Here is a 106,609-nt window from a genome sequence, read left to right as displayed (position 1 = left end):
AGATGTTCACTTGTTGGAATCACAGATGATTTCAGGAGGAAAAAAATCTCTTTATGAGCACTGGTGGATTCCAGCGACTAAAGGATGAGATTGATCTTCCTTTCACATCCCTTCAGATTATACTTGGAATTTTAGTGAGATTTCTCTGAGATGAATGCCCAGGGTGCAAATTAACCATGCCAGAGATTTGTGCTTAATTGAGTTTTCTCAGAACGCCCCAGTGGCGCTGCTGGAGGTGATTTTTACCTGTAAAAAATCTTAAACATCCACCAGAACCTCCTGTTGGAAGGGATTTGAGTAAAAATCCAGCTCTGCATTTTCCAGCTTTTTCTGAGGTGTGGAGGAAGCAGAGGCAAAGCAGGAACAGCATAAATTCTGGATCTGATAGGAGAAGGAAAGAACCTGTCTTACAAATGTAATTTTTCAAGGTCTTGTCTGTGCAAAATGAGAGAAAAAGAAAGTGAAATTCTTTTTCTTGGCTCATAGACATGCTCAAAGACATTTCTTCACAACTCTCTCTTTATGCGAAATGCCTTGGCATTCTGCATTTTTTTGGGTAGTAGTCGTTGGGAAAGAACATTTCTTTCATTAATATTTTTTTATTAATAGGCCCACAGCCTTTCATGAGTCAGAATTCATTCCCCAGCCCAGGAAAGGGCAATGTTATTTTTTAAGACCCGATTTCATAAAGGAAGAATTTGACTGACATCAATGCATTTTTTTCCCCCTGGCTTGCTGGGCTGAGCCGTTCTTTAGAACATCAACACTCCTGTAAGTCTCCAAGTAATTAAAAATACTGCAGGGTGGAGGCTCCTGTTCTCATGTGTGCTGAGGAGACTCAGCAGAGCTGCTCCAGCCAAGGTTAATCCTTGAGGAGCAAAAAACATCCCAAGGAAGAGGTCTGGCCACAAAGGTGGCCTTGGTTTGTTTTCCTGATGTTTTGATAAGATTTTGGGGTGGGTAAGGCAGTTAAAAGGTTAAGGATTGAGTTTTTAGATCTTGGTTTTACTGATGCAAATGCAGATAAATCCCAGAATCACAGGATGGGTTGGAAGGGACATTGAAGCCCATCCAGTGCCATGGGCAGGGACATCTCCCACTGCCCCAGGTGCTCCAACCTGGCTTTGGGCACTGCCAGGGATCCACCACAGCTGCTCTGGGCACCTGTGCCAGGGCCTGTCCACCCTCCCAGGGAACAATTCCTGCCCAACATCCAACCCAAACTTCCCGTCTTGCACTTTGAATCCATTTCCCATTTTCCAGTTCCTGATCCAGAGTCCCTCTCCAGCTTCCCCTCCAGATCCTGAGGTCTCCACACAACCTTCTCTTCTCCAGCCTGAGCATTCCCACCTCTCAGCCTGTCTGCAGCCTTTTAATCAACCTCGTGGCCTCTTCTGGACCTGCTCCAACACTTCCACATCCTCCTTTTGTTGGGGACCTCATATTCCAGGTGCTCTGAGGTCTCCACACAACCTTCTCTTCTCCATTCTCAACATTCCCACCTCTCAGCCTGTCTCCAGCCCCTTTATGAACCATCTCACACCAACTCTGCATGAAGGCTCCAGGGACACCTCCCTGTGGCTTTCCAGAGTTCAGGGGGTTTATAAAATGAGGAGAAAGGGGTTTATTAGATGGGTAGATAACAACACGACAGTGGTTTTACACTAAATAAAGGAAGGCAGGGATGGAACAGATGTTTGGAAGAAATTCTTCATGCTGGGCCTGCTCCAACACTTCCACGTACTCCTTGTGTTGGGGACCTCACATTCCAGGTGCCAATTTGTGCACACACATTTTCCAGGCAATTTAGAAGCCAAAAACACAGCCCAGCCTGGCCATCTCCTTATCTCTGCCCCTCCCAGAGGTGGCTCCTGCTGCCTCCAGCATGAGTTCATTTTTTGCAGGAGCATCCCTTGGGATTTTTGCTCAGGACAAGTGCCCCCTGTCCCAGCAGCCAGGGCCCTGGCTGTGCCTGTGACTCAGAGCACACACCCACGGGTGGCATCTGCAGGGCCTTTCATCTCCAGGACTCGGCAGAGCTTTTCAAAGGTTCGCAAATTAAACCTGACAACACCTTTGCAAAATAGGTCTGGGCTGGTAACCCCATGTAGCAATTAGGGAAACTGAGGCATGCACTGGGGAGCTGGCAAATTTTTCAGCAAAATGAAAGGTTTTTTTCCTCCTGAAGTCTCTGTTTAGCCTTTTGGCTTTCTCTTATTGTTCATCTTTCACATCTTCTTATTTTTCATGGTTGTGACCTCTCTAAATCCTTACTCTTTTTTATGAATACCTCATGACGCTGCTGTTGGTTGTTTAGAATTTCATTTTGTTGTCTCTGTACCAGAAAGTTTGGGTGTTTTATTAAAACATTTCCACTCTGCAACATTGCTGCACATGATTGCTGTTGGAAAACCTGTTGCCCTGATTTTTTAAGTTTTTCTAAGCCTTCTGATGTTTACATTGTTGTAATGAACTTTCTCATACATTTTATGTAAATAATTTATTGTTTTGCATTTTTTTATGGAGGAGGAGAAATTTGTTGGACTGTTGGTTTGTCCAGTGTCATTGTCATTCCACTGTCACCTTGGAAATCTATAAATGTTGGAGTCAGAAATTAAAAGTCCCTTTTTTACCGTGAAAGGAGCGGTGAGTTCGCGTCGTTTTGTTTCGTGTCCTATAGTGACAGGAAACCAATCTCCCCAGGACGAAAAAGTGAAAGAAACTGGGTCCACTTCAAACTAAATAGAACAGAAACAGTTAAGCCAACCCCGGGGCACTCCTTTAGACAGGCTCCAGAGCAGGTTTTCAAACAGCAGCGAGTGATGAAGTCATGGGGAGTCAGGGAGAATTAGCTCAACCAGCCCATGATTCACTGGCCCTGCTTCTCACAACAACTCTGAGCCAAGCAGGAGCAGAGAACCTGCCTGATAATTGCTGCTCCGTGCTCTGCCCACTAATCCACACAGCCTTGCACATCCTGCATATTTCCAGCCCTTTCTCACTTCTTCCACCTTCACATGGAATAAATCCCCGGCCCAGAAAATGCGACGCCGAGGAGCAGCCGGGGTGTTGCTGCTGCTGGGGAGCTCAGAGACGAGCCCAGATCCCATCTGGGGAGTGTTGGGCAATGGCAGGGCAGGACAGCAGAGCTGGCAGAACGAGTCCAGGGCGCCCTGCTGATCACATCCAGCTCTCCTGGCACAGAGGGCAGCTCTGCACACGCTCTGGGCTGTGATTTCACGGTTTGGGGTGGAAGGGACCTAAAATCCCATCTCATTCCAGCCCTGCCATGTTCAGAACACCTTCCACTATCCCAGGCTGTGGCCTTGGACACTTCCAGAGATGGGGCAGCCACAGATGAGTGGCTCACCACCCTCTGAGTGAAGAATTTCTTCCAAACATCTGTTCCAGCCCTGCCTTCCTTTATTTAGTGTAAAACCATTGTCCTGTTGTTATCTACCCATCTAAAAAGTCCGTCTTTGCACTCCTTATAAACCCCCTTAACCCTGGAAAGCCACAGGGAGGTGTCCCTGGAGCCTTCATGCAGAGTTTGTGTGAGATGGACTCAACTTAGACAAGATGGACTCAATTTAAAGGAGATGGACTCAGATGAGATGGACTCAGATGAGATAGACTCAGATGAGATGGACTCAGAGGAGATGGACTCAACTTAGGTGAGATAGACTCAACTTAGACAAGATGGACTCAATTTAAAGGAGATAGACTCAATTTATCTGAAATGGACTCAACTTAGATGAGGTGGACTCAATTTAAATGAGATGGACTCAACTTAGAGGAGATGGACTCAGATGAGATGGACCCAGATGAGATGGACTCAACTTAGGTGAGATAGACTCAACTTAGACAAGATGGACTCAATTTAGATGAGATGGATTCAATTTATCTGAAATGGACTCAACTTAGATGAGATGAACTCACCTTAGAGGAGATTGACTCAATTTAGATGAGACAGACTCAAAAAGTGAAGCTCAGATATTTGTGACAATTTGCCCACCAGCTGTGTCTCAGACTGGGGGATGAAGTGAAGAAAAGCTGAACCAACAGGATGAAGTAATTTAGGGGATGAATTTGGTTCAGTTCTGGTCAAGCCCTGCTCAGGATTTGGCTTCCTGCACCAAAATTTGGACTTTTAGGGTGCTGTGAGCATCCGAGGAGCTCCTCCAGGGTACCACAGAGGCCAAACACCTTTGCAGGGCTTAAACCAGGCCTGCAGGCTATGAGCAGGACCGTGGGGAACGTTAATTATTGGCAGAAGTGGCAGCAGGACACAGTGCCCTGTTGTGTAAGAGCGATACTGGGTGAGGCCCAGCAGTGCCAGGGTGTGACAGCACAGAGGATTTGTGCAGCCTGGGGGACAACCCCTTCCCAGGGCTTCTGCTGAGTCTGGAAAAGGGAAAAAACACAGCTCAGCATTAAATCAGAGGAGAGACAGGGGAGTCTGAGTTAAAGGGCAATGCCAGATCAAAAAGGGGGAATTCATTCATTTAAAATCTAGATTTTACTCATTAAAATTTAGATTTTAGCCATTAAAATCTAGATATTACTCATTAAAAATCTTAATCTGGGAATTAGGGGAGCACCCCAGGAGCAGAGGCCAGGCTTTGGAGCAGCCTGAGACCCCAAACCCCAGGATTCTGCAGCCATCAACATGTGGCAAAACTGCTGTGGAGAAAGGAATACACACATAATTTAGAATGAAATTTCTCTAAAACATTCTTCTTCTTCCCACATTATATATATATATATTTTATATATATATATATTTTATATATATATATATATATTCATTCATTTTATATATATTTTAAATATATATTATATATTTTATATGTTTTAAATATATATATTTTATTTTTTAATTTTAATATAGCATAGTGAGATAAAACTGGATTTTCAATTAAGTTATTATTTTTTAGATAATTAATTTTTAGTTTATTAAGCAGAGAGGAGGGGTTTTTGTATTATAGGTATTTTGTATTTTTTATATTTATTTATATTTGGTATTGTTTTTTAGGAAATATAGCTGAAAATTTTGTGGTTTTATGTCACACGTGGCACTGCTTGGAGAATATTTGTTATTGTGATTTTTTTAATGTATAGTGCTTTTATTATTGTGCATGGATTAGAGCTGCTTTTAGGATTTTTTTAAGGATGTTTTGTTTATTTAAATTTATTTTTATTTTAAAAAAGTAATAGTTTTTTTATTTTTGGAATGCTCTTTTTTTAAAATTTCACTATTTTTTTTATATTTATTTTTTGGGGCTGAGGGGTTTTGAGAATAGATATTTTATTTTTTTTGTTTTTACAACTTTATAATCTTTTCTTTTTTCAGTTGCATAACTGTGCAGGGATCCTGCATGCCTTCCACGTGCTCACAGGGCTTGTTGCACCACGCTCGCATTGTTTATAATTAATTAATTAAAGCTGCATTTCAAGGCTTCTTCTGGCTGCCTGCTGAGGCCAGGAAGGATCCCCCCACACACACTTTGATGATTAATTTGGTTTCTGTGTCATTGGGTTTGGAGCTTTTTGTTTTCTTTCCCACCTGGTTCTCACTGGAGCTTGGCCTGGTGCACAGGGGGAGGCTGGGTGAGGCTGGCTGCTCCTCTCAGGTGTCTGCTGAGCACTGAAACCCCAAAACCAGCTCAGCACTGAAACCCCAAATCCAAAACCCAACATCCCCAGCTCCTCTCTGGTGTCTGCTCAGCACTGAAACCCCAAATCCAGCTCAGCACTGAAACCCCAAATCCAACACCCAACATCTCCAGATCCTCTCTGGTGTCTGCTCAGCACTGAAACCCCAAATCCAGCTCAGCACTAAAACCCCAAATCCAGCCCACCCCTCTGTGCCTTCTCAGCGGTCAGATCCCACTGAAGGCTTTTCCAAAAGGTGAAGAACATTTGGGGGACACCAGATGTGCTCTGAGCAGTGAAGGCACTGTAAAACCCCAAAGCTGGGCCCAAAATCCAACGCCCAACATCCACAGCTCCTCTCAGGTGTCTGCTCAGCCCTAAAACCCCAAATCCAGCTCAGCACTGAAACCCCAAATCCAGCTCAGCCCTCTGAGCCGTCTCAGCAGTCAGATCCCACTGGAGGAGGTGAAGGAACATTTGGGGAACACCACACGTGCTCTGAGCAGCGAAGGCACAGTAAAACCCCAAAGCTGGGCCCTAAATCCAACATCCAACACCCCCAGCTCCTCTCAGGGTCTGCTCAGCACTAAAACCAGCTCCAAAGCTGGGCTCAGCTCTAAAACCAGCTCCAAAGCTGGGCTCAGCTGGGGCATTGCTCAGTCACAGGGTGAATAAGTGTCCTTGTTCCAACACGTTTTCCCATTTCACTTCCCAGGGCTCTGCAGAGCCCGAATTCCTCTGCACAGCCACACACCAGGCTCAGCTCACTCTCCTTTGCTGCTGGCCCCACTCCTCAGGCTTTTCCCCTCCTTTTCCTGATTTCCAGGCACCCAAAGCCCACCCAAAGCCTGCCCAGGCGCTGAGCTGGCTCCAAAGCAGGGCCAAAGGCACCTCTGGGGGTTTCTGTGCAGGATTTTCTGTGCTGGGATTGCTCAGCCCTGCCTCCCACCCCTCTGATCCCACTGGAGGCTTTTCCAAGAGGGGAAGGAACATTTGGGGGACACCAGATGTGATCTGAGCAGGGAAGGCACTGTAAAACCCCAGAGCTGACCCCAAAATCCACAACTTTGCCAACATCCAACATCCCCAGCTCCTCTCAGGGTCTGCTCAGCACTAAAACCAGCTCCAAAGCTGGGCTCAGCTGGGCACATTCCTCATCTGGGCTGGAAAAGGAGCACCGGAGGTTTCCTGCCCTCTCCTTTGGCTTCTTGGGCCTGTGGCATTTTCTAGGCTCTGACTCTGGAGCTAGAATTTCATGGATTTCATGGATTTCATTCCAAGTTCTGCCACTCCAGCTTGAGAGATGGAGACTCTGCCCTGCTCAGCATGGCTGAAAGGCTGTGGGATCTTTGGGAACAAAGCAGGCTGCAAGAGAGGGAGATTATTTATGTGAAATTGATAGTTTATAGAAACTCCTGCTTTGTGGGGGCTGTAGAAACCTTACAAAACATTCTGCTCTTTATATTGTTTATTTGTCCTTTATTTATCCTGCAGCTGGCGGAACCGACATTGAGATCTGGCTGCTCAAAAAGAAGTTTTATTTCCACAAAAACGTTTGGTCCTGAGGTGTAGCTGCTATCAGGGACTTCATGGATTGCATTCCAAGTTCTGCCACTCCAACTTGGGAGCACAGGGAGGGGAGGAAGCACTGCCCCTTCCTCATCCTCACCTCTCCTGTGTCCCTGCCCCGTGCCAGGCTGCCCGGTGACCCTGGGTGGCTCAGGAGGGACAGAGGCTCAGTTTCTGTCCCCAGGGCAGGGAGTGCTGCCTGCTCAGCTCTCTGGCTGGAGCAGGGCCTGCAGGGATGCTTGGCTTGGGATTGCCAAAGCCAGAGGATTTCACAGGATTTCACAGGAGGCTCTGCTAACACCTGGCTGCCCTTTCCCCCCTCCCTCCAGCCCGCCCTGCTGCCCTTTCTGCTGCTTGCCCTGCTCCTTCCTCCCCTGGCTGCACTCCCTGACCTCACCAGGGAGCTGGGTTGGGCTTGAGGGACTTGGGGAGCAGCAAAGGCACACAGGGAGCCATGAAGGGAAGGGAGAACCTTTACAGAATCACAGAATCACAGAATTCACAGAATCACAGAATCACCAGGTTGGAAGAGACCTTCAAGATCACCCAGTCCCAACCCAGCCCCAACACCTCAACTCAGCCCTGGCACCCAGTGCCACATCCAGGCTTTGTTAAACACACCCAGGGATGGGGACTCCACCACCTCCCTGGGCAGAACGTTCCAGAACTTTATCACCCCTGCTGTAAAAACTTTTTCTTGATATCCAGGAAGGCTTTGGGTGGGCTTTGGGTGCCTGGAAATCAGGAAAAGGAGGGGAAAAGCCTGAGGAGTGGGGCCAGCAGCAAAGGAGAGTGAGCTGAGCCTGGTGTGTGGCTGTGCAGAGGAATTCGGGCTCTGCAGAGCCCTGGGAAGTGAAATGGGAAAACGTGTTGGAACAAGGACACTTATTCACCCTGTGACTGAGCAAGACAAACATCCAGCCCATGTGTGAGCCTGCACGTGTGGCTCTTGATTTATTCTCCTCTCCCTTCCCACTGTAAATACAGAATGAAAAAATGGGGCAGCAAGAGAAATATGAGACAGGGGCATGGGGGGAGAGAGCAGGGAAAACACTGGGAAAATGACTGAAAATATCAGAGATAAATATAAACATAATTGTAAATGTAAAATATAAATATAAATATACCTAAATATAAATAAATATTAAATTAACAATAGAAATTAAATTAAAAATATGAATGTGAATGTGAATATAAATACAAGTATAAATTTAGCTATAAATAAATATTAAATTAACAATAGAAATAAAAATTAAATATAGATATAAATATAAATATAAATATAAATATAAATATAAATATAAATATAAATATAAATATAAATATAAATATAAATGTAAATATAAATATAAATATAAATATAAATTATATTATATTAAAAATATAAATATTGGTGTGAATATAACTATAAATATACCTAAAAGTAAAAATAAATGTTAAATTAACAATAAAAATTAAAATTAAATTATATTAAAAATACAAATATGAATGTGAATATAAATATAAATCAGAAATCTAGATAAGAGCATGAATTTGGGCCTGAAGCTGCCTTACTCATGGCAATAAATTGAGGCTGAGGTGACAGGAGCTGAGGCAGGTGAGGGTCAGGACCAGACACCAGGGAGGGTTTTGCATCCTCCACTCTTACTCAGCAGCAGCAGCAGCTCTGAGCTGCCGTGTCTGGGCTTGCAGCCCTGCCTCAGCATTATCCCTCTGCAGCCCCATCCCACCCTCTGGCTTCAGGGTGGTGGCAGCTGCCTGGGAAACAGCTGTGAGTGTGTAATTCCCCTTTTGCAGGGAAATGCAGCAGGATCAGCAGGCCAGCCCAGCGAGGCTGCTTTCCTGCAGGCAGCAGCACACGGAGGGGGTTTGGTGGCTGGAATTTAGCTGGAAATGGGATCAGGCAGTCCTTGACACAGCTCCTCTTCTCATCTCCCTTATCTGCCCTGCCTGCTCTGTGGTGGAGGCTTGGGAAGGTGTCACCCTGATTTTTTAAGATTTTCTGAGCCTTCTGATTTTTACATTCTTGTAATGAACTTTCTCGCACACTTTCTGTAAGTAACTCATTGGTTTGCATTCTTTTATGGAAGAAGAGAAATTGGATGGGCTGTTGGTTTGTCCAGTGTCATTGGAGAGGTGGCACTGTCACCCTCCAATCCGCTGTCACCTTTGGAAATCTATAAATGTTATCTATAAATCTATAAATCTATAAATCTATAAATCTATAAATGTTGGACTCATAAATTAAAAATTCTCTTTTTACCCTGAGAGAGCTGCGTGTCTGTGTCATGTAAATATCTCATTATTTTGTATTCTTTTCTGGAGGAGGAGAAATGTGATGGGGCTGTTGTTTTGTCCAGTATCACTGGAGAGGTGGCACTGTCACCCTCCAATCCTCCAATCCCTGTCACTTTTGGAAATCTATAAATGTTGGATCAGAAATTAAACTTCCCTTTTCTCACCTTGAGAGCAGAGGTGTGTGTGCTCGTGTTGTTTCGTGTCCTACAGTGACAGGAAGGGATCTGCAAGCCAGCAGCAGCGTGTGGACACCAGCCCTGGCTTGCAGGGGTGGGAGGGAAATTTGGCATCTGAGGGAAGCAGGATGGAAAATGTCTGATGTTTGCCTTGGAAGGGAGCTGAGCACGGCTCTGACGTCAGTGGCACTGAGCTCATGGTTCCTTCAGCACATGTTTGTGCCTCTTCCAGCCCCACCATGGTGAGGCAGGGCTTTCAGCTCTCAGGCTGCCCCAGGGGCTCCATCCTGGGCAGTTCCTGCAGCCCAGAGTCCCCTCAGCAGCCTCCACCATCCTGAGGCCTCTTTGCCTCCCCGCTGCCTGCTCTGCTGGCAGACAAAGCTGTTCCCACCCAGGAAAACCAAAGCGTGAACCTTCCCCAGCTCCAGGAACCCCCAGCAGGAGCTGGCTCTGAGTCAGGGCAGGCAGTGAGGCTGAGGATGGGACAGCAGTGACCACCTGCTGCACCCCTGTCTGTCCATCCCTGTCCATCCATCCCTGCTGTCCATCCCTGTCCATCCCTGTCCATCCATCCCTGCTATCCATCCCTGTCCATCCCTGTTGTCCATCACTGTCTGTCCTTCCCTGGCTGTCCATCCCTGTCCACTCCTGCTGTCCATCCCTGTCCATCCCTGTCCATCTCTCCTGTCCATCCCTGTCCACTCCTGCTGTCCATCCCTGTCCATCTCTGTCTGTCCATCCCTGCTGTCCATCCCTGTCTATGTCTCCTGTCCATCCCTGGCTGTCAATCCCTGTCCATCCCTGTCCGTCCATCCCTGTCCATCTCTCCTGTCCACCCCTGTCCATCCCTGTCTATCCCTGTTCATCCCTGGTTGTCAATCCCTGTCCATCCCTGTCTATCCCTGTCCATCCCTGTCTGTCCATCCCTGTCCATCTCTGTCTGTCCATCTCTGTCCGTCCCTGTCCATCCCTGTCCATCCCTGTCTGTCCATCTCTCCTGTCCATCCCTGTCTGTCCATCCCTGTCCATCTCTCCTGTCCATCCCTGTCCATCCCTGTCTGTCCATCCCTGTCCATCACTGTCCATCCCTGTCCATCTTTCCTGTCCATCCCTGTCCATCCCTGTCTGTCCATCCCTGTCCATCCCTGTCTATGTCTCCTGTCCATCCCTGTCTGTCCATCCCTGTCCATCCCTGTCCACCCCTGCTGTCCATCCCTGTCCATGCTGAGCACGGGCAGGGAGCCCCTGGAGCAGGGCAAGGCAGGGAGCCCAGCCTGCCCTCCTGCCCAGCCCTCATTACATTAATTACACTCAGCTTGGAGGCTCCACGGAGTCCCAGCTCAGCCCTGAGTGGCGCCCTGGGGCTGGCCGGCACCCAGGGAGGGGTGGGGAAGGTTGGGAGAAGAAACTGCAGCTCCCTCCTGCAGCAGGGAATGGCCTGGCCCTGCATTCCAGGGGGACACACTGGGGACACACTGGGGAGGGCAGGTGGAGATGAAAGATGAGGATGGAGAGGGGAAATGGAGATGGAGAAAGGAGAGGGGAGATGGAAATGGAGATGGTGAAATGATGGAGATGGGAGAAGGGAGAGGAAGGAGGAGATGGAAATGGAGAAAGGAGAGGGGAGATGGAAATGAGAGGGGGAGATGGAGAGGGGAGATGGAAATGGAGATGGTGAATACGGAGATGGAGATGGAGATGGAGATGGAGATGGAGATGGAGATGGAGATGGAGATGGAGATGGAGATGGAGATGGAGATGGGAGATGGAGAGGGGAGATGGAAATGGAGAAAGGAGAGGGAAGATGGAAATGGAGGTAGTGAAATGATGGAGATGGGAGATGGAGAGGGGAGAGGGGAGATGGAGATGGAAGAGGAGATGGAAATGGAGAAATGAGAGGGGAGATGGAAAGGGGAGAGGGGAGAGGAAATGGAGATGGAGAAATGAGATGGAGATGGAGGGAGGAAATGGAGGTGGAGGAAGGCACGGAGAGGAGAGATGGAGAAAGGACGTGGAGAGGGACGATGAGGATGGAAAGGGGAGATGGAGATGGAGGTGATAGGATGGAGAGAGGGGAGATGAGGATGAAGGGGGAGATGGATAAATTGAGATGGAGAGGGGAAATGGAGATGGAGGAAGGGCACGGAGAGGGAAGATGAGGATAAAAACGGGAGATGGAGAAATTGAGATGGAGAGGGGAGGTGAGGATGGAGAGAGGAAATGGACATGAAGGAAGGACATGGAGAGGAAGATGAGGATAGAAAGGGGGGATGGAGAGCAGAAAAGGGCACGGAGAGAGGAGATGAGGATGACGAGGATGCCGAGGGGAGAGGCTGGAGAGCTGTGCCAGCACACGAGGTGCTGTGGGGCTGGCACCCCGCACAGGTACCAGCCACTAGGTGTCCTCCCTGGCCCACGCACGGGTGTCAGGGGCCCCAAAAACATCTGGGCTTGTTGGGAAATCCCTCCATAACCTGGCAGGTCAGTCCTTCTCCAGGGAGGAGAGAGACTCAGAGAAAGAGAGCTCAGAGAAAGAGAAAAACAATTTTTCTGTAATAATTTCTGTAGCACTCCACTGAGATTTCTCACTGCCTTCCCCAGGAGAAATCCTAGGAACCTTGTGCCTGCTGCTCTTTGTGAGTATGAAACTTAAACTTTAAGGGATTTAGGGATTTTAGAGGAGCTGAGATTTTAGTTAGAGATAAGCTTTATTGGAATTAATCAAAATCAATAGGTAGGCCTTGATGAAGTTAAGAGTTGGTAGCTAATTAATAATTGATTGTTTGTCAGCACAATGTTTGGTTAGCTGGGTTTATAATGAAGAATACAGAAGCTGATAAAGAGCTTTTAGGAACACAAGACAATTGTGGCCTCCTCTGTTCTGAAACCAATTGAAGATGGGAATGGGAGTTCTACCAAGGGTTCATTTGTCAGATTTGCATTGAAAAGGTAGAAAGGTCAGAAGGAGGAAGACTTCATTTACTTCTCATTTTGGGACCCCTCCCCATGAAAGGGACCACTGATCCATTTCAAGGAACAAACTCTGCATGCTTAATAGCTTTTGAACTAATTATCATACTTAATAACTTTTGAACTAATTATCATGCTTAATAGCTTTTGAAGTAATTACCATAGGAGCCGGGGATGGGATGTACCAAAGTCATGAACATGCATTTGTATTTGGGGTATTCAGTACTGTATAGACAAAAGGACTCTGGAATCACCTGTAAATCACAGTGTGTATTTGGGAGCTATCCCACAATAAACACACACTTTCTAACTCTAAACTGTTAGAGAGTTTTTGGATATTGGTACCAGATCAATATCCATATTGGGAATGGGATGTACCAAAATTATGAATATTTGTATTTTGAATATTCAATATGTGTATAGACAAAAGGACTCTGTGATCACCTATAAATTGCGATGCGTATTTGCAAGTTATCCCACAATAAACATGAACTTTCTAACTCTAAACTGTTCGAGAGTTTTTGTCCATCACAGTTGGATATCGGTACTAGATCAATATCCATATTTTTAATAAATCAAAGAGAATTACGGCCACAACCCGGCAGTTGCCATGCCGGTGTTCCCTCCCTGCTGAAATCCCCGGCTGCTCCCTTATCTTATCAGCACACCCATTATCCCCTCCGAAGCACCGTGTAAACATCCCCACAGCAAAGCGCTCTCCACGACAATTTCCTCGCCAAACAAATCCACTTCCCGGCTCGAGTGATGCTGGAGAGGGAGAATTCCTGTACCTGCCGCTGTTTGAACACGCCAGCAGCAAACAGAGCTCCTTTTCCTGCACCTGCTCGGAGTTTCATCGCTGAAGGTGGCTGTGGGAGCTGCTCATTAAAATCCTGGCAGCTCATCAGGGCCGCTGTGAGCTGGAATTTGGCTGAGGGAGGGAGATAAGGCGGGCGGGAGCTGCCGAGGGAGGGATTTTACACTCTGATGTCTTGTTCCAGAGGATGGCACCTCCAGTGGCACAGCAGGGATGCCAGGCTTGCCAGGGAGTTCCTTGTGCTGGTGTTAAAAATAGGTTAAAAACTGTTCTAAAATAGTTGATAGATCATTAAACATGTACTGTTGGATTGGTTATTGTATTGTAAAAGGGGTGAAATGAGCAGTTGTAGGAAATAGGAAACACAGCTCAGTAAAATGCATCACGCCCCCAGAGAAATGAGCCAGCCTGGACAGAACTGTCATGGGCCAATCAAGCCCATTAAACCTTCATGGAAATGAAGGATCCAAACAGAAACCAATCCAAAGGGACAAAAAACAAAACCTCCAAGGGAGGGATTTTACACTCTGATGTCTTGTTCCAGAGGATGGCACCTCCAGTGGCACAGCAGCTCCCACCAGGGATGCCAGGGATGAATGGGGAAGGGGTTCCTTGTGCTGGTGTTAAAAATGGGTTAAAAACTGTTCTGAAATAGTTGATAGATCATTAAGCATGTACTCTTTATTTGATTGTTATATTATAAAAGGGGTTAAATGTAAAATTATAGGAAATATGGAAGGAAAGAGGAAACACAACTCAGTAAAATGTAGCACACGAGCCAGACTGGACAGAACTGAAATGGGCCAATCAAGCCCATTAAACCTTCATGCAAATGAAGAAAAACAATCCAAAGGGACAAAAAACAGGACAAAAAGAGGCTTCTGACCCACTGAATCTTGTGCTGCTCCATCTGGAACTTCAGGGACATCTCTGCAGCATCCTCGATGGGAATGCTCCTGCTTGATCCAGGCACCCTTGCTTTAGGCCTTTAATTTTCCTATAATGATATTTTTTCTTATATGAATATATTAAAAATGAGAGCAGACTCCCGGTACTAAAGTGATTTCAGCATTTATTATAAATTTATTTAATTTTATTTATAAATTTATTTATTATAAATGCTGAAATCACTTTAATACCAGGAGCCTGCTCTCATTTTTAACACTGGGATCACAAAATCCTGGAGCTGTGTGGGTGTTGACAGCCTGGTCAGAAAGAGATAAAACGGGATTTATTTTCTCACAATGGATGTGTGAGGCTTTTTAGGGAGTGGTAGAGAAACCATGATAACTTTCTAAATGCGTTTGTGCTGGTTTAGGGTAAATTTGGGAGAGAATTTTGGGAGGTGCAAAACTTATTATTGAGCATAAACAGAACAAGACGACTGAGGATAAAAGCATCATATAGTCAGGCCAGGACACTGGTGTAAACGACCTGCAGGTGGTGTTTTCCTACTCTGTTTTTCTGTTCTTTTCTCTGTTCGTGCGAAAGATGTTTTGTTAATGAGCCAAGCAAGTAGAATGTGATAAAATAAAAGAATTTCCCTATCAAGGCTGCTGCTGTGGAACCAGCCTGCTGGAGAGTCTGGGTCACTTCTGGCTCAAGGTGACAGAGCTGCTGCTGGGCACGGCAGAGAGCAGAAAAGGACATGGAGAGAGGAGATGGGGATGCAGAGGTGTGACAGAGCACACTATAAATATAAATATAAATATAAATATAAATATAAATATAAATATAAATATAAATATAAATATAAATATAAATATAAATGTAAATGTAAATGTAAATATAAATATATAAATGTAAATATAAAAATATAAATATAAATGTAAATGTAAATATTTGTTTCAATGTGCTCAGTCCCTGCTTCTTTCCTCTCTCATTCATTTGGATTTGGGATTTGCTCCACCCCACCCCAGGTAATGCAGGACCCAGCCAGGACCTGGCAGGGATTCTGAGCTCCTCACCCTCAGCCCAGCTTGGGAAGCCCTTCCAGCTTTCCCTGGAGTTTCCTCCTCCTCTGAACGCCCCAGCCTGGCTGGAGCAGAGCCCTTGGCCGCCTTCCTCCCTCACTGGGACAGAGAAAGAGAGAGGATGGGCAGAAAGGGGCAAAGAACAGAAAATAAATTAGTTTCCCAGCTGGTGGCAGCAATTCCAGGAGCTTTTCCAAGTCCTGCTCTGTTGGAACCCAGGACATTGCTCTGGCTGCCCTGGAGGGCTCCAGACCCTGGCAGGGGGCTCAGAGACCTTGGCACGGAGGCAAAACCACCTGAGCTTCAATTTTAACCCATGGAAACAATTCCCAGCTTTGTGTGAGCCACAAGAGTCTGAGCAGAATGTTAGTGAATTTATCACAGGGTGAAAATGTAGAATTTTGGGGTTTTAGAATGGAGGTTCAAGAAGCGAGATGGAGAAATCTCATCCTTCTTCTCCTTCTTGTCCTCCATCTTCTGCTGTGATGGTGACACTTCTAAATTAGTTTATAGTAGAGACAGACTGTCTAACACAGGTGATAGGCATTGGAAAATTATTGTAAATAATGTAATTAAATGGAAAATTATTGTAAATAATTTACTTAAATAAAACATACATAATTATTAGTATAAAGGCAGTCCACCTCTCTGATGAAGTGCAGGATCCCCCAGACCAGATCTGAAATAATCACAATTCCCCTAAGGGATGTGCAGTAAAAGGAGCAATGCAGAGCTTTAGATTGAGAATCCTCCAAGTCCTGGCATGCTGTAAAAAGAATCTATAAAGCTTACTATTTTAACAATTTTTATAACCTAAAACTATACTTAACACAGTACTTAAAGAGAATTAATACAGCATTACATTCTAACACAACACATACAATATTCATTTTAATATTTGCGAAAAGCCACTCATAAAATACAGGCATTTTTCACAGAGCTATTTGGGAACAGTTCTTTTTCGAAATTCTTTTGTGTTGGGATCCAAGGGTTGGCATTTGCAGGGGCAAAATAATTCTCCGTCTGTGCTGTATTTATTAAAGCAGCTGTCGTATTCCAGCCTCCCCCTCCTCGGTGCACGGTTGGTGTGCGTGGATGTGGCTGTGCGGAAGAGTCGTGACACAAAGTAGTCCCGCTCGGTGCTGGGAGCGCGGAAGGTGAAAACGCGGAGGGATATTAGGGGTCGGTTGTGAAAAGCTACGCGCTGCGGAGGGATCTCTCGGTGATGCGTCCGTGCCCGGCTCCTCAAGTTCCGGCAGAGGGAGAGACGCGGCAGGATACACGCAAGGCGCCGCCGTTTTCGCCTGCTGTGCTGCCGTGTATAGACCCGGTGGCGGCAGGAGCGGCGGCACAGGGCACAGGGATGCCGGCTGTGAGCGGACAGCGGCGTGCAGCGGCTCGAGACCGGAATCGGGCTCAGAACCGGGACCGGGCTGCACCAAAACTGCGGAAAAAACAGTGGGGGGGGGCGGCGGCGGGGCTGTGGGGATAGAGCTGCGCATGCGTGCGGCTGATCCCGGAAGCAGCGCCGTGGTTAGATGGGGCGGCGCGCAGTGATACCGTTGTTGTGGGGGGGGGGGGGGGGTTGTAGCAACTGCGCACGCGCAGCTTGGGTCGCTAGATCAGCGTGGGGAGCCGTGGCGATCGCGTGGCGGGCAGGAGGTGGCGGAGCCGCGCCAGCCGGCAGCTCTGAAGCCGGGGGGCTGCGGTGGGGCACGGCACGGCTCGGCACGGGGCCGCGGTGCCGAGCGGCGGCGGCAGGAGCGGGAGGGCGACCACGAGCGGCGGCCGCAGCGCGGCGTGCGGCCGCTGGGAGCTGCGGTAGCTGCCGGCCCGGCGCCGGCGCGGGAGGCTCGGCTGGAGCGGCGGCGGCACGGGAGGGGCTGGGGCGCCCCGATGCCTGCGCAACCGGCTCTGTGCCGGGCCCGGGGGATTGGGCGGAAACGGCGGCAGGGACAGCGTTTGCCGTGGGTGTTGTCTGCACTGCCGCGGGGCCCGTGGGCAGCTCGGGAACGCTGCCGGACGAGAGGGGCAGGGTTCCCGCGGCAGCGGGCACAGGGGGCGCCGGGGACGCAGCGCGGCCGCGCTAGGCGGGCTCGGCACCGGAGAGCCGGGAGCCACGGGGCGCTGCAGAGACGCGGCAGCAGCGGGACTCGGGCCAGCTCCGGCGCTGTGTCCGCGGGGGCGAGGGGGACTTGGGGGCGGCAGGAGCGGCCGCACTCGCAGGGAGAGGGGGGAAAGCGGCGGGAACAGGAGGGGGCGGGGCCGCGGTGACGCTGGTGAGCGGGATTGAGGGGCGGGGGCGGTGGGAGGGGCCGGGGCCAAGGGGAGAGGGGGGCGTGTCCCGTTGTGAACTCGCGGCGGCAAGGGGCGGGGTGGCAGCATGGGCGGAGCTTAGCGGGGCGGCTGCTGCGGGAATCCCCTGTGCAGCAAACAGCTGCAGCGCCCGGAGAGCGGGGACCGGCTCCATGGCCCGGCAGGAGATACAATAAAGTGCTTTAAAAAACTGTGTCCAAAACGTCTCTGAGACCCCCTTTTATGAAACTCGCGTTTTATGGCACTCCCCTCTTTACGACAGTTGTGCTGTGCGGCAGTTGTGCGACAGTCGCGCTTTACGACCACCTGTGCGACAGTCGTGCTTCACGACCCTTTTGCGACAGTCGTGCTTTACGACCCCTTTTGCGACAGTCGTGCTTTACGACCCCTTTTACGACAGTCGTGCTTTACGACCCCTTTTACGACAGTCGTGCTTTACGTCAGTTTTACGACAGTCGTGCTTTACGACAGCTTTACGACAGTCGTGCTTTACGACACCTTTTACGACAGTCGTGCTTTACGACACCTTTTACGACAGTCGTGCTTTACGGCAGTTTTACGACAGTCGTGCTTTACGACACCTTTTACGACAGTCGTGCTTTACGGCAGTTTTACGACAGTCGTGCTTTACGACACCTTTTACGACAGTCGTGCTTTACGACACCTTTTACGACAGTCGTGCTTTACGGCAGTTTTACGACAGTCGTGCTTTACGACACCTTTTACGACAGTCGTGCTTTACGGCAGTTTTACGACAGTCGTGCTTTACGACACCTTTTACGACAGTCGTGCTTTACGACACCTTTTACGACAGTCGTGCTTTACGGCAGTTTTACGACAGTCGTGCTTTACGACACCTTTTACGACAGTCGTGCTTTACGACACCTTTTACGACAGTCGTGCTTTACGACACCTTTTACGACAGTCGTGCTTTACGACACCTTTTACGACAGTCGTGCTTTACGGCAGTTTTACGACAGTCGTGCTTTACGACACCTTTTACGACAGTCGTGCTTTACGACACCTTTTACGACAGTCGTGCTTTACGACACCTTTTACGACAGTCGTGCTTTACGGCAGTTTTACGACAGTCGTGCTTTACGACACCTTTTACGACAGTCGTGCTTTACGGCAGTTTTACGACAGTCGTGCTTTACGACACCTTTTACGACAGTCGTGCTTTACGACACCTTTTACGACAGTCGTGCTTTACGACACCTTTTACGACAGTCGTGCTTTACGGCACCTTTTACGACAGTCGTGCTTTACGACACCTTTTACGACAGTCGTGCTTTACGACACCTTTTACGACAGTCGTGCTTTACGACACCTTTTACGACAGTCGTGCTTTACGACACCTTTTACGACAGTCGTGCTTTACGACAGTCGTGCTTTACGGCACCTTTTACGACAGTCGTGCTTTACGGCAGTTTTACGACAGTCGTGCTTTACGACACCTTTTACTACAGTCGTGCTTTACGACACCTTTTACGACAGTCGTGCTTTACGGCAGTTTTACGACAGTCGTGCTTTACGACACCTTTTACGACAGTCGTGCTTTACGACACCTTTTACGACAGTCGTGCTTTACGGCAGTTTTACGACAGTCGTGCTTTACGACACCTTTTACGACAGTCGTGCTTTACGGCAGTTTTACGACAGTCGTGCTTTACGACACCTTTTACGACAGTAGTGCTTTACGGCACCTTTTACGACAGTAGTGCTTTACGGCACCTTTTACGACAGTCGTGCTTTACGACACCTTTTACGACAGTCGTGCTTTACGGCACCTTTTACGACAGTCGTGCTTTACGACACCTTTTACGACAGTCGTGCTTTACGACACCTTTTACGACAGTCGTGCTTTACGACACCTTTTACGACAGTCGTGCTTTACGACACCTTTTACGACAGTCGTGCTTTACGACACCTTTTACGACAGTCGTGCTTTACGGCAGTTTTACGACAGTCGTGCTTTACGACACCTTTTACGACAGTAGTGCTTTACGGCACCTTTTACGACAGTAGTGCTTTACGGCACCTTTTACGACAGTCGTGCTTTACGACACCTTTTACGACAGTCGTGCTTTACGGCACCTTTTACGACAGTCGTGCTTTACGACACCTTTTACGACAGTCGTGCTTTACGACACCTTTTACGACAGTCGTGCTTTACGACACCTTTTACGACAGTCGTGCTTTACGACAGTCGTGCTTTACGGCACCTTTTACGACAGTCGTGCTTTACGGCAGTTTTACGACAGTCGTGCTTTACGACACCTTTTACTACAGTCGTGCTTTACGGCAGTTTTACGACAGTCGTGCTTTACGACACCTTTTACGACAGTAGTGCTTTACGGCACCTTTTACGACAGTCGTGCTTTACGGCAGTTTTACGACAGTCGTGCTTTACGACACCTTTTACGACAGTCGTGCTTTACGACACCTTTTACGACAGTCGTGCTTTACGGCAGTTTTACGACAGTCGTGCTTTACGACACCTTTTACGACAGTCGTGCTTTACGACAATATTTACGGCAGTTGCACTTTACAGCAGTTTTGCAACAGTCGTGCTTTACAGCACTGCCTCTTTCACAACCGTCGCGCTTTACAGCACCCCTTTTTATGGACCTTTTACATCACTTTACCCTTTTTTTTCGTTTTTCATTTATTTTTAATTAATTTTTTTTAACTTCAACTTACTTTTTTTTTTATTTTTAATTTTTCTATTTTTAACGCTTTTTTTTTTTGTTTCATTTCATTTGGTGCTGCCCAGTCCAGCTCAAGCCTGTGATTGTGGTGGTGTTTGAGAGTCCCCAGCGCGAGGGAAGAGATGAGAATCTTGACTCCACCTTTCAGAAGGCTGATTTATTGTTTTATGATCTCTATTATATTAAGGGAAAATGAGATATTAGAACCATACTAAAAGAACAAGGAGACATCAGAAAGCTGGAAAGGAATGAATAATAAAAACCTGGGACTGCTCACAGCCCCGTGATTGGTCATCAAGTAGAAACAATGCACAGGAGACCAATCTAAAATGCCCCTGTTGCTACACCATTTCCAGCCCACACTCCACGGCCAGCAGATCCTTATTGGTTCCATTTCTGTTCTGAGGCTTCTCAGGAGAAAAATCCCAGTGAAAGGATTTTCATCAAACACATCAGTGCCAGTGGCAGCTGGCCACTGGGCCACAGACCCCTGAACACCCACGCTGGCCCTTTTCTTTTTGCCCCCCAGCCCTCAGGCTCTGTCACCCTCAAGCCCCCCCCATGCCCCTCAAGCCCCCTCTCAGCTGCCCTGCCGGATTTCTCCCGGCTGATTTATGGCCTGGAAAGGCTCGGAGATGGCCTTGGACAGCCCGTGCTTCAAAGGACGAGAAGAGACTTCTGATCTTTTCTCGGTCTCGGTGTTTATTAATTGTTTATCTAAAAGATTTTCTCTCAGCCCGACAGAGTCTGCACAGCAGCCAGCCATGAGCACACTGAGAGCCCCCGGGGCGGTCACCTGTCTTTATACTCAAAGTTACATATACAATATTTACCTTTTCCCTCCAATACTTGTCACCCTTATTGATCAGTGCACTTTTAGTAATAACCAATCCCAAAGTGCCAACATCACCACAGAAGATGGAGGCGAAGAAGAAGAAGAAGAAGAACAGGACACGCCCCAATTCCTCCATCTTACTTCTCTAGACCCCCCTGTACAGAAATCCTAAACCCTGTGTTTCACACTCTAATTAACCTATCCCTTCACCATTCACCCAGTGAAATCCTCCCATCCTCATACAGGTGTCGTCTCCTGTCCAGCCACCAGACACTTCTGGCAACATCCCAGGACTCCCGAGCCCCCCAAGGGTGGTCTCGGTCACTCTGCACATCAGTCCTGAGGTGCTGAGATCCCACACTGCCCCTCAGCTCCTGTGTGTCACCCTGAATCCCTCTCCTTTGCTCCTCAGCTTCTCAGTGCCACCCTCCAGCTGCCCCTGCCACCCTCAGCATCTCTGTGTGTCACCCACTGTCCCCTCTCCCTGTTCCACCCTCAAGCCCCCAAAGTGCCCCTCGAGCTGCCCCCAGCCTGTCATGCTTGAAAGGACCCTAAAAAACCCCTCTCAATTCCCTTCCCTGTCATTCATTCTCTGTCCTGCCTTTCTCCCTGTCTTGCTCTTCTCTGTCCTTCTCTCTGTCCTGCCCTGATCTATCCTGAATTCTCCATCCTGCATTCTCTGTCTTGCCCTGCTCTGTCCTGCATTCTGTCCGGACCCTTCTATCCTGCATTCTCTCCTGTCCTCTCTGTCTTGCCCTGCTCTATCCTGCATTCTCTGTCCTGCATTCTGTCCTGCCCTGCTCTGTCCTCTCTGTCCTGCCCTTCTCTGTCCAGCCCCTCTCTCTGTCCTGCCTTTCTGTCTGTGCAGCCCTCCTCTGTCCTGCATTCTGTCCTGCCTTGTGTCTTGCCCCTCTCTCTGCCCTTCTCTCTGTCCTGGGTGTTCTGGGGATGCTGCCTGGCCTCCTGTGCCGCTGGGGGAGGCTCTGCTCCAAGGGAGCTCTCCAAGGCTCTCTGGAGCTGCTCTTTGGAGCAGGGCCCCTTTCTGACCCCACCTCCTTCCCCCTTTCACCAGGAGCTGGCCCCTCTCAGCTGCCAGCCAGGCTCCCCTGCCAGCCTTGGCTTTAGCTGGAACAATTTCCTCTGAACTCAGCTTGAGTGAGCATCTCCATGGTGATGGGATTGGGGCTTTGTGTCCCTGCAACCTGCCCTGCACCCTGAGCACAGGGAGGTGGGCAGGGATGGGCAGGGATGGGATGGATGGGCAGGGATGGGCAGGGGTGGGCAAGGATGGGTAGGAATGGGCAGGAATGGGACAGATGGGATGGGTGGGCAGGCACGGGCAGGGATGGGATGGATGGACAGGGGATGGGCCGGGCACCCTGGGCAGCAGCACCAGCACCTGATGGGCAGAACCAAGGGCAGGAAGGGCTTGTTCTGCTCCTGGAGCTTCTCCAGGGCAGGCAGGACCCTGCAGGGCTGCAGGAGCTGAGGGGTGGATGTTAGTGGGGTGAAAGCAAAGCAGATCTTCCTCCACCATGAGCAAAAGTGAGGTTTGCTGAGGCTGGGGTTCTCTGGTGGAGAAAAAATGAGGGATGAAAGGGAAAGGCTCCTGCTGTATCCAAACTCAGCTTTTTCCCTCCTGTCCCCCCATCTCTCCCACAGCCATCCCCATCTCTGCTCCTTCACCTCCAAAAAGGGAATGTGGCCTCCTCCATGGCTTGGGAATGTGCTGCTGCTGCCCAAGGAGGTTCTCCAGTGCTCCCAGGGACCATCTCCCTGTTTGCTGCTCAGATTCTCCTCCTTATTCCCCCTCTAGCTCCCCCAGAATGGAGATCCCTCTCTTGGGGCAGTTGGGAAACTTGACCTTTCCATTTCTGCTGCCTGTGCATCACCCCCAGCCCACCACATCAAGAGCCACTTTATTCTCTCCTGTCCCACTCCTGCTCCCACAGCCTGGCCCACGTGGGCCAGGCTCTTTGGCAGAACTGGGCTCTCCCCAACAAAATGGTTTGGGCTTTTTTCCTCTTGTGCAGTGAGAATGAGCTTTTGCAGCCAACTCTGTAGGTGGGAAAAAAAGAAAAAAAAATAGAGTTTTTTTTTTCTAGGAATTGATGCCGAATTTTGCCCCAAAAGGCGAGAATAACTGCTTAAGAGACTCAGCCTAAGTCAGATAAGCAGGAGGTATTTTATTACGACGCGTCGGAGAAATCACGAAGTGGATTTCTGAGTTCACATAGCAAAAGCAAGCCTTATATACAATTTTGGGTATAGGATTACATCAGATCAGATACATCATCATGCATATTCATATGGGGCGTGGTATAGGCGGAGCGTGGGCGGAGCGTAGGTGGAGACATCTCTTTTGGGGAATTTTCAGGTGGTCGTTCCTGTTGCCTTCATCATAGATGGGGTCTTTCCGATGAGTCTTCCTCTTTAAACTTTTGAACCTCTTCCCTAATTTGGTTAATTCCCGGTGTACTTGGCTTGGTCTCCATAGCTTGGCAGAGTTCTTAGGGTCAGTTTGACATTGTTGGCTCTGAACATGCTTAGCCCATCAGTTCCCCCTATCCCTATCTCCTTCCTGTCCTTGTGTTCCATGCTTTAGCTGATTAATTGCTCTATGTGTTTCCTAATATTATGCCTTCTTCAAATGCCTCACATTCTATGTTTTAACTCATTATTTCTTGGAGGCTATCTGCTTTGGGGCTTCAGAATGTTGGGTAAATTCCTTGGGAGCTGTCTCAGGGGAATGACAGTTCAGCTTCTTCTTTTTGTACGTGATGTAAACAGTGAAACAGTGCAGGGCTGCTCCTCTTCATCCTGTCCTCTGCTCCTAAACACCCTGGGCAGGTTCTGGGTGCCTGGTGGATGTTTCCTGTGCAGAGAGGTTTTCCTGGGGCTGTTCCAGCTGTGATCCCCTGTAGGACACAAAATAACACAGCACAGACATGCAGCTCTCCCAAGATAAAAGAAGAAATTTTAATTTCTGACTCCAACATTTATAGATAACATTTATAGATTTCCAAAAGTGATAGTGGGTTGGAGGGTGACAGTGCCACCTCTCCAATGACACTGGACAAACCAACAGTCCATCAAATTTCTCCTCCTCCAGAAAAGAATGCAAAACAATCAGTTATTTACAGAAAGTGTGTGAGAAAGTTCATCACAAGAATGTAAACATCAGAAGGCTTAGAAAAGCTTAAAAATCAGGGTGACAATCCACCAGAAGGTTTGGGGAGCAGGACAGGCTGGGCTCAGCGTGGGTCCAGCAGGGACAGCACAGTGAGGCTCAGAGTTCTGAGTGCAGTTGCGCTGCTCTAATTTCCTTTTCCACCTCTTTCTTCCCCCTCTTTCCTTCCCTCCCTCCTTGGGATCTGGCCCAGCTGGATCCCAGCAGGAACTTTTCATTCCCTGTTAATGAGAAACTCCTGCACTTTGTCCCTTGAAACGGAGCCACGTTCCCCACGTGCTGCTGGGGAAGGGCTCTGGCTCCTGTCCTGCACGTGGTTCCAGGGCTGAATCAGAGCCTGCCTGGAGCCAGGGATGGGAATCCATCCCCTCCCACCTCCCCCAGCCCCATCCTGGCTGGGATGAGCACAGCAGGCACGGGGCAGCCCCCACACTGCCAAAATCCTGACTCAGGGGCTGCTGGGCTGGGGTGGTGTCCTGGAGCTGGACAGCAGGGTCATTCCTCCCTCAGGGGATGTTGGGGTGGTGCCCTGGAGCTGGACAATGGAGTCATTCTTTCCTCAGGGACTGCTGGGGGTGGGCAATGGGGTCATTCCTTCCTCAGGAGATGCTGGAGCTGGACAATGGGGTCATTCCTTCCTCAGGGGTTGCTGGGGTGGTGTCCTGCAGCTGGACAATGGGATCATTCCTTCCTCATCTCCTGGAGCAACTTTTGGGCAGGGCCAGGGAATCCCAGATGGTCCCAGAAGCAGATTCAGGAGTGTGGTGGGAAGCAGGGAAGGGGAGGTTTCTCTTCCATGAGCCTCAGGAGCGTTTTCCCTCCTGTCTCTGCTGTGAGACAGCAAAGCCCAGTGCTCCAGGCTCTGCCTCCCTCCTGCTGTGTTTGATGCCTCTTATCTCCAGCAGAAGGTCTCTCTCTCCTTGACAGGAGTGCCCTGACCCTTCTGCCTCCATCCCAGCCGGGAATTCTCTGCCACTCCTGGCCCTGAGCTGTGAAGGGAATTTGATGTGATTTCTCCTCTCAGCTAATCCTGGGCTGCAGGATTCCTCAGAGCCAGGAGGAAATTCCTCACCCACCAGCAGCAGGAGGATTCTCAGGAGGATTCAAGCCTGGCAGTGGCAGCTCAGCCTGGCCTGGCAGTGTTGGCAGCCCCAAGCAGGAGCATCCTGCCTTGTCCTTAATCCAGCCCTGAGCTCCTGCCATGGTGCTTTGGGCAAACCAAGGAGGTTTCCTGTCACAAACATCCTTTTATGAAAAATCCTTTCCTTAGGATTTTTTTTCCTCCTGAGAAGCTGGGAGGCCTCAGGAACAAAATGCAAACAATGGTTATCTGCTGCTGTGGAATGCAACAGGTGCATCTGGGATTGGTCTCATGGGGTTGTTTCTAATTAATGAAAAATCACAGCTGGCTCAGACAGAGGGTCCGAGCCACAAACCTTTGTTATCATTCCTTCTTATTCTATTCTTAGCCAGCCTTCTGATGAAATCCTTCCTTCTATTCATTTAGTATAGTTTTAATATAATATATATCGTAAAATAATAAATCAAACCTTCTGAAACATGGAGTCAACATTCTCATCTCTTCCCTCATCCTCGGACCCCTGTGAACATGGTCACAGATTCCCACTGGCAGCTTGGTCTGATTCCAGCTCTTCAGGCCCCTTGTTTTCTCCTTTCTTGCTTTTTCTGCTTCCCTGAGTCACCAGCAGATCCTGGAGCCTACTGGTTTTACCCTGCAGAAAAACACATCTCAAATTCCAGAGTCAGAGCCAAACCCCTCCAGCCTCTGGAGCATCTGAAATTCAGAGTTTGGGGCTTTCCTGAGGGAGGTTTGGGAGCTCTGGGATTTGAGTCTCCATTTTTTGGGGTGGTATCTCAAAAGGTGCTGCTGATTTCTCTCACCTGCCTCAGAAAGGGAAGAAAAATATTCCCAGCTCTGGAATTTGCATTCCTGCTTCCCCCAGCTCCTTCAAGGGGGAGGTGAGGGAGGGGAACAGGAAATTCTCAGCAGCTGGGATTTTTCACCAGAACCCAACAGAATGCCTGAGCTCGGCGCTTTGCTTTGAGGTGGGTGGTGGAAATGACACAGCAGCAGCTGGGCTGGGCTGCAGGGGAGCAGGGAGAGCCTGGAGAGCAGGGCTGGAAGAGAGACAAAAAATTTAAAAAAAAAACCCCAAAAACAAAGCAAAACAAAAAAACGCACAAAGCAAAAAAAAAAAACAAAAAAAAAAAAAAAAAGAAAAAAGAAAAACCGACCAAAAAACAACCAAAGAAAAACAAAAAACCACGAAGAAAAAAAAAACAAAAAACAAAAAAACCCACAAACAAAATAAAAAAACACACACACACAAAAACCCAAAGCAAAACAAAAAAAAAAAAAAACACAAAGCAAAACAAAGCAAAAAACTCAAAGCAAAACATAAAAACCCAAAGCAAAACAAACCCAGAAACCCCAAAGTAAAGCAAAAAAAACGCAAAGGAAAAAACCCAAAGAAAACCAAATGAAAAACGCCACAAAAAAAAAAAAAAAAAAAAGAAAAACAAAAAACCCAAAGCAAAACAAAAAAACACACAAAAAAAAAACCCAAACAAAAAAAAGTCACAAAGCAAAAAAAAAAAAAACCCAAAACCCCCCAAAATAAATTAACAAAAACCAAACCAAAAAAATAAACACCAAAAAATGAAAAGAACCACCCAAAAAAAAAATCCAAAAAGAAAAAAAAAAAAAAAAACCCCAAACAAAAAATTTTAAAAATAAAGAAAAAGAAAAAAATAACTATCTGCCAAGACTGACTGGAGATACGAAAAATACCCCTGTAAATTCAGTTCCAGTGTCCATTTGGAGCTGCTGTGGTTTCCCCCGTGCTGTGGGAGCAGGGTAAGGGGTCACCCGGAACAGTTTTGGTTCCCTTGGCTGCCCTCGTGCTTCCCCCGCTTTATCTGAGGAAGGGATGATTTATTTATTTGCTTCTGCTTCGCTCCGTCCCCCAAACGCCACATCACCAGCACAGAGCAGGATGAGCTCAGTGAGGAACAGATTGTGCCTGGCCTGACTCCATGTCCTGCCCCTGGGGACATCAGCCCTGGGCTGGGGACAGCGACAAGGGGAGGCTGGGCTGGGGACACGAGCCGCGAGTAGGGAAAATGTCAGCAGGGAGCTGGGAAAGGGGCTGGGAGCTGAAAAAGAAAGGATTTGGGAGCTGGGAAAGGGTTTGGGAGCTGAGAAAGGGTTTGGGAGCTGGGAAAGGATTTGGGAGCTGAGAAAGGGTTTGGGATTAGAGCAGGGTTTGGGGACTGGAAAAGGGTTTAGGAGCTTTAAAGGGGTTTAAAGGGAGCTGGAAAAGGATTTGGGGACTGGAAAAGGGTTTAGGAGCTGGAACAGGGTTTGGGATCTAGAAAAGGGTTAAGATTACAGCAGGGTTTGGGAGCTGGAGCAGGATTGGGATCTGGAAAAGGGTTTGGGAGACGGAAATGGGTTTGGGATTACAGCAGGGTTTGGAAGATGGAAAATGGTTTGGGAGCTGGAGCAGGGTTTGGGATTACAGCAGGGTTTGGGAGCTTTAAAAGGGTTTGGGATTACAGCAGGGTTTGGAGTTACAGCAGGGTTTGGGAGCTGGGAAAAGGTTTGGGATTACAGGAGGGTTTGGGAGCTGGAGTGGGATTGGGAGCTAAGAAAGGGTTTGGGATTACAGCAGGGTTTGGGAGCTGGAGTGGGATTGGGAGCTAAGAAAGGGTTTGGGAGATGGAAATGGGTTTAGGATTACAGCAGGGTTTGGGAGCTGGAAAAAGGTTTAGGATTACAGCAGAGTTTGGGAGCTGGGGAGGGGTTTGGGGTTACAGCAGAGTTTGGCAAATGGAAAAGGGTTTGGGAGCTGCAGGAGGGTTTGGGATTACAGCAGGTTTAGGAGCTGGAAAAGGGTTTGGGAGCTGAAAAAAGGTTTTGGGATTACAGCAGGTTTGGGAGCCTCCAGGCTGATTTTTGAACATAAATTGTTGGAGCTGGGCGTTTAGGGTTGCTGCTTCCCAGTGAGTTTCCACAACATAGATATTTTCTTTTGCTCTTGAAAAAAAAAAAAAAAATAAAAAGAAATTCAGGCCACTGCAGATGCTCAAATGCCAAATGAATTTCAAGCACGAAAAAATGTTGGAATTGCAAGAATAAAACATATGGCACTTTGGAGGAAGATTGGAAGGGAAAAGCACAATTGCAAAGCTGAACTGAGGGTGTTTTATTATTCAGAATGAAAATACTTTCTTTTTGCTAAAGGCAGCAAGAATTTTAAGCAGACCTGGTTATTTTCTGGGATTGATATTTTTTTGCCCCCAAAGACAAACAGCATTATTGATTGTGATTATTTGGATTGTGGCTGGATTAGGTCAATTATTGCATCACTTCAGTGAAAGAAAATTTAAAAAAGGTCCTTAGGACCTTTAGGAGCTTATTTTATGTGCAAGTGAAGGAAAATGGAAACTACAAATGAGATTTTTCCAGTTTAAGGAGGCAAAAATAGTCCCTACTGTGACAGCAGATTTGGGACAATTCTGCCATTTAACACAGGAGGGGAAGGGGGGTGGAGAAAATCCCCAAATCCTTAATTTTGTTTTTGTTGTTTCACTGTACACAGGAAAATGTGGGTTGGGAATGAGTAGGGGGAAATGTCAGGGCTGTGCTGGCTGAGTTCTCCTGACCTCCAAAAAATCCCTGCTTGGCTCAGGATCCCCCACAGCTCCCAGGACCTTGGGCTGGAATGTTCTGGCTTCTCCTGCATGCAAAAAAATGCAAAAAATGGCATTATTGTCACCATTTACCCCACTAAACCTCCCCCATTTCGCTGCCTTGACCTGTGAAATGTGGCTCAGAATATGGGATATTATTGGAAAAATTATATAATAAATATAATTTCCAATATATTACCGGAAAAAATAATATGTGGCTCAAAATGGGATTCACAGTTGTGGGCAGAGGAGCTTCCCTGACCCTTTTTGCAGCTGGAGCACAGCACCTCATTAACCTTGGCTGATTCTTTGCGTTTTTATTGCTCATAAACCTCTCCTGCTCCTCTCCTCTGCTGTGGGTCGTGATTCTTCTCCAAATGTCCATTTTATAAATCACTTTAATTAGTTTTAGATCATCCTGCTGTATTTATAGCACTTGATTTAGGGTTCAGATTGCTCCCGTTACATCTCCTATATGGCTTTGATTTTATTTATGGTGTTTCTGGTGCATTTGCATTGCTTTCCTTAGATGGATATCACTTCGGCTGGATTTACAGTTTATTTCCCCTGTTAGATTTATATCACTTTAATTAGATTTATATCCTTTTAGAATTTGAGGGCTTCACTGAGATTTATAATATCTCTCACACCAGGCACAGAAAATTCACATCATTTTTGTTTTAAAGGATTTTAACACCACTTTGGCTTTATCTGCTCTTTGGTCAGCCTCCCAAATAAAAATTCACCACTTGGAGTTTTTTTTTTGTTTTTTCCCCTTTAATTTCCACTGGAATCATTCCAATCTAAACTGTGCTGGTTTAAATTAACCCCTCCCATGCCAGCAGCAGCAGGGATGTGGTGGGGAGCATCTCCTGTGGTGGTGTTTGCAGGGTCCCAGGATGAGGGGAGAGATGAGAATCTTGAATCCATGTTTCAGAAGGCTGATTTATTATTTTATTATAGATTATATATTTTTATATATTATATATATAATATAATATATATTATATATTTTATTACATATTATATATTATATTTCACTATATATTATTATATTTTATTTATTATATACTATTCTATATTATTATATTAAATTTATATTATATTATATTAAATATATTATATTATATTGTATATTATATATTATATATTATATATTATATATTATATATTGTATATTATATATTATATATTATATATTATATATTATATATTATATATTATATATTATATATTATATATTATATATTATATATTATATGATATATGATATATTGTATATTGTATATTGTATGTTGTATATATATTATTGTATATATATTATTGTATTTATATTATTGTATATATATTATTGTATATATATTATTGTATATATATTATATTATATTATATTATATTATATTATATTATATTATATATATAAATATATATTATATATTTATTATACATATTAAAATAAAATTATAGATTAAAAGTATCCTAAAATAATAGAAGAAAGGAGTTCATCAGGAGGCTTGAAAGGAATAGAAAGGAATGACAATAAAATCTTGTGGCTGCTCACAGCCACGACACAGGTGGCTGTCATTGGTCATCAAGTAAAACCAATTTAATAATTCTCCAAAACACATTCCAAAGCAGCAAAATATGGAGAAGATGAAGCTTCCCAGGATTTTCCCTAAAATATGTCAGTGACAATGTCCTGCCTGGGCTCCTCAGGAGCGCAGGGACACCTGGAGAGGCAGCATTTAATGCTGGCATGGTTTGGGTTGCAGGAGCCAGGAGAGCTCCTTCCCCCATGCAGGCTGTCCCTGGGGCTGTTGGTTCAGATGTTCCCAGCAGGAGATGTGGCTGCTCTCATGTGATCCAGGGCTCTGAGCAGTTCCTGCTCCCAGAGCTTGCCTGTTTTTATCTCCAAAAACACCGAGGGCACTGATGGACTTTAATGGACTTTGAATTCCTGGATTGCTTAATTCCCAAAACCAGCACGGAGCTTTGTGTGTGCTCAGGGCTCTGCACTCCCCCAGTGGGGCACTGGGGCTGTGGGAGATCCCTGCAGAGCTTTCCACCTTCCCAAAACCTTCCCAAAACCTTCCCAAACCTTTCCATCCCTGCAAATGCCTGCCAGGTTTTCCCTGTGCCCATTGAGGGCAGCTTTCATAGGATCCCAGAACAGTTTGGGTTACAAGGGATATTAAAAGTCATTTATTTTGTCCCATTTTCACCAAACCAAGCTGCTCCAAACCTTGGCTTTGAACACTTCCAGGCATGGGGGCAGCTTCAGAAGATTTTTTTCCAGCGGGGCTTAATGGGATCCCAGAACAGTTTGGGTTACAAGGGACATTAAAACTCATTTTGTCCCATTTCCACCAAACCAGGCTGCTCCAGACCCTGGCTTTGAACACTTCCAGGCATGGGGGCAGCTTCAGAAGATTTTTTTTTCTAGTGGTGTTTAATGGGACTCCTGAATTCCTGCAGCATTTGAGAGCCACACAGGCCAAGAGCTGAATCCAGGAAAGGAAAAGAAAAAAAATATTTAATCTCCCAATGAATTCATCACGCCCTGCTCTCCTTTTTCTCTCTCTGACCTCCCCCTCTTTGTGTTTGCGAGCAGCACAGAGGCAGGAGGCAGGGAGGAATGTGCTGCAGAGATCCTGCTGCTGCCTAGTTGGATCCAGATGTGCAGGGAAGGAGCAGGGCTGCGGGAGCAGCACAGAAAAGGGGCAGAACCCCCCCTGCACACCCCAAAACCTTCCCCCCACTGCTGCCCTTGCCCTCCCCGCCCTCCCTGCGGCTGCATCAAAGAGCGTGGAACCCCGATTAACGTGACTCCAACCGGGACAACATCTCTGCACCGGCATCTGCAGCAGCTTTAAAGCGCTCCATCAACTTCCCAGCGCTCTGCTCGTTTAATTACACCCAGGCTGCTGCACTGCTCAAGCCCTTAATTGCCCAGGACAGAGAATGGGGTGGTAACCAGGTCAGAGCCAGGAGATGCTGGCCATTGTTCTAAGCCACCAAAGCTGTTTTTTCACCCCCCCTTTCAGGAGCTTGGTTTATGTAATTGCCAAGGAAAGGAGGGCATTCAGGAGGGGCAGCAGGGAACTCTCGGAAGGGATGTGGAATTGCTTTTAATTAATGAGGAATGACTTGAAGGCTGATTCTGCAACAGTAAGGTCTCCACTGAACACCACAACACAAATCCTTTCCCAGGGCTTCAGATCAAGCCACAGGTCCCTGGTAATAACATTCCTGATAATAGCTGGGATTTAATCTACAAGTTGGGGGACCAGGAGAGTGAAAAAAAAATCCAATTAACTCTCCCTGAGCTCTTTCAGTTCTGTAGTGCTGGGAACAATGGCAAATAGCTGGGTTTTGTGTGTTCAGCTCCCCAAAATACTTGCCCTGACTGAATCCTTCAAAAAGCACTGATGGGGCTTTCGTGTAGCTTTAAAAGTGGTTTGGCACCAAAAATGAAGGGTGGGAGATTAAAGAGCTCAAGGCAGAACGTTTGGGCCCGACCCCTGACCTCAGTTACAGCAACTGGAGTTGGGATTAACAGCAGAGTAAACAAAATGAGAAATTCAGGCACTGAGCAGGCAGTAAAAGCTTATTCTGGGGGGATTTTCATTTGGAAGGCTTCGGATCCGAGTGGGGTTTGCAGAGTGCAACCAAAACTCTGGCTTTCCTTCCCCTTGCCTTCCCATTCCTGCCCTGCATCTGTGCAAGCAGTTAGCAGGGCTGGAAGGAGCTTCTGCACACCCAGCCCTGAGTGAGGAAGAGGCAGCGAGGATTTGGAGCTTGGCCAAATCCCCGTGGTTTTCCCCAGGGATGACAGAGGCACCAAGGCAAGCGCTGGGTCAGATTGCACCTCCCTGCTCCCACGCACTGCAGCTTCCCAGCAGAGCCCAGCTGGGATTTTAGCAGCACATTTTTTCCCCCTTCAGCCTCGTGGCTGAGGTATTTTAATGGAAGTTTTCTCCCGGTAAAAAAGCTGCAGTGTGCTCACATACCAGAAAATCCTGGCGCAGGTCATTAACACGCAGTCAGGCTGATCCACACTGAGCTGCGGGGAATGTTTCACCTTCCCTGGGCTGCAGAGGAGCTTCCATCCACACAGCAGCAAACAGCAAAGGTAGAAAGGCAGAAAACCCTTGGTTTGGCCACTCAGAGCTGTCCCAAAGCCGTGCAGCTGCACTTGCTTTTCAGGAATTCCCTTCACTGTCACCTGCTGACCATTCTGTCCCTTGGCACCTTCCAGTCCCTTCCACACCTCAGCAAAGCTGTCCCTCCTGTGCTCCCTGATTGTTTTTCTGCTCCCTGCTACCTCCCAAACAGCTCCTTGCTCTTTAATTCTGTTTCCTGCCAGCATTTTTAATCTCCTGTCTGCATTTCTTATCTGTGTGTCCGTTCGTTTCTGGGACTGGGCTCAAACCCACAGCTCCCAAGTCAGAGCTGCAATCTGCAGGAGCACTCCAGCATTCCTGGCAAGCTGCTGAGCCAAACTGATGATTTCCTCTGCTCTAGGAGCCACCAGGAGGAAAAGAACACCCTGTACTCCCACGCTGCAGCAGCACAGAGAGGGATGTTCCCGAATCACCTCTCACACCCTGGGATCCAGGGCTCAGATAAATCTGAATTTGCCACAGGGACGTGGATTCCAGATTTGGGATGAGGGAATGCTCTCTAAGGGTTTTTTGTGCCCACTGACCTCATGGCTCTTCCCTCCAGCCCCTGCTGGGATCCTCCTGGTTTTTTGCATAATCTCCTCTGAATAAATCCACTGTGTGAGTGGGGCCTTCTCCTTTTGCAGCTTTTGTCCTGAGGATCTTTCTGTGCCTTTCCTACCTTGTGGGCCCTCCCTCTCTTTTTGTACCCATTGCTTTCCTCCCTCCTTTCCACCTCTTAACTTTTCCTTCTCTTATTTTCAGCACTGCTATTGTCCTGAAAAACGTTTCAAGGAGCCAATTTGGCTTGAGGGGAGCTGTGAAAATTTAGGGTTAAATCTTGTGTGAGGTCACACAAAAAGCACTATTTGGACAAGAGTGATCCCCCTGCCTGGAAGCGTGGCTTTAAATGGTTATTTCCATTTATTTCTGTGCTCCTCCTCACAAAGCTCTTTCTCCAAGGCCCTGATCCTGCTGCCACAGTGACCTTTGTGTTTGCAGAGAGACCTTTTGAAATCAAAGGGGCCCTTCAGCAGCATCTGCCCATCTGGAAATGATCACAGACCCGGGAAGGTGAAGGGCAGATTGGGGGTGTTTGGGGAGTGAGTGCAGGCTCTGAAGCCACACAGGTCACCCATTTCTGGGAGAGAGGGGCTCTGAAGTGTCCCAGTGACATCCTCAGGGACAGGGATGCCTCCAGTGTGGCTCACACCAGTCCTGTGGCACTGGGAGCCTGAGGAATCACATCGATATCGATTGACTTGCAGCAAGAACACGTTCAGAAATCTCGGAGTGTATTTCACTGTGGCTGCCCCATCCCTAGAGGTGTTCAAGGCTGGAGCTCGGGATAATGGATCTGTGGGGTCAGGGCTGTTTTTGATGGATCCATGTGTTCATCCAGGGCTTTGGGTGATGGATCCATGTGTTCATCCAGGGCTGTGTTTGATGGATCCATGTGTTCATCCAGGACTTTGGATGATGGATCCATGTGCTCAGCCTGGCCTCTGGGTGATGGATCAGCACATTCAGGGCTGTTTGATGGATCCGTGTGCTCATCCAGGTCTGTTTGATGGATCCACGTTCACAGCCAGGGCTCTGGGCTCTGGATCCATGTGCACATCCAGGGCTGTGTGTGATGGATCCATGTGCACAGCCTGGGATCTGGATCCATGTGCTCATCCACGGCCCTGGATGACGGATCCACGTGCACATCCTGGCCTCTGTTTGATGGATCCATGTGCATCCAGGTCTGTTTGTGATGGATCCATGTGCATCCAGGTCTGTTTGTGATGGATCCATGTGCACATCCATGGCTCTGGGTGATGGATCCATGTGCATCCAGGTCTGTTTGTTGGATCCATGTGCACATCCAGGTCTGTTTGATGGCTCCATGCGCTCATCCCGGTCTCGGCCGCCTCTCGCCGCTCCCCCTCCGTGCCCGGCGCTGTTCCTTTAACGCCGGGGCGGGCGCTGCTCGGCGGGGCCGTCCCGGCTCCGGGGGGGAAGTGACGGGCGGGGGGCGAGGGCCGAGCCCGCTCGGCGAGGGAGGGAGGGAGGGAGGGAGGGACGCAGCGAGGGCCGCTGAATGAGCGCGGCGAGCGAGGCAGCGCCGCGGGGCCGGGGGCGCGGCGGGGCCGCCTTTCCCCGCCGCCTTCCGCGCTGCGGCCGCGCCCCCCGCCCGATGCGCTGAGCCCGGCCCGGGGGGATGCGCGGCCCGCGGCTGCCGGCGCTGCCCGCGCTGCTCTGGCTGGCGCTGGCCCCGCTGCCCGGCCCCGCTGCCCGCGCTGAGCTGCGGGTGCGGGTGCGGCTGCCCGGCGGGCAGGTGACGGAGGAGAGCCTGCAGGCCGACAGCGGCGCCGACTGCGTCAGCCTGGAGCTGAGGGCGGCCGACGGCGCCCTCGTCACGCTCACGGCGGATTTCAGACAGGTACGGGCTGGGGGATAGCGTCCCTGGGGGGTTCAGACTGGTGTGGAGCTGGGGAGAGCATCCCCGGGGGGTTCGGGCAGGGAGCGAAATGGGGAGAGCATCCCCGGGGGGTTCGGGCAGGGAGAGAGCCGGGGAGAGCATCCCCCGGGCGTTTGGGATAAGAACGGAGCTGGGAGAGCATTCCCAGGGGATTCGGGCAGGGAGAGAGGTGGGGAGAGCATCCTCGAGGGGTTCGGGAAGGGACAGAGCTTGGAGAGCATCCCCGGGGGGTTCAGACCGGTATGGAGCTGGGAAGAGGATCCCCAGGAGGTTCGGGCAGGGAGCGAAGTGGGGAGAGCATCCCCGGGGGGTTCGGGCAGGGAGGGAGCCGGGGAGAGCATCCCCGGGGTTGTCGGATAAGAGCAGGATTGGGAGAACATTCCCGGGGCGTTCAGACCGGTATGGAGCGAGGAGATCATTCCCGGAGGGTTTCGGCAAGGACCGAGCTGGGTCCATCCCCGAGGGTTTCGGATAAGAGCATCCCCGGGTGCCGCGTGGTCCCGGCGGGGCCGGAGGACGGTGAAGGCTGCGGGATGGGAGCGCTGGCCCCTGGCGCTTTCTGTAGGGTCTGGTCAGGGCTTTTCGTGCACTCCGTGAGTGCTTCTTGTGGGATGAGCGCTGGGGATGGCGATCTTCGCGTCCTCCTTCCAGACCCGAGTCCATCCCTGCTCGGAAGCTGGAGAATCTTGACTGGGTGTCCGGGAGCCAGAACTGTTCCAGAGGCATGGAAGGACCCTGGGAATGCACAGGGAAAAGCCCATCCATTCTCTCGCACCGTCGGGGGCTTTGTTTGAGCTCTCCCGCACAGCTCCAGGAGAGTGAGCCAGGCTCGCTGTGCCCACCGCTGTCACGCCTGTGCCCGGGGCTGCCTCCGTGCTGGAAACAGCTGGAATATCCCGGTGGGGACAGGCAGCAGCTCTGGTGCTCCTGCCTGAGTTGTGAGCAGCGCCGTTTGCACAATTCCTCACAGTTTTGCACAACTCCTCAGAGTTTTGCACAAATTCCTCAGAGTTTTGCCCAATTCCTCAGAGTTTTGCGTGGCAGGCTCAGCTCAGCCAGGCAGGGAGCAGGGGCAGGGCTGGGGAGATTTTGGGTTCCTGCTGTGGAGGTGTCCGTGCTTTGCTGTATCTCTGGGATATCTCTCTCCACGATGCCATGGGGTGCAGGTGATTCCTCAGGGGGGCTCCTGCTGCCTTTGGGGGCTCCTGTGGGACTGGCAGCTGTCAGTTCTGAGCTGAAGCCCCAAATCCCACACATCCCATGGGATGGAGATGCCAATCCTGGCTGGATGCAGAGAACTCCCACAGCCCAGGGAAGCACAGCTTGCTCAGGCTGCCATGGCTGTGTTATCTTCATTCCAACCCCCCATCCTGGCTCTTTGCTCAGGTGGACTTTGCTTTGCAGCAGGAGGAAGCCCAGAGCCATGAGATAGGAAGGTGCTGTGAACCTTGGAGCCTTTTTGCCAGGGATTGTTCTGGTGCCTCTTCCCTGTTCAATCCCAGTCTCCCTGATGTCCCTTTTCCTCCCTGAGGTGCCAGCAGAAGCCATGGCGATGTTGGAAGTGGTGGCATGTTTCAAATGTGGCATATTTCAAATCCGGCATGTTTCAAATACTCCAGCACATGTGCAGGGAAGCAGTCCTGTGACTCCTATTAAAGAAAATATTAAATAATTGCAAGCCATGGGAGTTTAGGAAGGGCTCTGAATCCGTGGATTGCAAACTTGCACATTCCCAGGCCAGGGAAATCCAAACTCGCTGCAGATCCTCTAGGCAGAACCTGGGATGTGACCTGGTGGTTTTATTCAGCATTTCTCACTTGCTTCAGCTCCTCGTGAGAGCTCAGGGCTCACCCACTAACCCAACTGAGTGTGTGTTACATCTTCTCTCCCTCCCATCCTTATTAGAGCTGAGTTTATTCTGGGTTGGGGCTCTCTGGAGGTGTTTTGGGTCCATAAATTAAATCCTAAGCTCTGCAGCCCCTGCTGAAGTGATGGTCCCTGGAGGGCTTTGCAAGCATCCAGTTTGCAGAAATACATTACTGATCCTCAGTTTTAGGGCTGAGTTTATTCTGGATTGGGGTTTTCTGGAGGTGTTTTGGGTCCATAAATTAAATCCACAGCTCCTGCTGGTAGTGAATGTCCCTGGAGGGCTTTGCAAGCATCCCATTTGCAGAAATACATTCCTGATCCTCAATTTTAGGGCTGAATTTATTCTGGATTGGGGTTTTCCGGAGGCGTTTTGGGTCCATGGGTTAAATCCTGAGCCCCTGCTGGAAGTGATGGTCCCTGGAGGGCTTTGCAAGCATCCCACTTGCAGAAATGCATTCCCGATCCTCACTTTTGGGGCAGCTGGGGCCTGACTCTGTCTGCTCCGTGGATTTGCTGGAAAATAGCTGGGAAAAGCCAGGGGAACATAAAGGAGCAGGAGGTGCTTTGTGGTGAGGTGAGTAATGTGTGAGCAAGCCTGGCCGGGCATCCCCCCCCGCCTGACCTGCTGCAGCTGCACCCAGACAGTTCCCAGTTCTGCCCAAATTACCCAAATTACACAATTTCTGCCTGCTCTGGAGGTTGTGGGGCTCTGAGCGTTCCCAGCAGCAGCTGGGGTTGTTGTCTGCTGCCCTTGAGCCTGATGATGTGGCCAGGATGCTGGGGTTTTTCCACAAATGAGTTTTCCATTCCTCTGGCTTAAACTGCAGGGGGTTTGTCCAAAGTCAGGGGTTTATTTGCTATTTTTTTTATTATTTTTTTTTTTCTCTCTGCTGCTGGCAATTTGTGGTTGCCAGACCAGGGGCTGGAGAAGAAAGGAGCTAAATGAGATCATTGTTCATTGCTTTGGTGGGACTTGAGCAATGCCTGGGGCTTTCTTTTCTGGGATTTTCTTTTCTCTTCCATCCCTGCCTGCCCTCCAGAGCTGGAGCTGTGTCCTCAGAGCACACCTGGTTATTTTCTCCTTGGTGCAGCACAAACTGGGCAGTGCAAGCTCAAACTGGGACTGATTTTCTGAGCAGAACAGGGGTGACCTTTTCTTTTCTTGCAGTTTGAAAGAAGGGAATGAAAACACTTCTTTTAACGTGGTCAGGCATAGGGTTATGTATTGCGAAAAATCAAATTTTGTGTTGTAAAAAATCAAATTTCGTATTGCAAAAAATCAAATTTCATATTGCAAAAAATCAAATTTTGTATGAAAAAAAATAATGACGGGGCTCAGCAACCTTGACTGCTGTGTCTGATCGGAGTGGAGTGAGGTTGCCAGTTGTTAAACATGGCCTGGGAACAAAGTAGGTGGGTTTATTTCAAGGTCAGCACAAAGATAGGGAGAAGTTTCTCTTCCCTTCCCATTGCTGGAAAAGTTGGGCTTGGAAACACAAGCGGGGAAGCCTGGGGAGTGCTTTAACCCTTGCACTGCCAGTGCTTCCCGTGTGGATACAGCTGCTGTGTGATGGTTTTGGGGTGCTGGTGTCAGAATTTCCTCATGCCAGCGGGGACACGTGTTGGGTGACAAATCACCAGGTGGCACAGAAGGCATCTGAGCTCAGATTTTATCTGTGTGGTTTGGAAAGCGGCTTCTTCTCTGAACTGATACCAAAAGTGGGAAATGAGGGACATTCAGCAGCCTTTGGGAGCGGTCATTAAAATACCCTGGTGTTTTTTACTCTGTAGAATTGTGTTTGTTGCTCAGAAAGTTTGCTTTTTATTCCCCCTCTCCCAGCACATCCTTGATTTGCCTTTTCAGATACCCGAATATAAAAGGCAGCACACCCAAATTCTCCATCCCAGCCACTTCCAGGCACAGAGGGGTTAAAATCCATAATCCCCACCCATTCAGGGTAGCTCAGCTGGCTGGACCCCGGGCGTGGATGCAGCACCGAGTTCCCTGTGCTGCGCAAACTCCGGGAATTCTGCATCCCTGGGTGCTGACAGCAGTGCAGAATCGGCCCCAGCAGTGCTGGTGTCACCCCCTGTCCCCCAGCAGCGCATTCTCCTTTTTTTCCTGTGCCACTGCAAAGACAAAACTGGGTCCCCACAACAGCCCCCATGTCCTTAGGGGAGAGAAATTTGGCAGGAGGGCTGCAGGATTTATTGAAGTGATTTATTTCCCTGGGAATGGTTGCTGGGCTGGGAGCTGGACCACACAGGATTGTGAATCCCTGCTGGAAAAAAAAACCCGGGCTTGCAGGGGGGGCTGAGCTGCTCGCACCCCACAGATGGATGGGAGGGAAGGAGCTGGAGGAGTTCCCTGCTCCTCCTGGCGAGTGCCGTGGGCAGGGACAGGCAGCACTGGGGTTTCTGTGCTGAAACAATGGGATTTTGGGAGTGGGAGCACTGATTTCTGTGCTGAAATAATGGGATTTTGGGAGTGGGAGCACTGATATCCCTGCTGAAATAGTGGGATTTTGGAATGGGAGCACTGATCTCTGTGCTGAAATAATGGGATTTTGGGAGTGGGAGCACTGATTTCTGTGCTGAAATAATGGGATTTTGGGAGTGGGAGCACTGATATCCCTGCTGAAATAATGGGATTTTGGAATGGGAGCACTGATCTCTGTGCTGAAATAATGGGATTTTGGGAGTGGGAGCACTGATTTCTGTGCTGAAATAGTGGGATTTTGGGAGGGGGAGCACTGATATCCCTGCTGAAATAATGGGATTTTGGAATGGGAGCACTGATTTCCCTGCTGTAACAGCAGGATTTTGGAGCACTGATTTCCCTGGGACATCTCTCACTGATTTCCCTGCTGTAACAGCAGGATTTTGGAGCACTGATTTCCCTGGGACATCTCTCACTGATTTCCCTGCTGTAACAGCAGGATTTTGGAGCACTGATTTCCCTCCTGCCTTGAGGAGCTGCTGTGGCCTTGCTGCAGGGCTGGCTGTCCCCAAACCCCATTTTTGTCCCCCAAACCCCAAGCCCAGCTGTCACTGCCCCACTCAGGGCTGAGGATTCCCCACCCTGAGTTATCTGGAGAGTCCCTGCTCTGCTGGGACTTGTTCCCTGCTGGGAAATTCTGCAGGAACCTGGAGTTCAGGGTGCTTTTTGCTGCCTTGGCTGGGTACCCACCTTGGCACTGATTCACTGCTCTTCCTGCTGGGAAAAGGAGGGGAAGGTGCTCTCCAAGCTTTGGGGAAAGCTTTGGTGGCTCTTTGTTACAGACAAGTAGAAATAATATTTTATATTTAATTTTTTTAATCTTATTTTTTTCATTTTATATTTTAATATATATATTATGTAGTTATATTATATATACATATATTAATATAAATATATTTTTATATTTACATATTTATATATTCATTTTATAATTTAATAGATTTTATAAATATATTTATTTAGATTTACTTTATACATATTTTATATTTATATATTTAGTTTATAAATACTTAATAAATATATTTATATTTATATTTATATTTATATTTATATTTATATTTATATTTATATTTATATTTATATTTATATTTATATTTATAAAATATTGTTTCGACCCTGCTATTCTAGCTAAGCTAGCTTTAGCTTATAAGTTCCTTATAAGTTCCCATAAGGAAAAATCATAAGAATAAAGGCAGTTAACGACCTATTCTAGTAAGAAAAATAAGTTTACACCTGCATAAACAATAAATCTGTCCCATGAGAATCAGCGGAGAAAATATGTAAACTAACCAAACTAATTCTTTAAAATATATACTATATAAACTTTTAAATAGATAAACTTTACAAAGAAAATAGCAATATCAATATAAACAGATAAAGTAATATATAAATATAACTATACACATTATTATATATTATATATTATATAGATTATATATTAGTATAAATAATTAATTATGTATTTATATAAATATATAAATATATTTATATATTCAAATATATAATATATAATAACTTCAAATATATAATATATAAACTTTATAACTTTAAAATATAGAAGCTAACTAACTCTCTATAACCAAATATAGAGATTTGACAGACATACAGCCGGGCCATTTACTGACCAACACACACAAATAAATAAGTGTATTGTTAGCCAGTTAAGTCTTACACATTCCTTCTGATATTTCCCATAAATATGAGCTTTGTGACCAAAGAAGGGGCTTTTGTGCATGAAGAAACTGAGTCCTGTCTGCTTATTCAAGCTCTTTTCCCTCTGGAATCTTTTTGAAGCAGCCTGGTTTGGTTCTTGCTCCACCTGGGGCTGCAGGGAGAGACCAAAGCCAGGGAGGGATTTGGGACAAGACAGAGAAAAGAAGAAATTGGTTTTGTTTAGGACAGAGTGGTCACTGCAAGGTCCAGCTAAAGGTGGGATTTCCCCCCTTAGAATGCTGCAGGAGCCAGAAAATATATCCTTGGAAATATATCCTTGGAAATATATCCTTGGAAATATATCCTGGAAAATATATCCTTGAAAAAGCAGCTTTTTTAAGCTGTTTCAATGCTGGCAACTCAGCCTGTCCCAGTGCATCACCCTTGGTGCCACCTCTGGGAGTTTGGGCACAGGGAGTTGAGAATTCTTCATCTGCATCAGCCCTGAGGAGGAAAGAGCTGCCTGGCTGAAGGCTAATTCTTAAATGGATGGATCAGGAGGATTAATCAGCTGCTCAGCACGTTCTCATTTTACAAAAATCGCCTCCAACCTGGGAAGTGCTTCACTGTTTTTAATCTCCTGCCTGTGGAGGTTTTTCAGCCTGAATGCAAAGCGTGGCTCTCCCTGCTTGCTTTTCCCAGCCTGTTCAAAGGGAATTGGAATTAAACCCTCAGCTGAGGAATATGCCAGAGTCAGCTGCTGGTTTTAGTCCACTCATCCATGGGCCCTGCATGCTGGGGGAGCTCCCAGCTGGACCAGATGTGGATGGGGAATGTGGTTTGTTCCAGTGACTCAGTGGGACACCTCCCCATTAAATCTCTCAGAAAAAAAAGTAAAAAATTCCACAGCAATTTCACAAGAATTTTTGGAATCTCTTTCTTCTCAGTGCCGTTGTGCAGTCAAGAATTGCAGCAGCAAGATGATTCCTCCCATCCTGGGGTGTAAAAATGCTGTTCTTGCAGCTGTCCAGATGTGCACTGAATGGCATTCCCGCTGTTCTTCTGGGCATGGGAGAGAAGGCAGGAAATAAACAGGGGTCTCAGTGAGCAGGAAAAGAGAAATGCTCCCTCATGGGGTAGAGGGAGGCTGGAAAAGATAAATGCTTCTTTCTGGGGCTGGAAAAGAGAAGTGTTCCTTTCTGGGGCAGAGGATCAGCTGGAAAAGGCAAATGCTTCATTTTGGGGCAGAGGAAGGATGGAAAAGGGGAAATGCTTCCTTTTGGGGCAGAGGGAGGCTGGAAAAGGGGAAATGCTTCGTTTTGGGGCAGAGGGAGGATGGAAAAGGGGAAATGCTTCCTTTTGGGGCAGAGGGAGGCTGGAAAAGGGGAAATGCTTCCTTTTGGGGCAGAGGGAGGCTGGAAAAGGGGAAATGCTTCCTTTTGGGGCAGAGGGAGGCTGGCAGAGGCCAGGGCAGTGAGGCATCCAGCAGGAACAGCTCAGGAGGAGAGGGGTCTGATCTCTGGTTCTGCTCTCCAGCCCTGCCCAGCTCTCTGTGCAGGGGTTTGGCTGCAGGAGGTGCCAAAGGCAGGGGTTGATTTCCCTGTCCCATCCCTTGGATTAGGATGCGATGGCACCAAGGGGTGGCAGATGCCCACAGAGGGCACTGATGCCCCTAAATAGGGAGGGATTGATCCCTGCAAAGCAATCAGGGTTTGGTGCCAGGGCAGCACACAGGGTCCTGCTGTTGGCCAAGGAATTCTGCAGCTCTACATGAAGTAACTGTGACTGATTTCCAAGTTGGTTCTGGAAAGGACTGCAATCCATGTCATCTAAAGTGACAAAATTAGTGACCTGGACAGAAAAGGAAGTCAGCTGCAGCTGATCATGGCTCCTTCTGCCTTTAATAATTCCATTTTTATTTCTGTTCCACACACTCAGGGATGAGTAACTTTTTCTCCACTTGTCAAGGAGCAAGTGAGGGGAGGCAGCAGAGGAAATCTGGAGCTGCTTACTCAGTAAGGCATGAAGATGATGGCTCTCACTGTTGTTATTTCTCTCTCTGTGTCAGGAGGTGAAGATTTTCCGTGCCTTAATCCTGGGGGAGCTGGAGAGGGGCCAGAGCCAGTTCCAGGCCCTGTGCTTTGTGACCCGGCTGCACCGCAACGAGATCATCCCCAGCGAGTCCATGGCCAAGCTGCGCCAGGTACCGGCTCCCTCCTCCCCTCCAGCCAGGAATCCTCAGCGTTTTCCTGCCTGGATGCCCTCCCCAGGCTGTTCCCTGGCTGCTCAGCCCTTCAACCCACCCCTGACCACCCCTCCTGATTGAGGGGTTTGGTATTAAACTGAGTTTGTCAGTGGTATTGAGCCAGATTTAGTTGAGCCTCATTGGTGTCGTGGTTTAGTTGAGCCTAATTTGTGTTGGGGTGTGAAAATCCCTTTCCCAATGAAGCGAGGACTGATCTGGGACCATTCCTGGAGAAACCACCACAGGCAAGGGTGAAACATCGTGGTTTCAGTACCAACAGGTTATAGGATCTGTTCTCATATCTGTAAGGAATGAGGTGCGCCCAAGATTGAAGTTGTGATGATTTCCTCTGCAGAAAAACCCCCAGACAGTGAGGCCTGGAGCACCTCAGCAAGCACCTGCTTGAGGGGTTTGGTATTAAACTGAGTTTATCAATGGTGTTGATCCAGATTTAGTGGAGCCTAATTTGTGTCAGCAATGTGAAAATCCCTGCCCCAATGAAGCCAGGACTGATCTGGGACCTTTATCAGGACAAAACCTGGAGAAACTATGACAGGCAAGGGTAAAACATCGTGGTTTCAGTACCAACAGGTTATTTTACTCACCCAGGTAGGGTGCAGGTGCACATCTGTTCTCACATCTGGTGGTGTTACCACATCACATTGTGCTCTAAGGGATGAGATGCGCCCAGGGTTGAAGTTGTGCTGATTTCCTCGGCAGAAAAACCCGCGGACAGTGAGGCAGGCAGAGGAGGTGCGAGGCCTGGAGCACCTCAGCATGGACGTGGCCGTGAACTTCAGCAAGGCAGCCCAGCTGAGCTCCCACATCCACAACGTCTGCGCGGAGGCCAGGGAGGCCATTTACACCCGGGAGGAAGATGTCAAGTTCTGGCTGGAGAAAGGTGATTTCCCTGGAGCTGCTGCTGTCAGTGGGCTGGCACGGTGCCCTGCTGGCTCCTGCCAGGTTCCTGGGGATCAGTACTGATTGTTTTGGCTCTGAGGCACGTGTGTCACCCTGCCTGTGTGTGAGCAGATCTCGCTCCTCCTGCTGGCGCTCCCTGAGTGAACCTAATTTGGGATTTTAAAAGTAACCTTTTCACCTCCTCCACAAACCCAGAGGAGAGAGGGTTTTGTGTCTTTTGGCTTATTGTCCCCGGGGTTGTTTGTTCTCCTGTGGTTCCTATTCAGATTTAAGTCCCTGGAGATTCTCTGTCCAACCTCCTCCTTGACCTGGGGACTGTGCAGACGTACCAGAGCTGCCTTTGGTGGCTGTCTCCTATGGCTCAATCTCATAGCAGCACCCTGAGGGCTGCCTGTTCACCCTGAGGGCTGCCTGTTCACCCTGAGGGATCGCTGTTCACCCTGAGGGATCGCTGTTCACCCTGAGGGATCGCTGTTCACCCTGAGGGCTGCCTGTTCACCCTGAGGGATCGCTGTTCACTCTGAGGGATTTCTGTTCACCTTGAGGGATGCCTGTTCACCCTGAGGGCTGCCTGTTCACCCTGAGCGGTGTCTGTTCACCCTGAGGAATCGCTGTTCACCCTGAGGGGTGTCTGTTCACCCTGAGGAATCGCTGTTCACCCTGAGGGATCTCTGTTCACCCTGAGGGGTGCCTGTTTGAGGTGCTGCTGGACCTTGGTTTCCTTGGGGCCTTTTGCTCTCCCATGGCTCCCACTCAGATTTAAATCCCAGCAACTCCTGGAAACATTTTCCAACCTCCTCCTCAGCCTTGGGGCTGTGTGGGGATGGCTTTGGTGCCTCTTCCCTCCATCCTGAGTGCTGTGCATGCTTTCTCTTACAGGAGTGGACAGTTCCATGTTTGAGGTGCTGCCACAGGGCTTAAACCTGCCGGACCTTGGTTTCCTTGGGGTTTTTAATTTCTCCCGTGGTTCTCATTCAGATTTAAGTCCCGATAACCTCTGGAAACATTGTCCGCCCTCCTCCTCAGGCTGTGCGGGGATGACTTTGGTGGCTGTTCTCTCCACCCTGCTCCCGTCTGTGTTTTCCCCTACAGGAATGGATGGCTCCATGTTCGAGGTGCCACAGGGCTCAGACCTTGCTTTCCTTGGGGTCTTTTGCTCTCCCGTGGTTCCCATTCAGATTTAAATCCCAGCAACTCCCGGAAACATTTTCCAACCTCCTCCTCACCCTGGGAGCCGTGTTGGGATGGCTTTGGTAGCTCTGTCCTTTGGTGTCCCTCAGACCTGTCGGACTTTGCTTTTCTTGGAGTTTTTTATTTTTCTTGTGGTTCCCATTCAGATTTTAGTCCCAACAGCTTCTGAAAACACTCTGTCCAACCTCCTCCTCAGTGTGGGAGCCATGTGGGCTTGACTTTGGTGTCCATTCCCTCCACCCTGATCCCGTGTGTGTTTGCCCCCACAGGAATGGACGGCTCCATGTTCGAGGTTCTGCCCCGGGGCTCAGACCTGCCGGAGCTGCAGCGCTGCCGGCAGTGCCCCGAGCGCTGGAGGCCCTGCATGTGCAGCTACTCGCTCAGCATCGAGTGGTACCCCTGCATGCTCAAGTACTGCAAGAGCCGCGACGCCGCGGGCAGGCTCAGCTCCTACAAGTGCGGCATCCGCAGCTGCCAGAAGGGCTACACCTTCCACTTCTACGTGCCTCAAAAGCAGCTCTGCCTCTGGGATGAGGAAACTTAGAGCCAGGCCGGGCCTGCCAGGGGTGGTTTGTCTGCCCCAGCGAGGAGCTGGCTGCTCTGGAGAAGGGATGATGTTCACAGCGGTGCCTTGTGCTCTGTGCCTTTCCTCGTGGCCTGTCCTGGCCTCCCTCCCCACGGGGCCCTGCCCTCGCTGGGTGGGGATGCTCTGGCTCCCTGGAGCAGGAGATGCAGGTTTTGGGGTGAAGCACAGGGAAATGGGGTGCTGCCCTGCTCTGCAGCTCACAGGGGCACTTCCCAGCCTCCAGCTGAGCGGGCAGGGCGAGGATTTGCTGACCTGACATCTCTGCTGCTGAAGAGCCGCCTTTGCTGCCTTCACCACCTCCTGGTGACACATCCACGGGGAAACAGCTGATTTGTGGGACCACAGCCCCTGAACAAGGAGGCTTTGAAGCCCACCCAAAGCAAGAGCCTGCCTTTAGCTTTTCCTAGTGCCTGACTGGTTATATCCCCCTGTGGATGGAAGAGACACCGGGGGGAATAACCCAGCATCTCATGCCCCTGAAGGGCTGGTAATTAGGGCTTTAATTAATCCCTCTCTAGACTAGTGAAGGCCCAACTTTTTGTGTTGGCCTTGTGACTGTTCCACTAAGAAAGAAACATCTAGAGACTCGTGACTGCCACCATAACCCTGTGATGGAAAGGGAGAGGAGGATCCCAGGTGGGTTCTGAAGCAGACAGGATTCTACATCCGCGTCCAGTTTTCTGTCCTGCTCTGCCAGCTCTTCACAAGAAGCTCTTAAATAACTGTACTGCTTTGCTGTGCCTTGGTTTCCCCCATATGTTAAACAAGGGTGACACTGAAGTTTTCCTTGGCCCTGGAATGTTCCAGAAGGGACCAGACAAAGCACTGGAAGTGCTGCTTGGGTCTGTGTCCTCTTCTACTAAATTAGGACAAGCACAGAGGGGAGAGAAGCTCTTGGGCTCTTGAGGAGCCCCTGTGCCTCCTGGTGAAAAGCCTTCACAATGTGCCTTTTTGCCTAAAATACGGGAATTTTTTGCAAAAGAAGAAGAAAAATAATTTGGTTACAATTATTTTTGTATCGATCACTTAAGGGGGTGGGGGGAGAAGGGAAAGGTATTTTAATATTGGAACATGAAGTAAAACACACTTGAAATAATTTTTTTTTTTTAAAAAAGACAAATTATTTATCATTTGTAAGGTAAAATAAACTGATTTTTTAAAGCATCCTTGGCCTAGAAGTCTCTCTGTGCATGACACTCTGTGTGTGAATTCAGGTTTGTTCCTTTAGGGGTAAATCTCAAGCCTGCACCTGGTGAAGAACCATGGACTGGGGGAGAACATGCAGGAATTTTGGGCTCAGTGGTGAATACAGAAAATATTTCTGGTGAATAGAGAAAATATTCCTGGTGAATAGAGAAAATATTAATTATGATTATAGAAAATATTCCTGGTGAATGGAGAAAATATTCCTGACGTAAACAGAAAATATTCCTGGTGAATAGAGAAGATATTCCTGGTGAATAGAGAAAATATTCTGGGTGAATGGAGAAAATTTTCCTGGTGAATTGAGAAAATATTCCTGATGTATACAGAAAATATTCCTGGTGAATACAGAAAATATTCCTGGTGAATAGAGAAGATATTCCTGGTGAATACAGAAAATATTCCTGGTGAATTTTTCCAGGAAAATTTAAATTTAAAATAGATAAAATTTAAATTTAACATAGCTCCAGCTGAAGAGGGCGGCGCTCTGGGGCCAGCCCGGAGCTGCTGGAGGGAGAAATGAAATGTGGAGCTCTGCTTCCCTCTAGTGTGGGGAATGCAGGGATGGCACCAGCAATTCCAGCTTTTCTCCGCTTCACCCACCAACATTTCACCCTTTTCGGGGGCAGGGGGAGCAGGGGATTGTTCTGTGTCTCTGTGGGGTTTTATTTCCCGGGAATTACACCCAGCTCTGGGGCGGGCTGTGAGCAGAGTGGGGATGGATTCCAGGCACTGCTGTCCCTTCCCACATGTCGGGGGTATCGGGACGGACGCGGGCTCGCTCTGGGACCATCGGGGCCCATCTCCAGGAGCCTCCTTGGGTTTTAGTTTGGAATTCCGAGGCTCCGGAGCGGCCGTAGCCGGTGCGGTTCCCCGGCCTCCAGCAGTGGGTGCTGGCGGAGCGCGGCTGCGCTCCCGGGATGTCGGGACAGGGATGCTCGTGGTCCCTGCAGGATCGCAGGATGTCCCCAGCCCTCCCAAAAATAATAATTAAAAAAATAAATAAATAAAATTGGGGATTTTTGTAGCGTCTCGCTGCAGTTTGTGCTTCCAAGGCCCTATCCCATAAATCGGGTGCTGCCTGCAGAGCTCATCTCCCTCCAGAGACACCTGGAGCAGCAGGAGAGGAAAAACACGGTGTTGCAGTGAGAGGGGAGTGGACAGGTCATGGTGAGCACACGGAAAAGAAAGGGCAGCGCGTTTGGTGGTGTCTGGGAGTGATTTTAGCAGTGATCGGAGTAAAACCAATCCTGTATTGCTTGATAATTTCATTTCCACAGCAGAAAGAAGTGGTGATGCTGTGATCCATCCCCTGATTCCCATAAGGAGGATGCGTTCGCTCAAAGCTCAGGGCACTCAAGAGGACAGGCTTGGGGAGAAAACCACCTATATATTCAAAATTTCCCGCTGAGCACAAAATAACAGCCAGAAAGAGCAATTCCCAGCCGTGTCTGGGGCCAGGAGAGGGCACTGGTGCCCTGCCCGTGGCCGGGACAGCGTCCCTGCCCAAAGGATGCCCGGGATTCCTGCCCGGCTGGAGATGCCACCGGCAGAACCCTCCCGGTGGGCTCAGGAGAACGGGAAAAGCGCCAGGAAGAGCAGGGAGAGATGAGAAACTCCTGCTCGGTGAACAAAAGCCGCTCTGATGTGGGGGAAGCAGAGCTCCCGTGGTCTCCAGCCTCTCGAGCTGGCCGGGAGCCACCGGCAAATAAATTCCTGTTTGACGCAGTGAAGACACCCGATCGCGTCAGGCTTTCGGGATGGGGAAAACCCACAGAAAAACGCACGAGAAGAGGGCGGCAGTGCCCGGGAACGCCGCAGGGTCTGGTGGCTGCAGCGGTGGCATCAGTCCAGCAGCTGCCCGTGCCAAGCTGGTGCCACCTCGCTGCTTCCTGGAGGCTGAAATCCCATCCCTGCCCTGGAAAGAAATGCCAGGGCGAGCCGGGAACCCCCGGTTTTCCTCCAGATTTTCCTCGTTAGGGTTTCGCTGAGCTCCCCGCCCTGTCCCGGGGATGTCCTCGCTGCCCATGCCGCGGGGCCGGGCTGCAGGTGAGGCTGGAGATCCTGCCCGCCCACCCATCCCCTGGGAGAAACCTGAATTTCCAGGGAGGGAGGGAGAGCGGCGTGTGGGAAAGCCGAGAGCCCTGGAACGCGAATTACCCAGCCAGGGAGAGATGAATGTGCGATAGCTCGTACCTGGCAGCTACTAATTGAGCGTTAACGCTTTCAGCAGCTCGGCGCTGTCACACCGGTGTCCCCAGGGCTGCCCGGGTCACCAGGGTGGCACATGGCAGGGACAGGGAGCAGCTCGGTCCCTGTCACAGCCCAGGCTCTGGCCTCTGGCTCTTTCTGCAGAAGAAGCCATTGCGGGGGGGATTTTTAGGGGATTTTTTCTTGCCTGGCTTCCCTGGAAGCTGGTAAATACAGCTCAGAGCAGCAAGGATGAGGAGGAAGAGGCTGGCTGCCACTTCTGTCCTCTCCTTAGGGGACAGAGATGGAGCACATGTCAGGAGAGCAGGCTCTCCATGTGCCAGCCTTTATCTCTATTATTTATTATTTAACCAGGCTCTTTATCTCCAGCCAGCACGGGTTTCTTTGATGCTTTTCACTTTCCTTTTCGTGCTGTTTCACTCAGCATCGAGGCCCAGCCCAGCCTGAGAGGACACAACACCACAGAATGACCCCAAACCTCTGTTCCTTCACTCCCACACCTTTCCTGGGGGTGATGCCCACCCAGAGGTGCTTAGGGCCAGTCCAACCCAGCCTGAGAGGACACATGGCCACGGGATTGTCAACCCAAGGAGCTGGGGGTGTTTAGCCTGGAGAAGAGAAGGCTCAGAGCTGACTTTATTGCTCTCTACACCTTCCTGAAGGGAAGCTGCAGACAGGTGGGGTTGGTCTCTGACAGAAGCAGAGGACACAGGCTCAAGCTATGGCAGGGAAGGGACAGGTTGGATATTAGGGAAAAAAAAAATCGCTGAAAGAATAATAATAAAGCACTGGAATGCTCTTCCCAGGGAGGTGGTGGAATCACCATCTCTGGATGTGTTTAAAAAAGGACTGGACATGACACTTGGTGCCGTGGTCTGGTTGAGGTGTGAGGGCACAGGTTGGGCTTGATGATCTTGGAGGTCTCTTCCAAACTCATCATTCTGGGATTCGGTGAAATCTCTGTTCCTTCCCTTGCCCACCTTCCCTGGGGGTGCTGCCCACCCAGAGGAGCTCAGGGCGGATCCAGCCCAGCCTGAGAGCACATAATGACCCCAAATCTCTGTCCCTTCCCTTGCCCACCTTCCCTTGGGGCAATGCCCACCCAGAGGAGCTCAGGGTGGATCCAGCCCAGCCTGAGAGCACATAATACCATAAAATGACCCCAAAGCTCTGTTCCTTCACTCACACACCTTCCCTGGGGGTGATGCCCACCCAGAGGAGCTCAGGGCCGGTCCAGCCCAGCCTGAGAGGACACAACAACACAGAGTGACCCCAAACCTCTGTTCCTTCTCTCACCCACCAGCCCTCGGGGCAATGCCCACCTGGAGAGGCTTGGGGCTAATCCAACCCAACCTGAGAAGACACAACACCACAGAGTGACCCCAAATCTCTGTCCCTTCACTTGCCCACCTTCCCCTGGGGCAATGCCCACCCAGAGGTGCTTAGGGCTAATCCAACCCAGCCTGAGAAGACACAACAGCACAGAACGACCCCAAATCTCTGTTCCTTCACTTGCCCACCTTCCCCTGGTGGCACCCGGAGCAGCTCAGTGCCCAAAGGGGGCTCGGGCGGGGCTTTGGGGCAGGTGCTGCGGGTGCTTCCCGAGCTGTGCCGAGGGCGGAGCGCTGCTCTTTCCTTCCTGCCCTCCTTCCCACCCCACCCCGCAGCCTGGCAGCGCTGCAGGGACTCATCCATTCCCCCAGTTACTAATATGCAAATGGCAGCGTTTGCATGGGCCTGACGCCAGGCTGCTGGGTGTCAGGGCACCCGAGGGAGCCGGAGGTGGGGCGAGGCGTGGCAGCGCCGCATGCTCACCTGGCCCTGCATGGCAACAGGCAATGGAGCTCTAGGTGCCTTGGGCTGCGGACCCACGGCCGCTTCCAGAGGCAGCGGGTGGCAGAGGAGGGAGGGCAAACTGGCAGCCCCTGGCAACCTGGGGCTGACGGCAGCAGGCTGGGCACACCGCGGATTTCCCCCCGCCGGCAGGATGGTGAACCTGGAGTCCGTGCACGCAGGTAAAGGGCACGGAGCGCAGCGCGGGGCAGCGGGGCCGTGGGCTCGGGCAGGAAATGGGGTTTGATCCCGCTGCCGTGACCTTTCCTCGTTCTTTTCCCTCCTCTGTTCTCCCGCTGGTGAGGTTCCCACATTCCTGCCGGGGGATGGAGGGATGGATGCTGCCCGGATCTGTTTAGGGGGCTGCCAAGCCGTGCCCACAACGTGGGAGCAGCGCTGGCGCAGAGTGCTGGAAAATGAGACTTTTCGGGTGCCTGGAAAATGAGAATTTAGTGCCCGACCCGTGCCTCCTGTCATTGGGAGGAGGGAGAAGGGATAAACCCGCGGAGGGATGCGGCAAAGCTGGAGGGAGGTGTGCGGGAGAGAGAGATGGGACACGCGCTGAAAGGAGAAAAGTTCGTGACAAAGGAGGGAGAAATGAATGAGGAGGGCGCTGAGGGAGGCTGGGTTGGGTCGGGAATGAATGAGCAGCGAGGCTCAGGAGCTGCTTCCGGAAGGATGGGTGAGCCCCTCACACCCCCCCCGAGCAGCCCCTGCCCTGCAGCGAGCTGGGAGCCGCAGCGACCCCTGCCCGACCCCCGGGGCTGTGCCGAGCCCGCTCACCCTGCCCGAGCTCCGTCCCCGCGCACAGAGCTGGGGGTGATGCTGGAGCTGAGCAGCCAGACCCCGAGAGAGCTCCTGTACCCCAACGATAATTTGGGGTACAGGAGCCACGTTGGTGACTTTTGTCCTGGGCTTTGTGCAGCACAAAACTCTGCAGGGAGGGAGGATGCATCCATCCCTGGGTACCCCTGTGGGAGTGCTGCTCTTTGGGGGATGCCTGGGGGTTTGCAGCCCCTCCACGAGCCCTGCCTGCCCCTGGGCTCACACACAGGCCTGCAGGGCAGCTGCAGCAATGTCCCACCTCTGCCAGGCTCAAAGGTGGCCAAAGCCTTTGCTCCACAGCCCCAACCCCTGCAGGGCTCTGGGGTGGCTCTGTGGGCAGCCTGAGTGGGCTGGGGAGCCCTGGACACCAGGAGAGGCTGCCAAGGAGGGAATTGGCTCAGGGTGTGAGCCCGGCTGGCCGGAGAACTGCTCTGGGTGTGCTGGGGTTGGTGTCTCTGGGGGACACATGCCCCACAGGCTCCAACCCACCCAGCCAGCCAGCCAGCCGTCCACCCAGCCATCAAATTCAGATGGACAACCCCTCATCTCTTCCCTTTTAATGGGAATTTTAACTGTTTCCAGACTCGTTTGGGGAGGGCAAAAAGAAAAGGTAAAAAAAAGACCCACCCACCCATCCACCCATCCACCTATCCAGCCATTCAATTCAGCTTTTCCCTTTTAATGGGAATTTTAACTGTTTCCACACTCGTTTGGGGAGGGCAAAAAGAAAAGGTAAAAAAAATGACCCACCCACCCATCCACCCATCCAGGCATCAAATTCAGATGGACACCCCCTCAGCTTTTCCCTTTCTATGGGAATTTTAACAGCTTCCAGACTCGTTTGGGGGGGGCAAAAAGAAAAGGTAAAAAATGATCCATCCATCCATCCATCCATCCATCTATCCATCCATCCATCCATCCATCCATCCATCCATCCATCCATCCATCCAATTCAGATGGACACCCCCTCAGTTTTTCCCTTTTAATGGGAATTTTAACTGCTTCCAGACTCGTTGAGGGGGGCAAAAAGGAAAGGTAAAAAAATGACCCATCCAGCCCTCCAGGTGACTCTTTCCTCACGGGGACATTCCCCGGCTGGACCCTGTGCCCTCTCTCAGGGCAGGGTTTGGAGCTGGGGCTGTGCTCCCACTGCCCCTGATCATCCCCCTGTGCTGACAGAAAAGCTGGAGCTTCCAGGAGTCCTTTGGAGCCCAAGCACAATGGGAGGGGATTTTTCCACCCCTCCACAAAAGCCGTTCAGTTTTGGGGTCCCTGAGCAGCTTTGAGGCCTCTCCGAAACAGAGCTGAGCTCAGCTTTAACCTCACTTTCTATCTTGGAGGGTTTTTTTTTCCAGCTGTAATGATTTTAGGAGAAGACTTGAGCGGCTTTGAGGCCCCTCTGTAACAGAGCTGAGCTCAGCTTTAACCCCAGTTTTTATCTCGGAAGTTTTCTCCAACTTTAATGACTTTAGGAGAAGACTTGAGCAGCTTTGAGGCCCCTCTGTAACCTTTGTGCAGGCCTGAGCTCAGCTCTAACCCCAGTTTTTATCTTGGAGGCTTTTTCTCCAACTTTAATGATTTTCAGAGAAGACTCAGCCCACAGGGGGACTCCCATGCCCCTCACACCCTCCTCTCTGCTGAGACACCTCCCTGCTGGTGCCACCACCCCTTCCCGGAGCATTTTGGATACTTCGGCTCCCTGGATATTTGGAAATTTTGGATATTTCATTTGGAAATTTTGGATATTTCATTTGGAAATTTTGGATATTTCATTTGGAAATTTCGGATATTTCAGCTCCCTGCGGCCTCCAGAGGGGCCCAGACACCTCAAACCCGGGGTGATGCTCCCAGGCCAGCCCAGCTCCCCCTGCTCCAGGAGCAGATTCCCCTTTTGCAGCCATCGGGCCGGCTCAGGCAGCAGCTTGGGAAAGGCTTGGTTTGCTGACAGCGTTTGTTTCAGCACAAATAGAGATGCAGATATGTCCTGGAGAAGTGTCTGCACGGGCAGAGCTCCTTTGGTCTGGCCCAACCACCCCGCCTGCCCCTGCCCCTGCTCTGTTTGCAGCACATTTTTAATATGGCCCAGGCCACACTGGCGGCTCCTAATAGGGCTGTGGTTTGCAGTTAGGCTGTCCTAAGCTGGGTTATTTTTCCCAGAGAGGTTTTATTTATTTATTTTTATTTATTTTTATTTATTTATTTATTTATTTTTATTTATTTATTTTTATTTATTTATTTTTATTTATTTATTTTTTTTTATTTATTTATTTTTATTTTTTTTTTTTCTCCAAGCCTAATTATCCTGTGTGTATTGCTAAGCTGGCAGAGCTGTGTGGAAGGAGCTGCCCTGTCTGAAAGTGGTTTTGAGGATGGAGCAGGGGTAAAAGATGGGTTTGCATTGCTCTGGTTGCACTGGAAGGGGTTTGGGTGCAATTAGATTAGAAAATAATTGCTCTGTGTGTCTGCTCCTTGTTCCCAAGGATCCCTTGGAGGGTGCTGGGGCTGCCCTGTCACCCACAAAATCTGTATTAATTACAAAAATCCTAAATACAGATCCAGAATACAAAATCTGTCCTAAACCTTAAACCTCTTAGATCAGCAGTTTTCCTTTTCTTTCTGCTTATTTTTCCCTTCTTATTTTCTTTTTCCTGACAAAATATTCAAACTGTAATAACTTGTGCACATTTATAGGGTTTTTTTTTAATCTCTCTTAAAATAAAATTCAAGATATTCAAACTGTAATAATTTGTGCACATTTATAGGGTTTTTTTTTGAATCTCACTGAAAATGAAATTCCTGTGCATGGGAATCCCAGGGCATCTCTCATCTCCCAGCTGCAGGAGGAGGGGATTTACCTGGTGGATAACGTGTGATATGCAATCAAGGTGCAGCAGCAGCAGCAATTCCTCCTTCCCTCCCCACCCATCCCAGTTTTTAATGGCAGAGGGGTGTGGGGTCACTCCTGCAGGGGGGACAGAGATTTCCATGCTCTGCTTTTCTGTCTGTCCTTCCTCAGCTCTCTCTCTCTTGGGAATTAAATATTTGCTTTCCCTAATTTTATCTTTTTTAACAAGCTTTCTCACCAAAGGAAGCACCCAAATTTCTGCAGGCTTTTAGATTTTTTTTTTCTTCCTCTATTTTATGAGAACTTGCCTTTTTTTTTTTTTTAATACTTTTTGGCAGCCAGCAAAACTTTGTGCTTTGTAGATTGCCTAAGTTAGGGTCCCTTGGCAGTGGTACAAGACAAGAAGGTGTTTATAGCTGATGGTAATTACTCTTCCTGCAGTAGAAATGCTTAGAAGCCCCACTAAACGTTCATGTCTTAATTGCAGAGGGTTTATTTGAAGGGGGCAAAAAAGAAAAAACCCCACAACTCTTTTCTCCCCCCTCAATCCTTAATATAATTTAAGGAAAGGAAGTATGTGAAAGTTTCTGCTATAAAATCCTGATTTTTTTTTTTTCCTACCTTTATTCATTTGCTGGAGAAAGTTACAGACTTTCAACTTGATCAAAGCTATGAAATCTTGGCCAGAAAAGCAGATTATCTGCTGTTTGCACACGAGGGCAGCTTTGAATATGGGAGAAGAAAACCTGCACACACCACACACACACACACACACACACAAAGCCCTGCCTGTTTTGGTGGGAGCTAAAGAGGGAAATGGGGATAAAAATCCAACGGGGCTGCTCTCATCTGTTTGGGAATAACAAAAGGTGGATCTGGGGAGGAGGAAAAGGGTTTGCATGGTGCTTTTAGGTGGCTTCCACCTGCCTTCCCTAGCCCAGAAAACCACAGCAAACACTGGCCCAGCTTCCCCGCTGTTGTTATTCCGCCATGCAAATGGGGAGAGTCTGTGGCCGGGATTGGCTGCAGGAAGCACATGCAAATCACTCAAATAATAAAAAATTTATCTCAGTTTTACTTTTTTTTTTTTTTTTTTTTTTTTTTTTTTTTTTTTTTGCAACGAGTCTGGAAACAGTTAAAATTCCAGTGGAAAGGGAAAAGCTGAGGGGTGTCCATCCGGATTTGAATGGAGATCTCCCCTTCTCCCACCTCTGTGTCCTTGGCCTCTGTTAGTGCAGAGCTGACCATTCCCACCTTTTCTTGCAGCTGTCCCCGAAGGAGAAAGTGGCCCCGGGTGTGGTGGCAGCCATCACTTCAAGGGTAAATGACAAAATTTCTTGGCCTGGGTGAAGATAGGGGGAAATGCAGGGGACAGCACTTTGGGGCAAGGCAGATCTTGGGTGGCTTTTGAGGGCTGTGAACACTTGTAAGTGACAAAAAGAGGAGAAATAAAGTACAGATAGAGGCACTTGGAAAAACCAAGTTGGGTTTGAGCCACCTTGAAGGATTTGGGAGAAAGCTGGAGGGATCCCCATCTCTGCAGGTGTGGGAGGTGCTGTCCCAGCCGGAGCACCACAGCAGGTTTGGGAAGCTCCCAGTGCTGAATCCACCCCTCTATCCCGTGGGTGAGGAGGGATGAGGAGGGTGAAAACCCCAAAAAACCCCCCCAGCAAACTGGGGAGGGGGCACAGGAGTGAGGGGGGCTGAAAAGAGCAACAGGAGGGAAAGTGCATCCTCAGAGCTGATGAATATTCCAGCGCCTGGATGTTGAGGAATCAGAAATTTGAAAGTCTGATGGTTTATTATAATTACACACATTCATTTGTGCTGTTTAGTGGAAGCCACATGTGCCTGTTGCCTGGGACTGTGACCTGTTATTAAAATCAGTTGTGCCTCCTTTTGCAGAGATCAAGATGAGCGGGGATGCTGCAGATTCCACAGACACCCGGCACGAGCCTGACCAGGTGGAGCCAGGTAAGGAGGGTCTGGGGTGGCAGGGCCACGAGAGGGAGGGGAAACAAAAGAAAAAATAACAAAAAAGGGAAATGTGGGTGCTGGAAGTTTCTCCCCCGTGCTTTTTCTGGGCTCCTGTTGCTGCTCTTGCAGCCTGGCAGTTGATCAGGAATGTGCTCTGGGCTAGGATTGCGTTGGTATCTTGATCAGCCATGCAAGATCCCTCCTGTGTGACAGCAGCGAATCCCAGAGTGCCTCCCCCGGGTCCCCAGCGATCTGACAGGGAAATTCGCCCAGAGAATACCTCTCCAATGTTCTCCGTGGGTTTGAGGTGGAAATTTGCTCACAGAGTGCCTCCTCCATGTCCTCTGTAGGTTTGAAGTTGAAATGTGCTCACAGAGTGCCTGCCCCATGTCCCCAGCGGGTCTGACATGGAAATTTGCTCAGAGAATGCCTCTACAATGTCCTCAGTGGGTCTGACATGGAAATTCACTCACAGAGTGCCTCCCCCATGTCCTCTGTGGGTCTGACATAGAAATTTGCTCACAGAGTGCCTCCCCAATGTCCTGTGCGGGTTTGAGGTGGAAATCCACTCACAGAGTGCCTGCCCCAATGTCCTCAGGTCACAGGGTTCCTCCCCAATGTCCTCAGTGGGTCTGACATGGAAATCCACTCACAGAGTGCCTGCCCCAATGTCCTCAGCAGTTCTGACAGGGAAATTCACTCACAGGGTGCTTCCTCAATGTTCTCCAGCTCACAGGGTGCCTCTCCAATGTCCTCTGTGGGTTTCGGGTGGAAATTCACTCACAGAGTGCCTCACCAATGTGCCCATCAGGTTTGAGTTTGAAATTTGCTCACAGAGTACCTCTCCAATGTCCTCTGTGGGTTTCGGGTGGAAATTCATTCACAGAGTGCCTCACCAATGTGCCCATCAGGTTTGAGTTTGATATTTGCTCACAGGGTGCCTCTCCAATGTCCCCAGTGGGTTTCAGGTGGAAATTCACTCACAGGGTGCCTCCCCAATGTCCCCAGGTCACAGAATGCCTCCCCAGTGTCCTCAAATTCACTCACAGAGTGCCTCCCCAATGTTCTCAGTGGTTTGAGTTTGACACTCACTCACAGAGTGCCTCCCCAATGTCCCCAGTTCACAGGGCGCTTCCCCAACGTCCCCAGTGAGTTTGAGGTTGAAATTTGCTCAGAGAATGCCTCCCCGGTGTCCACAGCGGGTCTGAAATGGAATCAGAAATTCGCTGCCACAGCAGCGATGGCTTTGGAACCGTCCTGGTGCACTCAGCTCTGTATCCACAGGGTTGTGCCAGGAGCTTTTCCATAAGGAAAACAACATTTTTTGGGCTCTGTGTGTGTGTGGAGAAAAATGGGAGGGACTTTGGGAACAACCAAATCCAGTCTGGAGTTCCAGCAGCAGCGGGTGCAGAGGCGTGATTGGGTTTTTCACCTCCAGCTCCTCATGGAGCCCCCAAATCCCTTTGGATCTGGAAATCTGAGGCTCAGGGGGATCCTTTGAAGGTGCCAGTGATGCTGTGAGCGCCGATTTCTGCCAGGTTTGCCCACCACCAGGTGTAACAGGCACCCGAAAAATCAGGTTTGTGCTTTGGGGCTGCCTGGGGTGAGATTTGGATCGCTGGGATTTGAATCCCATTTACAAGGCCCTGTAATTTCCCAAAGGGCCATGGTCACATCCCTTTGTAGGCAAATGAGCAACACTGAGAAATCATCTTAGCACCCACTAGGTGCAGCAAATTAAGATTATTAAAAGGCTTAGGAATCAACACCTTTCGAAGCAAAAACTGGTGGAGAAAATGTAGAGGAATCAAATATTCTCTGAGTGATGAAGAGCCCTAAGCTTGGGCCAAAGTGGTGTGGAAGAGCAGGTGAAAACTTTGCGTGGAATGATTTTCCTCTTGTAAAATTTGAGATAACTTAGGGAAAACAAAGAGATTTTGGGTAAGCAAGAGAACACAAGCAAATTTGAGATAACTTAGGGAAAAAAATGAGATTTTTGGGTAAGCAAGAGAAATCAACACATTTTGAAACAAAAACTGGTGGAGAAAATGTAGAGGAATCAAAAATTCTCTAAATAATGAGGAGCCCTAAGCCTGGGCCAAGGGGATGTGGAAACTTTGCATGGAATGGTTTTCCTCTTATAAAATTTGAGATAATTTAGGAAAAAAAAGAGATTTTGGGTAAGCAAGAGAACTCCAGGTTTTAAAGGGACTAACCCCACCCCTTGATTTAGAAATCCAAATAATTGGGTTATTTGACAGAATCTAAACTAGAGATCAAATCTGGTTCTGTTCACATCCATGAACTCTGATTGACTTTGGCCAGTCCAGCCTCTGCTCAGGGCTCTCAAATCACCCCAAATTTGGGGTTTGGGATAAACCAGCACCAAACAAATCCCAAACACCCCAAGCTCTCCAAAAGCCCCTGAGAGCTCTTACAGGGCCTTAAATAAGGAACTGGAACCCCCAGAAACATTTGGTGCTCATTAATGGGTGGCAGGATTAATCAAGACTGAGGAAAATGGGGATTTAATTTTGGTATTAAACGTAGTGGGAGTCAGAAGTGTTAAACCAGAACTGGCAGCACATTTGGTTGGATAAAATTCAGATTTTTTTCAGTTTATGCATCCCAGACAGCCATTAGTGAGAGCTGCAGCGCCTCTTTCTAGTGGTAATTGAGAAAAGAAAGCAGGACAGCGAAGTCAATTTGTTTGAAAATAACAAAAAATATTCGCGGCAGCGTTGGTGGCTCAGAGCCTTCAAATCAAGCAGGGAAATCAGGACAAGTAAATCTCCTTCATTTGCAAAGAGCGGCACAAAGAACCTGTTTAAATCTTTTTTTTTTTTTGCTGATGCTGTCCTGGTGTTTTTTTAATTTTTAAATTTTTTTCTGAGGCTGTCCCGGTGATTTTTTATATTTTTGATTTTTTTTCTTAGGCTGTCCCAATGATTTTTTGATTTTAAATTTTTTTTTCCAAGGCTGTCCCAGTGATGATTTTTTAAATTTTTTTTTTCCTGAGGCTGTCCTGATGATTATTTGATATTTATATTTTTATTTTTTTCTGAGTCTGTCCCGATTATTTTATTTTACTTTTTTCTTAAGCTGTCCCAGTGATGATTTTTAATTGTTTTTTCCCCCAAGCCTGTCCTGATTATTTTTTTTCATATTTTTTTATATTATTTTATATTTTTTTCTGAGGCTGTCCCAATGATTTTTTAATTTTTTTATTTTTTCCCTGAGGCTGTCTCGGTGATTTTATTTAAATTTTTTTAAACTTTTTTCTTAGGCTGTCCCGGTGATTTTTTTATATTTTTTGATAATTTTTTTGAGGCTGTCCTAGTGATAATTTCTCATTTTTAAATTTTTTTTCTGAGTCTGTTCCAGTGATGATTTTTAATTTTGTTTTTCCCCTGAGGCTGTCCTGATGATTTTTTGGATATTTTTTGATATTTTTTGATTATTTTCTAAGACTGTCCAGTGATTTTTTAATTTTTTTATTATTTTCCCTGAGGCAATCCCGATGATTTTTTTAATATTTTTTTATTTTTTTGTTAATTTTTTCTGAGACTATCCCAGTGATTTTTTAATATTTTGTTATTTTTTCTGAGGCTGTCTCAGTGATATTTTTTATATTTATTTTTTGATTTTTTTTCTGAGACTGTCCCAGCGATTTTTGATTTTTTTGATTTTTTTCTTAGGTTGCCTCAGTGATTTTTTAAATATTTTTTGCCTTTTTTTTTTTTTCTTCTGAGACTATCCCAGTGATTTTTTTAATATTTTGTTATTTTTTCTGAGGCTGTCACGATGATTTTTTTTAATATATTTATTTTTTGATTTTTTTTCTGAGACTGTCCCAGCGATTTTTGATTTTTTTGATTTTTTTCTTAGGTTGCCTCAGTGATTTTTTTAAATATTTTTTGCCTTTTTTTTTTTTTTTTTTGATACTATCCCAGTGATTTTTTAATATTTTTTTTATTTTTTCTGAGGCTGTCTCAGTGATTTTTTTTTTATATATATTTATTTATTTATTTTTTGATTTTTTTTCTGAGACTGTCCCAGTAATTTTTTGATTTTTTTTTTTTCTTCTTAGGTTGCCTCAGTGATTTTTAAATTTTTTTTTTCTGAGATTATCCCAGTGATTTTTTTAATATTTTGCTATTTTTTCTGAGGCTGTCAAGATGATATTCCCCAACCCTTCCCACATTGTTTTCTCAGCTCTTTTCTGTTTATAAACAACAAAACTCCCTTTGTGCCGAGCTTCCCGGGAAGTTTTTGTGCTCTTTGCAGGCATTGTTAGAGGAATACTTACAAATAATGTTGTGTTTGGCTTCCCTGCTTCATGTGGGAAAAGGCTCAGAGTGGTTGCTGATGACTCATTAATTAAATTTCCCATTTCCTACCGAATTAAGCCAATCCACGCAGCTCCTTCCCCCCAAAAAGGAGAGATCTCTTACCAAATTAATAATATTACACCTAGAAATCCTCCTAGGTTCAGGTTTTTCATCGCCAAAAATGCAGGCTGGCTCCAAGAAGTTGAAAAAAAAAGAAGAAAAAAAAAAAAAAAGAAATAAAAAATTAAGGAATTAAATACCAAAATTCTTTTGTAAACCAAGCCCTTGATCTAAAACTGGTGCCCAAATATCTGATGGGAAGAGGCAGCAGCAGAGGCATAATATCATCCTTTCATATCCCCGCCAATTCCAGGCTTAGAAGAGGGGAAAAAAAAAAAAAGGGTAATTTGGGGCATTGTTCACCTTTGAAAGTGTTTGAAATAATTGTGGGGGTTTTCTTTTTTGAGGAAATTGTTAAAATTGTTCAACTTTTCGTAGGAGGTTTGAAGAGCTCAGTGCTTTTTTTTTTCTTTTTTAATTCTTTTAATCCACACCCATTCCACAGAAAATATTTCAGGGCTTTTAAAAAAAAGATATTTTCCAGAAACTTGTGGAGTTTTGATCCCAAATCTACTGGTTACAGTGAAACAATGTCATTTTACAAACTATTATTTTAAAAATATAATTTCTAAAGGTTTTCACTGCCCAGCCCTGTGAGTATTAATCCTCCCTTTACTTCAGGTCTGAAATTTTTAATCATTAACCATTTTTAATAATTTTTTAGTCATTTAATCAGAGGATTACCCCTCTGCTTTTAGGGTACTTTTCCCCTTTCCCTGCCTGATCCCAATCCTTGGCACTGGGGCTGTTTCAGGGCTTTTTAAAAAGGATATTTTCCAGAAATTTTTTAGTTTTTGATCCCAAATCTACCAGTTACAGTGAAATTTTGCCATTTTACAACCTATTATTTAAAAAATTGCAATTTCCAAGGGTTGTCACTGCCTGAATCTTAATCCTCCCTTTACTTCAGCTCTGATTTTTCAATTGTTGCCCCAACAAGGGTTGGTTTCCCTTCCCCATCACCCCAGGGATGCGGGGCAGGCTGAGCAGGGATTACCCTTCTGCTTTTAGGCTCATTTTCCCTTTTCCCTGCCTGATCCCAAGCCTTGGCACTGGGGCTGTTTCAGGGCTTCTAAAAAAGGACATTTTCCGGAAATTTGTTGGGTTTTGATCCCAAATCTACCGCTTACAATGAAATTTTGCATTTTTTAACCTATTCTTTATAAATACATAATTTCTAAGGCTTCTCACTGCCCAGCCCTGTGAATATTAATTTACCTCACCTCTGAATTTTTTTCAATTGTGTGCAAGGGGGAACAGGCACCGGTTGCCCCCATGAGGGTTGCTTTGCCATCCCCATCACCCCAGGGATGCGGGGCAGGCTGAGCAGGGATTACCCCTCTGCTTTTCAGCTCCTTTTCCCCTCTCCCTGCCCGATCCCAAGCCTTGGCACCGGTGCTGAGCCTCCATGGGGGGTAACGAAGAGCAGCGAGTTTTCTGCTTGGCTGGGAGCTCTTTTCATCTTTTTTATTTTCTTTTTTTTTTTTTTTTTTTTTTCCCCAACTGATGAAAGCCATGCCAGCGAGCTCCTCGCTGATTTTTTTTGATGGGAACTGTGGGGGCTTGGCAGTGCCTGAGTGTCGCCCCTGGTCCTGCAGCCCCAGGGCAGAGATCTCCCCCTTCTTGTGGTTTATCTAAGCGCTGATATCTGATGCAACAGAACGCTGAGGTGGGACTTGCCCCTGTCTGTCTGTTTGTTTGTGTCAGACACTTGTTCCCCGGTTATCTCCTCCATCAAAACAGGTTACACCAAGCAGAGCTACTTCCCTTTGATTTCATCTGTTGAGGCTATGGGGGGGAAGCCAAAGCTTTTACAAAAAGGGCGATAGGGAAGCGCTTCAAACACAACCACGGGGAAGGGAATAGCTGCAGGCAGCCCCAGCATCTTCCCTCCCCACCCTGTAACCCCAGGAGCTGGGCTCTGCCAGCAGGGCTGGCTGTGCTGGGCACCCCAGCTCAGGGGGGATGTGGGGTGCCCTGTGGGACACGTGTGGGGAGGGGTTGGGTGGCTCCTGGGGCGTCTTGGGGAGGCAGAGTTAAAGAATAAAGCAGGGATTTGTTAAAAGGATATTCTCAATAGATCCACCTTGGGCGGCACAAGGGCCCAGCCAGGGCTGCACCCAAGATGAACCAAAATGGTCCCAAAATGAACCCAAAATGGTCACAAAATGAACCCAAGGTGAATCCAAAATGGTCCCAAAATGAGCCCAAGGTGAACCCAAGATGAACCAAAATGGTCCCAAAATGAACCCAAGGTGAACCCAAAATGGTTGCAAAATTGTCCCAAGGTGAACCAAAAAGGCCCCAAAATGAACCCAAGATGACCCAAAATGGCCCCAAAATGCACGAGCGCTCCCGGGGTCTCTCCCTGGGATCAGTTCTGCTCCATTTGCACCTTGCAGTTCATTGTCCCATTCCAGCTTTAGCCCAGGCAGTCCCACCCTGCTTGTTTTTCTCTCTGCAGCCCACGGGGTTTGTGCTCCTGGGCTGAGATTTGGGTCATTTGTCCTTGGTGCCCAGCTGGAGCAGGAATTGTTTTGTGTCCCTGCTCTGTGCCCAGAGCTCAGCATCCCCTGATGTGAGCCCAGACCCACACACTAAAGCAGCACAGAACCTGAAAAATAGAAAAGCTGAAACCTGAGGCATCATCTGGGATGGGGGGATTGGCTGTGCCAAGGGAAATTTAGGTTGGATATCAGGAAAAAGTTTTTCACAGAAAGGGTGGAATGTTCTGGAACGTTCTCCCCGGGGAGGGGGTGGAGTCCCCATCCCTGGGTGTGTTTAACAAAGCCTGGATGTGGCACTGGGTGCCAGGGTTTGGGTGAGGTGTTGGGGCTGGGTTGAACTTGATGATCTTGAAGGTCTCTTCCAACCTGGTGATTCTGTGATTCTGTGAGTTCTGTAAATTCTGTGATTCTGTGAATTTTGTGAATTCTGTGGCTGAGCCTGGGAGCTGGAGGGGAAGGGCATGGATCCTCCCAGAGGATGGATCCTCCCAGAGGATGGATGCTTCCAAAGGACTGATCCTTCCAAAGGAGGGATCCTTCCAGAGGGTGGATCCTTCCAAAGGATGGATATTTCCAAAGGATGGCTTCTTCCAAAGGATGCTCTTTCCAAGGATGGCTCCTTCCAGAGCATGGATCCTTCCAAAGGATGGATCCTCCCAAAGGAATGATCCTTCCAAAGGAATGATCCTTCCAGAGGATGGATCATGCTGGGATAGGTTTGGATGTTCCAGCCCCTGTTTCAGCCCCTAGCTCAGGTGAGGGACGGCACGTTGGGCTGCTCAGCCCGTGCTCTCTCCCACCTTGGCCGCTTTTTTTTCACTTTTTATTTTTTTTCCTGGGAGCTTTCATTCCTCCTGCCGTTTGCAGTTCCCTCCTCATCCCGGGCTGGAAGCAGCTTGCCAGGCCAAAGTCTTTTGAGGAAACTTGGCCTCTCCCAGCCCCGCGCTGAGCTCAGCGCTGGGCAACGCCTTTGCTCCCCAAGGCTGGCTCTCCCTCTCCCTCGTGAAACTTTCCTCAAAGCCTCCAGGATCCCTGTGCTCTCTTCCCCCCGCAGCCATGCACAGCCCCGGGACAAGTCCCTGGCAAAGGAAAGCTGCAGCAGCCGGGCTGGAAACAGCTGGTTGCCATGGCAATTGGGGCTGCTCGGGATTTGCATAGGGCTGATGATTTTCATAGCACAGCCACATTTAAGGCGAGCAGGAGAAATTTCCATATTCCCAGCTCCGAGTCAGTTGGGGCGTGGGGGAGGCCAGGAGGGGGATATTTGAAATTCAAATGAAGGTGATTAGGGTTTGAGGTTGGGTTATTTTATTTCTTTTTTTTTTTTTTTTTTTTTTCTTAAACATCCCATTATGGAAGAGGATAAAAAAGGATGGGGAGGGGAAAGGGGAACAAAAGGCTGGTTTGACTTGAATTAGAGGGGCAAAGGAAGAGCTGGTCTGATCTGCCTCTTGCCTCTGGTCTAGCAGAAGAGACTTGCCCTCTCCCAGCACCTGCAGGTGAAATGTTTTCCGTGGGAACAACTGCTGCCCTCGGGTTTCCTCCTGGAAGGTGCCCAAGTCTCCCACACTGGCTGTCCTGCTCTCCCCTCGCCTGCCCCACACGAAGGGGCTGCACAGGGGCTGCTCTGGGGCACTGCTGACAAAGGGAAGGCACTTCTGTAACCCAGGGCTTTGCAGCCAAATGAAGCACTCGGGTGTTCAGTGAAAGCTGCCCCTGGAGTCTGGAGCTGTCTGAGTCAGCACAAGATTCACTTTTGCTCCCCGGCCCTGGCTTTCCCATGGAGATGCTCTGGTGGTTTGGAGGTTTTTGTGTTTTTGGAGCAAATTAAAACTGCAGCCCTAGCTGGCTGCCTCAGAAACTCCCCATCCTGCTCACAGCTTAAAAAGCAGTTTTTAAAAGTGCCTTGGGAGCATCAAGCATCCCAGCAGAGCATGTGGGAATCCAGGGAATTGCCTGGTGCCCGCTCAGCTGCAGCTTCTGCTCCCTCCAATGCTGGTGGGAGCAGCTGGAGGGAATCAGGGGCGCCAATCCTTGGGGGTGATTTAAGGGAGGTCCCAGAGCTCAGGGCTGGCTCTGGGGAGATCACTGGTGTGGCTGCTGGGAGCAGCAGCTTGAAGGCACTGCCTTGGTTTTTGCCTCAATTTCCAAAATCAGTGGAAATCCTGAGGAGTGTTTTGTGCTGAATGTCTTGTTTTGCTCATTCCTTCAGTGCAGGTGAGCATTTGGCTTCATTTAGAGTACTGGCTATAGTTACAGTAATTACCACTCTTCTCTCTCCCAGCACTTGGGCAATCTCTGAACTTCACACCTTGTCTGAGGTTAGAGATTGGGACCAGTGAATTTATCAGAATTACCCCTTGAAATGCCCCCTGCACTGGGGAAATCGCTGGTGTGGCTGGTGGAAGCAGTAGCATGAAGGCGCTGCCTTGGGTTTAGCCTGAATTTCCAAAATCAGTGGGAATCCTGAGGACTGTCTCATGCTGAATGTCTTGGTTTGCGCATTCCTTCAGTGCAGGTGAGCATTTGGCTTCATTTACAGCTTGTGGGACAAGCACTGGTTGTAGCTACAGTAATTGCCACTCTTCTCTCTACCAGCACTTGGGCAATCTCTGAACTTCACACCTTGTTTGAGGTGAGAGATTGGAATGAGTGAATTTATCAGAATTACCCCTTGAAATGCCCCCTGCACCCAGCCTGCTCTGCCAATCTCCCGTGGCATCCTTCTTCCTCAGACAGGGTGCCAAAATCTCCAGGATAGGTGAGATTAATCTGAATTTTAGATATTGGATGCTCTGAGGCTGCAGCCTGAGCTGCTCACCCCGGGCAGGGCGCGGGGACCTGCAGAGGGTGATTCACCCCTGTGCCATCTGTCTCAGGGCCAGAATTGCCCTCTGGAAGCTGCTGCTGCCTCTGCAGGGCTGCAAGGGGAGCCTGCAGCAGTTGGCACCTGAGAGTTCCAGAATCTCCGCCCAGGCAGCTGAAACCCCTGCCTGGTGTCTGCCTGGCCCTGCTCCCCATTTCCCTCCCAGATGTCCCTGCAGGAATTCCCAACACCTGCTGCAGGCTGGGATCCCCTCCTCATCCTCCTGTCCTTCCAAGGATCCCCCCCTCATCCCCTGTATCTGCAGGGCTCCCCTCCTCATCCTCTGAACCTCCAGGGATCACTTCCTGATCCCCTGTCCCTGCAGGGCTCCCCTCCTCATCCTCTGAACCTCCAGGGATCCCCTCCTCATCCCCTGTATCTGCAGGGCTCCCCTCCTCATCCTCTGAACCTCCAGGGATCACTTCCTGATCCCCTGTCCCTGCAGGGCTCCCCTCCTCATCCTCTGAACCTCCAGGGATCACCTCCTCATCCCCTGGTCCTGCAAGTGTCCCCTCCTTGTCCCCCTCATCTCCTTCCAGGGATTGATCCCCTCCTCAACCCCCTGTCCCTGCAGGGATCCCCTCCTCATCCGCTCTCCTTCCAGAGATCCCCTTCTCATCCTCTGAACCTCCAGGGATCAATCCCCTCCTCATCCCCTCCTCTTCCAGGGATCCTCTCCTCATCCTCCTGTCCTTCCAGAAATCACCTCCTCATCCCCCTGTCCCTGCAGGGATGGGATGAGCAGGGGATCCCTGCAGGGAATGATCACCTCTTCATCCCCCTGTATGTCCAGAGATCCCCTCCTCATCCTCTGAATCTCCAGGGATCAATCCCCTCCTCATCCCCCTAATCTCCTTCCAGAGATCCCCTCGTCATCCTCTGGACCTCCAGGGATCAATCCCCTCCTCATCCCATATCCCTGCAGGGATCCCCTCCTCATCCTCTGTGCCTCCAGGGATTGATCCCCTCCTCATCTCCCTCATCTCCTTCCAGGGATCCCCTCCTCATCCTCTGGACCTCCAGGGATCAATCCCCTCCTCAACCCCTGTCCTTCCAAGGATCCTCTCCTCATCCTCCTGTCCTTCCAGAAACCACCTCCTCATCCCCCTGTCCCTGCAGGGATCCTCTCCTCATCCCTGCAGGGATCCTCTCCTCATCGTCTGAACATCCAGGGATCCCCTCCTCACCCCCAGTCCCTGCAGAGCACAGGATGAGCCCTGCTGCTGCCACTCCCTGCTGCTGTCACTCAGTGCAGGTGACCCGTGTGAAGATGAAGGCCACCCTGATTTTCCTTTTCCCCCACGAGGTTGTTTTCATCCTGCAGGGCCGGACTGGCTCTGCAGCTCCCCGTGGATCCATCCCTGTGCCTGCCTTTTCCAGGGAATGGCAGCGGGGTGGGGGGAACTGCCCATCCCCAGAGAAACCTCCCCAGGCAAACTCGCAGCAGATCTGATGCCAGGGCTATGCAAAACAGCTGCCAGGTGAACCAAGGAGAGCTGCACAACCCTGGGCTGCTGGCTTGGGGAGCCAGCTGAGCTTATCTCTGCTTTTCCAGGCACCCAGAGCAGCAGGGTGAAGCCTTGGGGATGGGAGAGCTGCTGGGAATTTGTGTCTTTCCCCATTGAAATCCCAGGGATGTGATGGTGTTCACGGGGGCTCTTGGGTGAGGGAACAGATGAAGGTCTGACTCCATGTTTCAGAAGGCTTGATTCATTATTTTGATATATATTACATTAAAACTGTACTAAAAGAATAGAAGGAAAGGTTTCATCAGCAGGCTGGCTAAGAATAGAATAGGAAGGAATGATAACAAAGGTTTGTGGCTCAGGCTCTCTGTCTGAGCCAGCTGACTGTGATTGGCCATTAATTAGAAACAACCACATGAGACCAATCCTAGATGCACCTGTTGCATCCCACAGCAGCAGATAACCATTGTTTGCATTTTGTTCCTGAGGCCTCCCAGCTTCTCAGGAGGAAAAACCCTAAGGAAAGGATTTTCCATAAAATATGTCTGCGACACAGGGATTCATTCCCCAGCCTTGTGGAATTTCAGCAAGGGGAGGACTGATCTAGCAGATTCCGAAGGTTCTGGATGCCATTGTGTCTGGCTGGTGCAGCAAAAAAAAAAAAAAAAAAAAAAAAAAAAAAAAAAAATTCAAGTTGTTGGCTGGGCTGAAGCTCCATGAAAATGAGTGGAGTTCTGGCAGTTTGCAGCAGCAGAGAGAATCTGCTGCCACTTACACTTTTCTTTCTTTTTATCTCCTGGAGCTAGAAAAGATTAAATCTTAAGTGCAGATTGTTTGAACAGCTCGTTCCTTTAAGGAGAGGAATGAGCGCTGCAGTGTGAGTCCTGATGTTGACAGAAACTGGGAGGAAGCTGAGGCTATTTTTATAAAGCATTTGTAAGAAAGTTACAGCTCAGCTGAAAGAGGAGAGTTGTTATCCCTATCACACCCAAACCTTGGCTCAGAACTGCGATCACTTGACTCTTACATTTACTGAAACAGAAAAGGAAAAAAAAAAAAAAAGACCAGATTTGTTTGCAAATAAATCTGTGCCCAAGCACTGGTGATTTGTGTATCTAGCTCCCATTTACATAACCACTGGCAGCACAAATCACCCCTCCCAGATTTAAATCTCTCCCTCTTGGACATCTGAGGCTGAACTGGTTGCCCCTGGGTCCCTTTGGAGTCAGCCAGGAGGAATTGCCATCTTCAGAGGGCCATTGGTGCCAGGGAGATGGGTGGCTCAGATAGGGCAGGAATGGCCTCTGGAGCTGCCTCTTGCTCCTTCTGTCTGTCCCTGACACCCCAGAGAGTGCCAGGCTCTGGAATATTTGCCCATCTGGCACAGAATTCCTGCTGGGGGGCTCCCAAATCCCCCCACGTTGATCTGCAGGGACTTGGAGGATGCTGTGGGTGACTTTGTAAGGGCAAAGAAAAGGTTTGGGCGTGTCATGGGCCTGTGGAGGGAGGGAAAAGCAGGAGAGGGGGAAAGGCTGTGCTGGGGGATTTGGGGCTGTGCAGGGAAGAAATTCTGTGCAGGGATATGTGACGGTGTTCACAGGGGTCTGAGGAAGAGGGAAGAGATGAGGATCTGACTCCGTGTTTCAGAAGGCTTGATTTATTATTTTATGATATATGTTACATTAAAACTATGCTAAAAGAATAGAAGAAAAAGTTTCAGCAGAAGGCTGGCTAAGAATAGAAAAAGAAGGAATGATAACAAAGGTTTGTGGCTTGGACAGAGAGTCTGAACCAGCTGACTGTGATTGGCCATTAATTAGAAACAACCACACGAGACCAATCCCAGATGCACCTGTTGCATTCCACAGCAGCAGATAACCATTGTTTGCATTTTGTTCCTGAGGCCTCCCAGCTTCTCAGGAGGAAAAATCCTAAGGAAAGGATTTTCCATAAAAGGGTGTCTGCAACAGGGAAAGGCTGTGCAGGAGGATGTGGGGCTGAGCAGGGAAGAAAAGTTGTGCAGGGAAATTCTGTGCAGGCCAAGGTTGTGCTGTGGGATGTGGGGCTGGGCAGGGAAGCTCCATTCCAGCTGCTCCTCTCAGGTTCCAAGTTTTGGGGTGAGTGCTGGTGACTCACTGGGACCAGGGATTCCCCTGCAGCTCTTTGAATCTTGCCTCATCACGGCTGAACGTGAGTGAAACTCCTGTCTCCAAGAAACCCGGAGATTACCTTTTCCTTCCTGTTCTATTTTAGCAGCTGGGAACTTTTATTTCCTCCTTCCCTGCTGGCTTTGCTCCCCTTCAGCAGCTGCCTGCAGATGGAATCAAACACCCCCCCTACACACACACCCCCCGTGCGGGTTTCAAAGGTAGAAACTGCGGGCCTTGAAGATGCTCCCGCGGTCCTGCTCAGGTGTGTGGATGCTGATTGTGATCACCCATTAACGCTATCAGCATTCCCATCGCTGGATGTGCCCTCCTTGGCTTTTGGGGCTGGAATGGAGCTGGAAGGCAATGAATGAGCCCCATTCCTGGGGAGGGAGCAGCTGGAGAGAGCTGGACAGGGAGCAGAGGGGGTTGGAGCGAGGGAATTACACGGGGGGAAAGAGATAAAGGGCTGGGATTGGGGAGGGAGACAGCAGGGTGGGAGGAAGGCAGGAAAAGCAGGGCAGAAATGCAGTCAGGCTGGGGAGAGGGCTCAGAGGGGATGGGGTGCAGGGGGTGAGGAGAGGGAGATCTCAAACTGGAGGGAAGCTCAGAGCTGGATGGGGTGCAGAAGGTGAGAAAATGGAGATTTCTAATTGGGGGGGAAGCTCAGAGCTGGTTGAGGTGTGGATGGTGAGATTTCAAATTGAGGGTTGGGGTGCAGGGGGTGAGGAGATGGAAGAGATTTTAGCATTGGGGAGGCCAAAATCTCCATCTCCTCACCCTCTGCACCTCAACCTCACAGCTGGTTGGGGAGCAGAGGGTGAAGAGACGGAGATCTCAAACTGGGGGAAGCTCAGATCTGTTTAGGGTGTGGATGGTGAGGAGATTTCATTTTGGGGGGAAGCTCAGAGCTGGTTGGGGTGCAGAGGGTGAGGAAATGGAGATTTCAAACTGAGCTCACAGCTGGTTGAAGTGTGGATGGTGAGGAGACTTCAAATTGAGGGTTGGGGTGCAGGGAGAGAGGAGATGGAGGAGATTTTAGCATTGAGGAGGCACCTCAGATCTGTTTGGGGTGTGGATGGTGAGGAGAGGGAGATTTCAAATTGAGGGGGAAGCTCAGACCTGGTTGGGGGTGCAGGGGGTGAGGAGATGGAGATCTCAAACTGGGGGAGAAGCTCAGAGCTGGTTGGGGTGTGGATAGTGAGGAGATTTCAGATTGAGGGAAGCTCAGAGCTGCTTGGCATGCAGAGGGTGAGCAGATGTCAAGCTGAGGGGGCAGCAGCTCCTTCTGCCGTGGCCCTGCTCGACATCACAGTCCCACAGCTCTGTTTCCACAGCCAGTGCTTTTTAAACGTCCCAGATTAAATCTCCAGGGCTGTTTCTAGACAGCAGAGAGCAGCCACCAAGCTCTGTTATCCCTGACTCTCCAATGTTTGCCATCCGTGGATAATTGTACCAAGCACACTCCCCCTCAGCATCCAGGCTGATTCACCTGGGAATGCTCTGTGCATGGAAAAATGTGTGCTGGGAAAGGAAAAAGGCCTTGTTCAGCTGAAGAAAGTCCATGGCAGAGCTGGATTTGCTCTCCTGCCTGCACAGCTCTTTGTAGGAGCCCTGAACTGCTGGAAAATGTGTTGGAGCTTGATCAGATCCCAGGGCTCTGCTTTGTGGGGAAGGTTATCCTGGAGAAAACAGCAGGAGCAGGAGGCCTGGGGGCTTGTGCCAGTGGGATGAGAACGATTCCAGGCCCTTTATCACAAACTGGGCTGGACTGGCAGGGGAAAGCCTGGGGATTGTGAAGGGAAAGGCCTGGGGAACAAAGGGGTGTCTTGGGGTTGCCTCTGCAGCTCCAGAGATTCATGGAATCCCTTCCAGCATTCAGCAGGATCTGTGGGGAGCACAACCTTTGCTCTGTGATGTTCTTGATGAATTTGGCAGGTGTGATGGGGAGGGGGGGGATGTTTATCATCAAAGGGGAATGAGTGAGGGCCTGTGCGGTACCTTCAGGCTGGGACCTGTCTGATTTTTTTTTTTCCCCCCTGTGCCTGCCAATCTCTTTTGGAATCAAGGAGACGCCTCTGGAGCGCAACCCCACGGCACCCTGTGTTCCTCCAGGTAGCCACAATTACCCGGTTCCTGAAGGTCCTGGGTGAGCAGCCCTGGCCACCTCCGTGCTGGCCTTTCCCACACTTAGCCCTGGGCTCCCCTGCGCGTTTGTGATGGCCTCCAGCTCACCTCTGCTGGAATCTCCCTCGTGATTTCCCCCACCCTTGGCCAGCTGTCTCCCAGGCAGGAACACTTTCATTATCCCACAGCAAAAAGGCTGGCACCACCTGAATGCTGCAGGAGCCTTCATCCTTCCATTTCTGCACCCTCCTCCTCCTCCTCTCCTTGCTTTCCCAGGGTCAAGTTTTTGCTTATGTGTGTCCCAAGTTCTGGAAATCTCCCACCAGTGCTGTCATTAACACTGAGATGTTTTTCTCTTTGTTTCCTTGTAGGGAATGAACAGAATGGGCTGGACTTTAACAGGCAGGTAAGATGCTCCCTGGCTGTTTTTTATTTTTTATTTATTTTTATTTTTCCCCTTTCTGGAATGGCCTTTTTTTTTTTTTTTTTTGCTCACCATGCTGCAAAGAGATAAAAACTGTTAGGTCAGAAAAAAACCCACAGAATTTCTTCCCAGTTCCCTTTTTGGGATACAATGACAGATTGCACCTCTGCTTTCCCTCTCCCTAATTCAGAGAAGTTCAGCTAATTACAGAGTTCCTTTAAATGACCATTTGCTCGAGGGGGTTTTCTGGCTTTTACAGTTTTTTTTAGATCATCATTTAGAAACTAAAAGCACCTCAGTGATGGTGGCAAGGGTACAAATCCATCCCCAAAGTGCTGGGACAGTGGCAGCACCATGGTGGGCAGGGACAAAGGCCAGGGGCTGCCTCAGGAGTGTCAGCCAGCACCAAAAATGAGCTGGTTGGAGGTTTTGGAGTCAAATTCCTGTCTGCAAGGCAGCAGATAAAATACGGGACAAGCAAACCCCAATTGCAGAAAGAGCAGCTGAGGGGCTGTGGCCCTGCTGTGGGTGCTGCTTTGTCCAGATGAAAGAATTCCCTGGCTCCCGGAGTGCCTGCAGACCTTCCTGAAAATCCCTGAATGTCACATCAGGAGGTCACAGCTCTCTGGGGCCCTTGTGGGGAGACACAGAGTTCCCAGAGCAGCTGGAGATGCCCCTGCATCCCTGGCAGTGCCCAAATCCAGGCTGGACATGGGGTTGGAGCATCCTGGGACAGTGGGAGGTGTCTCTGCCATGGCAGGGGTGGGATGGAATGGAATTTAAGAAGAGAAGGAGCTTTAAGGCTCCTTCCAGCCCAAATAATTCTGAGATTTTAGGAAAATGCTCTCTGAAAGGCCAAGAGGAGCCTGGGGATCCAACCCTGCCCTGCTGCAGGATGAGAGCTGGGATGCACAAGGGGCTGCAGCTCCGTGCACGGACTCGAGGGCTGATGCCGGCACAGCCTCCCAACCTCTTCCCTTCTGCATCTCCCCCAAACCCCAGGGCTCCAACCCTTCCCAAAAGCTCCCTGTGGGCAGCAGCACCTTCCACACGTGGCTTTTTGCGCCTCCAGCTTGCCTTGGTGGCAGTGCAGTGACAAATGCCAGCCCCAGCTCTGTTTGTTTGTTTGCTTTGGCTGCTGCAGCTCTGGGTGGGTCTCCCTTTCCCTACCAAAGGTGTCCTGACACGCTCAGCCATCTTCCAGGAGTTCGGAATCCCCAGCTGCAAACAAAAAGCTCTGTGTCTGCAGGGAGAAGGATCCGACCAGGATCCAACCTTTATTATATAATTTATTATTTATATTTATGATATAATTTAATTTATAATAATAATAATTTCCTTTTGAGGAAAGGTGGTGGAGCAGGGCTGAGTTACACCCAGTGCAGATCTGACACACCATCCCCTGTGTTCCTCTCAGGGATGCTGGGGAAGTTGTGGGGGCAGCCAGGTTTGCAGGCAGTAGAAATATCCTCCTCCTAAAAAGAAATTGTGGGTTTACATTCAGGTTTTTTTTAGTGTTTTTGGGGGGATTTGTTTTGTTGTTGTTTTAGGTTTGGTTTTTTTTGTTGTTTTTTTTTTTTTTTTTTTTGTGTGTGTGTTATTTTTGGGGCTTTTTTGGTTTTTTTCGTGTTTCTTTGGTTTTTTTGAGGGGGTTTGTTGGGGTTTTTAGAGGTTTTTTTTGGAGGAGGTTGGGTTATTTTTTGTTTTTAGCTCTTTTCGAGGTTTTTTGGGGGGTTTGGTTTTGTCTCGTTTTTTTGGGTTTTTTGTTTGTTTTTTATTTTTTGCAGCATTTCCACTTTTATTTTCCTCCTTCCACCAAAACGCCGCCACAAAATACAATTAATTTGTTCCAGCTTGTCTGTGTAACTGAGTAGCCAACTTAGCTGGGGATTTAGCACGGTTTAAAAAGCAAAATACTCTGAATGAGCTCATTTTATTGTTTTATTTTATTTCTAATCTGCTCTGATTGCCCAGAGCCCACCAAGGGGGTTTGCAGTGATTCAGGGATGGGAGGTAACAATCCCTAGTGGACACAGAGCTGTGCAAGGCTCTTTGTCTCCCTCTCTTGGCCCTCCCAAGGCCATGGGCGGAGTGATTTAAAATCGTTATTATTTAAAATAATAATTGCTATTTGAAAGTATTGTTATTTAAAATAATAATTATTATTTTAAATTGTTCTCTTAAACGAGCAGGAGCCCAAATGCACACGGGCTCCACACTCACATTTAGGGTTGACCTCAGCTGTTGCTGAATTCATCCTCAATTCAGCAAATAGATTTCAAATGACGAGAAAAAAGGAAGAGAGGAGAGCTGGAAATATCAAAGTGTTTTCATGTAAAATCAGGTGCTGTGCTCTTTCATTAGGGGTGGAGGTTGGTGGGTTTTTTAATTTGGTTTGGGGTTTGAGGTTGGTTTTGGATGGGTTTTGCTTTTTCGTTAGCTTGCAATTCAAGTTTTCAAACCGAAGCCAGGGCAGGATGGTTTGAAACCCAACTCCAAACTGACTGCAGGAGCTCTCTTTGCCTTTATTTGGAGTGCTGGGCTCTAATCACTTTGAAGATCATAAATCTCACATCGTTTAAGCCTCTCCCCCAGCCTTTGTAGATGGCCTACATTTCAGGTCTGCTTCCCTCCCTCCCTGCCGAGCTGTGCTCCAGGCGGGATGGGAAGGGTGGAGTGACCTGGTTAGACCCCAAACCTGCCTCCCAATTCCCTGCTGGGGCTGCTCTCACCCTGCAAACGGGGCAGGGAGGGAAACTCTTGTGGATTTTGAGGTTTTTCGAGCAGTTTGTGGGTCAGCCCTGTGCTTTATGAGAAAGCTGCCTCTGATCCCTCAGCCTATTTGGCAAACATCTCTGCTCTGCCCCCCTTTCCCTCCCCTTCTTCAAACTCTCCTCCCACCTGGATGCAACAGTAATTTGTATGTGAATGAGAGGGAAAAGGGTGTGGATGGAAAAAGCAGCATCTTCAGCCTTGCCTATCTGGTTTGGCTTTTTTTTGTTTAGCGAGTCTAATGCTGCTTGTTTCCTGTTTATGGCCAGGGAAATGCAAAGGCGCAGCAACAAACTTTCACCTTCGCTGCTGGCAGCCTGCACAGGGACATCATCTGCCTCCTGATGGGCTGGCATGGTGCCCAGGGACAGATCTGAGTGAAAACGGGGAAACTTGCCTCAAACTGGGAGCAGGATGAGGGCTGGGAGTGCTGCAATGGGAGCTGATCCTGCCCAGGTGCTGCGGTCTCTGCTGGGGTTTGATTCCCCTGTAGGAAATTCAGGATTGTTGGTGTTTGTTTTTGTAGCTGCTGTGCAGAGCCAGGTGTCTGGAGCTGAGCCCTGGGATCAGCCCGGGGAGCGCACAGGGGTGCAGGCTGATGGTTTTGGGAGGTGCCAGGGCTTGTGTGAGTGGTGTGAGGGCTGAGCCCGGCTCAGGGAGCTGTGCAGCCATGCACCGCTGCAGGAGGGCAATGCACAGCTGCATCCAGGCACCGCTGCAGGAGGGCAATGCACAGCTGCATCCAGGCACCGCTGCAGGAGGGCAATGCACAGCTGCATCCAGGCACCGCTGCAGGAGGGCAATGCACAGCTGCATCCAGGCACCGCTGCAGGAGGGCAATGCACAGCTGCATCCAGGCACTGCTGCAGGAGGGCAATGCACAGCTGTGTTCTGTGCAGGGAATGAGGGTAATGCACAGCTGCAGGAGGGTAATGCACAGCTGCAGTCTGTGCAGGGAATGAGGGTAATGCACAGCTGCAGGAGGGTGATGCACAGCTGCATCCAGGCACCGCTGCAGGAGGGCGATGCACAGCTGCATTCTGTGCAGGGAATGAGGGTAATGCACTGCTGCAGGAGGGTGATGCACAGCTGCATCCATGCACCGCTGCAGGAGGGCAATGCACAGCTGCATTCTGTGCAGGGAATTAAGAGAATTCACAGCTGCAGGAGGGCAATGCACAGCTGCATTCTGTGCAGGGAATGAGGACAATGCACAGCTGCATTCTGTGCAGGGAATGAGGACAATTCACAGCTGCATTCTGTGCAGGGAATGAGGACAATTCACAGCTGCAGGAGGGCGATGCACAGCTGCATCCATGCACTGCTGCAGGAGGGCGATGCACAGCTGCATTCTGTGCAGGGAATTAAGAGAATTCACAGCTGCAGGAGGGCAATGCACAGCTGCATTCTGTGCAGGGAATGAGGACAATTCACAGCTGCAGGAGGGCGATGCACAGCTGCATCCATGCACCGCTGCAGGAGGGCAATGCACAGCTGCATTCTGTGCAGGGAATTAAGAGAATTCACAACTGCAGGAGGGCAATGCACAGCTGCATTCTGTGCAGAGAATGAGGGTAATGCACAGCTGCATTCTGTGCAGGGAATGGGGACAATGCACTGCTGCAGGAGGGCAATGCACAGCTGCATTCTGTGCAGGGAATGAGGGTAATGCACAGCTGCATTCTGTGCAGGGAATGGGGACAATGCACTGCTGCAGGAGGGTAATGCACAGCTGCATTCTGTGCAGGGAATGAGGACAAAGCACAGCTGCATTCTGTGCAGGGAATGAGGACAATGCACAGCTGCAGGAGGGCAATGCACAGCTGCATTCTGTGCAGGGAATGAGGACAATGCAGGACAATGCACTTTGCAGCAGGGAAGCGATGGCAGCACCTTGTTGGTCCAGGGAGGAATGCAGCATCAGCTCTCCTCCTTCCAGGGAGGGAATGAGAGCTCCTCAAGCTCTCCCTTGTTGTGGGTTTCTCTGGGTCTGGATTGAAGGCATTTGGGACAGTAATTCATGTTCAGACTCAGATGTTTGTTTCTTATCAGTGAAACAGTCTCACAGCCATGAGTTCTGCAGCAAGGCACAAAATGGCCAACAGTCTCTCTTGTTCCAAGGTCTTTTAAGACTAAACTATCCAATTAAGAGCAGACACCTGGATTATTTTCCCTTTTAACCCCATAACTGATCCCACAGAGCCCTCAATGTGGACTTTTTTGCCTAATTACAAAATCCCACCAAACCCATGAAGAAGAAACCCAGGACAAACCCTGTGCCCTCCATCCTGCTCCCACCCACAACACACTAAAAATCTCAAAACCTCAATTTCTCAGCAAGTGATACACCTACACTGCTCTCTATAATCTAAATTTCTCTCTATAATCTCTAAATTTCACACTTTTGTGGGTTCTGATCTATCTTGAAGTCTTTAGGAAACTTTCTCCATGGATGAGGGCCAAAATCAGTGCTGCCCTGGGGATCAGGGCACCCCAGAGCAGACACAGAAATATTCCCAGTGCTCTGGGTTTCCATATTCCTTGTTCTCCAGAGCTGGGAGGGGAGATGTCCCCCTTGAAATGATGCTGACAGGTTTTTGTCCCCCTTGAAATTAAGCTCACAGGTTTTTTATCCCCCTTGAAATGATGCTGACAGATTTTTGCCCCCCTTGAAATGATGCTGATGGATTTTTGTCCACCTTGAAATGAAGCTGACAGGTTTTTGTGTCAGCAGAGCTGGGCAGGGTCTGTCCCTGCTCCCTACCCAAATGTGCCAGGCACTCTTCATGCCAGCAAGAGGCTGACCCTGCAGGACAGGCTGTCATTTGTTTATCAAACCTGTCATTATCATCAATCACATCAATCTGAAGCTGATCTGGCTGGGAGATCTGACAGAGTTTAGGACAGACAGGCTCTGAGGTGCCTGAGCAGGGCCCAGCTCCAGTTTTAGCGCTGGTTCTTTATTCCTGTTCTTTGCTGCCTTTGGTTCAGGGGATGGAGTGAGGATATGGATTTCCAACAGGCCTCCTAGAAAGCCTTTCCAGCTGGGTCTGGTGAAAATTCCTCCTTTCTAAAAGGAGGTCAAGCCTCCTGTGTGTTCCTGCCCTGCTCTCTCAGGAGGTGCTGAAGGGGTTCCCTGTCTAACTCCTCTCCCTCTGTTCGTATCTGACAGTCCTTGCCCAAAAAAACTTTAATTTTGGAGGTTTGTGTGAGATTTTACAGGAGGTGCTGAAGGGGTTCCTTCCCCTCAGGACCTCCTTGTCTAACTTCTCTCCCTCTTCTCTTCACATCTGACTCCCTGCCCAAAGAAACTTTAATTTTGGAGCTTTGTGTGGGGTTTCCAGCTTTGAGGCAGCAGGGTGAGTTATCTCAGGGCTCCGCAGCTGATGTCCTGTAGGCACACATGTGATGTGAGAGATTCAAAGTGGGCAAACTGAGATGTGAAAATCCCTTTTCAGTGCCATTAATGAGCGCCCTGACCTCAGCTGGTACCTTCCACCCACACGTCTGAGGGCTCTTTGCTAATGGGCTCAGCATCCCTTGGTGCCTGTGCGAGGTGGGGAGGAGTCCTGCAGACACAGCCTGGCTTTTCCCAGCGATGCTGAGCTCTGTCATTGCAGCTGGGATCAGGGGATGCTTCGTGGGCCACTTGCCCCTGGACATTGGGCTGGATTGGAACCCAGGGCCCTGCTCAGAGCTGGGTTCTGGACTCCCATCCTCTGATTCATCGTCTTGTGCTCAACCACAGACAAGTTCTTCCTCCCCTCCGTCCTTTTGAAGGTGCACAGGAGGGCCCAGCTCGCTGGGTAGTTTGTTATTAATATCTGGGATGCAAAACTCCCTGCACATTTAATTTCGCTGCACCAGGGCTTCCCTCCCCGCCGGGGATCTCTCTCATCGTTTCTCATTCCCACCTCCCCCTGCTCTCATGTGCTCCCTGGATGTCATTGCCGTTCCTGCTTGGGTAGCTCAGGTTTCAGTCTGCCCTCCACATTTCCATCCCAGCCCTGTTTTGCCCTCCTCTCAAGGGGAGGTTCACATCCTGCTTCCTTCTCCCCTCTGGGGATCAATTCAGATTTCACTCTCTCTTCTCCCCGTTGCCCCAGGGCATCAGCCTAAGTTCTTGCATCTGCTTTTCATCTCTTGAGCCTCCCCTGGCTGGAAATCAGGGCCTGACACTGGATCTAAGCTCAGCTCTGCCCTGGCCTTTCCCTTTTGAAGTCTCCCTGCTCTGTCCTAGGGACAGGCTGATTGCATAAATTTGTTTGTGTGCAGGCTCCTCATTGAGATGCAGCCCTTTGGGAAAGCATCAGAGAGAAAGCCCTGGCTCCAGGGAAAGTCCTCTGTGCCTAAATCTGGCCCTGCTTTGCTTAGGACAGATATGCAGAGGAACCCCTTCTTCAGGCTGGGTTTGTTCTGAGTTTGCTGGGAATGAACTCCCAAACAGGCCAGGGGAATTGTGAGGGAAAGGGGGATGCAATTAGGAGCAAGGATTTGGCTGTTTTAATTGTTTTACTCAGGAGATGGGCTGAAACCACTGAATTAATTTGTTGACAGCAGCCCAGAGCTGGCTGCATTTTATCTGTTCCTTAACATCCAGCTGCAGTCCGTTCCCAAACTCCTGCTCTCCTGCTTTTAAAGGGCAAACTCCATTTACAATGTGGTTCCTACACCTGTTTCCTTGGCAAAACACCTGGAACAGCTGCTCCAGATCTGCCTGAGAGGGAGAGCCAGAGATCTTAGTGCAAATTCCCTGCTCCAGCTCTGCCTGAGAGGGAGACACAGAGATCTTAGTGCAAATTCCCTGCTCCAGCTCTGTCAGAGATCTTTGTGCAAATTCCCTGCTCATCCTTGAGCAAACGCTTTCTGTGCTCACCAGGGACAAGCCCCAGTTTCATGGATCTCTCTGAAGGGTCACAAAACTTGTTTTCCACAGCAGAAACTCAGCCCAGGGCAGGGCTGTCGCTGGCCAGGTGGCCCAGCACCTTTTTTGAGGGTTGGGTGGCACGAGCTGCTGTGCTGGATGTGACTCCCAGGGAGTCACCACTAATGAGGAGAAGGACTCTGAGTCCTTGGAGCCCTTTCATCTGCTGAGCTCCAAGAATTCCCCCCAAACCTGCGCCAGCCAGCCAGGGTGGGGCTCTGCTCCTGTCCTGCACCAGCACAGTGAGGGGAAGGTGTTGTGATCCCAGCAAGGCCTCTCATTTTGGACATCCAAGGGCATTTTCTCCCTCTCCAGAGGTGCTCCCTGTGGGATCAATGGGTTTATCCAGCAGGGACCCTCCTGGATCAATGGGTTTATGCAGCATTTTCTCCCTCCCTGGAGATGCTCCTTGTGGGGTCGATTGGTTTATCCGACATTTTATCCCTCCCCATAAGTGTTCCCTGTGGGATCAATGGGTTTATCCAGCCTTTTCTCCCTCCCCAGAGGTTCTCCCTGTGGGATCAATGGGTTTATCCAGCACATTCTCCCTCCTCACGGATGCTCCCTGTGGGTTTATCCAGCATTTTCTCCCTCCCCAGAGATGCTCCCTGTGGCAGCAGTGGATTTATCCATCAGGGACCCTCCTGGCTGCTTCCCCAGCCCATGGAATTCATGGGGTTGGGAGCTGAGAGCTGGCTCTGAGCTCCCTCAACCCTTGGACTTCATCCCCCCACTCAAAATGAAACCCTGTGTGATGCTCTCCCATCTTCTTCCTCACTCTCCCATCTTCCTCACTTTCCCATCTTCTTCCTCACTCTTCCTTTCTCTCTTAATTGCACTTTTTGGTGTGGTTATTATTGCAATCTTCTCCTGCTCCTCTCCTGTCACAGCTCCCAGTGCCAAAAAGTGCCAGGGAGCAGCAGGAGAGGCCTGTGGAGCTGGGATGGAGCCAGCCCCAGTCTGATTCTGAGCTAATTCCTCCTAAAATGCACTGGGGAGAGTGTCCCCACCCAAGGGCAGTGTGGGCATTGTCCCCATGGGTGATTAATCCAGGGATACCCACACGGAGCCAGATGTTTGCAGAAGGCAGAGATTCCTCCCCATGGGCAAGGGATGCATGGGAAAAAAAAAAAAATTTAAAAAAGATATTTTTCATGCAGGGCAGATTCTCAGCCCAGAAAATCCCAATAAGGCAAATTTGGAGAGGAGCAGGAACGTGCTCGGGCTCCAGGGGACCTGTGTGAGCTTGCAGGAGGGCAGGGGAGCAGCCATGGAGTGGTGTGTGTGAAATCAGGGTGATAAGGAAAGGGGCAGGGATGCAGCCCAGGGTGGGAGCAGAGCAGATAAGCACGGAGGTGTAGGCAGAGGTGGAGTTCTGGAGAGGTTTGGGAGTTGGGCAAGTGAAATGTGGAGAGGGAGAGAGGTGCAGGGAGCAGTGCTGCAACCCACAGAGGGCTGGGGGAGCCCTGGCAGGGAGGCAGGGCAGAAATCCCAGCCTTGATGGTGGGAAATGGTGCTTCACCATAAAATATTCAAATTAAGACGCCGCAAACATTTTTTCAGTTTTACAGTGATTGACTGAACACTTGCTTTTTTGGACATCAGATTCCACAAGGTATTTTTAAATAATGACACACGAACCAAATGAATTCCCAAAATTTTAGGCCGAGTTTTAAATGTGTATTGCATCATGTTCAGTGAAGTTATGGGTGGACCATGGGGTGATGGGGAGTAGTTGTGCCTTCGTGGCATCCAGTCAAAAGTGGAGTTCCCCAGAGCTCAGTACTGGGGACAGTTCTTTTCAGTGTCTTTATCAGTGATCTGATAAATGATCAAGTTGGTAGATGACACCAAGCTGGGTGGCAGTGTTCATCTGCTGGAGGGCAGGAAGGCTCTGCAGAGGGATCTGGACAGGCTGGATCCATGGGCAGATCCATTTCCCGTGCTTTGAGTGCAGGTTCTGGCCACTCTGACCAAGAAAAGGCATCTCCTCTTAAATGCTCCCAGTCTGGGATGCCCACAGGGAAGGTACCACGTGCCTGGGTATCCCTGCTGAGAGGGAAGGTGCTGTAAGTTGATTTTTCAGTGTTTTTCCAGCGGTTGTATGCCCCTGAGAGCACCCAGAGGCTCTGAGCTCCCCAGGCTGTGGGGCAGGACCTTCCAACCTGGAGAGGTTTGGGAGTTGGGCAATGTGGGGGGAGAGAGAGAGAGGTGCAGGGAGCAGTGCTGCAACCCACAGAGGGCTGGGGGAGCCCTGGCAGGGGGACAGGGCAGAAATCCCAGCCTTGATGGTGGGAAAATCATTTCCCGTGCTTTGAGTGCCGGTTCTGGCCACTCTGACCAAGAAAAGGCATCTCGTGGGATGCCCACAAGGAAGGTACCACGTGCCTGGGTATCCCTGCTGAGAGTGACGGTGCAGTAAGTTGATTTTTCAGTGTTTTTCCAGCAGTTCTGTGCTCCTGAGAGCACCCAGAGGCTCAGTGGGGTCCTGGCCAGGACCCTCCCACCTGAGCAGGTGTCACCCTGAGCGTGGCCAGGCAGGGCAGGTGCTCTCCCCACCTCTGCTGTGGTTCTCCTCTCCCTGCGCCACAGGTGATCATTTGAGGTTCAGCACAGCAAAGTGGGGATGACTTTTCTCTCTCTTCCCTGTTTGTTTGGAAGCAAAATTTCCAGGGAAAGCTGTATCAGAGAGCCCACAAGAGCTGCATGTGGTTGTGTTTTTCTCCTGTCGAGCGTGCAGCTTGGTTGTTTCTGAAGTTTTGCCTTCCCACCCCTGCTTTGACTCCAGCTCAGCCATTTCCATCCCAAGCTGAAGCTGAGGACAAACCCTATCAGATCTCAGCTCAATTAATAAACTCAAAGGCCTCGTGGAGGGCGATGCAGGTGTGCTGAGGTTTGGGATTGCATTTGAATTTGCCATGGCTGAGCTTTAGGACAATTTGAGAGTTGATCCCACGCTGAATTCCTCTCTGTGATGCTGACAGCTTCCAAAAATCCCCAGCTTTCAGTGGGATACAAACGTTGCAGCGTGAATATCGTGGCACTGACATAAAGGTTTCCTGCCTTCTTTCCAGGTGGCTGTTAAGCCCTGCTGTATGTGCAGGATAGTACATGTGGAAATAGTAATTGCAACCCCATTATTACTACTATTATTATTGCCATAATTTATTATTAGTGTGTTTTTTATTTTATGGGGCCCACGTGTGCGGGTAATTCACGGCGGAGCGCTTACGCCATCCCAAGGTGGGAAGGCTCAGCGAGCTGCAGGAGCCTCAGATCCAGCTTAATTCCTGTTTCCAGCTTAAATCCTCCTCCCTGAGCCCCAGGCAAAGGGTTTTGGGGCAGCCCTGCTGTGCTGAGGAGCACTTTGGGGTGACTCAAAGCGTTTTGGGGTGACTCAGAGCTGTTCCTTCTCTGGGTGCCCCAGACCCTCTGTGTGCACCTGATCCTCCCCTCCCCTCTGCTCTGCAGGGCTGAGAGTGAGTCAAACTCCCAAACTCGGCTCTGACTGTGAGATAAGGCAGATGTGGAGGCAGATAAGTGCATTTCAAAGAGGTCACTGGCTAAATAGGAGCTTCACAACAAATGGGGGTGTCTGCATCTCCCACTGATGTGGTTCCTGCCTGATAACTGGTGAGGAGAGGGCTGCCAGGGCTTGGGTAGGAGAGATCCAGACCTGGAACTGGGAGACGATTGGAGGCTCTGAATTGGTGGCTGAGTGAGGAGGATGATGGAGCACTGTGTGTGTCACACCAGGAGCTCATCCCAAGGAGTTTTGTGGGGAAGACATTGAGATTATCCCTAAACTGGGATTCCCCATGGAGGGCTCCAGCCCAGCCAGCAGGATCCAACCACCAGCCCATGGAATCTGAAGGGAATTCAAGCAGAGCTGCTCTTCCCAATTTCCCAGTTTTCCAGAGCTCTCCAAGATGTCTGCAGGATGTTTTCACGAGCCGAGCGTTTGCCAGAAGTTCACAGATCAGTTACAAAACAGATGTACCTTTCTCTTTTTTTTTTTTTTTTTTTTTCCTCTCCCCTTCTTCCTACTGGTAAGGAAGAGTTTGTGCAGTAATTGCAGGCAGGTTGGGAGATGTTTTCTTCATAATTCTCCTTCTTATGAAATGTTTATGAAACACCTTCCACAAATCAGTTACGCAAGCGGGCTCCGGAGCTTTGATCATTTTCCATCACCCTCAATGCGTTTCTTAGTTTGTTTTGCTTTTTGTTTTTGTGTTTAGGCCAGAGATAGGTAAGAAACCATCCATCCTTGCAGCTGTTCAAGCCAACTTCGGAAGGGACTCTCTCTTTTGCAGCCAGTCACCCTTCCTGTGTTTTTCATTCCGTTTGCTCGGGGGCTGACCCTGTTTCAAGGCTGTGAAAACATCCAAACATCCACTTGAGATTTGCAAGTGCGATTCCTGCCCTGGCCCAGGGGAGCTCCCGTGCCTCCAGCTGCCGTTACCTGCTCCCAGCCCTGCCCTGGGCCTCCCCTCGGGCCCCAAAGGGAGGAAGGTGCTGGAGATTCACAGCCAAGAGCCCCCACACCTCACCCCAGCCGTGGGCGTTTGCAGGTCCTGCTCTTTGCCCCGCTCGTTTTTCTCCATGGGATGGTTTGGGTTGGAAGATTCCTTGGCATCAGCAATGAAGCTTCCACCAAACCAGGTTGCTTTCCTTAAATTTCCTGCTTTCCTGTTATTTTTTCTGAGTAAAATTCGGTGGGAACAAAGTCTCTCTATGACTTTCTTGTTCCCCTTTCCCCATCCATGATCATCCTATAAAACCAAGATCCTGAGCAATCCTGGTGGGATCTGCTCCTGCTTTTACCCAAATCACTGTTTCTCACTTGCAGAGCTCCCATCAAATACCCCCACGAGGTGATTCTCTGAGGATTTCATCATTTCAACCTTGGTTTTTTAATTTTTGGTTCCTCAAGGTAAACTCTTTCCATATTTGCAGGCATTTTCTGCAAATCCGAGGTAGATGCACTGGGAAAGGAGGAGGCAACTCCTCCCCTCGTTTTATTAATTTGAAATTTACATTATTTTAAGGGAGTCTCATGATATTGAGTGGCCTCGCCCACAATGTGTGTGGTTTTTTGGGGTTTTCTTGGGTTTGGTTTTTTTTTTTTTTTAATGTGCACTTGGCAATATTGCTGGTTTAACCAGGGAAAAAAACCAAAAGAGTGGGATTTGCATAAACCATCCCCAAAATTTTGGATAGATCCCGACCTCCTAATGAACAATTAGCCAGCTGCACAGAGGGAAGAGGAAGAGGAGGGCGAGGTAAATTTGAGCCTAAACCCAATGGAAATAGGTGCAAGGGGGAGAAGGATTTGTCAAGAACCAGAGCCCGGGTTCCCGCCCACTGCGCAGGAGGGAGAATTCCAGGGCCGGGGGAAGGAGCAGTGGGAGATGTTGTTGTTGTTTTTGAGTCGGGAGCCGGTGCTCTGCCAAACCCACCTCCCGTTCTCACATCCAGCCATGCCGGGATGCGGCTACACACCCCTTTGTGCCTGGAGCGCCGCCAGCTCGTCCCGCTTGGCAGCTGCAAAAATTGATTTCAGTTTGGAAATGGCTCGTGCCTCCTCAACACCCCACAGCTCAGGCAGGATCCTCAGCCCGGCTCTCTGAGACGCCAAAATCTTCAATTTCTTGGGACTGCTCAGCCTTGGATGAAGCAGGCAAAAGTTAATTTTTAATTTTTTTTTTTAACAACTTTTAAAATTTTTTTTTCTTATTTTTCTCCAATGGATTCTTTTTAATGCAAAGAACCACGTGCCTGCAGTGACTGGATGGCTCAGGGGTAACGGGGTGTCCTCCTGAGCCTTTTTGCCTGACGTTCAGTGACTTACCGCTGCCGATAGCGATCGAGAAGATCTTTCCACCTGATTTTTTTGTTGTTTTTTTTTTTCTGCCCTGCCAGGCTAAGAGGGATGATCATGCCAACCTGAAAGGTAGGAAAGAGCTGGAATTCATAGCATGTCTACCTCTTGCTGCAAGGAGCTGGGATTATTGCAAAACGAGTTTCGGCGGTGGCCAGAGCTCGAGTTGTAATGAAAGGGGGTGTTGTAATCACCTTCCCTCCGAGCAGCGCCTTCCAAAATGCAGAGGGGAACATTGCAGCTCCCTGTTCTGGAGCTGTTGAGCTTCTTGTGATCCCGTTTTCCCCCTTTTCTCCTCTCGTGGAGATCCACCAAAGCTTGGACTCGATGGTTGTAGAGGTCTCTTCCAACCGGAATCATTCCGCGCGTTTCTTTGCTTTGCTCAAATGGGCAGGAAAGCTCCTGCAACACCAAAATACTCGCTCAGGATGGGGTTTGTGGAGCTGGATTTCTCATCCCCCTCTGCTGGCAGGAGGCTGCAGGGCCTCAAGGCCCCATCAGTGGGGCAAAGACCCTGCTCACCTTTGGGGGATGGTTTGGGAGGGATCTGGTGGGAACACCTGGGGATGTTCTCTCCTTGGAGCCAGGGTGAATCTTCAGGAGTTTCAAGTTGGGTCCTTGGTAGAGTCCTCCTGGTTTTTCCAGTTTTTGGGAATTAGAGGCTCTTCCTGCTGTGATGAGGAATAACCCTTGTCCAGTGTTGAGAAAAGGTTTGGGTCAATCTTTTCTTGGAGGAGAGTTCTGTATCTTTTACCTGTCCCCTGTGCATGGACACTCCTCACTGACCTTTCAGGAATTTACCTAAAAACTTCCAAAATCCTCCCCTCCCTCCTGTCCCAGTCAGCAATACCAAAAGACTTCAGCTCCTACAATAATTGGAACACATCTTTATTATTACTTCTTAATAAATTTTTTTTAAATGCATTAGCAAAGTTAGAAATGAATGTAGAGATTGAGGAATAAACCAGAAACAAGGATTCAGTTCTGGTCCCAGGGTAAATTTTTTTCTAAGAATATGGATTTTTAAAATCATTATTTTCTTGTGGATGAGAACTTTGCAAGAACATAAAGTAGCTCAAAAAGACCACTGGACACCTGTGGAAATTTTCCAGTCATTTTTCCACAGCTTGTAACTGAGGAAGGAGATTTTCCTTGCAATTTCTTTTTGGTAGAAATTGAACAAATTGATGCCTGGAGTGCTGCATTTTCAATTCTAGGGGATAACTCTGCTTTTTTGAGGTCTTTTCCTTCATGACCCGTCCTTTCCCATCCCCTTGTACCATTCTCTGTTTTGTGCAGGGAAAAATGAGATGTTTTCCATGTCCAGCCCTCCTATTGGGGATCTGGAAAGGAGAATTGCTTCTTGACTTCACTAAAACTCCACAAAAGGCTTTAAACTTTGAAAAGTTGCTTGAAATTGGTTGTTTTCCTGAAGTGTTTTAATTGAGCAAAGTGCTTGGCAGAGCAGGAGAGCTGTCCATGGGGTAGAGTGGGGAGCAGCAAGTGTGGAATAACCCCGATTTTCAGCAATGGAAACAGCACAAAAATCCCTGAGAGGAGCCTCCTCCAGCCTCCTGGATCCCAGCTGCCCTCTGCTCACCCCTGCTCCCTAATTCCACGATTCCTTTGCTCTTTTTGCAGATTAAAACCGAGGACCTCAGCGACTCCTTGCAGTCTGCCATCCCCCCTCGGTCGGGGCACCTCGTGCAGGGATCATCCATGATGCCAGGGAGCCAAATTGCAGGGGTGAGTGACCTGAATCCCAGGAAAAGGGGCTGCTCCTGACCCCCCTCCCCAAATTCTTTTTGCCAGAACGGGTGAGGAACACTGAGGTGGAAAAGTGAATCTTGATCTTCCTCCTCGGCTTTTCCTCGTGGGTTCAAAGTTGGGCTGGGCACATGCTGGGGTGAGAATTCCTCTGAGGGTTTGAAACCACCCCATGGTCAGGAAATCCCTTGGCTGCCCCTGAAATCCCAGGAAAAGGGGCTACTCCTGACCCCCTCCCCAAATTAATGTGGCCAAAAAAGGTGAGGAACACTGAGGTGGAAAAGTGAATCCTCATCTTCCTCCTCGGCTTTTCCTCGTGGGTTCAAAGTTGGGCTGGGCACGTGCTGGGGTGATATTTCCTCTGAGGGTTTGAAACCACCCCATGGTCAGGAAATCCTTCAGATTGGGAATAATTGGAGGCTGAGACAGCCCCGTGGGGAAGTGTCTGATAATGCTGGCCCTGCTCTTCCTCATTCATGAGTGTCTGGTTAATGCCATTGCTGGAGATAGGGTTCTACACCAGATTAACTCCTAATCTCAGCCTGTTGTGGCCTCAAATTGATTTACACCAGGGGAGAAATTAATTCCTCCAGGGAATTTTTTTTTCCCAAGGTAAAAATGTGGAGTTCAGCACTGAACTCCTCAAGGGATTTTTTTTTTTTTACCTAAGGTAAAAAATTGTGGAGTTCAGCACTAACTCTTGTTAAATTCTAGTGGGAGTTGGATGCCAGGTGGCCACAGAAGTGCTCTGGAATCCTTTCTCTTCTTCTCTCATGGGTATTCAGATCCATGATACAATTTAGGGATTCTTCAATTCCCCCCAGTCTTCAGAACAGTCCTGTGGGAAGCAGAGTTGGTGAGCTGGGACAGCCGGCTGCAATCTGCTGAGAGATTTCAGGCGGTGGAAATGCTTTATCTGAAGAAAAAGCTCTGGAAATGCTTCATCTGAAAAAACTGAAATCTGAGAGGTCTCACTGTTCTAACAACCAGAGTTTGATTGCCTCAAAAATGTCTTGATCAGGAGTTAACTTTTCCAGGGAAAAGCAGACACTTTTCCACATGGATATCTCTGTCTGCACCAAATTCTTCTCCTATACTTGAAACTTTTGGACCTGCAGCCCTCCAGCCTCCAAATTCCCCAAATTCAGTGAGAATTCTTCTCCTGCACCTGAAACCTTTGGATCTCCAGCTCAAAAATGTCACCAAGAGTAAACTTTTCCAGGGAAAAGCAGACAATTCTCCACATGGAGGTCTCTGTATGCACAGAATCTTCTCTCGCACCTGAAACTTTTGGTCCTGCAGCCTCCCAGCCCCTTAAAATGCAGAAATTCAGCGTGGATTTGCGAGGAGCATAAATCCTTGATCTTTATTGTTCCCTTTGCTTTTTTCTGCAGGACATGAGCTCTCTCCACACCCTGCAGCAGCTGGTGTTGCTTCCTGGGCACATGCAGTCAGTCCCCCAGTTCCTCCTGTCCCAGTCTCAGGCAGGACAACAAGGTAAGAGAAGGAAAAGTTGAAATTATTCCTTTTTCGGGCTACCTAAAAGCAGAGGTCAGACCAAACTGAGAGAATAAAAGCAGTTCTGTTTATTGAAGGGCCGTCAGGTAAATCTATAGTAGATAAAACCCACCCAAAAATGGAGAACTGGTCGTGGATTTCACACTTTTATAAAGTTTGGTCCATTTGCATTTTAGGGGTGAATATTCCAATTCCAGCTTCAGCTGATGAAGTCATTGACCCCAAGTTTGCTGCCCCCAACTCCCTTTTGTTTCCATCTCTGGGCCCTGAGGCAGTGAGGTGTCCTTGGTTGCCAGGCCTGGAGAGGAATCGTTGTGTCTGCCCCAAATGGGAAACTGCACACTGTGTGTGGGGTTTGGAGTTACACACTAAAGAACTGCAGGGTCACAAATAGATGGAAAAAATAGTAATATATATTATTAAATATAATTTATTGTTATTGGTGGTAGTAGTAGTAGCATTAAATATAATATCATCTCTTTCAAAGAGATGGAAAATAGAAAAGCTGAAATCCTGGAGAGGAATTGTTGTGTCTGCCCAGAATGGGAGAGCAGCAGCTCACACTGGATATGGAGTTTGGAGTTACAAACTAAAGAACTGCAGGATTACAAGTAGATAGAAAATAGAATAATATACTGTCATTAAATATAATTGGTAGTAGTAGTAGCATTAGTATTAAATATCATATAATCTCTTTCAAATAGATGGAAAATAGAAAAGCTGAAATCCTGGAGAGGAATTGTTGTGCCTGTCCAAAATGGGGAAGCAGCAGCTCCCACTGTGTGTGGAGTTTAGAGTTATGCAATAAAGAACTGCAGGTCACAAATAGATAGGAAAACTATAGGAAAACTATAGGAAAACTATAGGAAAACTATAGGAAAACTATAGGAAAACTATAGGAAAACTATAGGAAAACTATAGGAAAACTATAGGAAAACTATAGGAAAACTATAGGAAAACTATAGGAAAACTATAGGAAAACTATAGGAAAACTATAGGAAAACTATAGGAAAACTATAGGAAAACTATAGGAAAAATATAGGAAATATAGGAAATATAGGAAAATAATATAGAAAAAAATAGAAAATATAGGAAAATAATATAGAAAAAAATAGAAAATATAGGAAAATAATATAGAAAAAAATAGAAAATATAGGAAAATAATATAGAAAAAAATAGAAAATATAGGAAAATAATATAGAAAAAATATAGAAAATATAGGAAAATAATATAGAAAAAATATAGAAAATATAGGAAAATAATATAGAAAAATATAGAAAATATAGGAAAATTAAATTATAAAAATATAAAGCGACAGAGATGGATAAATATTTAAACACCTCCCTTCTGGTGGTGGTTTTGCCCAGGGTGATGCTGCCCGGGATGATCCCAAACCCATGCGGGAGATGCTGTGGCACTTTTTGCGCTCCTCGAGTGCCACCTTGGGGCCAGGCAGCGCTCCCAGCCTGGGATTCCCGCAGAACAGCGGAGGAGCTGCTCCCTCCCGCTCCTCATTAATCGCAGAAAGCTCATCAGAGCTCGGGCCGATCGTTTGGAGGGAGGGGAATTGCAGGGAAGGAGCAGCTCTGGGATGAGAGGGAGAGGTTTGGATATTTGGATATTCCCTGCTGCCAAAATCCGCTCCAGAAAGGCATTGAGGACTCACTGTGTGCTTGAGAAACTCCCTGTAATTCTGTTTTTACCCCCAGTATTCTTCCAGCATTTCTCCCACCCCGGGGATGTTTTAGGCTTTAATTCATAACCTGGCAGATCCAAGGGGATTTGGATCCTTTGCTCGTGCTTTGATTTATCCCAGCACAGATCTCCCTCCACACGAACTAAAATTCAGGATTATAACTTTAAATCTCTGCAGCTTGAGCCTTCTGGTTCACACACTCCAAAAGCAAGTGGGGAATTTATTTCTTCCTGACAGGATATAAATTCTCCTCTCTGCCAAATGACACTGAGTGATGGATAAAGATACTTGATGTATATTTACAAATAATTTTGAATTTGTTTGCTTGAAATATGGTCAGGACAATCTATTCATTGCTGCCTTGCTTTTATTCATGAATAATAAACATCTTTTACTGCAAAGCAGAACTTGCTGCCTTGGAGAGATTGGAATTTATCTGTTCAGTGAATTTTTTTGGCAGCTCTGTTTGCTCGTGACTCCTTCCAGTTCCAGGCTTGACCAGGGCTGGATATTGTGGCCAGGAGCTGGATTTTTGTGCACTTTGCATGGCTGATTGCCAGGGTTTAATGATCCTTTTGCCACATGCATGCACAGCCAGTGGGGAGTGAAAATGGAGAGGAATTTGGTTCAAGTGGAGTTTTCCTTCTTCCAATATTCCAGAATTGTCCCTGTGGCCATCAGGGAATGCCCTGAGTGTCTCCTGATTTTGGACTGTGGGTCCATAAATGGATTTTGGGGCTTGGCTGGGGGCTGAACCTTTCCCAACAGAATATGAATTTCAGTTTGTTTGTGTTTTGAAGCTGTCAGATCAACTCCCAGCTCTTATTCCCAGTGAAACCAAACACCTGAGTCAGGGGTGGGAGAGTCTCTAAGGATGGGAATGAACAGCCAAGGAGATTTTGGGAATCCTGTCAGCCTGAGCATTGCTGCTGAAATCTTCATCTCAGCTGTCAGACCGGTGATTCCTGAACCCAGCCTTCATTCTCCCTCAGAGCTGAGGTGTTCAATCTTGATTTTAAAGACTCCAAACGACAGAGCATCTGCCATGTCCCAAGGCAAAGCCATTGCAGTGATTAATTACCTGCACTGCTAAAAATGAGCACCTCATTACCAGCCTGGATTTGAAATTTGATGTTGTTCCAGCGTTAGGGAAAGCTTATTCCAAACCCAGCCTGAGTAAATAAATGGGATTTTGCACATCAGATCTAAATTAAATAAGAAAAGGCAGAGAGGGGGGCAGTGATTGATTTTGGAGATTATCTGTTTTCCTTTTTATTAGCAGAAGTCCATAAATTTCTACGGATCTCCCTGTAATTGTCAGTTATAATCAATTAAATATATTGACTGCTCTGTGCAAGGCTATAAATCCTCACTAAATTCTATAGGTTTCACTCACAATGGACTTGAAACCAACTAAATTTCTGGGGAACTACACAACCTAATCCTGTAGGACATTCCCTCTAAGAGATATAGGCTTGTACTTGGCAGTTTGTCAAGGAAGCAATTACACCCTCTCCATAAATCCCATTTTTTGTTGGGTTTATGGATTTCCCTTCTTTCTTCCTTTCATCATTTCGTGTCAGCTGCGACGTTCTGAAAGAAATTCAATTTATTTGAAATACAGTAGGGTAGGAAAGAAGGGGTCAGAAGGCCTCCAAATGACATTTGAAAATGAAATGTAGAATTCAGAGCAGAGTGGGAGGGCTCATGAGATTAGCTGGAGGATCAGGGTTTTTTTAGCAAGATCAAGTGGCTGAAAGTTGGAGTCACAAGGGCTTATATTGGAAATAAGATGTCCATTTTTCTAAGAGCTGCAATAATTAAGAACTGAGAGAAATCCCCAGGAAGGATGTAGAAAATTCTCTGCTGCTTGGCACCTAAAATCAAGATTGGAGGTCTCTAAAATGCCTGAGTGTGATGAGTGACACGCAGGGATCAGCAAATGAGATATTTCACTTCTCCCATTATTGTAATGATCCCTTGCAGGCTCAAAAGCCACGGGAAGAACCTTTTATTTCTCATAATCCACTCAGAGCCAGACACGTTCCTAAGGGCTGAAACTCTTATATTTTGGGCAAGAAATAACAAATGGAGCTTTGCACTCTGAGCTTCCCTGGGGGTGTTCACTGACCAGAAATGTCTCTTTTTTATCTCCTCAGCTTTGCAGCCAAACCTCCTCTCCTTCCCTCAGCAGCAGGGCAGCCTCCTCCTCTCCCAGCCCGGCCCCAGCCTGGCCTCGCAGGTAAGAACACACCTGAGGGTGGGTAAGAATGTCGCAGACATCCTTTCATGAAAATCCTTTTCTTGAGATTTTTTTCTTCTTGAGAAGCTGGGAGGCCTCAGGAACAAAATGCAAACAATGGTTATCTGCTGCTGTGGAATGCAACAGGCGCATCTGGGATTGGTCTCGTGTGGTTGTTTCTAATTAATGGCCAATCACAGTCAGCTGGCTCAGACAGAGAGCTGAGCCACAAACCTTTATCATTCTTTTTTTTTCCTATTCTTAGCCAGCCTTTTGATGAGAACTTTTTCTTCCATTCTTTTAGTATAGTTTTAATGTAATATATATCACAAAATAATAAACCAAGCCTTCTGAACATGGAGTCAACATTCTCATCTCTTCCCTCACCTGAAAACCCCTGTGAGCACAGTCACATCAGAACACACCTGGGTGTGTGTAAGAACACACCTGAGGGCGTGCCAAACTCCCCCTGCTGCTCTAGGGAGGGCAGATGGCGCCGGAAACATTCTGGTTTTTTATTTCTGTGACTCTGAGCATGTTTTTTGGGGTGTTTTGGACAGGCTGTGGGTCGCTCTGGCCTGCCTGGCTCCTCGGTTGAGCCCCACCTGGACGTCCCCCAGCACCTGCAGGTGGCAAAGCACCTGACCCCAGCAGGGGCATCTGAGGAGCCCAGCGACCTGGAGGAGCTGGAGAAGTTTGCAAAGACTTTCAAACAAAGGAGGATCAAGCTGGGGTTCACACAGGTGAGAGGGAAGGGGTGGGGGGAATTTGGGGCAGAGCTGTGTGTCGCTGTAGGACACGAAAAAACACAAGCGCACACGGCTGTTCGCAAGGTGAGGAAAAAGGGAAGTTTATTTTCTGATTTTAACATTTATAGTTTTCTAAGAGTGGCAGTGGATTTTAACATTTATAGTTTTCTAAGAGTGACAGTGGATTGGAGGATGACAGTGCCACTCCTCCAATGGCACTGGACAGACCAACAGCCCATCAACTCTCCCCTCCTCCATAAAAGAATGCAAAGCAAGGAGTTATTTACAGAAAGTGTGTGAGAGAGTTCACTACAAGAATATCAATATCAGAAGGCTTAGAAAATCTTAAAAAACCAGGGTGACATCTGTGGGTGAAGGAAAGGCTGGGTTAGGTAAATTTGGGTTATTTTGCAGCATTCCCTTCCAAATTCACAAAGAGAAAAACCCATCCTAGCACCTCACCACCATAACCTCAATGTCTGCACATTTTCCAATATTCAGAGGTGGGGGCAGACTCCTGGGGGGATCAATCCCCTTTCCCTGGCAGGCAGGTCATGGAAACAAGGCTGAAGCTATGCTGGCAGCAGCCTGAGGGGAAGTTAAGGCTACAAGAGGAATAAATCCTTCACTGAAAGAATGATTGGGCTCTGGAGCCACCTGCCCAAGGAAGCGGTGGAGTCACTGGATGTGGCACTCAGTGCCAGGGTTTATGTGATGAGGAGGTGTTGGGTCATAGGTTGGACTCAATGATCTCAAAGGTCACAGTCACAGCATCACCAGGTTGGATGAGACCTTCAAGATCATCAAATCCAACCCAGCCACAACACCTCACCTAAACCATGCCACATCCAGGCTTTGTTAAACACGCCCAGGGATGGTGACTCCACCACCTCCCCGGGCAGAACATTCCAGAACTTTATCAGTTTTTCTCTAAAACCTTTTTCCTGATATCCAGCCTTGGTTCAGCTTGAGAGGTCCTCTCCAGGCTGGTTAATTGTGTGCCTCTGTGGTTCTGCTGGGGCTGGGACAGCTGGGAGGGGTTTCCCTGTGCTCACTGTGGGCTTTGGGTGTCCCTGGCAGGGGGACGTTGGCCTGGCCATGGGGAAGCTCTACGGCAATGACTTCAGCCAGACCACGATCTCCCGCTTCGAGGCTCTCAACCTGAGCTTCAAGAACATGTGCAAGCTCAAGCCCCTGCTGGAGAAGTGGCTCAGTGATGCAGGTGGGTGACAGCAGGGCAGAAATGCCACTGGTGCCTTGGGAAGGCTGAGCTAGAACAGAGATTAGACAGAGCTAAAGAATAAAGCAGGGATTTATTAAAATCTCCTCAATGGATGCACCTTGGGCAGCACAAGAGCCCAGCCAGGGCTGCACCCGAGATGAACCAAAATGGTCCCAAGATGAACCAAAATGGTCCCAAAATGAACCAAAGATGAACCAAAATGGTCCCAAAATGACCCCAAGATGAACCAAAATGGCCCCAAAATGCACGAGCGCTCCCGGGGTCTCTCCCTGGGATCAGTTCTGCTCCATTTGCACCTTGCAGTTCATTGTCCCATTCCAGCTTTAGCCCAGGCACTCCCACCCTGCTTGTTTTTCTCTCTGCAGCCCACGGTGTTTGTGCTCCTGGGCTGAGATTTGGATCATTTGTCCTTGGTGCCCAGCTGGAGCAGGAATTGTTTTGTGTCCCTGCTCTGTGCACAGAGCTCAGCATCCCCTGATGTGAACCCAGACCCACACACTAAATGAGCACAGAACCTGAAAAATAGAAAAGCTGAAACCTGAAAGTCTGAAAAATAGAAAAGCTGAAACCTGAAAATCAAAAATATAAAATCTGAAACCTGAGGCATCACCAGCAGCAGGAGAGGATCCATCCAGGACCCCCAAACCCCTTCAGCCCCTCGCTGTGGGAGCTGGAGAAGAAGGGGAGCAGCTGCTGAGGGATCAGGCCAGGGGAAGCAGCTGGAAAAGGAAGGATTCCAGTGAGAGGGGAATCCCCTGGGGCAGCAGGGTTTGGGGTGGTGTCCTGTGCTGACCTCACCCTTCAGGATGTCTGAGCCATTGGTCACATCTCAGCCACCCCGAGCCAAATGCTTTGGTCACATCCTTTTCTGTGAGAAATGAATTTATTGGAACGCTCCTGGTCCCTGTCAGAGCAGGCTGGGAATCAGAATCACAAAGGAAAAACAGTGTGTGGGTTAAAACGTTTTTCTTCTTTGATTTGGGCAAGCTCGTTGATGGATTTGGAGCAATTTTAATCATCATCAGAGGGAGGATCCACAATCCACAATTAATCTACTTTAGAAGGCACCTTTAAATTAATTTAATTTATTTTAGAAGACACCAGCTACTTTTATAGGAAGCATCTGGGAATGAAAATAACTCATTATCTTCTTGGACATCTCATTTTCCCCTCCCTCCTCCCTCAGAATCTGCTCCTTTGGATTCCTCCATGAGCACCCCCAACTCCTACCCCTCAGTGAATGAGATGTTTGGACGGAAAAGGAAGAAGAGGACCAGCATTGAGACCAACATCCGCTCCACGCTGGAGAAGAGATTCCAAGATGTGAGGGGAAAATCTTTCTCTCCCTCAGCCTGGCATTTGCGAGCCTGGGGCACTGAGTCCTCTCAAGAAAAGAGGTTTTCTTGGGGGTATTTATTTGATATCAGGTTGAAGAAGCAATAAGAAAGTGTTAAACCCAAAGGAGTTCCCAATTATTTGAGAGTAGGTTAAAAAAATGCTTGAAGGAGTTAACAGGTAAAGTGTTAAACCTAAAGAAATTCCCAATTATTTCCCTGTTGAATGTTATTCTGAGGGAATTACAATTTTAGCACCATATTTCCCCATTATCACTGGGGCCAAAGCTGATCTCTGCACCCAATTCTGTTCTGTGTGAGTTGCAGAAGTGTCACAGGAGCTCTGTGGCTACAATGTCCCTTTGAGCAGCTCTTCTGAGACCCCAGAACTTTTTGCTCCAAATATTTTTCCTGAACCCATTCAAAAGTTGAACCCTTCTACTTTTTAAGCTCCAAGAATTTCAGGAAAAATCACTACAGGCATCAAAGAGAGCTTTAATCAATAGGACTAAACTGTGCCTTGGAAATTTCTCAAATCAAAACTGTTCCTGAGCTTGTTTTTCCTTTTTTTTTTCCCTCATATCAAAACTTGCGCAGTCCTCATCAGATCATTTTAGCAGCTCATTTTTAGCTGGTAGAAGGCAATTTCTGCAATGGGAATATTATCTTGGTAGATTATATTATCCACCTCTGTGCCAGGTGGCTTTGGCATTTCTGAGCAAACCCCACAGAGCCAAAAGGAATGAAAATAAATGACTCAGGGCAGGGTGGGCTCTTTAGAAATAACCTTTAGAAAGGTTATTTCCCTTTCTAAATGAGAAAGGGGAGGGACAGGCAGTGACTTTTGTGACCTCCTGTCCCCTGGATGGTGGCAGGGCCACCAGGTTGAGGCGAGCCCAGCTCTGATTTTGGTGCTGTTAAGCTCAGAGAGGGAAGAGATTTGTGCAATACCAGGGGCAGGAGCTGTGATTCATCTCCCCCCTGACTCTGGGAGGGCTGATGTGGAACGTGAGGCATTTTGTGCTTCACAGAACATAATCTCTCACCCAAATATTTGCCCTCAGACTCAGACAGGGCTTTTGTCCCCTCCCAGCCCGCAGCCAACCCCACCCTTGTCCTCCCAGCAGCCCCTGATGCTTTTTGGGCTTTTAAACCTCCTGCTTCTCTCAGCAGAACCCCAAGCCCAGCTCAGAGATTTCCTTGTGAATTTTGGGGCTTTTTAACCTCCTGCCCCTCTCAGCAGAACCCCAGGCCCAGAGATCCCAGTTCAGAGATGTCCTTGTGTTGTTATTTGGGGCTTTTAAACCTTTTGCCTCTGTCAGCAGAACCCCAAGCCCAGCTCAGAGATTTCCTTGTGCTTTTTGGGGTTTTTTTACCCTCCTGCCTGTCTCAGCAGAACCTCAAGCCCAGAGATCCCAGTTCAGAGATTGCCTTGTGTTCTTTGGAGCTCTTAAACCTCCTGCCTTTCTCAGTAGAACCCCAGGCCCAGCTCAGAGATCTCCCTGTGTTCTTTGGGGCTTTTAAACCTTTTGCTTCTCTCAGCAGAACCCCCAACCCAGTTCAGAGCTGATTTCATTGTGGTTTTTAGGCCTTTTTTAACCTTTTGCCTCTCTAAGCAGAACCCCAAGCCAAGAGGGCTCCTTCTGCTGATTGGGGCTTTTTTAACCTGCTGCCTCTCTCAACAGACCCCCAAACCCAGTTCAGAGCAGATTTATTGGGGGTTTTTGGGGCTTTTTTAACCTGCTGCCCCTCTCAGCAGAATCCCAAGCCCAGAGGTCCCAGTTCAGAGAATTCCTTGTGCTTTTGGGGGCTTTTTTAACCTGCTGCCTCTCTCAGCAGAGCCCCAAGCCCAGAGATCCCAGTTGAGAGATCTCTGTTCAGAGACTGCAGTTCAGAGATCTCCTTGCGCTCTTTGGGGTTTTTTAAACCTGCTGCCTCTCTTAACAGACCCCCAAACCCAGTTCAGAGCAGATTTATTGGGGTTTTTGGGGGCTTTTTTAACCTTTTGCCTCTCTCAGCAGAGCCCCAAGCCCAGCTCAGAGATTTCCTTGTGCTTTTTGGGGCTTTTTTAACCTTTTGCCTCTCTCAGCAGAACCCCAAGCCCAGCTCAGAGGAGATCTCCTTGATAGCAGAGCAGCTCTCCATGGAGAAGGAAGTGGTTCGGGTCTGGTTCTGCAACCGGCGCCAGAAGGAGAAGCGGATCAGCTGCCCCATGCCATCCCCCATCAAATCACCCATCTACAACTCCAGACTGGTGAGGGGCTTGGGATGCAGCCACCTGACTGCAATCCCACCCAAAATTTATCATTTTTATATACATAATTATTTATATATTTTATATATATATATATATATATATATAACATATATATATTTTATTATATATATGTATAATTTATTTTTATTCCATCCATTGAAAACAATCAGCTAAATTATAACAATTCATTAAGCGATAATTCTGTTTATTGAAAAAAGTGGAAAGAAAAGAAATTAAGTGATAATTCTGTTTGTTGAAAACATTGGAAAGAAAAGAGAAGTTTCCTAGGAGGAATTGATTAGTTTAATTGTCGGATAATTTGTCAAATCATGATGCGATCCCAAAGCTTTTCCCCTTGAGATTGATGAAGAAAAGTCTTTCCCAAGAAAGGGAGGGTGAGGGATTTGGGATTCAGCCACCTGAGTGGAATCTCACCCAGAATTTATTATTTAAATATACATATATAATTGTGTTTGATATATGTATATATATATATATATATATATATATATAATTTATTAATTATATATATATGTATAATTTATTATTATTCCATCCATTGAAAACAATCAGCTAAATTATAACAGTTCATTAAGTGATAATTCTGTTTATTGCAAACACTAGAAAGAAAAGTTTCCAAGGAGGAATTGATTAGTTTAATTGTAGGATAACTAATTTAGTCAAATCATGATGCTATCCATGTATATATAATTTATTATTTTCAATGGATAGAATAATAATCAGCTAAATTATGATAATTCATTAAGCAATAATTCTGTTTATTAAAAACACTAGAAAAAAAAATTTCCTAGGAGGAATTGATTAGGATAATTGAGTCAAATCATGATGGTATCCCAAAGCTTTTCCTCTTGAGATGAATGAAGAACAATCTTTCCCAAGAAAGGGATGGTGAGGGGCTTGGGATTCAGCCCCCTGAGTGGAATCTCACTCAGAATTTTTTTATATATATATATATATATAATATAGATATGACAGATATGTATAATTTATTATTTATATGAATATAATTTATTATTATTCCATCCATTGAAAACAATCAGCTAAATTATAACAATTCATTAAGCAATAATTCTGTATATTGCAAACACTGGAAAGAAAAGACAAGTTTCCTAGGAGGAATTGATTAGTTTAATTGTAAGATAATTTAGTCAAATCATGATGCCATCCCAAAGCTTTTCCCCTTGAGATTGATGAAGGAAATCTTTCCCAAATTAATGGGAGATGAGGAATGGCATGCGCTGATATCAATTTAGCTGCTTTTCTGCTGCTTCATTTAAGAGTTGCTTGGTGCCTTTGCCATTTAAAAGCGGCAGGAGCCTCCTCAGTGGATAAGAGACAAAATTTCGGAAATCCAAGATAAAATTCAGGTTCTGCAGTTCCTGGCTTTTGGAATGCAGGGGGCTGTGCAGGCAGTGCAGGATGTGATTTCTCCCCTCTCAGGTCTCTACCTCAGGCTCCTTGGGGCCCCTCTCCGTCAATCCCGTGCACAGCACCATGCCTGGGACTGGTGAGCCTCGGGGACCCTCCCTTCCCTCCTTTGCCCTCTTCTCCCTGACCCCTCCATTTCTGGGTCACATCTGCAGGATAATCTCAGTCAGAGCCTTGGCTTGGGCCAGAATATGTGGGTAGAACAGCCCAGCTGTGCTGTAGGGTGAAACCATGGAAAACACCGGGCAGAAGGACATTTCCACAGAATCCTGGGCTGGGGTGGTCACGTTTGGGAGCCAGGCACAACTGGAGCCAAATAAAGGGTGGGTTAGAGTCAGATCTCTAGGGGTGGAGACCAGATAAAGGGTGGAGATCAGAAATTCCCAGATAGAGGAACAGGGACATTCCTGGGGTCCCCCAACTTCCCCAGGGCAGGGAATCAGAGCCAGATAAAGGGTGGGTTAGAGTGAGATCTCCTTGGAGAGCTGAGATTCCCAAATAGGGGAACAGGGGATATTCCTGGGGTTCCTCAGGGCAGGGAATCAGAGGAACCACATAAAGGGTGGGTTAGAGTCAGATCTCCGTGGACACCAAAATTCCCAGATATAGGAACAGGGGACATTCTTGGGGTTCCCCATCTTCCCCAGGCAGGGAATCAGAGCCAGATAAAGGGTGGATCAGTGTCAGATCTGCTTGGAGACCTGAGATTCCCAGATACAGGAACAGGGGACATTCCTGGGGTACCCCATGTTCCCCAGGGTAGGAGCAGGGAATCAGAGCCAGATAAAGGGTGGGTCAATGTCAGATCTCTGTGAAGACCTGAGATTCCCAGATACAGGAACAGGGGACATTCCTGGGTTCCCCCCACCTTGCCCAGGCCAGGGAATCAGAGGAGCCAGATAAAGGGTGGGTCAGTGTCAGTTGTCTGTGAAGGCCAGAAATTCCCAGATACAGCAACAGGACGCTTATGGCATCCCCTCCTCTTCCCCAGGGCAGGGAATCAGAGCCAGATAAAGGTGGGTCAATGTCAGATCTCTGTGGAGACCAGAGATTCCCAGATACAGGAACAGGGGACATTCCTGGGTCTCCTCCACCTTCCCCAGGCTGGCATCAAGGAGCCACGGGGTGGGCACAGGGATGGGGTGGGCGTGCTGGGGCAGGAGGAGCTGCCAGGCTCACGGTGCTCTGTCCCTCACAGTGACATCCTCGTGCTCCCCAGGGAACTCCAGCAGGCCCTCGTCCCCTGGCAGTGCCCTCCATGCCAGCAGCCCTGGCACAGCCCAGAGCAACTCCAAAGCTGCCATGAACTCCTCTGGCTTCAACTCTTCAGGGTAAGGCTGAAAAAACCCCACAAAAAAAACCCCAAACCAACCCAGGGCATCGGGGAAAACACCGGGATCTCCAGGAAGAACAGGAAAACCCTTAGGGATTCCAGCAGCGTGGGGTGTTCCTGTGTGACCTCTCAGGGACAGGGGGGTTGTTGGGGTACATAAGTTGGATTTGGTGATATCTGAACAAGATATTTGGATTTGAGCTAGATATCTCGATTAGAAGAGAAAGCGTTGCCAAATGAGTTGGATTGTGGGCTAGACCCAACCTGTAAAATGTGGATTTGAATACAGATTTTAAATATTAGGAAGTGTCCCCATTCCTGTCTTCACACAAAATCTATTAGTTTTGACTCTTAGAGGGAAAAAAACCCAAAATTACTTCTTGTGAAAGTTCTCAGAGTCTGACCCAAGTGGTCAGGCTTCAGAATTTGATCCAACATCTTAGAAAAACAGGTTCTGTGCAAAATGCAATGCCAGGTTTAAATGTACCAAAGGTTTGAAAGTTTTTGTGTAAAAAAAAAAAAAAAAAAAAAAAAAAAAGTGGGTCCCTTCCAGCTGAGGATATTCTGGGATGCTCAGGAGTGGCAGGATGTGATTTCTGCAGGATGTGCTGACCAAGGTCAGGTTGTGTGGTGGTGTTTGAGGGTCCAAGGACAAGGGAAAAGATGAGAATCTTGACTCCATCTTTCAGAAGGCTGATTTATTATTTTATGATATATATTGTATTAAAAGAAAATGATCTATTAAAACTATACTAAAGGATAGAAGAAGGGATTTCATCAGGAGGCTTGAAAGGAATAGAAAGGAATGACAATAAAATCTTGTGGCTGCTCACAGCCTCGACACAGGTGGCTGTCATTGGTCATTGAGTAAAAACAATTTAATAATTCTCCAAATCACATTCCAAAGCAGCAAAACACGGAGAAGCTGAAGCTTCTCAGCTTCTCAGGAGAAAAGATCTGGTGAAAGGATTTTCCATAAAATATGTCTGTGGTGAGGTTGAGAATCAGGATGATTTTCACTCAGAGATGGAACTTTTTATTCATTTATTCATTTATTTGTTGTTGCATGCCGCCCACAGCTCCTGGTACCGATGGAACCAGCCCACCTACCTCCACTGAGAGCTGGAGCAGCGAGGGCAGGAGCAGCTGTGCCTCCAGGCCGTGCAGCGCCCACGAGTGATGCTCGGGGCCTCCAGTGCCTTCCACGGCCGCCTGCGCCAGGATCCGCCAGCAGCGGGGCTGTGCCGGGACTCAAACTGCAGCCCAGCCCCACAGTGGCACTGTCCCCCTTGCCCAGCCCCACAGTGGCACTGTCCCCCTTGCCCAAGCCCCCAGAGTGGCACTGTCCCCTTGGCCAAGCCCCCGCGGTGGCACTGTCCCTGCAGCTGTCCTCGCATGGCTCCTCCGCTTGCAGCGCCGCATCCTCCCGGGCAGGGCTCCTGTGCAGGGCTCTCCTCTCTCTGTCTCTGCCTCTCTTTTCTCTGTCCCCGTGCCGCCCCAGAGGTCCCCAAAAGGAAGGAGGGTCCCTCCTGCTGTCCCTGTCACGCACAGCCCCCAAACTGAGCCGAGGTTTGAGTTCATTTCACCGCAGCCCCGTGGCTGGGTGGGAGCCTTGGTTTGCCCCCAAGGCTCTCCATCCGCTTGCTTTGCTCCTGCTCCCCTTTCTAAAGGTGCTTTTTGTTGTTTTATTTTTCTTCCTTTTTTTTTTTTTTTTTGTTAATTAAGTATTTTAGAGCCTTCTTATTTTTTCCTTTAAAAAAAAAAAAAAACAAACAAATAACCAAAAAAAAAAAATTGTCTTTTGCAAAACTTGTGTCCAGGTCTTGTTATTGCTGGAAACCTTGGGGGAAATTGGGATTTGTGTTGATTTACACAAATGAATGGGATGAAAATGAATCTTGGACTTCTCTTTTTAATTTTTTTCCTCTTTTATTGGGTTTTATCTGATACTAAATAATAACAAGCTATTATTGAGATGCCCTCTGGTCTTTGAGCTGGAAGGAATTTATTTTCTGTTCTCTGTTTTTGTGCTCATGTAGTGTTGCTTGAGGTTGGTGTGTGCAAGTGGTTGGGAATTCCATAAGATTCCAAAGGAAATGTCAATTTTCACAGCCAATGGTTACAATTCCACTCTTACTTTTCCTTTATTTTTAATTAATTTTGGCTGATATGGGTATTTAAGATTAGCAGATAAGGACAAATTTAAACACTAATCTGAACCTTTGGGCCACTCTGTCTTATTTTACTTCCTGCATGACTTTGGAGAAAGGACTTGATCCCTGATAGGCAATGGTGATGAAAATCCAATTTCCTTCTCCCAGTGCTCAATTTGTGCCAAACTGCAGAATTTAGGAAATTATGAACATCCCAACTGATTCTCCTGCCACCCATCACCGAGGACATTTATTAACCCAAACCCCTGCACTGCTGTAGTTTCCAGTTTGTTCCCACTGTGAAAATCTCAAATTATTTCATAGATTATCAGCAATTATTTAAACAGTGAGCTCTGATTGTCTTCATAACCTCAGCCTGCACATTTCACCCAGGAATTCTTGAATTAACTCCTGGCAGCTGAGCTGTAATTTGTATTTTGCCTTCAGAGTTATATGACTCAGTCCAAGCTTGCAGAGGTTTGTGAGCCCCTTGATCAAAAGAGATTAAAAATAAAATTAAATCAGCTATTTCCAGTAATCTATTTCCAATTTACTGTACATCCACATGCTCTTAGAGCCTTGAGAAGATACATTAAAATCCAAATTCACCTCTGTTCCAAACCATTCCATTCAGTTCTCAGGAATTCCTCCAAGTCGTTTGCTCCCACCTGCATGAATCTTGGAATAATGTTCCAAAATAAAAAACAAAACTGGGAGGGAAACCACCAATGTGTTAAAAGCTGAATAACAGCACCTGCACGTGAATATTTCCGCTGAGATCAAGGCCAAGCTGTGCCAGGCGTTGTACAAAAACATCCTGAGGGTTCACCTCCTCCCCAAAGTTTACAAACACAACGACAAATCCCTGGGGTTTATTGATAAACTGGCCCCGAGTGGGAAAACAAACAGCAGCAGTTTGCTTGCTCCACACAAAGCTCCAGCTGGAAGGGGAAGAGCTTCGTCCCCCTGGCACCCAGGAACGATTCCAGAGAGCATCTGAGGGATTCCAGAGCAGCAGAGCAGGAAATTCCAGCTTTCCAGGAGCTGGAGTCACCACCACGGCCACAGGAACAATGCAGGGAGCAGCTGGTGCCTGTGGGAACTCAGTGACCTCCTGAGCTGAGCCTGGAGCTTCTGCCCCTCTCCAAGGCTGGGCTGCCTCATAAATTGACGTTCAGCAGTGCCCAAGTCCAAGCAAGGCTGGGGAGAATTGGAAAATGAACAAATTTTTGTTGGCGTTTAATTTTTTTTTATTGTTCGTTTATTTCTTTCCACCTGTGAGGAGAGGGAGTGCAAGCTGGGGGAATGTTCCCCATGGAATGTGCCTGGAGCATCCCTGTGCTCCCTGTGCCTGCCCCTCTCCAAGGAGAGATGCTGTGGCTCATAAATTGACATTCAGCACTTCCCAAGTCCAAGCAAGGCTGGGGAGAACTGGAAAATGAACAAATTTTTGTTGGTATTTAATTTATTTTATTGTTCATTTATTTCTTTCCTCTTCTGATTTCCACCTGTGAGGAGAGGGAGCACAAGCTGGGGGAATATTCCTTGTCCTTCCCAGATTTCCCTGTGGCCTGAAGGGAGATTTTGA

At 48.4% G+C, this 106,609-nt stretch overlaps 3 protein-coding genes and 1 long non-coding RNA gene across 4 annotated transcripts; 2 read left to right on the top strand and 2 right to left on the bottom strand.

The window, feature by feature from the left end:
- Window positions 1-17,075: 17,075 nt before the first annotated feature.
- LOC131567372 (uncharacterized) lies at window positions 17,076-17,843 on the bottom strand. Its single transcript, XM_058818958.1, has one exon. It carries the CDS (start codon window positions 17,841-17,843, stop codon window positions 17,076-17,078), a length of 768 nt encoding a protein of 255 aa, XP_058674941.1.
- A 5,731-nt stretch (window positions 17,844-23,574) lies between these two features.
- On the bottom strand, window positions 23,575-33,459 carry LOC131567535 (uncharacterized). The gene is made up of 4 exons (XR_009275642.1): window positions 33,237-33,459; window positions 29,200-29,273; window positions 26,061-26,243; window positions 23,575-24,238 (listed from the first exon to the last, which is right to left on the bottom strand). It is a non-coding gene; the product is annotated as an uncharacterized LOC131567535 (long non-coding RNA).
- Window positions 33,460-35,588: 2,129 nt separating this feature from the next.
- Window positions 35,589-47,985, top strand: OAF (out at first homolog). Its single transcript, XM_058819080.1, has 4 exons — window positions 35,589-35,817; window positions 43,947-44,081; window positions 44,844-45,024; window positions 46,505-47,985. The coding sequence occupies exons 1-4, from the start codon at window positions 35,596-35,598 to the stop codon at window positions 46,777-46,779; spliced, it is 813 nt and encodes a 270-aa protein (XP_058675063.1). The 5' UTR covers window positions 35,589-35,595; the 3' UTR covers window positions 46,780-47,985.
- A 3,981-nt stretch (window positions 47,986-51,966) lies between these two features.
- POU2F3 (POU class 2 homeobox 3) lies at window positions 51,967-104,143 on the top strand. Its single transcript, XM_058819131.1, is given in 15 exon segments — window positions 51,967-52,037; window positions 52,039-52,250; window positions 57,005-57,058; window positions 57,644-57,712; window positions 73,651-73,685; window positions 88,922-89,026; window positions 90,442-90,544; window positions 94,421-94,503; window positions 95,064-95,246; window positions 96,333-96,474; window positions 97,682-97,818; window positions 99,922-100,083; window positions 101,548-101,614; window positions 102,734-102,866; window positions 103,948-104,143. Coding segments are annotated over 15 exon segments (1,596 nt in total). The 3' UTR covers window positions 103,988-104,143.
- Window positions 104,144-106,609: the final 2,466 nt, after the last annotated feature.

The sequence above is a fragment of the Ammospiza caudacuta genome, chromosome 23 (genome assembly GCF_027887145.1).
Source record: "Ammospiza caudacuta isolate bAmmCau1 chromosome 23, bAmmCau1.pri, whole genome shotgun sequence".
Classification (NCBI taxonomy): Eukaryota; Metazoa; Chordata; class Aves; order Passeriformes; family Passerellidae; genus Ammospiza; species Ammospiza caudacuta.
Note: the sequence above shows the minus strand (reverse complement) of the source record. Positions and strands in the feature narration are given on the sequence as shown.

What these genes read in the sequence shown, in the direction of transcription:
- OAF (XM_058819080.1), top strand. Translation starts at nt 35,596, where the DNA reads ATGCGCGGCCCGCGGCTGCCGGCGCTGCCCGCGCTGCTCTGGCTGGCG. An exon ending in TCACGGCGGATTTCAGACAG is followed by an intron (nt 35,818 to 43,946) that starts GTACGGGCTGGG and finishes TCTCTGTGTCAG; the next exon opens with GAGGTGAAGATTTTCCGTGC. An exon ending in CAAGTTCTGGCTGGAGAAAG is followed by an intron (nt 45,025 to 46,504) that starts GTGATTTCCCTG and finishes TTGCCCCCACAG; the next exon opens with GAATGGACGGCTCCATGTTC.
- LOC131567372 (XM_058818958.1), bottom strand. Translation starts at nt 17,843, where the DNA reads ATGCTGCCACCCCGCCCCTTGCCGCCGCGAGTTCACAACGGGACACGC.